Source organism: Phaethon aethereus, assembly GCF_964289735.1.
Source record: "Phaethon aethereus genome assembly, chromosome: 5".
NCBI classification, from domain to species: Eukaryota; Metazoa; Chordata; class Aves; order Phaethontiformes; family Phaethontidae; genus Phaethon; species Phaethon aethereus.
Window position 1 is genome coordinate 40120337 of NC_138579.1, and position 144179 is coordinate 40264515.

Sequence of the window (144179 nt, forward strand, 5' to 3'; positions counted from 1 at the left end):
CCGCCTCTCAGGCGCATGCAGTCCTCCATGTCCTAAATACATCACAGCACACAGCAAATTCAAATAGAGGTGACTCCCCCCCTATTTCATATTGCTTATGACAGTTCATCCCGCAGCTGTGTGTGTCTCTTCACTAGGAGTGAAATGAGGATTCATCCTCCGGGCCATGCGGGAGGAGAGGACACCACCTACAGAAATGGTCTCTGCCTCAGGGAAAGCTCAGGCAAGCAGAGGCAGGCTTCCTACTTATGACCTTAATGTAAGAGAAAGGGCATTTTCCAGTCACTGGAGATGTAGGTCCATAGACTATCACTTTGTCTGGAAAAAATTTTAGCCCTCCAATGGCTTCTCTGACATACCGTCCTGTGTATACATTAGTATAAAAAGTGCACAGCAGACTCCAAAATACAGTCTCCTCAGTTCTCAGCCTCTTTGCTTCCTAGAGCACTGCAAAGTGTGGGGGAAAGGGGGAAGTTTGTGAATGTGCATATGAAAAAGATGTCAGAGAGCCTCCAGGTCCTACAGAACAACCTCCTTTCTGCAGAAAATGGTTGTCCTTACGTAGCTTGACACTCAGGGTACCTGCAAGCAGCGCACACTCCTACCAGGAGCTGGAGGAAGGGAGTCACCGAAGAGAAAATAGAGTCAAGGACTGTTTTGCCATCTGTATGTTTCCACAGTGACATAGATCTTGAGCAAAACACAGACAAAACTCAAGGTGGGGGCCCTCCATGTATTGAAGAGAGAGACAGCAGCAGTACCACCAAAGTCAACAGAGCTCCTGTGGACTGCGCTCTCCCCGTAGCAACCAGCTTGCCCTGTAGTATCAGACATCCCAGTGGAGTTCGCAGTCTAATTAGAAGGATGTGCAGATACACCACTGCGTGTGTCAGGGGAGTAGGGAAGAGCCTTTGAAACTTCCTAAAAGGCTTTGTCTTCTGTAGAAAGAAAGAGAAGGCATATCTGACATCCAGCACATCAAGAAGCTCTTCAGCTCTAGAGGAGCAAGACCCTAAAAGACTATGGGCAACATTATCTCCTGGTCACTGCTGAATTTAAGAATACCTAAGGGAGAAGCTTGTGATTTTGTCCAAGAACTGCATTAACAGGAAACAGAAGAGTGAAATAGGGATTGGCCATAAAGGGGAGAACCTAGTTATCAAGCCCCCAAGAAAAAGGTCTATGTATACAACAAGACACTCCAGAGCCCATGGTTAAATAGTTACGCATCTTTTCCAGTGAGTGGTCCATCCTGGTCACAGCCAGATGTGGAGGTGTGGGCAGAGGCCACCCAATCCCACCCAAGTTACCCAGCCATTGCTGGGTAGGGAGCTGGAGAGACAGAAAAGGACACTCTGTTGGAGGTGGCCACGTCCACTACAAGTTGACGGTATTTTTCTGTGGAGCAGTCAAATGGCAACATGAGAATACACATCCTGGAAGCCAAAGCAAGCAAACAAGGCTTTAGCTCAGCCAGGTGGTATATGCCTATGTCTTCAACACGCGGTACATAGGGGAATGAACACAGGCGCCTCCAGGTACAGAGCAGCGCTAAAATGTCTCCAGTGCAATGGGAAGTGAGCCCATTTACCCATCACATGTGAAAACAGCAGGAACAAAATGGCATGGCAGATGCCAGGCAGAGCAGTAGGAAAGCTGACAGCAAGCAAGGACGAAGGGTGAAATGAGGGGGATGAGCTGATCGTGAGATGCAAAATACAATCCAAACAATTCTGTTCATGGGTAGAATGAGAGTTGAACTAGGAAAAAAACTGGCCAAAGGCTTAGCCACATTGTTTGCAGTTCATAACAAGACCCAGTTTTAATTGGCAGGATACACAGCAGGAAAAAGGGCAGTAAGATTAGAGGTGATTTTCCAGCTGGAGGGGTCAAAAGAGGGGGAGGCTTCCTTCCTCCAGCACAATCATTTTTGGAAGTGTGAGGAGAAGACAAACACATGCTGGCTGCAGAATTTTTCCAAATATGTGTTAACCATGGCAGTTGGTGAAAGTGGTCTGGACAGGGCAGAGAAGTCTTTGTTTAAAGAGGGCATGACTGGTTTCCAGAACTGACAGGCAGGCAAAGGTCTTGCTATTCTTGCTTGCTAGTGAACCCAGGAGCCCATAAAATGAAGAGGAGGATCTTGAGCGCAGAGCAACCCCCTTAGCCATGCATGTCTGTTTTGCTTTCCCAGAATTTCTCTGCAAGTTTCATCCGTGTAAATGTTCTTTGTGAACTACAGCCCCCCAAGCCCAGGAGCAGGTGTGTTCTCATGATGCTTCATGTGAGAACTCCAGAGGCTTTGGCTGCATCGTTTTCTTTATGGTTAAACCCTTGATGATGATACCCTTTCTTCCTTCTCTTTCCTCTCCTCTCCTCTCCTCTCCTCTCCTCTCCTCTCCTCTCCTCTCCTCTCCTCTCCTCTCCTCTCCTCTCCTCTCCTCTCCTCTCCTCTCCTCTCTCCTCTCTTCTCTCTTCTCTTCTCTTTTCTTCTCTCTTCCTCTCCTCTCCTCTCCTCTCCTCTCCTCTCCTCTCCTCTCCTCTCCTCTCCTCTCCTCTCCTCTCCTCTCTTCTCTTCTCTTCTCTCTCCGCTCTTTTATTCACCTTTCCTTCTGCACCCTGATGCACACTAATGTTCCTCCCAAGTTTCGACCACAAAACTCATTGCTCTGCACGGTAGTTGGGTAGAGCCTTGGGCAGGGGTTACTTAAATAAGGAGGAACAGCGGTGGGCCAACGTGCCACCCAGATGGGATGCTTGGGAGGGTGCAGTAAATTATCAGGTTCCTTAATACCACCCATGGGTTTGCATAACTAATTAGTAGGACTTTGTATCAGTGCAGCTGGTATGAGATGGTTTCCAGAGATTGTCCTGAGTTGATCTTCTTATAAGTTCCTCCTCGGTTGCTAAATGCTGCAGGCTATACTACCAGACCAACAACAGCCTCGATGCTGCCTCGGTGAAGGTGACGAAAAGCCAAGACACCCTCCTGGCTCCTCTCACAGCTACAACTTAAGGAAGGTAAATTCATAGGTACTTGATAAGAAGATGAGATGAAACCTGTGGCAATACACGGCTTTAGCAGCCTGTGAGGTGGAAGGGGTTGTAAAGGGTCCCACAGATGTAGGGAGGGGAAAAAACCCTCTCTCTTTTTGCTTCCCAGAGACAGATGCTCCCTCCGTCACAGCAAGAGGCCAGCTCAAACCCCGTTCAGCCCGGAGAGCTGTGCCTGCAGCAGCTGTTTCCAGCAGCGGTTGTGGTGGGGAATCAGGAAGTAAATGGACTGGGTAGTGCCCAGGAAATTACCTTGTTACCCTACTCCTTATCCCATGGAAAGCATCAGCATCCGTTGTGTACATGGACAGATAGGAGGGCGGGGGGGAAGAGAGGCAGGACGGAGAGAAGCACAACACACCTTTTCCCCCCTCTACCTCGTACAGGAGCAAATTCACCGAACGAATCTTTTTCACTTCCTAAATATGAGGACCTGTTTCGCAAGTGACGGCCAGAAACTGGGAGCAGGAGGCTGTGCTCCTGAGTTTCCCTCCACCCCTTTGCAACGAGCAGCGTGTGCCGGGGCTGCCTCTGCTGGGCGCAGCAGCCGGCGCCGCGCCGCTCCCTGCCCGGGACCTGCTGCCCGCCCCGCTGCCTGCCGCGGCCGGGCTGCACATCCGCCTCTTGCCTGCTGCTGCTGTGCTGCGGTGCCGGCACACGGGCACAACAAGCAGATGGATTTTTCCTTGTGTAGCAAAATTACTGTTTGCATTTGCCGGGAGGGGACGGTCCGTGAGCGCCGTGCACGGCGCTGTTCAACCACGGCAGCGGCAAAGGCAGCCGCTCTGCGAGAGAGGCTGACTTCACAGGCCCTACCCACAGCCTTCTCCTTCCTTCATCGCCAGCCAAGTTTTATAAATAACAGCAGCTCTGCAACAGCTAACTTCCACAACTTTTGTTTCCTTCCAGCGGGCTCCCCTTCGCCCCGTTTTGCCCGCCGGGGAGCGTGAAGCTGTGCCAGCTCGTAGCTACCTCTGGCACCTCCCCATCGCTGCTGCGGAAACGGCCGGTAGCGTCGCCAGCTGCAACTGGCCAGGGCGTTAGGGAATAAGACGACAAATTTGGCTGGGGCTTTGGGGCCAACACAGACCCTCCGACAAGTCGTGCCACCAGGTGTGCAGCGATGGCCAGACGTGCCCAGACGCCTGCTACAGACGGCACTGGCGAGAGCTCCCCGTTGCCCACCACAGCCTACAGAGCCGATGGGAGATTAGCTCAGAGGAAGGGTGAATCAGCAGCGTGCTCTCTTCGTTATACTGTTTTCTCCCCAGAGCTGAGCTAACAGAAGCACACGAGCATATGTTCTCTCGCCTATTGTCGGAGCTACAAAGCAAAACTGTGATTCATATGAAACTGTACATTTTCTGTGTCAGACCCCAGCTTACCTCGGTACTGTAAAGGTTTGGTGTTAACTGCTGTGAAAAAAATTACATCCAAAATGCAAAACATGGGTACCGAAGATGACATAAGGACCTCTGCCAAGAAAAAAAAAAATAAAATCACTTTGAAGGAAAGGAGAAAGGCCTGGTTGTTAGTAACAGAAGCTAGATTTAATATTAAGTCATTTCGGCCAGTGACTTTGTTTGCAGCACTTTGGGAGGCATCCCTCGGTCTGTGCGTGCGTGTGGGTGCGTGACGGGTGCAGCCCTGAGGGCAGAAATGCGTGAGATGGAGCTGCACCAGACCTCGTCCTGCTGTCCCGTCTGTCCCACAGCAGGACCTGCTTGAGCTCAACCAACCCTGGCACCTTTTTACTGACTAGACGACTCTCTTGGAGAGCAGGGAAATTGTTTGGTTACTGATTATTGCTTTTGTGAGTTCTGCAGGTCTTCATCTGGCCGTGAGTCTGCAGTGAGCGTGACTGCTGACACACGCTCCCCGTGAAGGGACAGGAGGGAGAAGATATCCAAAGGGAAGTGAGAGTTTTGTTGAATGTGGAAACCAGCCTGAATGAAAAGTCTCGTGAAAAACCAATCAAAGTAGATCCAGACCATAGCCTGGGATCCTGTTTGGGTGAGAAAGGAGAATGAGAGTGTCTCAAAGGACAGTTTAGGTGGGAAAAGGAACAGAGGAGAAAGAGACACAGATACCCATAGCTGAAAGTCTGAAGGGCCTGGCAGGAGCTCTGACTCCCGCAGGGAGGGAGGGGATTTTGGAATGTGAAACACAAGAGACAGAGGAAATAGAAAAATGGAATATGGTAGAAAAATGAAAAGGTGGAGCTGGTAGCTGTGGAGTAATCGCTGAGGGGTACTTTGGAAATTTACCCTCTAAGAACAGCCTTGAAACCAGGTGGAACGTAGCACTCGTACAACGGGTCTGTGCCATGGAGACTCCCTGAACAGCCTTGGATGTTGGCAACATCAGGGGCACCTGGTGTGCTGACTCTAGGAGAGATTACATGGAGGGTGGAGCAGAGTGGAGACCTCGCGGCCACGCTCTGTGAACAGGGGAGTTTAGGGATGCACAGGACGTACATTGATAAGCTGCGCTTACAATGTCCTGGGCCAAAGACCTGTCAACTTTGATGAAGTGCTGTACTTAGAGTGAACTTTGCTAATTATAATATCATTATAATACTAAAACGCACACCCCTCTCAAAAGCTACCACCCCCCCAAGGTGCGACCCCTCCTCAATGAGTGTGCGCACTGAATTTTTCCTAGTCTGTACCTTTAAACGCGAAGCGAGAGAATTCTGCACCAATCCTGATAAAGGTATGTATGACTAGAGTCACTCAAGCTCCACCTGCGAAGTAAAACACTATAAAATAATGTTTTAAGAGCTGGATGTTAGGGAAGATACCATCGTCGTGTACCGCTCTAACTTCTGGGATCAGTCGACGGGCTGAGCCTCTCTTCCGCCCCATCGGGATGCCGTTGGGTAAGATTCGAACCCTTGGTCATACCAAGTGCCTCCCCGAGAAACTTAGAAATCTCTATATAGAGTCACTTTACATCTTTTAACGCGTTTATAGCCAAGTAGTGTCCCTCGTAGTTTTAGCATTTGCACGTGCTTTATAGGTAGTGAATTTATCACCGGCGATCCAAAGAACCTGTATATCTGTTGCTTCAATAAATCGCACTATTGATTGACTCAGCCGTGTGTTCAATAAATCGCACTATTGATTGACTCAGCCGTGTGTGGTCCCTGAATGCGACCGTACCTCTGAGTGCGGCCGTGTTAGTTCAGGAGGTGTCTGGCTGAGCAGGTAGTGTGATGTTAGTAGTGCATCCGGACCTGTGATAGTCCAACCAAGGTGTTGGGCGCGACCAGACTACTAACGCTGACTTTGGGCATCACTCAGAACCTAAGCTCAGCCGCCCCCAGTCCCTCTGATATCTGAGGATCGACTGGAAAGCAAGGGGGTTTAGTTTCTGCCAAATTGCTCTGCCTCTTAACACAACAGTAGCATGGATTCCCATCTGTGACACAAATAGGACTTGTGCCAAGTAGGCATCTGGGTGACCAGATCCTGCTTTAGCTCTGACCCTGGAGACAGAGGGAGGAAGAGTGAGACCGATTTCCTGAGGACGCGGGGAGGAGACCTCAGGCAGTGGCTGTTTGCTGGACCTTTAAATGCTGATCTCTTCCTTTTGCCTTTCTATTGCTTTCCATATGGTGAACCAAGAGACAAACCGACTGCCTTGCCTTACTGTATTTTTCAACACGTGGCAGCAGCATCGTAGCTGGGGCGACAGGGACAACATGCTTAGGGTCATCATTTTAAGACCTGTATTAGCTGGAAGTGGTAACTCACCTTCATTATGTGTTCTGGGGACAGAGTTATTTTGAGACCTGAAGCAAAGCAAGTGGGAGCTTTTTTTCCAAGGCTGGTAAAGGAGTTTGATTTTCTTGATGACTTCAGATTCTAGCCCTTCTGCCAAAGTTGTCCGTAACACAGGCTGCTGTTCCAGTTTAGTGAGGGGAATATTTTTGTTGTCAATGCCTCTGCTTCAGCAGCTGTTCAAACTCAGATACAAACTCAGTCGCACCGTCTTTCTCCTGCAGCAGCATCTTAAACTCTTGTTCTAGGCGGAAACAGTTGCTGAGCAAGTGATACAACAATTAAAATGCATTTTAACGGCCACTAGGGAAAAAAAGTACATATTCAGACTACCTGGAATGAAACAGATGGACTAAGTGTTTTTCTGATTTTGCTTAGCAAAGACAGCTAGGGGATTTACAGTTGGGAACACAAAGATTTTCACTTCCTTAACCAACAATGGACGGTTTTCAGCCAGTCTGACTGCCAGTGTTATTCTCATTTTGTGATGGCAGCCCAAAGAAAGCCACTTAGTGTGGCCTGGAACAGCCTCAGGGGAAAGCCATGTGCTGGAGTGGTATATAAGCTCCCTGAAAAGGGCTGGTGATAGAGATACAGACTCTGCAGACTTCCTCCACTTCACACAGCAGCAATACTGGGTTACAGCAAATCTTTTGGCATCAGATAAAACCAGCTGTTTCATATTACCTCCTACAAACTTCTGGTTAGAAAAAGGGCCACATGCAAATGGAATATTCCTTCACTGAGAGCTGGTCTCCTACATCTTCCTGGGGCTGAACTAGATCCAACCAACAGCTTGCTGAATTCAGTAGGTTATCTCTGAGGCTCGGCTGCCTGTTGGCAAGCTTTGAGCATTGACTCGGGGAGAGCACATAAGCCCATACCCTGAAATGAGCTTAGCAAGCCAAGATGCAAGCCCTTTCATGGGTCCTTCAGATGGCCTCTGGCTGAGCGAGATATGGAGGCTGAGCCAGGATGCTCACAAAATGCCAGGTCTTGGCATCAGCCAGGCAGAACAGATGTGTGACCCGTTTGTGGTCCAGAGGCCAGGCTCTCACATCAGCTCTGCAAGCTGTGGGGATGGTTCATGAAGCCAGGGCGGACCTCTGACTGGCATATCCCCACTGATAACAATTCTCATGGTTTTTGACCCTCCCAGTCTTTGGTGATGGGACTGCACTGTCATCCTGAGGTAGAGGTAGGTCCCCATTTCTAAAAGTCCTTTAAAACCCAAGCAGTAAGGACTCCGAACATCAACAGGCAAACTGTAAAAATCCATGAGTTTTTTTGAGCTCTCATGATTCAGAGAGGCTCAGCTCATCACTTCTTAATGTTCGTGGCAGGCAACGCTGCCTGCTGATGTATCACACAGGCCTGGGCTTTCATATAAGCACAGAAAAATAGTTATCTAGTCAGTGGCCCAGCAAAATGAAAGGGCTGAGCAAGAGAAAAGCCTGCCTTGAACATCACCAAGCCAACATGTCACAGCAGCAACCCAAACTTAAGTTTTCACATCAACCTGGCAAGCTCAAGTTGCTGTTCAGCAGACTTAAGGCTGTCAGTATGGGAGATTTGATTGACTTCTGAAAATTATTTCCATGTGAGAGGAGGAGATGGAAAGCTGTACTCAGGAATAGGGTCTGAATTTGCACATGATGGCTAACTGCACACCTTGACTCTCAGATCAGTGGCTGGGAATACAACTGTCAGTTAGGAAAATCCTATAATTTTTTGCATACACAGGCAGAATTCAAATCAACAGAAAAAAAAGGAATGCCACAGCATGATTAGTACAGGTTCCCATTATAAAATGAGCTCCATTTTTCTCCTCAAGCAATGCTGCTTCTTTTGAGACGCATGCTGTTGGTGAGAGACAGCTCTCTTATTTTCAATGTTCCGGGACAGCTATTTCCTACTCCACCTGTTATTAGTCCAGAGACTGATGTGGAGCTCTGGGGATCCCAGATGTTTACATCTCTGTGATCCAATGTCAGATGGACTCAGTTAACTAATGAAAGATGTCTGTCTAATAAAAGATGGGATCTCTCCTTTTCACTCATCACCAGCATAGGTACAGATTCCCTGCGGGGACTTCACAGCTCTATTCATGATGAGCAAGACAAGCCATGTCATCTCATACCATAAACCTGAGGAAGTACCAACTCTGAAAACAGGACTGGAAAGAATCCTCAAGAGAGCATCTACATCACCCCATTGCCTTAAGGCAATTAGGTCAGATTAAGTTAAACTGCTCCTGAGAGATGTTTATCTAACCTGTTCTTAAAAGCCTCCTATGACAGAATACCACTGCCTTCACAGATGGAAAAGTTAAGAGACTTTTACTAAAGCTTAAACTAAGTCTTCTTTACAGTGATTTAAACCAATTACTTCTTGTTTTAGCTACAGTAGATATGACCAAAATATTATTCTCCTGTTTGGCAGCAATTCCTGATCTTTGTGAAAGGCTCTTCTCTAGGATTCTGTTCTTTCCGCCTCCCATCAACATTTCTGCAACTCAGCAAGTTTTCTGGCTCCTTGCTTGTTCTCCTCACTCTCCTCTGGATTTCTTCCAGGTGGTTTACATCTTTATTGGAGTGCAGTGCTGAAAGCAGGACAATTCTCCAGGTGTGGCCTTCCAGCACAAGATAGAGCAGAAGCATTATTTCAGAAGTCCTATATACGATAGGCCTACTTATATATTCTTTACACTAGCAAGACATCCTTGACTCATGTTCAAGACTCACCCCAGACTGCTTCGACTCATCCCAGTTTTTCTTCTGCAGTGTTGCCAGCAGGTTGTTTTGTGTCTATGTAGCCAACTCTTCCTACTTTATTGCAGCATTTAACGCTCCTTACTGAGTTGCATCCTATTTGTTTGAGAAGCAGTTAGATTCTGGGAAGTCAGACATCACAATTCTTTTTCCACAGAGAGAGCAGATCTGCATCTCTCTGCTTTTTAAAGGATACATGTGGCCAAATTTTAAGACAAAGCAAGACACTCTGGCACGCAGTACCAGCTTTTGGGTGGGGGGAAATTGATATACCTGTTCCACTTTTGTAGTATTGCTAACAAATTTTACAGCTGCACAAGCTCAGCAGTGCTTTAGGAGCGAGGGGGAACACTACTTGACACTTGAGAGTCACGGTCTGTTGAGAGCATCACTCACGGTTGTCTTTCACCAGGCAAAGCAACTCCTTCTGCTCTTTTAGAGAGTCAGGCACATTTGGATCATCCAAAACAAGTAGGATGAATAATGCCTGAGCAAGATGGGAGCATTTAAGAACAATGGCACACAAATCGAGAGCTAGTGTGTTGTTCACCACACCCTGCAAGTTTTCTCCCTGTCATCATCACCCGGTCAGACAGAAGACAGACGTTTCTTTCAAAACCTTTTAGTCAGAGGTCACAGGCAGTGCAACCCATAGATTTGAATGCCCAGCTCTCCTGGGTGTCTTGTTTTTTTAGCAACTCATGCACCTGACCATGAACAGAAAACCAGAAGATGCTCAGCAGAATTAAAGATGGGGGGCGGGGGGAAGAGGGAAAATGTTAATCACTCTTTGTCCAGATTCCAGTGAAGATTACGGTTTGGATTGTCTTCATAGATTTTTGTACTGTATTCACAAATAGTGAGTAGCTCAGTGTCATCCAGAAAGACATTCTGGATGTCTTGCTTGCTGTTTGCCCTTTTCCAAGAAGAGAAAGTGTGTGCAACAGAGGACTTGGTTTGGTAGGTTGTGGGATTTGAATGCACGCATTCCAGTGTTTCCTTCTTGAACAAACACTGAAGAAGCGTGCCCCACACAAGTTGCAAGCAGTGTGAGGTTTCTGAAAACTTTTAAGCGATGTTAGTGATATCCTAACATCACTGAACACCTAATTCCAGGGCAAAGCCAGCTTTGAATTGGATCTAATACTCTATGGGAGACCTGTGGCAAGAGCAGAGTCAAATCCATAGCTGCCTGGTTACATCAAACCAGGCTGCAGGATGCTGCTAGAACTCCCCACCCATTGTGGGCTCCATGCCCAGGTTCATGTTAAAACGCGTTAATTGCTGAGACCAGATCGTTGCTTGCAGGGCAGGTAGGTCCCCGACTCTCCAAGACTATCAGTGAAGGCGTAAAGCCTATGATGTATGCTGCTATGTGAGATCTTCAGGATCCAAGCATACCTCTGAAGTGCAGGTGCAGTGGCCAGGTACAAACATGCAGCATCCACCTTCGTTGAATAGTGTGTGGCACAGGCAAACGCAGCCTGTCCTCATAACCCGACTTGTTGAGGTTCAGCTTCTACCCAGAGAGGAAATAATCCAAACATGCACCACTTTGATGGCAGCAGTGAGCTAAAGACATCTAAAAAAATGTTAAGTATCCATGGGAAATCCATGGGAATTTAGCCTGATAATGTGGGCTTGATCCAGATAAATGTTGGCATCTCCCCAAGGCCTTGAAGAAAATAATGCTGATTAAAATAGCTGAGGATCTGGCACATGGCTACATCGCTGAAAAGGAGCTCAGAGGAGAAGAAAAGTTGTGTAGAGCAGTAGAAGCTGGACTTCTTTCCTAGTTCTGCAGCTCCCTGTTTCACTTGGGCCGCGTCAGAGCGCTGTGCTGAGCCTCATTTCTCACTGCATTGAACTAGCCCCATCTTCTATTGCTGAGCACGGAAGAACTCAGCAAATAACGTTTCCAACACACTTTTGAAGGGACTCTCTGAGCACGAAGTATTGTTGCTGCGGCCATTAGAAACAAGCACACAGTCTGCTGCTGAATAATGCATTTGATGTGAAAAACAGCCAGCGAGTTGTTGAACAAGAATGCTGTACAATGAGGCATAATGACGGAGGGGTTACGGGGAGCAGGGTACAGACGGAGCTCTCAGGTTGGCTGGCGGTGGTGTCAGGCCAGACGAGCACGGGTGTGTGCCGGGTTGCATGCTTCGTTTTCTGAATTATTATAACACTTGGCATTTAACCTTTGAGATATCAAAGGACTATCTGATTTGGAGGGACCAAATTTTTTTCAGACAGAAAACCTCTGGCTTGGGAAGAAAACCCATTCCTGTTGCTAAGGTCATATCCTTTCCTCACACATGGCCAATCATTGGCTTGAAAATGGATATGAGACCTCAAAAAAACTGCTGCAAAACTATTGTCATTTATGTGCACGGAGCTGCGGTGCCCTGATTCTCATCCAGGGACTGTGAAAGCTTTCAGCGTACTAGCAACAAACAGGCACTAAACCAAAAGCTAAACCAGAAACTGAAGACCTACTTCAGCTCACCTGTCATCGGAGTAAACAAAACCCAGAAGTTCCAGATCCCACTGACGGATTCAAGCCTGCCGTAAGAGATTGAAAGAAAAAAGTCTCTCTTGCATCTCAGGTCTCTGGCTAATCCTGGCCTGTGAGACAGATTCAAAGGATGGGGAGTCTGGAAGATATGGGTGGCTTGGAGCAAAGGAGGGAAAGTGGAACATGCGAGGAGACTTTATCTCGCATTTTCTTTATAACAGCCAAAATATCGTTCTGTTCTTTCTCATATATCCTAGCGAGAGCACAACTGAAGTGTGAAGAACTTTTTAATGGATTTAGTAATAGTATTGATCTTCTGTCGTTTAAAAAGGGACCCGGAGCTTAATCAAATCTGTAGAAGTGCCTCATTATTCACTTTGCCAAAGGAAAGCATTAGATATCAGAGAAAGAAAAGGCCCTTCAGCAGGCATGGGTTTGTTCTGCAGGATGAAAATCCACCCGTTTGCTCTTACCCATATATGTGTTTAAATGGGAAAGAATCAAAACAACTCACCATGAGATTCTGCCTGAAGGAATTAATACAGCAGCAATAATGAGAGAGAGACTCAGCAATGCAGCAAACCTGCTCTTAGCTTTTCAACACCCTGATTTAGCTCCTTAATCTGGTCACCTAAGCATTAATGATAGAAATTGTATTGCTGGTAACAGTCAGAGACAGACTGAACAAGTTTTCACCTTCTGAAGTGCCTTCCTGCTACTGAGATACAAAGCAATGTTTGCCTGCAAGCTGAACGCATCTGACCAGGAAGCGATATCGAGAAAGAAAAAACCAGAAACCTTCTGATGTCATTTTTACAGTCACTTTTGAGACAACAGAAAATTGGCTCATCACACCGTTGCCCGTGATGCCCCCTCAGGAAACGCTGCGGTAGTTTAGTTTCCTTGACACTTGAGGCCATAACTCCCCCATCTCTCTTTCAGGGTGGCTGGTTTGCGTATCCGTGTTGCGGCACTCCTGACGCTGTGCTGACACGGTGTAGAGGCTGGAGAACTGGCTACTCAACACGAGCTGGCTCTACCAGAAGCGAGCAGAATATTTCAGGTTGAACATCAACAGCGACTTTGCAGTGATAATTTTTTTGTTAACGTCTCAGGAATTCTCAGTATATTCTGGGGTAGGCACACACACACAGATATATATACTTGCAGGATAACTACGATGAGTAATCTGGTTTGACCTTAAACAGCTAATCCAATTCCATGCGAACTCTACACCAGTTTCTACCGCTGCATCCCACAAACAATAGAGGGAATGCAAGAACCTCCATATTTCCCATCACTGGAAAGGTTTCTCATTCGTTTTATTTCATGTACTTCTTTTTGGAGACTTTTACTTCGCACGCCTCACTATTTAATACGGGAAGCTTGCGGGTGGCTTGCTTTCCTGCATCAATATCGATCTACCTTGATCAGCACCGCCACCGTACGTGTTCATCCCGATCCTCGCTTGCACTTGGGTTTGCCATGGGTTTGCCATTGCCTTGGCAGGTTTGCAGAAAAGCTAATGGAACGTCATGTGGGACCCGGAGGTTTTGGACATCCCCTGTCTCCCAAACCTATATGTGAGGAAAGGAAGGTGCAGAAAATGAAATGACCGAGAAGGGGTTAATCCTTTCATTTTCTAAGGGTAGGGAGCCTTCTTCCAGGGCAGAGGTGGGTTAGCAGGTGAGCAGGGTACCTGCCTGCCTGGAACAGCTAGGCAGGCAACCCAGCTTGGCCCTCACAGCATGGGAAGGTCGCTCCCTGAATCAGAGACAACTTCAGCACGGCAGGAAGAGCCGCTGCCAAATTTTAAGAGAAGCCTGACAGCGTCTGTCAAGCCCACAGCCTGTGCCGAAGTGGGGAGAGCAGCAGCGGGGGTACCCCGCTGCCACGGGGAGCTCCGGCCCTCCAGAGACGTCCCCCCGGCTGGCGGGCAGGCTGCTGGGACTGCGGAGAGGCCGAGGGCGAGGAGGAAGGGACGGTGGGGGTGTAAATTCTCACTCCTTGTATAACCGGCGGATTTCACCCGGCAGTCGCTGGCAGATGATAAATTTAGCAGAAAAGGAACACCATTTTTTTTTTATTGTTCCTATTAAGAAGGTGACAGCATTGGAAAGGAGCTATTTATTATTTACCTACACTGCAGCATGCTGCATACTTCAGTCTGACACTGGAGTCCAGTACCTCAGAGATATTTTAAGAAACTGTACCTCTGAAATTCTGATGTAGATCCAAAAAGCTGTGACAGGCACGAATTTCTAGCAGCTACAAATACATCTACTGATTATAGGAGTCCCAAGCAAAGAGCAGCTTTATCTAAAAAGAGAACTTTCCCCTTATGCTCAACCATCTATTTCGTACAATAATTGAATGTCTGCTGAAAAACTGTCTTGTCATCTGTTGCAATAAAAAGAATATGTTTGATCATAGCTTGGCTGTGCTTACTGAAATGCTGCAGCCCACAGCCTCGAGGGCAGAAAGCCTGATAACTTCCTTCTCAGGGCAACCCTTGTTCATACAGAAATGTTTTGGTCCCCTCGCACATTCTGCCTACAGTGCCAGAGCCCTTCCCTTCCTAAGGCAAAAAGTCTTCAGGCTCTCCTTCTACTGTCAGAGTACTTTTTACAGGGGTACCTTGGGCTTTCTATCAAGTTTGTAACTTCCTCCCCACATTTCATGCTCTGTGTTATATCCACAATCGGTTACAGACATAGACGGCATTTTTGACTTTCAGAGTTCGGTCTGAACCCTACTGACTTAGCAGGAGTGGAGGAGACATAGTGAATTCATCTTAGCTTGTATCATCTCTGCACTGCACCTTTTTAGCTGTAGGAGGACCCACCATTTTATGAAAGCAAACTACTGCAGCATGATCCAGAAAGCAGCTAAATGCTTTACTTCTATTTTTTCATTTGTCATCCCATTTAATCTAAATCAAGTCTCACACCCTGAAAGCAGATATTCCCTGAAAGTGTAGAAAAATCAGCAAAAGTAAACTGCCTTTTTTTAGATGTGTATTCTATAATAAGCAAGTGTTACTCGGCGTGCTAATATCATTAGAAGCGAGGAGGGAATTTTCATTTGGTTTTAATTCATGATTTTGTGATGCTGAGAAGCATACCGCAGTTGTTCTGGGTCGTTCTCTGGTGGCTGCTGCGACACCAGCTGTAACTCCCTCTTGGAAACTCCAAAGAACGGATGCGCTGTTCTGAGCTGGGTGCGGATTACTCCCCAACACACACACGCATGGGTGCATGTGCGGGAAAGGACATGAATGCACAGGCATGTACAGGCTTTGGAGGTATTTTATATTTCCCTCAACCTTATCCCATCTGCAAAAGGAGGTTGTTGAATCCCGGCCCCTGAAGCTCAGTGCGTGGCTGTTCCAGGCTTTCCTTGGCTGACTTGTTCTCAGTTCTACATCAGACTTCCGCTCATGTAGATTAAGTTCATCAATTTTTGCTTTGACCTGGGGGACCCAACGACACCAGCAGATCCCTGGTCTCTTGTATGGCCCCTGCTCCCCACCTCAGAGATGCGTGTCTCTCCTCAGTCATTTTTCACCAGCTCAGCTATTCCCACTCTGCCCTCAGTCCCAACCCTAGGCAATATGACTGCAGTGCCAAACCTTTTACATCTCATTGTTCTTTGGTATGAGCCCGAGGTTGTTTATTGGAATGGTGCCCAGGATATCCTCTGCCTTTGTTAAATGCACGTAGGTGACAGTGGGCAAGGGCATAGGGAGAGAAGGATGTGCTCAGGGATACAGGGGATCTCTTCCTGCCCTTGCCATTCAAGGCAAGATGCTTCTCTCTTCTCCTTTAGTTTGAAGTTGTGCCTAGGTCTTGCTTACCTCCCTCTTTCCTGTCTACAGGTGCAGTTAGAAGAGAAGATGTTATCTAGCGTGGCAGCCATCTACCTGTTAGGGGAGGTCAGAAATTATTTTCCTCTCCTTGTCCCCTGCTAGAGCTAGAACAGCAAAAAGACTGGGTATGACAAGGGTGTATTCACCCCATAATGCCAATCAGGGGGGCATTAAGCAGGATCAAGACTTAGAAACCAGAACTGAGTAGCTGTTAGGAACATCTGGTACTTCACAAAGTGAAAGTCCATCTCCAACACACAGAAGAGCATCAAAGACCAGCTTCCAGGGTAAGGGTAGTTCCAGGATATACTGTGCGTAAAGGCAAAAGCACCTTTAGTTCCCTGGGCTCCTGTCCCCTTAATCACCTGCCCATCAGTGGAGGACACGTTAACTTACAATGACAGCTCACTAAGTCAATCTCTCCTGTATCATTCACCTCCTTTAGCTGGTGTGCTGGACCCTATGAAGTGTTGAGTGAGAGCAGAGTGTGACCTTTCTTTGCCAGGTTATGAAGGAGAGCCCTGCCCCTTTCTCCACCAAAAGGTATTTTGCCATTTTCCCTTTCCTTATGTTAGCATTTGTTGTTAATCCACAGACAACTCTCTTTTCAACCTCAGATCCTTTTCTGAGGTTGTGCTTCTCAACCAGCATTTCCCTGTTCCTCTCATGCCTGTAAAGCTTATTCCTTTCCTTTGAATCAATATAGCTTTATTAGGGTGGCTAAAATTCATATTTTCTTTCATAGAAACTGCATCCTCAAATGCCTTTGGATAACTCCAGATCATGGCCTGTATCTGGGACAAATTACTGCAAGCAGTAAATACTGTATGAAGCAAACACAGTTAATCGCACTATATTTGTTTCACTAAACCTTGTTATTGATTTCTTACCTTTTCTGAAGCTCATAGTTTTCATATTTGCACGCTTTTCCTCTCTCCTCAAACGCCGGTGTTACTCAACGTCATCCTTTATGCAGGTCTGATTATAGCCACATGAAATCCTGAGGAAGGAAGATGCTCTTAATTAAAATATGTGCCCAGCCTATATTTGCAATGGGCATTTGAGATGCCCTGCTAGACAGCTCCCTGCCTACCAGTATGTCCAATCTCATTAGTTCCACCTAATTTATCTAATCTAAAGTATTGCTTTTTCGGAAGAGGAGAATGGGAAGAAGAGCATCTGGCACTAAGATTTGGTTATTTTTATGTGACCAGAGTGTGTGAGAACAAGAGTTAAAAAGTGTTAGCATTTGCAGTGAAAACTAGAAGCAAAGACCCCACGTACTCTGATCCCAAAATAATTTGGGTCCCCTCAGGGCTCCCTGATGTGTCACGAGCCCTGCCCACCAGATTGTGTGGCAGATGATAGCCACCATCTGCCACCGACGACCCGCACCCGGCTGAATCCCTGGGTCTGGTGGGCTCGGGAGGCCCGATGCACTGCTCTGAAGGGCCAGGAGACCCTGCGACCCACGACGCGGGGAGCGGGGACAGTAACCACGGCACAGAGATCATCTCCGGTGGAGTGCATAAGGGAGCCCACGGCACGGATTACATGGGCTCAGAACGCCAGTTTGGAGATGCTACGTCTAATGTACAGCACAGCTGAGGGATGCTGACACTCGCTGGATATTTTAAGCTTTGACCAAGAGAAATGCTTTATCATTCTGTACTCCCACACCTGTCGGTAACTTCCCCTTCATTAGCTAAAGCCCACAAAATTCACAACAAAATGTTTGACTGATCCTCTGGTTAGAATGCAACGTTTTCTTAGGAAACAATTATTGAAAACCAAAAATAGCCTCAACTTCTGTATGTCATTTTTCTTCTTAATGGGCCATTAAAAGGTTGGTTCTTGTGCTAAATTACTCAGTACCTAGCCATAGCATTCATCACTTTCCTGGTAGTGCTGCTCTTATTGGAGCATCCTATGCTTCTCTGTAGACCTCTAGAGATATCCAGCCATTTTGTTTTAGTATCGTTATCCTTGCTAACGACTGAATGTAATTGTCCAAGAGAACAAGCTAATGTATACCTCAAGTGAAAAACACTTGTAGAAAATTGAAGAAGAGAGTTGCAGCCAGAGAAGGGAATTAAGAGATAGGACTCCTAGGCTCTACTTTCAGTTGTGCTTAGAGCTTGCACCTTGGGAAAGATTTTTTTAATGTCCTTTTGCCTCAGTTTCTGAACTGTAGAATGACCCATGGAAGAGGCTTGTTTGGAATATTAAACAGTGTTTGCAAAGATCCTGGATTTCAAGTGCTAAGGGCACACACAAAAAAGTCAGTCTGCACTTCCTACGCCTCTTACAACACTTTAACCCCAAAAAGGCGATTTTACCCGTTTCCTTCTCCCACCCTCCACCCCAAATTTTTCTTAGCACCAGTTTTTCCTCCTTCTTGATTATTATGTGCACTCATTTAAATTGCAGCCAGAGATGTTTGTAGTGGGTGTTATAAAAACAATTCTAACAGGAAAGCTAGTGAGGTGATAATCATCTTCCCCACCATGTATTTAAAGGAAAAAAAATAAGGATGTAGAAATGCCTGCCCCGCAATTAGTCTGTGTAGCTGCCAAGCGTTCCTGATCCTTGGGCCACACGGCTGGAAAGGAGGTCATGGCAGTGCAGTGCCATGCTTTTACATCCTTACTGTCAGAGTCGCTTCGCTGCCGTCTCCCAGCCTTCCTGCCTGCACCTTATGCCGGTTATCTCTCGCCCTTCAGCACGCGGCTTTGCTGTGCCTCCACCAGCTCCTGCGCCCAAGGCCAGGAACGACGGCGTGTTGCGTGGCCTCGCTGAGTCAGAGGCACCATCTTCATTCAGATGTGTGCGTGCAGTTCCCTTCCGCGGAGGAACGCGACTCACTCCAGCGATCTGCACTTACCTGGCTCTCTCCTTGCATCTAGAGAAAACAAAAGTTCTTGGTTTTGGGCTGTATTGTGGCTTTAACCGCCTCAAAGATGCGGAGGGGTAGCCGAAACACAATTCACAGCTCGCCGAGGTAATTTAGCCAGTGAACAACTTACAGAAACCAGAAGGGCCAGGAAGACAAATTGAGGAGCTGGAAGCACATAATCTGCACGTAATTTTGCATTTGAATCCTGACGCTCACTGCCAGAGGAGATCAGCACAAGCCTTAGCCTGTGCCTGGGACAAAACTGGCAAAAGGCTGAGCCTTGATAGAGAGAAACAGAAGAAAAAAAAAATAATCAGAAAGGAAAAGCCATTGCAGAGTCAAATGTAAGAAAGTTGCAAGAACAAAGCCCGGTTCTGTAAGGGTCACATGCACACCTTGGTTATTATTTTGTACCTAGTTACCAGTCTGTGACTGGCACCTATAAATACAGAAAGTCAGCTCAGCTGGACATAGATGTGATCTACGCCAATTAATATCGACCATAATATGCTAGAAAATACAGGAAAAGTCACAGCCATATAAGCTGGAAAACTGAGTGCTAGCAGTTCAGGTTCTGGAACGGCATCCAAGAAGGGTGGGTGGGAGGGAATCAGGAAACTGAATGGGCACACATGGGAGCAAGAGGAGGACGGGAAGGGTATACAGGGAGCACGCGGGGAGCTCATCGCTCCCAGAGTCAACAACAGGACAGGGTTTCACAGTGCCCGGTCATCCCAAACTGGGATGTGCAGGCATCCTTCTGTCTGACCACTCACTCCTGACCTGTGTGTAAGGCTGCTTTGGAGGTGAGAACAGGGAACACCGAAAGCCCGGTGGCACCTGAGAAAGCCAGCATTTTGCAGCTTTGGAAGGCAGTAGGTGCATGCTGGCGAGTCGGCGAATGCCTACTGTAAAAATCAAGCCCTCGGTGAAGCGCGGTTTCTGCAGAAGCTGCGTGCCGGCTGACGGGAGGGCAGCAGGGCGCAGGGGCTGAGCACACACCTGCTCCCTGCTGACCCAACGCTTCCACCCTGCCCGGGTGACACAGCTTGGAGCCCAGACGGTCTCTCCCATGGCTCCTTCATAGCATCATGTCTTCTGCATGGAGCCCCGCTCCAGTGCGGTTCAGGCTGCAGAACCCAGATGGGAGCTCTGGATGTTTTTCTTTCTATCCACAGAAGCCCTTTTATCTTTCAGCTGCCAAAGAGACATGTGGATGCTGACAGGAAAACAATCAGTAAGTCTCTCTATCAGCCAGAGACATCAGGGACACAGGCATGTTTAAGCCTCACTCCTGTTCCCAGCCCTTATCTGCCCGTATGCAGCTGTGTGACCCTTGCAGGAGCCCGAGCTGCTCCCTCACCCTGTGCTACGTCCAGGGTCGGGATCGGCAAACTGCCCAGATCCGCTGCGAGACTGCTGTCTGGGAACAGCCCTGCCCTTCCGCCAACCATCCCGGAGGAGTGACAAGGGGTGTTGAACGGAAAGGGATTTGTGACACCCGTGGAGCCCCTCATGACTTGTCACCTGCTAGTGCTGTTCTTCCCACTTCCCCTTCATCTGCACTGAACTGGCACCAAACGAGCCACATCAGAGACTGCTTCTCGGCTAATAATTGTGCAAGAAAACCTTCATCTATTTTTAAATAAGGGCTGGGCACTCTGAAAGATGAGGGATTGGGCCAGGGAATACATCTAAAAACATAAAATGGGAAAGAAAATACACACATGTTCCTGGGGTCTTCCAATACAAGCTCCGAAAAGGTTATGCAAGATGGGCAGATCCACTTCCTGTTGATGCTCAGAGCTGCTGCATGGCCCTGAAGATAAGGTGCTTTCAGCCCTGGGATAGATGCTTTCAGCCTGTCTGTGCAGCGTCCTTCAGTTCTGTCTGGGAGCGAGGCAACTAGCAGTAAAAAGAGCAGGTAATCTGCTGTAATTAAAACCCACCACCACCACCACACCTACCAGCAAAGGGAAATGCTTCAGAGACAAGCTGTCCCCAGCTCCCGCAGGGAAGCGTCTATCCTCATAAGCCTCGTGGGAGGGGGCAGGAGCCCTTTGCTTGCAGGGAGGAAAGCTGAGGGTCCTGCACGTGAACAAAGGGCTACCAGGCAATGGCGTGGCTGGGCTGGGGCAGGTCTGTGCAACGCCCCGGTTGTAACGCCTGGATGAAACATCCTTCAGCTGTACAGCAGGTCTTGAACGGGGCGGTGGCTCCTGCCTTGTGACTGACTAGGGGAACCCAAATCTACATAGCACATAGCCACCCAGTGCCTGGTGCCCAAGAGTGGCTGCTGGCAAATTAAACCTGATGGCCCGCCTGAGAAAGGCTGCTTTTCCCTGTTGTCTAATGCCCACGCAGTAAAGGAAGTTTTATTTTTGGTCTGTCACTGACACAGCATAGCACTGAGATGTAGATGTGGTAAATTTTCTTGGACATTAACGAAACGGTCGTTGCAGCAAATGTTGTCCTTCAAGTTCTTAAGCAGGACACAGACCACCACAGCCTGAGTCATCCAGCCTCACAGCAGCACAAACTTGCTGTCTATACCCTGGGTTGCCTTTTTATGGAAAATCCACCTGCTTACCAGCCCGTCGTGGCACAAAGTGTTTAGCAATTAATAGTATTTCTGCACCGGTGGGAAAACCCTTTGAGGATGCAAACAGTTTCTTCCCGGCAATCCACAGTGCAGCTGCCAGAGGCTACCAATCTGAGCCGGAGCCTCGGTGTTATTTTAAGCACCGCTCCCAGCTGCAGCAGCACTGTGTTTGCCAAAACCCTTCCTTCTAGAATGGAAGAAAGCTACCCCGGCAGTATGGTGGCTTTCAGGGAGATCAAGTGTCGACTCTTTCCCAGCGTGACGAGGATAAAATTATTCCACACTTTAGGACAGCTGGCGAAGAATCCTATACGTCTTGCATGTTCAAATCCATGTATTGTGCCTGTCCCTTTAACTCTAAATTTAATATGCATCCCTCAGACTCCAGCCTGATGCCAGGACCTTGTTTGCTCCTATCACAGAAAAAAATATGTGGCACAGTCACTGAGCTGTATTAAAAGCCAAAGGTAGGGACACACCTGTAAGTGAGGATGAACGAGGCCTTCGAGGGGTAGGAGGTCAGCGTCAGACTGACACAGCAGAACACGAAGAAGAATTTTTGCATTTCTGATTCACCTGTGGCTAGGTAGCCAGCCCCCCTGCATACCTGCACAGACTCATTTCCCGGTTTATTTTTTTCCTGATTAGAATTGAGGTCAGGACTGAGAGCTCCAGCCACACAGAGGGAGCGCTGATGCTATGGGGTCAAAGTGTGGCTACCAGTGAGCGTGCTACCCCGGGAGTACAGCCTGCGCAGCCGGAGTGCGGTTCCCGGGAGGGCAGACACAAATTCAGTACCTGCAAAACCCTTCAGAGAGGTTTTACCTCCCCATGTGCACAGTCAGCACAGGACACAAAGCCAAAGATTTTCTGCTTTAACTACCCATCAAGAGAAACACTCAACTATCACCTCAGTCAATTTAGCAAAGGGCTACTTTAGATAAAACGAAATGGAAGAAAGGTGAGAACCTTGTATAATCTGAATCACATTTACTCCCACGCACAGAGTAAATAAAAAAAATATATCAGGTATATTGTGCATTGTGGTCTACCACAAGAAGTATGTGTATAATAAACATCCCCGTTCTAAAAGTGGCTAAAGAAGGGGTGTAATGAGCCATGTAGGAAACTCATTGGGAAGATGAATCCAAGTGCTCAGCCAGCTCTAAGGTCTCCCAGCTTCAGTCTGTTTTCCTATGGCGGATCTCAGCAGTCAATACTAGCAAACTGAAACAGACCCACTGGCAAAGAAAATGGCTGCGTGACTTGCAGGACTAGGTGATGGCACTTAAAGTGATGGTTTGCGTAGTGCTTCCGTCACAAGAGAGAGGCTGATGGGGGTGTTGCTGACGAGCATGCCTTGCTCTCAGCTGGTTTTGTTTAGAATCACGCAACATCACGATGCACACCAAAACCTTTGGAGAAGAATACGTTTACAAAGGGTTCACCCCAAGGTTAAGGTGGAGCCCAAAGTGGTAAGAACTGCATCAAAATGAGGTGGTTCAGATGTGCCATACAGCCCCAAGGGGAGCCTTCTGTTGGATAACACAAAACAGGAGTTGCACAGAGCCGGTGAGGTCCTCAGATGTCCTTAGCTATACAATGCCAAAGCTCTGCTCTTATTCCAGAAAGCTTGTGTGCAAGCTTGCCAACTGTTACCCAACCACTGCACAGTTTCGATTTTTGATGAAAACCTTTTCCAACACCTGTACTGGTTGCTCATGCAATACTTAACATTATTGATGCTCAAAGGCTCTCAGGGCAGCTTTTGCCTTGGTCCTCCCTCATCCTGAAAGCCCTGGTGCTCTGGAGCGATATTAGATAGCACTTACATCCTGAAGACTGTGTAGGTACGAGTCCAGAAAGGACTTGCATAAGTAGCAGGTTATTACAGCAAATTCCTAGGCTCTCCAAACACTTTCAGTTTTGTATTGTTCAACAATATTTTTAAAAAAAAATCTATTCCACATTTAGTTGGATGGGAAAAAAATTGTGATCAAGATGTAGGCAACGGTTTTTGTGATGGCTGTTTAAGTTGAGGAATCCTGACAACTAAGCTGCTGCGATGCCATTTGGGAATTAAGAATGGATAATGTTGACTCCTCATCCATAGCTCTAGGCAGGAGGAGAGTAATAGACATTGCTTGTAACAGCATTGCTCGAAGGTATGTGTATAATCAGGGAGAAAAAAAGTGGCTGCCCTACCTTGCATGTAATTTGTGAAGGGAAAAATACTTCAGGCTAACCCAGAAGAGCTGACGTGGCTGTAAGAAGGTCCTAATGTCAGACTTGCATACAGGTAAGAAATTAGTTGGCAAACACAGTTATGACAGACCGCTCCAGAGAAAGCTATCTGACTGCAGAAAAAGAGCTTGGACTATGAAGATGGAAAATGGCACCGAGGAGGAGAAAGCCAGCAGAGCATGGTTTTTAATCATCTCAGCTGTTTGTACTGGAGCCACCAAGCACTGAGGCGGCAGGAGCTGCTTCTTCCACCAGACTCAGCAAAAGGTGAGGTTACAAAAGCCCCAGTGGTAGTGAAAGCTCCTGGGTCTTGGCCCTCCTCTCTTCCTCTAACTGCACTTGATCACAGCGAGGAACTACAGAACCTGACAAACACAAACCAAGACAATTATGAACTGTAACAGATTTGTCATTGATGAGGCATCTGCCCCCTCAGTACCCACCAGCCGCTGTAACTTCTTTTCCTTCTACAGGTTTGGCTGCTCGGGCTCAAGGCCGGCTCAGGGAGAGGCAGCTGGTGTGGCCTTGGACGCCGCTGTGAGAAACCTCATCACAGCCCCCCCTTCACTAGGTTGTCACATTTTCTTGCTCATGGTCCTTGCCTCAGCTAAATTATGGCCACGGCTACGCCTGCCCAGGTACCTTGCTGACCCAGGCCCACTCTTGCCTTTCTGGCTTGACACTGGACCTGCCTTATCCCTAGAGACTTGCCTGGCAACCGCTGGACTAGTGACTGGCCCCACTTTCTGTCACTGGACCCGCGCTGCTCACCTTGCTTAGGTACCCTGGGACTGCATCAGTGAGGCCACCGCCCTGCTGTCACCCTTTGCTCCAGCTCATTTTCCCTTGCGGAGCAGCACCTGACAGCGCTGCTCCCCAAGACAAAAAATTGATGAAGGAAACCAAAACACTACAGGAATAACCTTGATACCACCAAAGGTAACTGCCAGTAGCAGCAACGGCATAGGCAGGCTCCAGAAAACCTTCACTTGCTGTGGGACTATATGGATGATTTTACTAGATGAGTAGCATAAAGTTTTTAAATTAAGAAAGCTATATATGTATTCCTGGAAGTTTTGCTCATGAGTTTGCACCAGTAACATTGCTATACCTCCCGAGAAGGGAATTTGTTTGCTTTTGCCTTGAGCAGGTCTGAATTTAAAATCCTTCCAGTACTGACTTGAGAGTCCTGAAACTGTCCCAGAAATAACAAATGCAGAAGTAACAGAGGTTACAGCTCTGCTCCAGAGCCTGCCTGAAAGGCTCCTCCTGCCCAGAGACGCCACTGACGCTTGTTTGGAAGAAGATGCAGTGAGATAATTTGGCCTGTAGAGACAAGGTTCTCACTCAGTTTGCCAGGGGCCGAGACCTGAAGCAGATGATGGGGCATCTCTCAGAGTGACAAGAAGCAAGTACGGCAGCAAAGTCATTTACCCTGCTCTTTCTACCCTCAAAAACAGAGCGCGATGCAAATTCTACCACTCTTTCACACCAGATAGGGCATGAAAACCCTAGGTTTGGTCTGTCTTGGAAACCTTTCTCTAGCTTCAAAATCACCCTGAGCAGATCAGTATTTCAGGGTTGGCTTGCTTTTCTACTCCAGTAGAGTGGGAAGGGGAGTAGATGCCTCCACAGATGCTGCAACACATTAAAATCAGAGCAGTTAGTCACCCATGAGGAGAGGCAATGGAGGCAAGTACAGAGACTTTAAGGCAAGGGACCTAGAAGGCTCATTTAGGAGGGCTCTGGAACAGAAGATTTGGACAGGGTGGGAGATAGGAAATTTGAACTGCGTGAGTGAGGGTAGTCCTGGAGAAGCGCAGAGAAGCAGCCCCTGTGAAGAGTGAGGGCTCTGTCTTAGGATAAGGAGGAAAAGGAGACTGCTGAATGTGGAGGTCTTTGGGACAGTTGGAAGTTAGGACACCCCGTTCTGTTTCACTGGTGGAAACCAGCTGCACGATCAGGTATCAGCCAGGGTATTTCCTCTTCTGTAGCAACCCTGCTGGTTTCTCCTTATTTCCTATAGCATCCCAGCAAACCTCTGACCCACATTCTCCTCAATGCTGGTTCCTGTTCCACCCATCCGTTCCCTTCTGCAGGCAGGCAAAGAAACCTCCTGCCTTTTGCCTCCTTCCTTTCCCTCTAGGCTGAGGCCTCTTCCTTTGCCCCAGCTTCTCCAGTCACAAATCATCATCAAGAGCGATTTCAAGAACAATTCTCCTTTAGAACACACACCAGCTTAGAAGATCCTCTTACCTCCTACTGGGTCCTGCAAGATCTGGGGGTATCTGTAGAAAAAAAATAGAGCCAGATACAACTGCAGTAAGATCCCCAAAACCAAAAATAGTAAACTCTTTGAACAATGACCAGTTCTGACCACTGGCTCAGGGTCCCACTGAAGAACACAACGGCACAGGATGTTCACATCCATGAGAGCTGGTTCTTCTAATATTGGCTGAAATCTGTGACAGGTAAACCCCATTCATGGTTTGTTGAATATTCAAATCCATGTTTTATTACTAAAGTTAAGATGCTAGAGCATAATTTTGGGAGAAAGGAACACATTTCAGAGCAAATTTTGCAGGCATAAAGTGTACAGGCTCTGGTTATATTTAGTAGAGCAATTATGGTTTTGTTCCACTTTGTGTTGGGAGTGCTATCAGTTGATCCTGCCTCTTTTCATTCCACTTGGATTTGTTCTTTGTTAAATTAATGAGGACTTAAAAGTAAGTAAATCACATGCCATTTAATAAGATTTCAGATTTAGTAAAGAGCCACAAAGCATGTTGAAGTTTACTTGAAAGCCCCAGAACTTTGCTCATCCTTAGTCACAATTGTTTCCTCTCTCCCTGCCAGAGCAAACTGTAATGTCAGTTGTGTCCAAGCACGAAGTTAAAGCTTGTTAACCCCTGTTAAGATACTGATGTTTGTTGTTGCCACGTTCACTCCAGCATTTTTTCTAAAGCCTAGTCTGCTCAAGCCTGATACCAATATGCCTGCAAACTCTTCATGTTACAATTAATTAGGTTCTTGTTAAGCCTAGCCTTAGCAGGACAGCCTCTCCCTTTTCTTCCATGTAAGAAGGGCCAACCATGTAAAAATTTCACTAGAAACAGCAGGTTAATTTATCATATGAGCTGCAGCTGCATAGTATAGGAAAGTCTGCCCTCTTTCCCCTTAATCTCCTTAGCCTTGGAAGGCTACTAGAAGTTTCATCAAGGTATGCAATGGGCTTTCAGAGCACCACTTACATGTACTATTCCAGCGTGTGTCATCTGAGGAACATAATGTAATACATGATGATTTCCTCACTTGAGTGTATTTACAGCTAAAGGCCTACATAAGACTTGTGCTGCAGAATTTGTATGCCCAACCCTTGCCTACACATCCACAAGTGAAAAACTAAAGTTACTCAAGCCTAAAGCATCTGCTGGTGTGTTCATTCTGCATCCACGCTGACCCTGGCAGCTTTCATTTAGGATCCTCCCTCTCTGCTAGAAGTGGTTAGACTCCCCTGCTTAGAAAACTGCTAGTTTTATTTTTATGTTCTGCCCCAGTGCTTTGTGTTCCTGCCATTTTCTGCAGAGGCTGCATTTGCTTGCAGAAATTTATCTGCCATGAGGAACAAAAATCTAGATGCATCATGAGACCAGCTTGAACATTATGGTAGCCTTATGGTTGTGACAGGTGAGTAAATTCAGCTAGAAAATCAGATTCTTTCATGACAGAATCCTACTCTGCAAAACATTACAGAAGGTAGAAATATTTGTTTTACTTGGAGGCAGTCAGGATTTGGGGAGAAGGAGAGGAAAGACAGTTTGAAAGACAAAACATTGCAAGACACCTTTTGTTAAAACAAGTGAAAAGGCGATTCCTTTTTGCATGCTGTTATTTCTAACTAAACTTAATTGCCTGTCTACTGTCCTCCCAGTTTACCACAAAAAACATCACTACAGCATTTTGAATGGAAGATATGACTAATGGTCATCTACCTATACATTGTTCAGTCTCCATATCTGCTGGAAGGGTGATTTCTTGCACCTACCCACATTAGAGAAAAATCTCTTTTCAAAGGAAATTATGAAACTTAAGTTTTTGTAGTGCATAGTCCTTCATCAGCGCAGCTACATTTCTTAAAGCAGAGAAATGTGAAATGATGGCTTGGTGGCAGAGAAGAGCAAAGGCACAACCTAGGAATAAAACACACAACACAGGAATCAATACCATGTTGTTCTGGCTTTCACACTGACAGTAGATGAAAGACAGCTTGGAAAGATCCTTGTTCAAGCAACTGTGTCTCATTGAATGATGTGTCAGGGACAAAGGCACAGCATCAGAAGTGAATCTAAACCATCTGTTAAATGTCATCATGCACAAAACCTGTTACTGCATTAGCTCCAGATCCAGGCACTCAGATTCACATTCTGACAGGGATACTAAATAAAGAGTAGAAAAATCTTAAGCTAACGGAACAAAAATATTAACCTTAATAAAAATGGTATGCAAGTAATCACGCTGTTCAGAGAAAAGCCAAAAGGAGTTTAAGCAGACAGGTCCTGTGTGCCGAGACTGACACTAAGCTGTCTGGGATTTTGTAAAAACAGTTTTAAAAAATGCTACAGAGGACCCAGAGCTGGAGTAGCTGATTAGGACCGATACCTAGCAAAGAAAAAATAGACTTCTTGGGGCACTGGGAAAAACTCTTAATTCCTCAGAGCAAGGTAATGCCACTGCTATTCTAAATATCTGCTCAAAATTATTTGGAGCTCAAACCCAAGAACTCAAGGCCTAAAGACGATCACTTTTATAACAGTTTTATTCAAGTCTGTGTGCTCTAGTGTTGAGACAAGGCCTAGATCAGCATTACACTGTAATACAATAATTTTAGCCATTGAACCAAGCCTGCTTGGCATCCTTGGTTTACAATTTACAGTACATCCAAAAAAAGAGCAAAGAGAAAAGAAATCCCAAAACGCCAACAACTTTCATTAGCTCTTTGCTTTGCTTAAATATTGTTCTATAACATAAAATAATTTAATACAAAAAAGAACTGTAATCCAAATACACATAATACATTGACACAGAACAGAGGAAAGATACAGTAGATTATGCACAAGAGTATTCAGTTGATGTGTTACCTACAGTGAAACAAACTGGACATTAATATAACTATTTAAGCCCAAGAGGGTCAGAGGCAACAAGTCCGGGTCACAAATAAAGCTTTTCAAAAAATAATGCAATCTTCTTTTCCTCTAAACTTACTGCTGTACAGAAGTTAAAGGAAGGCTCCAACAAATCACTTAATTTGACAACATTTCATCACACAAACAAGAAAAACTTGGTGGCCTCTGTTATTTTACTCAACTCTGGGGTACATTACCATTTGCTAATGTAACTGCTTCATTGCAGGTTCTTCAGGCAAAACATACCTTCAGGTGCTACTTCCATAGCAACAGACTTTTGAACACCATGAACAGAAGAGAAGACATACAGAGGTCTCCAAAACCAGAATGAAATATTTAAGTTGTAAGATGAATCCCAGTCCTGCAAAGTTCAGAGTTCCTTATGAAGTACCCAACACCCTCCACACAGTGATTTCAACACAAGCAGAAACTATCCCACATCTCAAAAGAAAAGACATGGGGGCATGACCTTACAGTAATCTACTCACCTGGTTCTTCAGATTTATAACATTGTACCTAGGAAAGTCAGGTCACTGATTTTTGCATCTGGCTTTAAATAGAAGCAGGAGCAGATCCACAATTAATAAGGCAAAAGAAAGAAGTAGCTTATAAAAAGAGGGAGGAAATACATTCTCTGGCTGAGAAATTCTTGGACTTTCAAAGCCACAGAAGAGACATTGTTAAAAGCACAGGTATTTTCCCTGATTTTTCCACCACTGTTGCCCTGCCCACTCCATATAAGCCTCTCAAGTCAGTCAAAATATCTCAGATATTTCCAGCTCATCCTAAATTTATGACAGAGAAATCATATATACCAACATAAAGTGCTGTGCCAACAGCCAACAAACAAGAACCCTAGACTCTGGTAACAGTGGTGGATGTTGATCACTGCTGAACTTGTCAGGTCTGTCCACCAGCCTGGAGGGATGCATTTTTAAAATGAGAAAAAACACCTGAGAACAGGCCTCAGGTTAAGCTGACATTTGCACATACAACCTCCACCCACTGCTTACTGCCCCTTTACAGCTAGCAATCTGCTAATGCAGAAGTCATTGCTCTTTCTTCCCATGTCAGAAAACATTCTCAAAGCTTACCCTGTTTACGGTAAGAATTAGCAGTCAAATAGGCATGGCATGTGCAGTCACGGAAAGGCCACAAGAGTCAGCAGTCAAACCAGCATTTACCCAAAGACCTGTGAAGGAAGTGTTTCCTCCGTTAAATTGTCTCTTTCCTCTGACAGTCAACGTACAGAGCCTGGTCCTTCATCATTAATCTCTATAGGACAGTCTCCCAGTTTAGAGTAAAAGAGCTTTGCTGAATTGGGGTCTTGTGCATTTTGACCCTGATAAACATCACTGAAGTCAGTGGAATGTAAGTATGTGATGAAGAGCTTTCTTGAATTGAGGCCTCTTCCCTTTTAACTTGAAAGTTCATTACCCTAAATATGAAACTTTTACTACTAGATGTTCTTGCCTTTATGTGGTTTCTTATTCTAACTGCCAGATATAAGGGGCACTGGTGCATACTGACTTTAAGTGGATCTAGGTATATTTTCCACTCTGAATTTAGCCATCCCCCAAAGAGACCTATGTTACACAAGAATGCATTTTACTCTCTGCTAAGAGCACTGGTCAAACTCAACCGTTCAACTTGCAAACACTCATATGCTTTCTTTTTTTCTTCCTTTTTTTTTTTGCTGTGGCTTTACTCTTTACAGTCTAGGGTTTCTGGATGTTACGGTTGTCAAGATAACCTTGAAAACAGAGCAATGGCAGAACTGATACAGCAACATCTGCTTGAGGTGCAGTGTGAAAAGTCAGCTCAGAAATAGTAGCTGCCCTATTCAGATACAAATGCTAACCCTACTGACACTGTAAGAGCTGCTCACTAAAGCATGCAAGACAGAAGAACAAGCCTACTATGAATATCTGGGCAATCAGTCGAGGGTGACAACTCATTTTTGTGACAGAATGGGCCTGGGAGAAAACACATTACCCAAGTTGAGAAGTGTCCCCATCCACAAATTCTAGAACAACCCAAAGAAGCATCTCAGTTCTCCGCCAGATGTAGTACACTGAGCTTCTTAACAACTGAGCTATGCCAAACAGTAATCAGAGGCCAGGTTTGTTCTGAAACTCAGTAAGGAGACAACAAGTGCCAGGGTTCCCAAAAAACTTGTTAATTTATATACTGAAATCTGCTGTTAGCAGCATTCTGATCAATGAAGCTTTGAAAATCACCAGCATGTCTTCCTGCTCCATTATAACCTCTACTGCTAAGAGACCAAGACACAAAAGCATCAGGACATGGCTAGAACAAAGCTTCTTCTCTCTCAGACCCATATGTCTCTCTCCAAGACAAAGAGGTTAGCTTTATCCAACCTCAACATCTGTTCTTGAGAAAATGCTAAATTGGAACAATCAGGGTAGAACAGGGAGACAGTGTCAATCATCCTGCAATCACATATATAAAATGCATTATTCTAGTCTTATGTTGGGTTTTCAGCCAACAACTTTTGAACACAATGTAGGTTCTCACTAGCTATCCTGGAAGCTAAAATTTGAGTACGGGCAAGATCCTGGAAAAGTACTTCTGAATAATGAAGGGCCTTTTTTCCCCAACATGATTATTTTTCAAATAATTTAAGCAAGTAAAACTTTGGCATTCCTCCTGTAGATTTGTTCTAAGCCCCCTTTTGCTAGCTGTGCATCCATCTGACTCATCAGCTACAGTCCTAACAGTAGCCCACTTCAAGCTGAGCTTATAAATCCACTACACTACACACTAAAAATGTATGATGGTTTCTTAATATTAGCTATATTAGGCTGTCTGCACATTATTAGCATTCAGATACAATAAGGACTATATTAAGATCAACTACGTTAGGAAAACAATACTGCAAATACATGGGAAGAATCAAGATTTTGTGTAGGTCCACTTTAAGAGCACATAAGATTATTAAAGAAAAAAAAAAAATCTGTTTTCAGAAAACAGACCTTCAATTTAAAAGCAACAGTGACCAATATGAAATCACCACTTTTTGGTCTGTGGACAATCAGCTCTTCCACAGGTTGGAGACCATCAAGAAAAATGCCCTGCCTTGTCAAGTATTGTTTATTTTGGAGACATACATAGTAAAAGCAAGTATAATCTTAACTTATAAAACTAAATTGCTGGTTTTATTTTTCCATCAGGAACTTGCACGTCAAAGAGCCAAATACATGTGTTTGTCTTTCTATCATTCCAGCCTCAACTGCCTACCCAGAGCAATTCTTACCAAAATTTACACTTTCTTCCCATTGCATCTCTACAAATGAGGTAGCTCAGGGTAAAATAAAACAAGCCAACCAGAAATTAAGTAACTACACATTCCTCAAATTCTTCTTTAGGATCCAACTTACCTGTGATGCCAGGAGATTACCAAGCAGCTAGTATCCCTCTGTCCTCTGACTGCTTGTTACAATAAGAAGGATAGTTTCACTCTTCTATTAGCTATTTCCTGCCAACCTCCGCTTTTACTTCTCCCAGTTGTGTCTTATGTTCTAGCTTGGAAACATTTTAGGTCAAAGCACACCTAAAATACGTACTGGTTTCTGTCTTAGGCTCCCAAGTACTATGGTAACAAGAATCAATAACTGATAAAGATGGGATAGGGGCAGAATTCTAATTGAGAGATAAGGAGAGCCAGGAATAGTGTGCTTCTTTCCACAGGGGTGTACACACATCAGTAAATGGGAGGACATGAAACATTTACTGTGCTGGTATTTGACCTGATGTGTGAAGAAGAGCGCGACAGTACTGAAAGCTACAACCAGGAGCTCCCTCCAAAAAAACAACTCCAGGCCCTAGCAAAGAGGCATGTGAGATAGAAGGCACCTAGGAATACAGGATGCACCCAACACACACATATGTATTTCACAGGCTTAAAAAAACACCCAAAACCCAACAACAGACCCAACCAATAAACAGTCCAAGAAGCCATTCTCAGTAGGAAAATTACGTTTCTTGCCTACAAACATTGATGAAATGCTTAAGATTTTCCAGTTGCAAGAAAAGGGAGATCTTTGTTTAGAGAGGAACAATAATAATTCTGGTAGCTCCATCAGACACACCACCAGTGGCAATTTACCTTTTAATCAAGCACACACACCTCTTACCCTGGGAATGACTATTTTTAACATACAAAAATAAAACTGATGTAGGTAATTTCAGAAGCTGTATTCATCTCTGACCAATGGCAAAGCTGCTTCAAAAAGCTGAGTGTGAGAAAAAACAAAAGCAAATGCACACTTTAACCGCAGCATGTGACTTTCTACTATGTGTTCAATAGAGGGAGCAGTGGAGTAAGCCATAAATGCATTTCCATACTGCCTCACGAAACTGTGAAAGTAGGGCTGAGGAAACAATACGCATAAATTCTTCTTAAGACTCTTTCGTTTGTTAACCACAAAAAAAAAGGAAAATCTAAATCACAAATGGGATTGGAAATAGTGAAAAAAATACTAAAAATTGGTTAAAGATCCTTTCCATCCAGCTAGATACAATACCACTAGCTGTGCAAACCACCATATTCTAATCTTACAATAGGAAACTTAACAGAAAAACACAGGAAGGCATTCTTTCCTAAAGACATTTTAATTATATGATCAACCAAAGGTTTATGAAGTGTGAAAGTTATCCTCTGTAACAGCATGAGCATACTCTGGTTCTCCTTGCACGTACATGCTGTATTTACTGCTTGTTTGCAAATACGTTTTAGCACATGCCTATCTCCTCACATTTCTCACACATGAGAAATCTTTACTTCCAAATAGAGGCATCCTTGTTTCATACTTAAAAGTGAAAGTGAAATTAGGACCCTGTATCACTGTGCAAGATTTAAGCCTCCTTATTTGCCATAGAGTTGGTAAAAGCTTTTGAGACTACTTCCAAAACACATGGAAGAGGTTAGAAAGCAATAAACACTTTTTCCAAGAAGGTTTCAAAAAAAACCAAAAGAAACCAAGCCATTAATATTAGCTTAAAATGACTTACAAAGTATACAGGCTATCACTGAATTTGAGGATATAGTATTCAGTTTGGTTCCATACATCTAATGGGACTCCAGTTCCCATATTCATCCCACAGAGATTAATTAAGTTTCAAATAAAAGTTCGGTTCAAGATAGAAACATGACTCAAGTTGGAAGGTCATTTCCTATTTAACAGAACAGTCCAGATGGCAAAGACCTTTCTTTACTTGATCATTACTGCCTCACCTTCAACAGAATGAGAGGTATCCAGTTTCATGACAAATCGAAGTAACATCTCTATGCAGTATTGTCCATAAAGTCTTATGATAACAGCATGCTATGAAGAGGAAGGCAACTAGTCCCATTCCTAGAGGTACAGAACAATACTTCATCATAAAAGCATGCCAAACCAGAACAGGTCCTTCCACATCAATAAAGAAAAATACACTTCGACAATACTAATTTTGTTAGAAAGCTATTACAAAAAGAATATTTTCATTGAGGTTCCCTGCTCCATACTGAATATCAACGCACTGCAATAATAATCTGAAGGAAAAAATAAAACCTATAAAAAGTTACATTTGCACCTCTGAAAAGGACTGAAAGGAGATAAAACCTACTTGCTGGCAAAACAGAGCATTGTGCAGTCCATAGGAAGCAACAGTATTAGGAAAAAAAACCCTTAACTATTATCACCTTTGTTTTGACGCAGAAGCTTTCTTCTGTCTACCTGTCCCACACTCAATTTCTGTGAAGCCAGTAGAAATTTATCAAAAAAATTTGTCATATTTTGCACTGGTTGCTATGCCTGTGCTTTTGCCTCAATTTTAAAGGACAACCAACCAGGCTACAAGGATAGCATATTTTGAAGGGCTGGCAAGCTTTTTTCTATTCCCTAAATCAACACATCACTTACATAAGTTAGTGATACATATTGCCAGCTGACTATTTAAAAGAAAAAAAAAATATATTTCTGGATCAGAAAAACTTCTCTCAGCAACAGTCTTACTACTGTTACTACCTACTATCAGTTACAAAATTGTCACTTCCTCTTTGTGAGCCCTGCAATTACTTTAACACATTTTACCCTATTCTTTTGTCATTGTTTTAGACTACTCAGTGATTTTTTGCTTTCATTTTATCTTTTTCTCATTTTCTCAGAAAAAAACCTGCGTAACATTCAGATATTTAAGAAAAAACATATTTATTAGATTTTTTTTTTTATAGCAAGATTTTCACCATCTTCCTCAAGAATGCTGCTAGAAAGGTATGTCAATCAGCATAATTCTGAAACTTTTGTCTCCCTGATGAACGGGAATACTAGTAACCGGTAGAAAAAAAAAATATTTGTGAGCTGACTGGCTCCTATCTTCTCAATATCTAGTGGACTACAGTGAAGCACTCCTTTGGAGATTTGGAGCACCTCAGCTCCCACAACTGGTAAGGAAAAAAAACAATACATCAAGAGAGGAGAGAAATCAAGCCAGGATGGGCTAGATGCATATAGGGAGAGGTTACTAGCTAGCTTAAGCATGCACATAGCCTCTGGGCATCACGACATCAGTTGCAACAGCTTTTAGGATGCATAAGGTAAGACACCTGACAACTCTTTGCCTTGAGAGCCCCCTCTGCCTGCCAGAGAATACCCCACCACCTGCTAAAGCCAATAGCTTTGTTCCTACAACAGAATCCTCTTGCCTGGTACCTCAGGTTAGCCAGAGAGTTCCCAACTGGAAGACAGTTATGGGTTGATGCTCAAAGACTACCTCATTTTATTTCATATGCTAGATTCAATGAAGGTAACTGCATCCAAGGAGTGTTAAAAAAACAAAGAACAACCAAACACTAAACATTATGCTTCTACCTAGTCTTTCTGGCAGCTTTGTAATAGAGGATATCTAGGTTGGAAACCCTGATCTGGATCCTTAACTCCTTCTAATCTGTCCTCCCAGTTCCTTCGATGTATCAGTGTTCATTTGGTGCTAGGGAGGATGCTCTTTGGAGCAAAATACTTCTAATACGTCAAACACACACGACTTTCACCAAGTGATTATCTAAAAGGGAGAGTGGAGGAAGGGGTTTGATATTTCATCCTCAACCTTCGCAAGCAAAAGAGGTGACAGAACAACTTGGCTTTACAGCTGTCTTTCCTGCTGGGAACTTGACCAAAACCTTACGGTTCACTTGGTGAAAGTGGCCAACAATCAGAAAATTTAGTGGGCTAAGTTAAAACAAGGTGACCTAGAAAGGTAACCTCCCATTCCATGCAAGCAAATGGATTTTAAAGATTTCTGTTTGAATGGAGCTATTCCAGGTGATATCTTTGCAGAGCACATGATGCTTCCTATGACATTTGTTTTCTATCAAAAAAGTATCATTACATTACATTTCGGAACAGCTGGTCCAGGTTTGTTTCAGACTTTTTAAATTGGTACTGGAGACTATGAAAAATAGGTAATTTCCTGCTTTTAAGTCCCTCTGAGACAGCCTCTGACTGGGCCTTCCTCAAGTTTGTTTCTGTAGCACAATCAAAATTAACAATCTGTTTGGGTGGGTTTTGCCTTTTTTTAGTCTCTGGATCACAAACTGAGTTTTCAGAAATGGAATGCAAAAGGATGAATTCTTACGATATCAATATGCTGAAGGTCTACATTTAACAAAAGTGTCAAATAAGTTTTCTTTTTAAGGTATCTTAGGCCCACATCAGAATGCCTTGCCTACAGTCAACAGTCTATCCAGCTTCAGCAGCTAGCATAGCATCATTAAGGCTAGCTCTGGAGCATTCAATGGGGAAGGCAGCAAAAAATAATTCTGCCATTAAACACATTTCATGGAACGTGATAAAGAAATGTGTGACCTTTTTACACAAAAACATACTGTAACTGCTTGAAAAAAAAGGGTGCACTTGGCTAATGGCAACATGCTGGTTTTAGCCCTCAGAGAGAATTTAAAACCCTAAGTACAGTACTTCCCCACACATGCTGGTTTTTAACATCACGTAACAAACATTTAAACACTCAAGTTCTGTGCTGAAAGCTGCGAGAAAGTATTCGGCTATACCGCCTTCACAACAGGACCGGACTGCCCTAACAGGTTGAGCACTGCCTTGGCAGCACTGTCAAATCAGTTATTTGCACCCAATGTCAGTAATTGGCAAAATGAGCACAAATCTGTACAAAAAGAGCGAACAGATACACTGTCCCCTGCAATAAAGCAGACTATCCTATTACAGTCATATACAGGCCACATCCCTTTCTTACAATGCCGAAACTGGGGAAGAGTGAAGCGCTCATTAAAGCCAGTAAGATGTACCTGCACAGGCACAGACACACACTTGCAGTCTCTGTACAGAAAGCTGTGAGTACAGGTACACCCTATTTGCGGGACTTCTTCCTTCAAGACAGGGGTCTGTTCTTGCTCCGGAGTTAGGAGTTTTTACATATTTGAACAAGAATAAAGTTTTACATGTCTATAGTGCCTTTCACTCAAAGATCTCAAAGGACTTTATACCTATTACGTATGTCCCAAGCCCTCCCCCTGTGAGGTAGGTATTATCCCTGTTATTTACAGATGGGGAAATTCAGGCACAGAGGTTACATTATTTGCCCAAGGTCACACAGTGAGTCAGTGACAAAATAAAACAGAATCCAGATATTCTGATTCCTGTTTGCGCAATCCAACTACTAACAAGCCTCAATTTCAGAAGAGCCTTAAACAACCATCAGTGTGCATAAGAACAGTCTTGGGTTTCAAGGGCCACTCCTAAAAAGCGTAAGAAAGGAGGAAAAACGGGAGGGGGGGGAATTGAGGGGGGCACATAACTTACTTCTGCAAGCCAACACAGCTTTAAAGAAAGAGTTCCTGCTAATTTCCTTCCTAAAGGCTGAGGCAGCTTGACCATGAGCCTGGGATACAGAGGCTAGAAAAAGGAGGCTAATGGAAATAAAGTTCGAAACAAAAAAGCAAGCTAGGGTAAACAGCCATACCATAAGCCTTCACCTTTTTGAAAGCACAGGGTCATATAAAAATAAGGCTGAGAACGACCTCAAGAGATCACTGAAGTCCAGCCAACCTGCCTCAAAGCCAGGATCAACTACACCTACTCATTCCCAACAGTCTAGTTAGTCTGTTCTCAAAGACCTCCATCAGTGGAGATGCCATGCCCTTCCTCCGCAATCTGTTCCACCTTGCACTGTCACATGAGTGAAAGAGGACAAGCGAGTCTAAGATAGCTACTTCTGCTCCTTCAGTGGGGTACCATGATTCTCAGGCCTATCTAATGATCTGAATACATTTCAGAGAAGGTAGTCTCCAGGTATTTACTTGTTTCTGTCCTGGATTCCTTGGGAAAACATCAAACACTGGTGTCTGCTGTGGTGTAATATTTAAGTTTTGAAAATACTGATTAATACCAGGAAAGATACCAATATACTTACTGCAAGTGCCAAATCCTATAAGGTCAGTAACAAAGACTTTGATATGATAATTTTAGCTCATTCCAGATTCAAACTGCAATAAGAGGGCAGGGAAGACTACAGAAAAACCCCACAGCAAAAGTCAGCAGCTCAGAGTTGCCAAGTTTCATCCAACTGCAGACAAAAATCAGGCAGTCGAACAACACATCTTCAGCAGAGGCAGCACCATAGGACCTCTGTAGAATCCCTCCATCTCATCTGTCTTCAAAGTGCATTCTCAGTGCAAAAAGTAGGATTGAATTTAGAGGGGCTCACTGTCCCCAGTGGATTTCATACTAAGACCAGAATTCTTGCTTGAGTTCATATGCTGCAGCTTTGTGTGTGTTAAGTTCACTTCTGCATAGTGGTATGGTGCTGTCCTGGCTCTGCCCCTCAGCATCTATGTCCAACAGTGTCCGTTCCTCTACAGGAAGACCCACCTGGAAAGGAAGCAGTGCAGGCAGTCCAGGTCTCTCTTCTACAGTGCTGCTGCTACTAGCAAAACAAGAGTCCAGATTGCTTGGAGTATCAGTACTTGAACTGTTGGCAGAAGATTCACCCTTAGCATTGCTGGGTGACACAAACCACCAGGGATCAAGCCGCTGCCGACTGGCTGCAGGACGTGGCCGGGGCAGGAACTCCAATGTCTTGGGTCTTTCCAGTGTGGGGTCCTGCTGTGCATTCCATCGTCTCGGGGTTGGAGGAAAAACAAGGTTGGGGTCTGGCAGGCGAGGGACCTCATTGGGATCTCTACTTGGACTAGGTGTTTTTAATACACCTATCCAAAACAGAGAATGTAAGAGAAGAGGGAAACATGTTAGATGTCACTGCTAAGTGGTTCCAAATCTTAGTTTATTGTACATACACTGTGAAAACATTTTCAAACCAGAACGCCTCCATTCAGAATCTACAAACTTTGTATCTTCAAGATTAGACCATTCTGAATTAACTGGCTTCTTTATCCCTACACTGTTCTCAACACATTGCCAGACACCTGTTTGACTGACCTAGCAAAGCAGCAAGTTTGTTCATTCTCTCATTTATTTTCTGCAGTTTTCAGACTGGAGAGCATGGATTTGACGTCCTGCCAGAGGTGAGGACTCTCAAATCCTTTGGAGGGCACATTACCCATTAACAGTTTTATTTGATCAGGGACACTTGCAGAGCAGGGTGTGTGACACCTGTTGGCAGTGAGCAGGACCAACTTCCTGCAAGAGCCATTTAACACTACCTACTGTGGATGCTTCCAGGTTTGTTTTCGTTTAGGGGTGGGAGGTGTTTGGCTTTTTTTTTTTTTTTATAAGCACAACATAACTTTTAAATTTTCATTAATACCATTCTAATGAGTATTCTCAGCTGCATTAACCCACATTTCACTGCAAACTTCGATTCAGACAACCTCACATCTTCTTTTATTACCATTGTGAAAAGTCTAATTAAATGAGATTTTAATTTATTATTAAATAAATGTCCCTTTTTTTTCCTCTGAATTACTAAGGCAAGAAAACAGCTAAGCATTTTTTAAGTTATGAAGTCACAGCCACTCCTAAAGACTGCAACAGTGAGAACATCACCTACCCAGGAAGATCCCTCCTGCTTGCAAAGGAATAAGAGCAACAGTGGCACAGCTCCAAACTGCTTTAGACATCCAGTTTTCACTGCCTTAAGGATCAGAAGTTACTTTGAAATTGTAATAGCAGTACAAAGAAGTATATAAAGGCAATGGAGATGGCATCCTGAGGAACTGCTAAAAGTGTGCAATATTTGTACTTTGAGACCCTCTTTGTCTAAGAAACAATACTATGCACTGCCTCACAGTACAGGGGAGCAAAGAGAGTTCCTTAGTGCAGAGATGCTGGAATAGAGACCATTACTGCATTATTCTGTTCATTATTTGTGTAAAGATAGCATCCATAAGCTGATCTTGTGGGCTGGCCATCACAATGGGTGCTGTATAAGCAAGATGTTTATTTCCTAACAAGTAATTACACTGTTTGGGACTTTATTCTGAAGAGGAAAAGGAAGATGGCTGAAAACCTACCTGCTCCCAGTGCTCCACTTAAACAGCTACTGGAAGGGCATCCACTGGTTGGGCACCCATTGACAACTAGTCCACTCCCTTTGATGGCCCCATCAGAAGGTGTGCGCCTGTGCCCGCTTTGCTGGGTGTGGGAAGAGACCGTCACATGTGTGGGAGTCAGGGACTGGTTGGGGTCTTGTTTGAACCTCTCAATCTGGACATTGACTAGTGGGTTGGTAATAGCTGGCAAGGGAGCCTTGACTGTCACTGGGCTGACAGGCATTTCATACACCACAATCTCATCACTGTCTGAGCGCAGCAGGGACCGGGTGGAATTACATTCAGAAATGGAAGACAGGGAAAGAAGTGTAAGGGATGTGGATGGCTCTCCTAGCAACAACATGGGATCCTCTTTCTTGAAGATCTTTCGGGAAGGTGGACTAGTGCTCCTGCGTGGGCGTCCAGCTCGCTGGAAAATGCTGTCACGCTTCTTCTTCTCTTCCTTGGGAGCCTCTGGCTCCTCCTCAATCAGCAGCTGACACTTCCCTGCTTCTAACAGATCAAAACCCAAGCCTGCAGCAGCCAGCACAGCTCCACAGCCAAGCAATGCAACCTCACATCGTTTGTGGTGGGAGCCACTACGTTTGAGGCTGTTGGTGGGTGTCAGCTGTGGGGTACTAGTAGCAGAGTTCACAGGGGTGGACTCCTCATTGGCATCACTAGAAGGGCCATCCCAGTCTTCGTTCTTTTGAAATGGGATGCAGAGGTATGACTGGTTGTGCCCAGGTGAAGGGTGCACTTTTCCCTCTCCATTAAGACATTCGCTGTCTTCATCATCTGCAAAGCAAATAAAAATGGACTTTGCATGGATGTAACATTTTCACCGGCAAATTTCACTGTTGCAAATATACGTGAAAATTAAGCTTCTCCTCAGAAGATGCAACTGTCCTTGCAAGCATCATTCACCAACTGCCAAATACTCACAGGCTATTGTCTCCAAAGCAGATAGGCTGAGACAAGTAACTGGAAACACTATCAAAGTGAAAGAAATTAGTGACACATTAATCTGTTTGGGATCAATTGTAGAACAGCATTTCAGAAGCAATCTATACCTCAGTTACTTCTAGAGTAAATTTATATGTTTGGGAGTGAGGAGCAAAAGTAAGGAAAATAAGGATTTTTCCTTGCAAGGGAAGGTGTAACCATGCTGCACATCTAAATACCATTAACAGGAAAGGAGTTGAGAGGTAGCATGGAGCTAGAGGGGAATTAAGAGAAGCCTGTTAGCAGGACAGATAAGAAGCACAAGCAGGTAGGTGAACAGAAAGAAAAGCCAGAAGGAGAAAGTAGTTACTTCAAAGAGTAAAAGAAAAATGGATACCACCAAAACGAAAATATTTCTCTAAGGTAAACAGGTGAAGGTCAGGAAAGAAGACATTCATTCAGATGTGAATGGAGTGGGGATGAGAACATAAAGTCCAGGGAATTCCTTTACCCATCTCTGCTAAGCTGGTGAATCCTGGAAAAGCAGGTGCAGTTCTCTGGATCTTCCCAAGGTTTGGTGCACTGGATGACCACTGTTTATATCCTTCTACCAGAGCTTTCAGACTGCAATAGTGGAAAGATGGGAGAAAATGTACCATGCTCACAACTATTTTTCATTCCCTCCTTCTATATTGTTTATTGCTTTACTTAGGTTATGCATGTAACCATCTTAAGTACATAGATTTGAAGTCCTCCCATAGCAAGACATTTTGCAACAACTTTACAGCACCATAAAATACAAAACCAGTCAAAAAGTCCCTCCCTCATTTGTTAGACCATGGCAATCAAAAGACCTAATAACCAACAGCTACGAACACAGAATACTAGAAAGCACCACTACAAAAAACAGACGGAACATTTTATTTTGAAACTAAGGCAAACCTACCATGGCAGGTAAAAAAAAATAAAGTGCTCAGGAGGAAGAGAGGAAAAATATCTCCAAAAACATTTCCATGTGAAATACAAATGAACAATGAAAGTCAAAGATTGCTCACTGCGCCAATAATATGCTAAAGTCATTGAACAGCAAAGTCATGCCACTATATTGTAAGCCCCAATATCTCTCCTGCAAAGAAAATACTGCACTGAAGTACAGTTAAAAGCATATCTAGATTATGGAAAGTTCTAGATTATGGAAAAATAGGTAACTAAAATCATAAATCATGTCATTGTTTCTTTTAGTTATAAGAAAAAAAACACACAAGGCAAAGAATACCAAAAGTCCCAAAACAAAAAACCCAAAACCAAATCCCTATTTTGAAGTCGCCAGCATTTAAAGGTATATCACTTGGCACCTGAGCTTATTAGTAGTCCCTATTCATAGGTATTCATTACCATCATCCTATTTGTTCCCTGCAGTACTTTCATGACATCAGAAACAGCTTTTGTAATTGGCATAACTTTCTGACATATCAACACTTAAAATTTTATTGTTCAGCTATCGATATTGACTGAACTGGGAGATTGGTGGTGCCTTTCTCCAAACTCCAACACAAAACACATCATAGTGTTGGTGAAAAGCTAACAGGCACTTCAGGTAGTCAGAAATTGAATGAAAGAAAACGTGTAGACATGGCACTTCAGGATATGTTTTAGTGGGCATGGTGGTGTTGGGTTTATGGTTGGACTTGATGATCTTAAATGTCTTTTCCAACCTTAATGATTCTGTGAAAGGAGCAAAAATATCTGTGAGTAGTCTGAATGATCTCAACAGGACACACAACAGCTACTTGTTATTGAAAGAATAGAACACTTAAGAGATGAGACATCTTCCAGCTCCATTACTAACTTGCATTGTTCTTTGATCAATGACACATAACTTCCATGTGCTCATATCCTTCTTTCTCTGTAAGGGAAAGATTGTAATGAATTCTGTCTCATGATTCTCATTTTCCACCAGAATCATTCTGCATTTCTAAGATGGCTTCCATCACAGAACTTCAAAAGTCAGTTTTACTGTGTAATTTTTTTTGTCTTGGTCTGTATTTTTCCTCTATTCTCTACCTAAGTGGCATGCCCTACTTGTCACCAAACTATGTTGCTACAGCAACATCACAAGGTCTAAAGGTGATTCAGCACATGTTCAGTTGGCTGATGATCATGCTATAGGCATACACATAAGTCCATCATTTTCCCTCCATTAACCATTCTGGCACGTGCAGTACTATGTACTTGCAGTACTATGAACTTGAATCCAGACAGCACAGTGCTGCATCCTACTTGTCAAGACAGACAACCACATGATTTTACAACAGAGATGCAATTTAGTGTTTGGGGTCTGTCCTGATTTATTCCCTCCATGCTATACTCATCTATGTAACACAATCCACCAATTAATGTGTGTTGTATCTAAATTATCCAGGTGCACAGCATGCATAGTTAGGATAAATACTATATAAAGAGCAGCATATTAAGGGAAAGATGGTGAGTGAAAACGAACCATGTTAACAGTGTGATCACCTCTGAAAGTAAATGTCAAAGCTCTTACAATATGGGTAGACAACTACTGAGGAAGGGGAGATTTCCATGGAGGGGGGAAAACACATACTCTGTTCTCCGTATGCAGAGATAGCAAAGTTGTAAGGGATAGACAGCAGTAATATTCAGTTTAACCTTCACTTTACGGTCATAGTTACCTAAATGGTCTTGGGAATTGCCCTTTATTGTACAGCAGGACACATCAACTCAGTGTATTTCCTTTCGAATTCTCAGACAATCTTCCCTGGCAATAAAGAGACTGAAGATTTGCTGTTTACTGACAACGCACAGTTCAATGTGAACAGAAAGATAAATAGCTACCAGAATGATTTCAAGGCCTGCTACATTTGCCTCAAGGTTATAAAATCTTTATCCTTCCCTTTTATTTTTCACTCCTCCTCCCTCTCTCCCCCAAATTACAAGCAGACCTCAAAGAGCTGTGCAGAGGATAGCTGCACATCCTCTTAATTAGACAGTAGTGTGCATTTGAAAACAATTCAAAACACGCCACCTTAGAGTACATACCTACTACAGCACTATTATCTGTTACTGCTCCAAGGAAAGAGCAACTGGAATGATTTGAAAGCACGAGCAACAAAACTACCTATTTCAGTCACCCGCATGAAAATTTGGGAACCTAAAGACTTCTTACCTGTAATCTATTTGGGTTAATAGGAAGGTTACTACTCTGTTGTATTATGGTTGAGTTACTTCTCTGTTGCCTTCTTCTATGGGGAAGTCAAACACACCTCTCTAGGAGTGATAAGATGACAAGGCTTATTTGCTCAACAAATTGCAAAAACAGTCCCTACAACTATAAGATGGCATCTCTGGTGTCTTAATACCATTCTGTAACATCATGTCGAGGCATTCATACAACACTGTTATACATAAAAAGTGACTGTTCCCAGGCTCACCCCTATTTAGCTTGCAAGATCTTAAGAGATAACAGCTAAAGGACTACGATTACCCCAAATCCAGCATCACCTTCCCTAAAATCAGTAACACCACCAGTGTCAAAGTTTAAACAAGGTAAAGATAACCCATGCCATAGGAACAGTCTGAGGCTAATCAATGCCAAGTTTAAAGACAGTTAAGACTTCACCATACATCCTTGAGAATATACCGTAAGATCACAACTGAACTGTCACAACACTAGTCCAACATAAAGCTTCATCCAGTCTCTGCAATTCAGCACAGCAACCTTCTACTGCTATGTATATTCCTTATGCTCAAAGATAAATACAAAAGGGTGAATAATCACTGTATAATCTTTTCATGATTGCCTTTACTCATACTAGAGAATTTCACTGCAACTCCCACAATGTCATTCTTGGATAAATTTGGAATTATCTCTTGTGGACAACACATGGAAAGTCATGAAAAAGATGAAGATTCAAGTTCCCCTGATCACAGAGTTGTGTAAACAGCTGGAATAGCAGCACTGCTGCTAGCAGAACAGTGTCATGGAGAAGGCTTGAACTGGACTTTCATATTGCAAGTTTAGCTCTTCACTTTACCCCAATTTTTATTCCCCTACCTTCTAAAATTAGAGTAAAAAAAATACTAAAAATAGTAAGCACTATCTTTTGAGTCACTGATATTTACTGCAACTTTGCTCCCTTTAAATAAGTCTGCAGTCTGGCATGATCTCAGCAAGAAGCAGTAAGTTCACTGCACGTTAACCATACTGCCCTCTCAGCAACAATATCATGTTTCAGATACTCTGCAAAATGCCATAACTGTATTTAGTCTCCCTGGAAAAGGTAATGAATAGTATAGAGCATCTCAGTTGTAGACAGGATAGTTTTAAGAGCAACCATGGTTAGCAAGCAACTTTCTGGCTGTCTGTGCCCAAAAGCAATTCGGGGCTTCAGACTGTATGGTAATAAATGCAAAACTGAAGAGTTTATTCCCAGAACTCAGAATAGGATTTCAAGGCAGAAGTGTTTTTCTACCAGCTTCAGTGATCTTCTGCCCTTTTATATAAATAACAATTGTAAAATGTAACATCTGTTTTAACTCTGGAGAATGCTATACTTCCTCCATAGGATAGGTAAAGCATAGACAGCAGTCAAGGAAGCTTCCTCCACATTGCCCTGTTAACATGTCAAAAATACCTTTGAGGGACAACATATTTTAATGTCATTAGAACATTTAGATCCAGGACCTCTTGCAGAGGGCTGTAATAGGGATTCATTATGTAAGCATCTATTTTCCATGAATTTCACACCTGAGCACATATTACTAAAGAAAAATTCTAACCAGTTATTTTATTTTCCTTGCTACAAAAAATATGACAAGAGTCAAACTACCAATTTAGCAGGAGGAAAAGTTTCAAACTCCACTAAAAATCAAAAGGCATTCAAACCTCTCAGAGGACCAAAAATACTCCAACGTTTGAAGCAGCATTTCAGCAATGATCCATTGGAATTCTGATATAAATAATTCAGACACACAGAAAAAAAAAGAAGCCACAGAACAAGAATCTAAAGAAAAGGGCCAGGTACAACCTGTATCTCTGCAAAAATCACTTTCAGGATGTATTCACTCAATGTACGTGTCCTTTTCAAAAGCCTGAAGAGAAGGTATTTGCCTGGCTCTACCAGATACTTTTTGAATAATATTTGAATAATAGCATTTAAGACAAGAAAAAGCATTGCTGAGAATTGTAAAAGAGAAGTATTCTTTTTCAGATATGATATGAAACTGCAGGAAGTTGAACCTGAAAATAAAGAAAAGCTACCAGAGAAAGAGTTTTGCACAGCTAAGAAGTTCTACCGGTTACAAATACACATAAGGTAATAGCAGATAGTGAAAGCATCAGGTCAGTGCTGGATGTCTAGCAAGGGACTGAATGCAATGCAGTTTTCCAATTTGTTCTGAATCACTCACATCCCTGTTACTCTCTTACATCTCTGGTATAGAAACTAAGTTTGTAAGCAGAAAAGTCCTTACAAGAAGATAGGCAAATCTCCTGTGAGCCAGCTCATAACCAGTTTTAGAAGCTGGAAACCAGCGTGGTTCCAGGCCCTCTCTTACCCATCTTCTCCTGCACCCAGCTCCTTGTGGCAAAGTGAGCTTGGTCCCCAAGTGCGTCCCTTTTTCTTCTGGCCTCTCTTCTCTTCTTCCTCTCCTTCCTCCTTTGGAAGGACTGAGCTTCGTCCCCATGTTTTACTGCTTTCAGCAGGAGTCACTTCACAAGTGGGAAGAACAGTGGAAAACAGGAAAGAAACACAGATACGCAAATTAAAGAATTGATTCAACCGCAACATAAAGAATAAAACATCTGCTGGAACAGGAGTAGTAATGAAAACATCCATTCAGCCTTCCTTCCCATAATTCTGACCATTTATCCACACAGACTGAACAACCAGTTCCCTTCAAAATTAGCACAGATAGGCTTCACAACTTTATTTCATCAGTGGTTTCTTTTAGAACCACTAGTTTGATACCAGACACACAAGTGTCATGATATCCAATACAAACACTACATATTAATTAACATCCTTTTCATATTTCCAATACATGCTTGTCTGCCTAATTCTGTTTCATTATGGAAACACTATTTTCATTACAAGTGTCCTTGTTTTTCTTTCCTTCAACCAGTAACTTAATCCACCTCAATAGTGTTTCACAGATTTATTCTGCAAATTAGTATTTTTAAAAATCAACCTGTACACCTAAGGAAAGTATTTTCTATACATTCAAACAACAATAATTCAAGAACTTGGGTAAGTAATGTTTGGACTCCAAAGAAGGTGATACTCCCCCCGCAACACTAATACACTCCATTTTTCTCTCTGAATACATACATACAGGGCACAAGGCAAACATTTTAGGTACTCTTTTTTTTTCTTTTTACAGTCCTGTCCTAGATATGGAATCTTGGCATCTTACCACGCTGACAGACTGCACATTTCCCAAATTCAATACTACATTGAGCTCCTTACACTGTATGGCCCTGAGTCTGGGAATAATAGTAGGACTTGCAGGAGGGCTGGAGCAGCTACTGATCAAGCTTTTCCTTTTATCCATCGTTGGAGAAGCCTGCACAGTGAATTTATGCTGGAAATCTGTTTAACAAAATAAAAAGAAAAAATCAAAACAAAAGCAGAAAGACACAGTTAAAATTCTTTTTTTTAATATAAGAAAAAAAAAATAATGATTTATAGTAACTTTCAAAGAGCGCAATTTACAGGATCTATGTAGAAATTAAGTTCTACAGCTAACTGTTATCCCCCTTTGTACACGCAGTTACTTCAGAACAAAAGATGTGTGCTCATACACATAAAAGATGTATCTTCTTAGTGTATATGTCAGATACATACACATAGACCCCCATGTGTTGACTGACATTTATGCCAAAGTATACCGTTGTATAATCTCTCAGTTTCTTAAACTAAGCAAAACCACCAGCAATAGGTATTTACAGACCTAAAGAAAAGCATAGTTAACATGCACATTTTACCATCATTGCTCTTTTGAACAGCCAATCTCTCTCAGAAAACAAAGAATACAGTGTAAGCCATCATCCCTGAGGTAGCAATGAGCCTTAGGCAATTAACAAATCCCACTTTTGTTCTTTTACAAGTTTGAATCTCCATACAGAATCTGCAGCAGAAATGCTAAGAACTCAGTATTTCTGAAAATCACCATCTTCACTCTTATGAGTGACTTCCCTGACACCTCATCAATATTTAACATTTCGTCCAGAAGGGTGGCATTAGACGTCACTTGTGGGTTAATATGAGTTCACATATGAACTAACAATGTAGTGCTATAGTCTCACAGCTACCAATGTATTTGATAATTTTTTAATTCCTGCACCAAGAAAACCAGTAGATTATGGTTTCTGCTGCAGCATTCTGTAAAATATTCCCAGAGCAAGAACCTCCATCATTTTTTAGGTACATCCTTTATTAAACTGATCATTTTGGGTATTAACATGTTAAACTGCAACACCGTTTTTACCGTGAACCAAATATAGCCATTGACTAACAAACATGTAACATCTCAAATTTACTTCTGGCCTTTATACTTTGAACTTCAGGGAATGCTAGCCACAAGATCAAGTTTAGTTTCTTGATCCCAAAGAAGCATGTTTTTCCCAAAGTACATCCAATACTTTCTAATGCATAAATATCAGTAGAAAGGAGTTACCAAAGCTAGAGGTTCACCTGTTCCCCCCATTTCACCTGACACAGCCTAATATGTCACCAACCTGAAGGCAGGCTGATATGATTGCCATCTTTTAACTTGAGACGGCTCCTCTTGAACTTCCCCATGCGTTTCTTCACCCGAGGCTTCTCCTGACACAGCTGGTGGATGATGATGTTGAGCTCCCTTTCCAGGATGTCAATCTCCCGTTCTGCTAGCTCCTGTTCCCGCCTTCGTAGCAACTCCTCATGGTTCTTCTGTTCAACCGCAGCACGAGTCAGCTCTTCTTCCCAGGTGCGTAGCTCCTGTAGGGACATCAGAAAGTAGAAAAGAAAAGCTACCTCATGACCTGTGGGTTAAGATTAACATTACCTATTCTGAAGTTACAGCAGCAATGACTTGTGCTCACAGCACTGCTAGTACCACTGTTTAAAGGCTCAGGTGAAAGCCAAAAACCTTAAACAATCCTCAAGAACTTCTATGCTTGCCATTCAAGGCCCTTCATATCAGTATTACTATTTGGACCTCGGCACTTGTGAGGCCACACATGGAATCCTGTGTCCAGTTCTGGGCTCCCCAGTACAAGAGAAGCATGGACATATTGGTGAGAGTCCAACAACGGGCCTCGAAGACGATTAAGGGACTGGAGCACCCCTCCTATGAGGAAGGACTGAGAGAGATGGGGCTGTTTAGCCTAGCAAAGAGAATGCTTGGGTTAGGGGAAGGGGGAAATCTTACAAATGCACATAAAATCCTGAAGGGAGGGTGCAAAGAAGATAGAGCCAGGCTTTTTTCAGTGGTGCCCAGTGACAGGACAAGAGGTAATGGGCACCACTGAAACACAGGAGATTCCCCCTGAACACTTTTTTTTTACCACGAGTGTGACTGCGTACTGGCACAGGTTGCCCAGAGAGGTCATGGAGTCTTCCTCCTTGGAGATACTCAAAAGCCATCTGGATGTGGTCCTGGGCAATTGGCTCTAGGTAGTCCTGCTTGAGCAGGGGGCTGGACCACATGACCTGCAGAGGCCCCTTCCAACTTCAACCATTCTTTGATTAGGCATTGAATCCTAAATTCAGTGTCATGAGAAAAGATGCTGGATATCTGACATGAACATGTTTACAAGAGCCATCGGAGAGTACTATGCATATGGGAACCCACTTTGCAAGATTTACCCATAACATCGAAAAGAATTAATCTTTGCTTTCCTGTTCAGTAAGCACCTATGTTAACTTCAGTATTGACTTAAACTGTTTAAAAATAACCTTGCAATCTCATGCATCATAAAATAGCACAAAGCACAGCTCTAACAAAAATCAATGAAAACATCATCAGGAGGTCATTCCCACTAGTTCCACCAAGCATGGTTGCTCCTTAGGCATAAAGAGGCCTAAGGCAAACTTTTCAATCTTTTCTTTGTTGACAAAATGAATCCATGGAAATTGTCCTCGACATTTCAAAATCTCTTCTCACTGTACTCCTTTGACCACAAGGACAAAAGAATTCATCGCTCAGAATAATTATCTCCAGCTAGCTAATTCCACTGCAGAAGGTAAAAATTGAAGAAACCAAGTTAAACTTAATCTTACCAGAGACATTTTAGTTTAGATTTTTTTTTTTTTAACATCATTGTTACCTGTCCCATCACCATGGAGGTTTTGTACATTTTACTCATGAGGTGAATAGGACATAAAATTCTTTTTCCCCATTGCTACAGAGGAATACAGTACTCAACCTGAGGGCAGTCTAGCTACTACTGTTTGGTCTTCTGTTTGTCTGTTAAAGTTCCTGGTTTTCAAAAACTGTTCCAACACAACTATGCCAAGGGACAACACAGTGCAGCAGGGAAATTACTATTAGCTATCTTATTTTTCCCAAAAGCTTCTATAATATGTGAATAGAAATGTTTTAAGTATTGTTATGGGACTTACATGCCCTGCCCCAAGATCTCCTTTTCTTTGTCTGCCTCCTGAACCCAACTTTTGAGCCCAAATCAAGTTGGCTGTTTACTATGAAGTTATTTTCAGGCAAGATGCCATAAAATTACAAAAATACTATTGCTTTACTGATTCCACTGCAGTATTTCGTACCAACTGTAAAGACAGTCTCTGTAAGGACCTTAACATAGATGCAGCAACCTGTGCTTTCTGCAAGTATGCTTGAAGAAACTGTCAGCTTTTAAATTTAACTTCTACTTCTTGAGGCTGATGGTCACAATTCTTTTTATTCCTGCTAGCATTTTTGTTTCCTGTTCTTTACCCAGGTGGACTTCAATTATAACAGCTATTCAACCATTCCCCTGGCTGGCACTCATGCTTATTAGTCTATCCACTTTGGTGACAGCAATGCTGAAGGTACACCTTGAGGTACTCCTTGGTCTTCTCAATTAAGATGCTAACAGTGAAATAGTTACTAGATGCATTAAACAATGAAGACAACTCATCATAGCAGTTTGCACAGCTCACTACAATAATAGAAAGAGCAGCAGCTCAGGATGCAGACTCATCATTCTGCTCCTAACCTGCCATTGATTCAGGGAGCTCATTACAAGCTCCAGTACAGTACATACAAAATTAACTCTGGGATGCACTAAACAATGTCCCTGTTTGAATTATGAAATAGGAAAATTATAACCCAGAGAGGATAAGCATGGAGTGGTTTTCTCTCCTTACCTTTTCTTTGGCTCTGAGCTGATCAAACATCTCTTGTATCTCTTGTTTCCAGTCTTCCTGCAGGGAGTGGAAGGAATCTTTGGGCATTTCAAAGAAACCAGACTCTTCTATGGCAGTGAGATGGTCTAGGATACTGGTAAAGGAAGGTCGTGAGTGTGGGTCAGGGTTCCAACAATCTAGAATAGGACAAAGACAAGCAGCTGTTAGGCATCTTTTAGTATGAAGGGTTGAGGATAAGTAGTACTTTACTGATCCCCAGTGGCAAAGAGTGGCATGCACACTATCTGTGCCACCCCATCTTACCCATTTCCCACTTGCATTGACTATTCTCTGATCCTAAGTATGGAATTCATGCTTTCATGCTTATACTCAAGATGTATAAGCAATATACATCACTTAAGATCTTGAACTGGTCTCTAGGTTCTATTGCAATAATATGCCAAGATTTACTAATTTTACAGAAAGTTACATTTTCAAGCATATATTAAAAAACATAAATAATTTCCTTAAATATATTGATTTAAGTTGTATGTGCCCATAGAGTGGAGATACTATGCGAGACTTTTGTAAACAGTTCTTTATCACACTTACACCACAGAGTTAACAGCCATACTGCAGACTAATGTCTATCAGAGTTCTTTCTAATGCCAAACTCTAATGCTAGGCTGAGTCATTATGAATCTCTTCCACAGAACTGAAAATCCTTCCTGCAAAGCAGACTGGGCATAACTTGAGTGAAAATAGGAGATTCAAGCAAATAACATCACCAAATAGCGCATTTGGAGTTTTCTTATTTTTAAGGGTTCTTTTTTATTATTTGAGATAAATTTGTTTGACCAGGCTTTTTTCTTTTGCTTTTAAGAGAAACCACAGATAAACAAGCTTTTTCATTTACAATCATGCAATGACTTACCCAATTACTGTGAAAATGTAGAATTTAAGGTACCCATCTTGCCACATGAGGCAACTCAACTAGCACTAGTACAAAAAGGTACTCCTTTTACAGTGACAGGAATTGAACATCAAAAACAGAAATGGAAATGGAAAATGGTATGAAGTAACATCTTGAACTATGAAATCATCAAGAACATATTTTTTAAAAGTCTTTAAGTCAAAATGTTGAATAGCAAATGTTTGAATAGGAAATTCTTACTCAGTCCTCTTCACCCTTATTTCACCTTTATTTCTACTCCTGCAGAAAACATCACTTTCCCATTCTATATTGTCCCGTACTGACAATTTATATTGTCCCATACTGACAAGTACAGAGGTTCTTGTTCAACAAGTGTCTTTGTTCCCTTTTGTACTACTAGACTCCTGCATGCCAATATTTGAGAAGATCCAAACAGAAAAACTTCACATTCAAGCACATTTCTAGGGAATACAGCTTTTGTGCATTAATGGAAGAAAGTAACACAGGGGTCTCGATATGCTTATACTATTGTTGCTCTAAATGGTCACTGAATTTAAGACACACATTACTGCAGCATGAGGCAAGAGTTATAAAAATGTTCTAAAGTTTCCTAGACCTTACAGTTGGGGAAAAAAGGAAGCATTCTTAAAAAAATTTTGGTCATGTCCTAAAAGACATTAATTCATCAGTTCTGTGGATTGAAATACACCAAGGAGCAGCTGTAATTAAAAATAAATAACACTTCATAAAATCTGTGCAACTGCTGAGGCTTGGTTTTGCAGGTCTTTTCTTTCATTTTAGTGTTACTGAGACTTTGCATTTGGGAATTTTCGTTTCAAAACTGCTGGTATCAAGATGCTAGTATTAAAGCATGTCAGGTTCCAGGAGGCATAAGCTGGAACATATTTGTGTTTATGGATTTTAAATTGCTTCTCTTATCAAAGTAGAGAACTGAGGATGTTAAAGAGTGCTCTGAAGGTCCCCTGCTGCTGACCAATTAGTAGCAATGGGTGATACAGCTGGACTGTCAGCACCATAATCCCTGTCTCTCTACCCCAGGTTTTAAGTGTGGCAAAGCAAACATGACCCGAAGTAAAACAAAATGCTGCAGCCAGCCAAATGCATGAATGAGTGAACAGGATAACTATGCAGGTGGCCCGTGGCTTTTATTTTCCCAGGCCATTATTTGCACTAATGAGGACAGTTGTAACACACAAGTCTTTTCTGTGAAGAGGGGAAGTTCAGCTTTGTTGTCTCAGTGAAGACCACCAGGGCAGTAATTCAAAAGTAAAAACAGCATTAGGGGAACAAGAGTTCACCCGAGACTGGAAACAGCCTCTTTGAAAAACAGTTTTGGTGAAGGGGCAGAAAGTAATTGTTTTCTTGTTCTCTTCTTCCCCCTGCACATGGAGAAGCCAAGCATTCCAAAGCCATGCGGGTGCTCACCCCTGTGCTGCTGGGTTCAAGTGCAGGCCATATGCCTCTACCTTACTTACCCAATAGAGGGCATTATTTTTAACCCCAGCAGCAGATACCTCACTTATATTTAAGAAAATCAGGGTCCTTGTTTTAGGGAACCATGTCGGAATGAACTGCCCTAGCACAACACTGAGCTGGTAGTTCCATTAACTCTTTCAGATGCAGTTTCTTGCTTTATGATGCTTCCAAGGCTACTGTACCTGCAACTCTACTGCTGTTTACTATCCAGTAGGTTATTTCTTTTTTAGCACAACAGTATGTGGAATTTTCTACTTTAACTTAACTGAACGCTGTAACCTACAGAAAAGACCAAAGAAATGCAAAAATATTCTAAAAACAGAGAAATCTATCAGAAACATTTTCTTGCATGAATCAAATTCCTTTCTTGGGGCTAAAAACACCACCAGAGGGCACAGAATGTCAGTTCTACTTTCAGACTCATTCTTTGCTCACTAGGACTATAAAATATGTTTAATTTCTCTTTACCTCAGTTTTTCTGGCTGCCAGATAGGTATAAAAATGTTTATCACATATAAACACCTGAAAATCCTTGGGAAAAATAGGAGCACTAAAAAAAACACTAAAGGTACTACTGTGAGAAAGGGAGGGAGGGAGGAACAACTGGAGCTGGGAGATATGTAAGTAGTTGCAATAGCCAACAGAGCATGTCACATAGGTGCACCCCAAAAGCTACCTCATGGAATCCTTTTTAATAACTACAGCAGCTCTGATGACGAACTCCTGTATTTCTTTCATGCATATGTAATCCACTTTGGGCATGAACTATGTCCACGCAACACAGAATATCACATCATTTTGACCAAAAATTTCGGTTGTTTTTCAAATGTCAAAGCCACATTTAAAGCTTCTCCCTCAAACGTCAGTAGGATTAAGCTTCATTCCAAATCAGTCTGGCACTGCCCAGCAAGATGTTCAAGCTACACATTTGAAAACAAGTCGAAGACTTCAAACTAGACCAAAATATGTGAAGTTTTGGTGTTGGTGAGTTTTCACTACTAGGAAACAAGCAGCTAGATGATGACAGCAATAGCCCCTATTTTCCTATAAAGCCAATGTTTTCAAATAGAAAATGGCAGGGAAATTTCTTTCACGCACTACTTTTGTAACACAGTAACTGTCACAGCACACTAATAGCCAAGCCTAGCTCCCATAATAACGTGCACCACTGAATAAAGTCATTCGAGAAATCTGTGCTCTTAGGCATCAAAACCAACACAAGGAGGCAATACTCAACAGCACAAACCATACTCACACCACAGCTGGCTTACCTTCCATGAGTTTGGCAAAAGGCTCTGGACACGTCGAAGGAATTGGAAGGGCAAGTTTATTCATGGCAACACCATATGCTACTGCAAGACCATCAATTCCTCGGAATGGTACTTCTCCTGTTAGCAGTTCCCAAAGCAGCACACCGTAACTATCAGGAAGAAAACAGGAAAGAGAATAGGTATTTGACTTTAACACATTCTTTGTTAAGCAACAAGAAAAGTACCTGAACCAATCAGGGTGAGTCTGATACATTGAAGAAATTGCAGTTTTCTGGACAAGCTCATCATAGCTGCCAAGCTGGTGAAGTGCCTTATTTTACATGCCTTTTTTAATAAGACTGAAGTAAGATGCTGTTTTCGCCTTTCAGGCAAAAATAATTTTCTCTGAAAACTGGGAACAATCTGAAAATTATTAACATGAATCTTCTAACTAATTTCGCAAAGTTCAAACTGGAACACAGTGAAACTCTCAAAAAGGTGAAGGAGGGTTGTTTGGTGGGTTGTGATTTTTAAAACTAAGTGAAAAATACTCCTTCAGAATTAAGCTGTTCTTAACATGCTCTATGAAATATTAACTATGAAGTTACAGAAATAGTTCCAGGACTGTTCTCTCCCCCAGGTATACGACAAACAACATCTCCTCAGAATATTCTCTCTGCTTCTAGGGAACCTGAGCCAGAGACAGCTTCTTCATACTTAGTGACCTGGCAGTTTTTTCTTCCATTGGTCTGTCTTATTCTCTTCTGAACCCATTTACTGTCTGCTATGTTCTGTGGTAGTGAGTTCCACAAATTTAATCATGCATTGCCAAAAAAAACACTTCCGTGTGTTTGTTTTGAGCTTGTCACTTGGCAATTTCATTTGCTCCCCTGTAGTTCTTCCAATACAAGGAAGAGTGAACATATGTTCCCTATTAGCTCCTTCCATGCCATCCCCGATTTCACAGGCTCCCACTACATCCTGCCTAAATCATCTTCTTGCCAGCCCCCAAAATCCTAATCTAGCTAAATCCTAATCTAGTTACTCTCCTGAACAGAAGCCATTTTGTATCTTTCATTGACATTAACATTTTCTGTACCATCTCATTCCATTTAAACCTTTTATGCTGGAATGACCAAAATCACAAAATGTTTTAAAGATATGGAGGGAGGCACAGTATTTCCTGTTTTCTTCTTTATTCCTTTCCTGTTAAATTTTAAATTTGCCACTTGCCTTTCTGACTGCTTAAAAAAGAGCTAAGTTACCCAGAGTATCTCAAGTATCTTTTTACTGAATCATAATAGTAAAATTTGGAGCCCATCATTCTACACATGAAAATCTCCCATGGGTATTATCTTGTATTTATTACCATTTCAACTATTTTATCATTCAGTATAGTAAAACATTTCCTCAGCTCTCTGCAGTAATTACTTTTTCTTATTCTGAATAACTTGGCATCATCAACGAATGTTATCTAACCCATTTATTGCTTTTTCCAATCACTTATGATTATGTTGAACACAGAATTCCCCACCAAGAAAATGGATTTGTTCCTTTAGTAATTAAGAATTGACTAAGTGATAGGAAACAGACTTGCCCTCTTTTCCCACATTAATTTACTTTCTTTAAATGCTTTTGACAAAAGATTTTGTTGAAAGTTTTTGTAAATCCAAATATGATATAAGCAATCTTACCACTTGTCCACATATTCGGTAATTCTTTCAAGAATTTCCATTTTTTCCACAAAATACAATTCCCTTCTACAAAAGCCGACTCTTACATATGTCCACCAGCTCCCAGCTCTTTAGTGCTGTTTCTACCATTTAGTAGAACTGAAAATCAGACTCGCTGATCCTCAGGAAGCTCTTTTAAGACCTGTCATCATGTTTGCTACCTTCCATTTCTCTGGTATTAAGGCAGCTTTAAGCAACAGATTACACAGCACAGCTATTACCTCAGCCAGCTCTCTCACATTCCTGTAGAAATCTTGGGTGTTACTGTAAACTCCAGCAATTTGTTACTGTTCATTTTATCAGTCAGTTTTAATACCTCTGTGGACAGTACTTCAGTATGAGGTGTCCTCCAGCTTGGCTCCCTCACAGAGAAATTTTCAGCTTAAAAAGCCTCTCTCTGCTCCATTCCAGCAGACACAGTCACTTTTACTATGTTTTTTCCTGCTATAGCCTTATGGGCTTTGCATTCTCCTATATGTTGATCACCTCTGGGACACATGTTCTCCCACAGGGTTTTCACCTGTGCTGCATTTGAAAGCAAATTATTTGTTTTTATGCTTTTCACAAGACTCTCCTCAAAACCATTTTTATCTTGAGTGTTTTACATTCAACTTGTCAGCACCTAAGTCCATGTCTAATTTTCTTCATTTGGATACAGGTTCAACTTTCTGAAGGAGGTCTTCCAGTAGTCTCTTCCACATTGTCCTCTCTCCACTCATTTGAAGTTTTGCCTATGCATTCACTCTGGCCTTTAACATAGCATTCTTAAAAGGTAACCATGTTGTATGTTCACTTTTTGTTGTTTTGTTTCTTGGTTGTTTGTTTGTTGGGTTTTTTTTGTTGGTTCCCCCCCCCGCCCCCAAATTCCTCAGTGTTGTCATTACTCTCCTTAAGATTAAACACTACTGTAATGGACTAATTTTCTCCTAGTTGCTCTTGCAACTATATTAAATCCAAGTATATACATTTTGACCACGGTCATATTGTACTACTTTGAAGGCCTCCTAAGCACATCTGAAGAACAAATAAAAAACTGCTTCTCTTCCTAAAAGCTCCCTGAATACCTGCTCCATGGAACAGTCATTTCTGAAGCTAAAAGATAAATCTTTTCTTGTTTCAAAGCGAGAACTGCCCTATCCAGTTGAGAGTAATAAAAATTTTCATTATCACAGCCTGTACTCTTGAAATCTACCCCCCAACCCACCAAGTCTTTAACATTCATTGTAACTGCTGCCTCTCTAGTTGGGCAGTCTTAGTACTACTAATATTACTTAATACTACTAATACTACCTCTCATATTTAGATACGGAATCTCAGCTACTAGAAATTCCACCTTCGCTGCCAACAGAGCTAGTTTACTTTATTAAGCAAAATATCATATTTTTTCTTCTATACAACTTTTTGCATTTTTCCTATGTAATTCACACTCTTGATATTACAATTACTATAATTATGCTTAGAATTGATTATTTCTTTTCTCAATTTCTTACTGTATCAAGATAATGAAAAAATAAACGCGAGTTTAAGGATTTCCCATTTTCTTTTTGGCCTCCTAGGATTCATAAGACACTCAAAGAAAAGGAATATTGGACTGAATATATATTATGCCTGCCTAAATATGGTTGATAATTCATGTTACTCTTCAGTTTGGATGTGAATGTTGGTATCAAAAGGCAAGAAAAAATACCGAAGAAATGTGTTATTACTTCACCACTAGTATTGGATAAAACATGTATTACATATTTCTCTTAATGGAATGGTTAGGAAAGCACTATTTATGTGCTCAAAGCATTTCTTCAGCAGGGTAATTTAAAAGACAAAGGAATAGACAGATTGGTATTTCTTCTAACATGACACTAGAAGTATATATTGAAGGAAAGATCGCTTTGTTTCTGACAAAACTGAATGCCACATCTTCCTCACATACTTACAGTTCATTGCTGAGAATACTGCTTCCACAGAACTAGGGAAACACTGCTTTGTGGTATTCGAACAATCATCCCAAGTCATTAAGCAGCAAAAGAGGTGCTGAACAGGGTGTTTTCCATTAATTCCCAATCCCCTGCTTGAGAGTTACAAAGGAAAAAGCCAGAGACAAAAGAGACTTATGCAAAAAGGGCACAGGGAGAAAGAATCACGGGCCTCTTCTAATTTTCAACGGGGAGGAAGAAAAACTGGTCAAGGTCATTCTTTTTTCTAGCACCCAGTAGTAATTTTTGGACTTTAATTACAAAATGAAACATGTGATACAGGCCATGCGTCCAAGTCAACTGACACTTGTATGAATAATTAACCAACTCCCAGTGATCCAGTAATCCCTTAAGCCATTTAACATCAGGTTCAATCCTACATACTGGATTTTCAGGGAGAAGGAGGCTGGAGGTTTGCAGGATTCCACATGTGATTTTACCTCCTCCCTTGTAAGGCTGTGAACTTAGTAAAAAATGGTAAATTCTTCTCACTGCTATTGCTCAATGGCATTTGTACCATAGGTTCCTCTTCTCCATCTCCCTATGTTCAGTACTTTCCATGAGAAAGGAGCTATCAGCCCATCAAGGAGAGCCAAGCAACAACAGAAACTAGAATATTACTGCTGTTAAGAAAAAAAAAAATCATTACATTTTAATGGCTATTAACAGCATTTTGCACGTTATGGGACTGGCAGTTCCAGGGATGACATTTCCAGCTTATTCCAGAACAGTCAGTTGCATACAGTTCTCCCACATGAGTTTCCACCAGTATTGCTAGTCAACATTTATCTGCCAGGTACTGAAGTCTTGCCAGTGCTTCTTTTCACACAGAGGTCTACAGAAGCCTGCAAGTAGTCAGCTGTGGATGGAAGTGCTTGCCAACACTTGATTCAAATGAAATATTCTAATGATTGAAGTTCCTACACCCACCACTGAATGCCTGAAACAGCTTGATGTGCTAATCGGATGGTTTTAGGTAGTTCTGGTATTCCATTCCTAAACAAAAATTAAATTCCTCATTATGTCACTGGTGTCAGAGTAGATAAATCTTAAAAGCATCTAAACTGAGGAACACAGGGAACTCAGGTGAAGGTTGTATGGTGGCTTTATCTTCCACATACCAACCATATTGACAACATTGTCTTTTAAGCAGCACAACTCAAAAATTAAGTGTGCAGCAAACAAGAAATAAGCAGTTAAAATCACAGGGAAACTTGAATTTTATGCCTAGTAACATTATCTTGCCATACAGTATTGGATAAGCTGCAATACCTGTGCTGCAATTTCACCCCTGTAAAGCCAAAGCAAATATGTACCTCTCTTCCCAAACACTTAAACTGATTTACCAGAACTGACATATTTAAATAAAGCCATAGCTTCTTTGTCCTCTGTGCAATGTAAGTACAAGGTTTCTGCTGTATATCTAAAGCTTGTGGGTGCAGCACAGCAAAATTCATAACAACAAATTTTCACTTGCATGTACCGACTACTAGGTACTAGGATGTACCAACTACTGTCATTATCAACCATCTTTACAGTGGCCCAGACCCTTGCAATAGACACCAGTGTGTGGGAGCATTCCTCAGCCTTGTAAGTTCTTTGCCAACCCTCCTTTAGAATGGGACAAAAAACCAGACTGACTTTTTCAAAAGGAGCTTGATACATGTTTTGAAGGGAATTGCAAGAAGCAGTTATTTATGATAAGACTGACTCAAGAAATTTCAGTTCTGGCAAGCATCTTCTCCAACATCATCTTTACCTGTTTGTGCAGCAAGAACCCAAGCAGAATAAGACTGTTAAAAGGCTGGGCAACAATTCAGCCAGCAGTATTATTCTAGTAAGTTTTACAGAAACAGTGTTCAAGTACAAGGGTTGTGTAAATGTGTCATGGTTTAACCCCCGCCAGCAACTAAGCACCACACATCCACTCACTCACTCCCCGACCCAGCAGGACAGGGTGAAGAGAATTGGAAGGGTAAAAGTGAAAAAACTTGTGGTTTGAGATAAAGACAGTTTAATAATTGAAATAATAATGATGATAATGAAAAAATAAATTGTAATGAAAAGGAAAATAACAGAGAAGTAAAACCCAAGAAAGACAAGTGATGCAAATGAAACCAATTGCTAACCACCAACTGACACCCAGCCAGCCCCCACGCTGAAGCCGCCCCCAGCCAACCTTTTCCCTAGTTTATTACTGAGCATGACATCATATGGTATGGAATATCCCTTTGGTCAGCTGGGGTCAGCTCTCCCAGCTGTGTCCTCTCCCAACTCTTTGTGCACCCCCAGCCTACTCGCTGGCCGGACTGTATGAGAAGCAGAAAAGGCCTTGGCGCTGTGTAAGCCCTGCTCAGCAATAACTAAAACATCCCTGTATTATCAACACTGTTTCCAGCCCCATACTAGCTACTATGAAAAAAATTAACTCTATCCCAGCCAAAACCAGCACAGAACGTTAGGGACAGAGACAGCCAATTTTGTTGATGCTACGCAGACTAGCTAGAAGGTTATCAGGCAAAAAACTCCCTCTACTCCAGTGATTAACCAAGAGGTAGAAGTGGACAAGAGGAGGGGCAAGTCTAATAGGACAACCTATTCTTAACAGGAATGATTTAGAATTTAAAGTTACATCCTTGGGTGGGAACAGGATTTATTACACATGTCCATGACTGCTTTTGTAAAATCCAGTGCTTAACAATCGTTGAAACACTAGCAGTGACCGCACTGGCAAGTTTTTGTCCTCTGCATACATGCCTCAAACACCATGTTCTTTTCAGCTTATTTAACTATGACTCAAGGTTTTGGCCACCAGAGAGAGAAGTCTTATTCAGAGACAGTATAACAGCTCTCAATGGTGATAACCCTCTGTTTAAGGAAGACTACAGAGAGGAACTTCATCTGTTTTCAAGGAAAGACTGGTTATAAAGAGAAAGTGATGAAGGAACCTTAAAAATAGAAACACAGTATTCTGAAAAACTAACAAATATTTTAAGTGATTTACAGTCCTTAAGTCAATGACCAAACTGATATTTTTGCTCAGGTATAGAGGTACTTGAGCTACCTTCATGAAAATCACCAACTGACCTATTAACTCTTACCTTTTTTAAAATCAGGTCATACTGGTACAGAACATCCATTGATCTGTTCCCAGCATACTTGGATTATTAAAATTACAATCACAGGTAAATTCTTTCCCCCTTCCCTTCTCCCTCAGGCCATTCCTAGCACTTTTTCAGAGAAGAGCAAATTGAGGTTTGAGCTTGACAAGATGTGTACAAACCAGTACTGTTAACATGTGCACAGAAAAGGTGTGCAGCCTTGAGCTTTTCATTTCTGCCAGACTTCACTCAGAGTAAAAAGCCTGGACCTTGTTCAGTTCATCTAAGACTAACTACAGAGGCTACCACATTTAACTACAGAGTCAGAATTTTATCCACACCATTAGTGTGCAAAATACAAGTGCACAGACTTATCTATACATTATCTATTCAGCAAAACTGGACAAGAAAAATTAAAATCCCCACACAAAGTCTCTGCCATAACAGCCAGACAATTATGCCAGCTGGGATATTTCTTTATCCTGACAGATTTCACAGCATGCACAAACTTGTGTGGGAGCATTACTTGCCAGCAACAGAATCTTACTGCTCTAAAGACCAAGTCACCCTGACATTTCAATACCTTTCTCCCCACAGGAAAAACAAAATTCCATCTACTTCACCTGTTTCAGATGTTCAGTGCCGATTCTATGTCACACAGCATCCAGAAAAGTCACTGTCCTAGAGCTATTTACTGAATTCTGGATTTACCAATTCACTTAATGGTTGTATTCAAACTCAATTTCTGGAAGTCTATGGGCCAACCTTTACACTCCTCCCCACCAAAGTAGCTCCTATTCTCAAAAATCCCCGTGCATGAAAGGAAAAGACAATATATTACATGCAAATTACTACTTATGGATTACATACTCAGATGGACCTAGAGAAGAGATTTTTCTTCTTTTATGTGAAAGACGAGAAGGGTGGAAATAATTCATAAGATTATTATGAAAATGAAAAACATTGTATCCAGGCTGAAACTGCAGGGGGAATTTGATTACATATAGCATGTTTGTGTACATACACAGTGAGAGATAACTACCAAAACATAAAATGATCTTACTATTGGTAAAAGAGTAAAAAAATAGTAGTAATTTTAAGTACTTCAGATTGTTTTATGGCCTTTATTATGTCAGCCAATAGCCAAATAAGCAGAAAAAGGCTGTTTTAGATAAAGCAGAGAAAATTTGGATTATGAATCCTAGGACAATCTGAATGTAAATATATAGAACAACAAAAATTTAGAGGCATGCAGAAGCTGGACCATCACTTTCTACAGTGAAAGAAAAGTTTGCAATTAATAAAAAGTCATCTGAGAGTCTGATCAATGGAAAGCTGGTGGATAAAGTTTTCTTAAGACCTGAATTTTAATATTCAGTTCACCATTACTCATTCTTAAACATAAAAGAGGTTTCCTGGCAGGTCTAGTTACTCTTTAGTATCCAGTCATTTAATGCCAAATCAGTACCTCCACACATCGCTGCCTTTGGAGAACATGGAGGAGCGGATGACCTCAGGAGCCATCCAGGCATATGTCCCAGCTGCGCTCATTTTGGTAGTTTTATGCCATTCCCTGGCCAAGCCGAAATCCGTGATCTTCAATATCTTGTTGCTCAGATCTCCATTTTCCACCTTTTCGAGTATCAGTACTAGAGAAAAGGGAGGGAGGGGAATAAAAGGTATGCAGAGTAAAGCTAGTATTTATGCAAAAAAGATCCTTCTGGAGATCTCCCAAATTTCAAGATTCTCCCTGACTTTTAGTTACTCAAACATACCACACTCCATTAGAAGTTATTTCAAGCTGATCCCTTCATCTTGAGAAATGAACAGCTGTGTAGCAAATAACTTCAAATTTAACCAAAATACTAAGCCCCAAAGAACAAACAGATATTAACACAATTATTTAATATAGTGCCCAGTGTCATTCTGTATAATAATTCTCTGCTAAGAGGAAGTGAACCACTGTAACTTCTAGAAATCCAGATAAGGGAAGACATTTCCTAATTAATCCTCTCTCAGCAAGCCAGTAATAGCATCTTTTTCTTGAACTGCTTAGAGGACTTTTTTTTTTTAAATCCAGATACACACACAGGCTGGATACACCCTTCATGTAAGTGTGTTAGGAGTGGAAGCTCTACGTACACAGAATTTTTTTAAAAGTCACAATTGAAAAAAAAAGGATTGATGATCAGTAACAACATGCCCAATTCAAGACTTCATATAAACCACCATGTTACAGATTCCCTACCCATCATTATGAAACTATTTTTTTAGTTAAGCTGCCAAAGTTTCTACTACATTTCAGTGGCAAAGGAGTCTATGCCCAAGAACTTTAAAAAACTTTGAGGCAGAACTCAAGAACGTTTTGGTATAAGGCACATATTCCTCTTTACCCAGAAACTGTACTGTCACACCAGTGTGAAGTGAGTGTAAATCAGAGGCCAGAAGTATCTACTCTGCTTTAGCAGAGCCCGATTACTCTCTTTCTTTATCTTAATGCAGAGTGACCACACAAGTTGCACCAGCAATGTAACATCAAGCAACAAAATATAACAGGCCACTAAATTTCCATAACTCACATAGCCATAAGCCTGTGAAATGATTTTCAGCCACTTTGTAAAGCACTGCAAAGAAAAAATAGCTTTCTTTGTAAATAAAATATATATTTTATTAAATATAGAAAAGAAAAAAAATATATATTATCATTAGTCCAATGGCTTCACAGCAAAAGGCATCAAGCCACTAATACACCACCATTATGCAACTCCTCTGTTTTTAATGTCATTACAGATACAGGTTCTTAGAAAATAAGAGGTGTTTTTTTCCCTCTCCATACCTGTGTGTGTGAATTGCAAAAAAAACTCTCCCAAAACCAAACCACCAAACCCCACAACCAATCATGGAGCATAACAGAACCTATAAAAGGCAAAAGCATTAAAAAAGTTACAGTACATCAAAAAAATAATCTTCAGGACCATTTTTAGCAGTCCATGAAAAGACTCAAGTATCAACCGTCAAGCTAACACAGATTTTTTGGTGGAAAAAAAAATATTAAAAAAATCTTCCGTTCTTATACTTCCCTCCAATAACCAAAATGAGATTTCCCATGAAATAAAAGCCAAAAGTATTATGCAGAAGGGTTCAACTAACAAGTAATACACATCTAAATGTTAAAAATCTGCATTTACTTTTATTAAACAGTCTGCTCTCTGAATATTAAAAAAATCAGCTACTCTTTCTACAAGGCTTCAGAATTCACAAAATACTACTTCATTAAAGATTTTCGTGGTCCAACTCAAGTTGTGAATGAACTGGACTTATGGTTAAGCTTTTGGTTCTTGCTTCTTTTGCAAAATGCCGTTCTAACATTACTGAATGCTCCATTTTCCTAACTGCAGAGGAAGGATGAGTTTGAGGCTTAGAGTTACTATTCCCTTCATTTGGGCAAAAGTATATGTATTTTTAGATCCACACTTCAGCATAGAACAGAACCACCACAAGAAACAATGGTACAGAAGAAGGCTTCCTTTGTGCCTGTTCTTCTAGTAAGCCTAATTTTTTTTCCCTTCTTTCTAGCAGCTGAAGAACTGCTAAGAGAAATTCCTGACAAGTCATTCATTGCTTGGAAGAGTGAAAAACTTCCTAGAATATATGTACCAAGTTTCTTCTATCTAGCATGTACCCACTCTACCTAAAGAGCTGGCAGAATAATAAAATCTAATTCTAAATTTAAATACAGTAATATATAGATATACATTGAAGTTCTAAAGTTAAAGTAAAACTTTGAAATAAGAAAGCATGTGTTTGGTTTGGGTTTTTTTGCTTGCCCCCATAAGCACAATGAGCAACAAGCAAATTTCTTCACAAGGTAGGTCCTACTCTCTCTGAATGAGCTCAACAGCAGGACAGAGAGCCAGATATCACAGTTGGGTTGTAGATACCTTCCTGGCAAGAGGTTATTTATATCTAATTACATTGATTTGTATTAAGTTCTAACAAAATAATTAGTACTTACACAGATCTTTTGTATCCATGAACTTGTTCTTTTGTCACATGTAGGCTAAGTGAGATAAATTACCATGACAAAAGACCACAGAGAAGGACAATGAAAGAGCTGGATTTATTGCAAATCCTTGATTCCTTAGTTACATCCTTAGGTCCCCTCCTATTTCCTTGTAATAACTGCTTGGGATAATAATCCTGGAACCCAATATTGTAAAAACTAATTTTAAGAATAATATCTCTCTCTAGCATCTGTTTCAGTTCTCCTTATCTTGGTCATTATCAACAGACTCACTTGTAACTGCTTGGAGTCTTCCTAGCCCATCTGTCAGATTTTCAAACTGAAAACCTGGACTCTCCCTCTTGCATTTGCTCAGATTTCAATGAAGAATCTTGTAAATGGGTGAAATATTAATTCCTTTCAGTTTCCTCCTTAAGAATCTCTTTTAGGAAGAACAGAAGCCAGGTTGCTAGGACACTGCAAATGCATTTTACTCATGCTAATCAACATGGTCTCCTTTGCTTGTGAGCTTTATCTACAACCAGTTATTGCCTCTTTTTTAACACTTTTGAGTGCAAGTTCTCTTCTGCAAGTACTATTTCTTCTGTATTGTGGTAGACTAATACAAATGCAGAACATAAATAAGCAACATACTTCCTACACTTACAGGGTTAACATACCTTTCCATCTTTGAATAGATTGGATCACTCAGGACAGAGCTAAGTGGCCAGATGATCCGCCTAGCAAAAAAAAAAAAATTCAGACACAAAAATACTCCTCCTACCAAGGGAGTAGATCATCTCATTCTGGTCTGTTGATTTAAAAGGTCTGCATGAGATAAAGTTAAAAAAAGGTAGAAAATTGAATTTAAATTTTTTCACATTCCCCAGCCTTAAAAAGAGAAATTGTTTGGCAGCAAAGATATTGGGCCTAGTTTTCAGGCAACCAGGGAAGAACAAGAGCTGAATCAGCAGGAATGTTGCAGAATGTGTGTCAGTGTGGTGGATCACTTGTTTCCCAGTGCCAGCAGGGCCCATGCAAGAAGTCTCTTCCTGTGCGCATGCACAGAGCCAAACAGGTTGTAGATGAAGGTATGCTATGTACTACTGCTCCTAACAACTCAAAAACATCTTCTTCCTCTGTAGTATGGGCTAAAAAATTATCTTAGCATGAGTAGGAGCCAACTGGCAGTGTGCAAAAGGGACTGGTGAAGCAAACAAGGTATTACAAGCACATTAGACAGCTTTGAAGATCCAACTGCTCCAGCAAATCACCAATACCATGTTCTTTGCATACTGCAATTGCAAAGCAAAGCATGATGGCTTAAACTAGCATTAAAAATTGTTCGCAACTTTAGGTGAAGTGTATCATGAACATGTGTGCTTACAGGAGTAATAATCCAGAAGTGCTCACATATGTTTTCATATATCCTGAAAGACTTGGAACTTGTCCTCTGGAAAATAAACATTTGACAATGAGAAATTCATTACAGTTCAGATGAATTCTGTCCAGCGAGACAGCTCTTCCATATCTCAAGATGTCCCAGCTGAGATAACAAGAAGGTAATATGATCCAAACAGGCCTTGATATCTTGTAGCAAGACCTTCCCTGGATCAGACAGTCATCCAGATACAGGTATATATGATTTAGACATCTGACTTCAACTACTAAGAATTTATTAAGAACTTTACTATCACAAGGACTCTCAAGAATCATTACTGGTAATGATTTGACTCCACTGTTTAATTTCTTGAGACCCAGGCAGACTCCAAGTGCTGAAAGACAATAGTCAATCGAGACACATTAGGTCTGAGCTTAGAGAGATATAAAGGTAGAAAATAAACACTGGGCCTCCTCTTATCTAGGTTATGATGAAGACAAGTCTTTCTCTTCGAAATGAAAATGTATACTGAAGTTCCTCTATATTCTTTGAGACCATCTTTGGTGCCTTGTAAGAAGCATCTAGGATATTTTTCATACAAGACTCTTGTGAGAAAGTTTCCTGAAGTACAGAGAAAGTAGGCACCATATAAACAAAGGGATGGTTTAGGTCACCAAAGGCAATAAGCCAACACTTACTGGTTTGATGATGCGACAGACTAACTGGTAGAATAGTATAAGGCAGAATTCAAAGACCATTTGACAAGACAGTCTGGTGCAGTCCTAAGTCATACTGCCTGACATTACAGCAAGTAAAAGAACTGTGTATTGCCAGAGATGAGAAAACTTGTCATTGTTATATTTTCAATACTTTTTAAATACAGGTTTCTGTATGTATTCTATGTGATGCTTTGGCTCCTGCTCAGGACAAAATAAGTTGCAGTAACAAACCAGAAAGGCAGCACTGCGTGGCTTGCTTTCACCACTAGCTTTACAGCATTTTCAGTTGTCTCCAAGTAATGCAGAGCTATAGGTGGCAGTTGGTAACCTACTCTCTGAAGATTTACGATAGCCTATGCTTGGGACTTTGGTACTTCACAGACAATTACCATCATGGTCACAGTACTAACTGCACCACCCAGACCTGTAAGACCATCACAGCTACTAAACAAGCTTTCTTAATTGTGTTCTTTAATTTGTCTTTGTTGCCATGAAAAAACTCAGCAGTTAAGATCCATATTATCAGAGAAGCATCCTTAGTCAACAAGTCCTGGCATTTACCCCTTCAGAATCACAGTAATGTGGAAGAGTATAATTTCTACAAAAAGAAGTCCAGTTGCTTAAGATATGGTTTGATTTAGTTGGTTTGACTATTGAAGCAATAGTTAATAGGCCAGAGCCAAAGCAGGCTGATAAAGTTTACAATGAGCATCTTCAGTAAATTTGCAGATCATTGAATGCTGCCCATTAACCAGACCTTTCACCAGGTCTAATACTCTTCAGTTAATAGGCAACACCAGATGCTGAAACAGAGGTGTCATTAGAGACTTTCATGATAGAACTAGAGTTTCTCATTCCAGTCTCAATCTGCACAGAGTGATGGGGAGTTAACTCAGTTAACACCATTTACAGATGGTGCCTTAGTTTGTAAGACAGGGAAAGAACTGATGATGTACCCACAATCCCCTTCTTGTTTGTGATTTGAGCTAGCAGCTTTTCTAGCAGAATTGGAAGTGACGGAAATCAACTTCTTGAGGTCAGGTGAAGCCAGTTTACTTTCTCCAGTTTAAGTATCATCCTTATGTGTATTAACAGCTAGCATGCTTTTGACAGAATCCAATGTCAGTCTTACTGAAACTAATCAAGTCTTTAGAAGTACACAGATCCCTGTCATAACAGATCCCAAAGGGGATGATTATCAGTTTCATGAGTCACAGTTGTGTATCAGGTTTGTAATGAGGGTTTTTTTCTAGAGGGCCAACTCAGATCTTTTTTTTGTTTTCAGTATAAATCTTTGTTTAAACAGACCTCACAGAAACAGACCCACTGAAGTGTGACTGACACAATGGTATCTGACAGAGTCATCTCCTCCTCCTGCTCCACCCCATTCACATTATTGTGCTTTACCAGAAAGACAAAAACATCTGCCTTAGTATTCAAAGCAATAGGAAAAGTAAGTTGGCTAAGAATTCTAAGATACCATTACATCCTTCAGCCTTCATGTAATTGCTACTACTGGATCTTCAGTTCTGTCTCAGCAAGCATCTCTGTAATGACTTGTGATGACATGTGGCACTAGATAGTGCAGGATTATTTAATAGAAGGATGGAGTTAAGGTTGCTGTTGGTCTAATTGACCTTTAAGGATGGTTCCAAAGGTGGATCTTCATGTTCGAAAATTTAACTTCCACCAGCAACTCATGAACTTTCAGTAGCATGTTTAGGATTAGGACTATATGTATCTAGGACTATTTTACATCCTTTCAGAAGAAGAAATCATTGTAGTGAAGAAACCGAGACAGGCAGCTTTAAAATTTTGTTACTGTGGACATCCTGTACTAGTACCCAAAACCACTGGCTAGTTCTAAGTAGGCAAAACAAAGGATCAAATGAATTCTAAAGGAATACAGACTGGAGTTAAAAAAAACCAAACAGATTAAATGGTAGCCAAGTTTCAACTCCACCATAAACTGTAAGATAAAACTACAGAAGGGCTGCCCTGGAGGCAAGTGATAAACATTTCTATAAAGATGAAACTCTGTCTTGCATGCATGAAATAGATGCACATGTATCACATCCTCACAATTCAAAGACCAATTTCTTCCCCTTCCACTCCTCCATCCTGATGGATCATTACAGTGAAATGGATGAAACAAACTCGCAGCGTCTCAGAAGGCAGCCTTCCCAGGCTCCCAATACTGCTAGAAAAGACAAAGCCTCTTCAGAAGGGGATTCCAAGCATAATGCTGACATACACACTCCAAATTACTCTCTACAGGAGCCTCCCTTGACTAGAGGCATAACTGCGCTAAGTGCCCAAACTCAAATCACATGATTCTCCATGGTCTGGTCTAAGTAAGCGATTTCAATTACAGAAGTTCCCCAACACACCAGATGTTATACAGCCATCTAGTGAAAACCAATTTACTCATAGTTCCAAGATTATCTCAGTGTTCTGAACTTTTTTTAAATTAAATTTTCAGAAATACATTGTTCTATTAATAGGACTAGTACTAGTTAATGTACTAGTACTGTTAACTACTACTGTTAAATCAGTCTTAAATAAAACTGTCCCTTCACCCACAAAGGCAGCTGGTGGTCATAATTCATTGCATCTTGCACCACTCAACTTAATGATCATTGAATCAATTGAAAAGTCAATGGTGAACATCTTTGTCCAACACACAAAGCCTTACTGCAAGGAGGACCTCATTTCCAGATACTAAACAGCTGTATTTTCATTATTTATGCATCTACCAGAAAGACATGAGATCAGATACACAAATACACCGTGACAAGGTAAAAATAGGGGTATAAAGCTGTACACCCTTTGATCTACTCATACCTACACTGTAAGAAAGCCTTAAGAGGGTTGGGTAAACCACATCTAATATGTCAGTATCATTCCTGCTTCTTAGCCATTGCAGTAAGAAGTTTAAAAGCGCTGAGCAAACTTTGTTTTGGAAATATTCTTAACTTTATTATAGGATTCCAATGCAAATAACTGCATTGTTGATATATTTTTCATTCTGCTTCACCCAACTTATTTCTATTACAACATGTTTTTTTTCTCTTTCCAACTATGCTAGAAACACTAATTGGTGTGGATCTCTCTTCTTCTGCCAGAATATACACATTTCTATCCCTTTCCTTTAATTTTCTTCTCAAACCCATCTACTCTTCTTCCAAACACTCTCTTCTACCCTACATAAACAGATAAACCATCTGCACTGAATCTTTCAATCCAATCAGTAAAACAAACATGATCAAGCTTTACCTAGGTTCTAAGTTGCTCACTTTATAAAACCTCAGTAATACACATCCTGTTTTTCAGCCAGCACCATACTACCTCCAGTATGCATGAAGAAGTAGTTTAAAGAGGTAGATTACTTTCAAAGAAGGAAAGTTTTCACAGGGGAAATTAAGAAAATATTTTGGGCAACAAAATTAACAGCTGCTGTTTTAATCCTCTGTTCTGCTCATATTACAGCAGCAGAGCCAGAAGACATGTTACAACCTCCTCTCACAAACACAAATTTCCCCTGCAAGGCAGTTACACCATCAAATTTTTTGCTTGTTTCTTCTGGGAGGGTTATTTTTAGTTTTCAGGTACACTTTTGGACAGTTAGGATAGCATTCTTAGGGGGGCCAAAGTAGTGGGAAAGAGCAAGTAGGGAAAAAATAAACACTTTAACCCATGCTGATCCAGTTGCTAATAAGATCAAAGAACTGGTAGGAAGTCACTCCTCATTCCATCTTGCTGCCAAAATTAAGTGACGAGGCAGCAAAATACGGTCATATAATTGCTTTTTCCTGGTTTCTCAGCCTAGAAATAGGATTAGGTTTATTTGTATAGTGTAGTACTGAACAGAATACTCCTTTGCCTTGCTTGTGTTAAAAGCTGACTCATCACTTCAGAAGCAGAACAACATTCAGGGAGGAACTACTACAGCGTGATCACCCACAGCAAAAATAGCACATTTTTGTATATGAAGATAGAGGAAAAGGGCTGCTGTCTACTGCACAAAATAGTATGAACAACCAGGCATACCAAAATTTTCTGATTGTACTGGATTTAGCCTCTTCAACTACTCTGCTGTTGTATTTTCAATTGATTTAGCACACAGTATACCAAGAAAATGAAGAACTTCCTGACTTGAGGCAAAAAATTGATGACGCCAGAATACCAAGGAAAGCAATATTATGTTTCAATGCCACCACAACAGTTCACCACCAAACTGCCCATCGCCCCCATATTTCAAGACAACAGCTCTATCAGCGACTTCATGCTCCCCTTCTCAGTCCAGAGTGTGTGTGCGTGTTAAGAAAACAGGAAAGAAACTGGAAAAAAAACCTGAAGACAGTCTCTTGTATGGTCCAGCTTACAATTCATGCCAAGTCATTCACCTGTGTATGATGCTACTCAGCAAGCCTGGCACACAAAACCAGAAATCTATTAGCTAATGAACATCAAACCTGATGGAAATGGTTACAATAATTAAGTGAAGGGAGAAATAAAAGAGAGGGACTGAGTGCAATAAGAACTGGAAGCATACAGGAAGAAATATGGAAGGGAGTGGACTAGAAGACAAGGATCCCCACTACAGGGGAAAAAAAAGCTGGATTTGTTATCTACAGTACACCAGGATATATCTCAGACTTGACAGATGATTACTGGCTTCACATTAAACTTCCACATAACTTTTCCCCAATTGAGATAATACAGTCAGTATTTCAGTGACAGAATACCTGCCATTCTTTTATTTAAATACTATAGTTCTAGACAGATCATGAAACAACAGGGCTACTACCTAGTGATAAAACAACATTAACTCATGTGTTCTATTGTTATATTTTTCAGGACATGGTTTAGGGGACATGGTGGTTCTGGATTAATGGTTGGACTTGATGATCTTAAAGGTCCTTTCCAACCTAGTGATTCTGTGATTCTGTGATTTTGAAGCTTTATCAATTCTTCATAGAGATGCCTACCATTAACAGTGTTTCTAGCATGCTAAGGTAGATAGTGGTGCTTTGAAACAGGTTGGGAGAACAATCTGAAGAATCAGAAGCTTGTTTGCCAGAAACCTAAGAAAAATCTGAATTTGAAGGTACTTAAAGTTAGTATAAGCTTAAAGGGAGCTCCCGGACTTAGAGACAGAGTGGTGGTGGGGGTCCCAGGTGAGGCTCTGACTGCAAACTACCAGACAGACACAGCAACTTGATGATGTAGAGTTGAGAAGGCCTGAAAAACCTAAAGGTGGTGGAAATATCTGAATACCTGTAAGTGATAGTGCCCTCCAATAGTTCTGTTTCAGTCTTCATCAATGTTAGCACGGCTTTGGGTGAAATGTTTAGGAAAAACTCCAGCAAAAGGATTTAGCCTGCAAGCACATCCCACTCACTCCCATCCCCAAGAGCCCCTTCCTTATTTTGTGCTGTACTCTGTCTCCTTAGAGCCACACCAGCTGGCTACTGATGTCCAAGATACTATACTGATAGTCCAAGAGCTAGATGGCAGCAACAGCAATGGGTGGATGAGAGTGACAAGAGGAAGGACTATAAATAGGATAAATATGTCTTCTTTGTTGTTTTATTTGTTGTAGAAACATTTAATTCTAATATTTAAACCATTAAGTAGCCATCCAACTACCTGCATAGACTTCATGAAGTTTCCTCCCCAGTCTCCCACATTCTTTATCTGGACTCTCAACTAGATTTCCCTTTCAGTCCCAATGCTTCACCATATCTATTCTTATTCTGTTAGATTAAAGAGAAGTGAGAAGACCACTACTTAAGACCTCAAAGCCTGAAAAATGGCAAAGGAACTCAAACTCACATGGAATGACACGAAGTTATATTTTCTTTGCCAGAATAATACCGTGCATATTTGCTGCAGTTAGGTGTTTTTGCAGGTCACTCCAGAGCAACTCAACTACCTATAGATACAACAGCCTAGTAACCAGACTTACTTTCCCATAGGCCTTTGCTCATCCATTACTGCACGATCACCATTTTCAACAGCAGTAAGGTCAACAAGCAGCTACAAAGAGGAGAACTAATGCTTACCCTGTCATAGCTGGAGTGTGAAAGACCATTGCTGCAGTTGAGTACTCACTGTGGATGGGAATACTGGACACATTTTATTTCTTTTTTCCATCCTGCAAACAGAACAGCTTACTGTGGTTTCACTTTCCAAAATGCAAAATGGCAAAAGTTTTGTCAGATACGGGATAAGCATCAGCCTATCCAGTTCCTCCATTTAGATAATTCAAGTGCTATAAAGAGATGTATCAGATACCAAGTCCATCAAATCCCAGGTGAAAGAACAGAGTAAAACCTTTACAGAAACCAATGCCTTTTCACTCCGAGATCCTTAAATGCAAAACATGAGCAGGGCTTCAGTTCTAAAAGCTGCAAGTCTTTTCCATAATAGGGTTTAAGAGCAATCCAGACCTGTATGAAGAGGTACTACCATTAAACTTCTCCCTATCAGCAATACAGCAGAAGTTTCAAGTGCAAGAGTTGAAGGAAATAGAGAATATTTCCATTTCCAAACAATTCCAAATTTATCAAAAAATTGCTTTGTACAAGTTTCAGAAGTCAGCTAAAAGCTTACTGAAGCTGAAGGTATGCCAGAGAGGAAAAAAGTCTGATTAATATCACAGGATCCAGACTCTCCCACCCACGGCAGAACATGTCCAAAGCCGAGCCAATCTGTTACAGGAAACCTTGTCTTGAACAAAGAATCTCCTCACTCAACCCCATATGTTTTCTAAGGGATTGTTTTTCAGACCAGAGAAAAGTTATCTGAGCTAGGACAGCTCTGAAGGCACCTTCTGAGAACTTCTACTCCTAGCCAGAGGGTCCATGAACACTAAAATATTAATACTACACTTAAATTTGAATTTCTTCCCTGACACACACACCCTGGAATGTCACAACTGGGACAGCCAACTTCAGTTTATAGTATTTTTTTGTACTCATCTGCCCACAAACTAGATATAACCTTTGCTGTGTCCAAATCCTTTTGACTGCTTTCTAGATTTATTTCCAGTCCAAATGCTTTCAACTACTGGGAGGCAGTTAAATACATGCAAATGTGGATTTATTTTTTTAAATGGAGACTAACTCAGAAAAATAAGATAAGCATCTTTCACTTCTTGCGTGGGCCAATTATTACATTTTATACTTGCCTTTATCTGAAAAATGAATAAAAACTTCCACTGTACTCTCAAGAAACACAATGCATTCTAAAGTCTTCAGTGTTCTTATTTAGAAGGAACTACAGTAATAGCAAATATTAATCATAGTCCTATAGTTTTTGAACAGTCCTTATTTGAAGGAGAAAAGCATCCACAGATCAAGCAAAATGCTCTTGCATAAAAGATGGCTTCACTAAACTTACTATGATTGTTCCAATCCCATTTTCCCCTCCCATGAATAAGCAAAACTTCCCAAGATATATTTCACCTCAGTTGGTGGTGGTCGGAAATACTGGATGTTAGATAAAAAGATAGCCTTAACATATTGCTTCATGCTGCTGCATGTCTAAGAGTCATAGTCTCAGAGCCAGAAGCTAGCAAGTAAGTCTGCAGTTTGCCTAACAAGTCAAAAAAGCAGTGTTATTGCAAAGGGGACAAGGGACTGGGCTTGCCAGGTGTTCCTTTTTTTAATTATTAAGTCCTACTGGGAGTACACTGGCGTATTGCCTTGAGGACAGAACTACGCTTTTGGGAAAGTATTTTAAAAACTCGCTCCAAAATGAGACCTCATACTGTAGTGGTTTGCCAAAATCTAACTTGCAGTTTTAGCTCTAGCTTCCATAGTCAGCCTGCACAGCTTTGCTTCACAAGTATCCAGATAATAAGCAATCTGCTCTTGATCCTGCATTCAAAGTACTTAAAGTGATTAACGGATCTGCACATGGACGGAGTCCAGGCTTTCCGCATGCAGCCTTTACCTACCTTCTGTTGGGTACTCTGCCGTTCATTCCAGTGGGCCTGCATCTTTATTCTAATATTTGTTTGTGGTGCAGAAGGCTAAGTGCTGCATAAGATCCTGTAGAGCACAGAATTTAAGACTCACTCAGAATTTCACATCTTAGAAGGAAAAACAAAGAATACAAATACTGTCTCTAGTAATAAACAAATATTTTTTCTTTTATTACTAACCATCCAGCAACAACACATTTAAAAAAAATATACAACTTGGAAGCAAACGCTTTTTAATTATTAGGTACACATGAGGGTTCAGCAAATCCATAAAGCTGGCCAACTGTCCTCTTCTATCAACCTAGAGGAGGTGATGGATGTGACAGCACTGCAGTTCTTGGATTTTAAGCCTTGCAGTACAGTAACTCCAAAGAGCTAATGCATAGTGGGGGAAGGGATAGGAAAGGCCTCCAGAGCCACGATATTTTTAGAATCGATCCTTTCACCTAGCCAAGCTGAAAAAAGTCTTATCACTTTAGCTATCTGGTACAGAACACTTTGAATGCTCCTGGAGAACACTCAAGTGAGTTTCCTAGAAAAATGGAGCTGTTCAGCTCTGGTTTCAGACTAAATCCTACCATACTGCTTACATTGGAACAGCCTCCTAGCTCAGGCATGGATTATTGTACTCTTCATAATCAGTTAAGTGCTCCAAGGAAAAATATAATTACATGTGTACCCACAGTGCTTTGCCAAATCCTATCAGTTTGAAAGCTTGCAACAAATCAAGAACTGTATTAGGCAACAACAAAAAAAGGGAAGAGTAGAACCACATAAATGACATTTGTTAATTGTCACTAAAGAGACTGTCTGAAAAGAGATTTAATAATAATGCTGGTTCAGTGAGAGCCATTTCCAAGCAAATAGAAACATGAAATTCATGATGAAAGAAGTAGCACAGAACTGTTTTGCTTTGGCTTCAATTAAGACATCTCCATGAAACAATCAATAACACCAAGTACTATTCATTCCTGGAATAGGTTGGTACTCCACAATCTAGAAGGTAAGGAAGACACAGAAACTTCACAGGCAGCAGCACAAACCACTCCAGAAGCTGTTTTTTGGTGATTTGTTTGTGGTTTGTTTTTTTAAAAAAAAATCAGATTTAATTTAAAAAAAAATAAGAACAGGAAGAGAGGTGTATTTCCATTCATTGGAACAGATGTTAAAAGGCTCTGAGATGCACAAACACCAAGCTACAGCTGACAGTGAAATTCAGACTTTCTTGAACACTGCAGTTTTATTTTAAGCTGAGCAGAACAAGTTGCCAGCTGCTAAGAGGGTAGTCCTGTACTCTTGCACATGAAAGTCCAGGCAAGAAAACAGTTCATGCAGTAAAGCTATCAGAAAGCTGTTCACTTTTCGATGTGTTAGATTTCTGTTAGTTTTCTGACCCAGCTTACTCTGTGATCAAAGAGTATAAGTGACTACACAGTACCTGATGAAGCATTAGTAATATCCCCCAGTTACCAGATGACCAGAATCACATCAAAGCCGCACACTGTGTGACTGATTACATCAAACAAGAAAAAACAAATCAATAACTCCAACAGCAAGATTGACAACACTTCAACAAGCAGAATTAGGCATATCGAGTTCTATTGATCAAAGTTATGAGATTTTTCTTGTTTTCAAGATCCTTGAACAATGCAAAGTCAAAAGCAACTACAGACTATTCTCTCTAACATCTCTTCCTAGGTCTATACTCAAAGAGAAGAATAGGAACTCCTGTAGCACTTCTGTGGCAGGGGGACCACATGGCCTGACATGCCACTGCCCTTACACATACCACCTTTACATCAATTATCCATACTAGCACTTTGTAATACCCCAAGAACCCCCCTAGAAATCCCCAATTTAAGCACAGCGATTGTTGTGATAACAAAATCTTAGTGGTAGAAATAGTTACTAGTAAATGGAGCTATTGGAACACTACCATTTGCAATACACCTAAACAGTAAGTCTATAAATCAGCAAGGTTGAAGCCATGCTCACATCTTAAATGAAGGTTTCCAGTTGTAATACAAACAGCAAATCTTAAGATTTCTCAACAGCCAAAGAAAATCCCAGAAGTCTGTTTGATGAAGCATCAGAGGAAGATGTCATACAGCTAACTAGGAGCTTGGCTTCTAGCTCTAAAAATGAATGCTGTACTAAAGTCCTGCATGAAAGGACATACAGGATTTCAGAGATAATTTGGAATCTATATGTGCATTAGACATTTGTTTTGGGATAGTATTTTTGTTCATAATAAAAACAGTGTTATAATAAATGCTTGAGTAATATAACAATGCTTTTAGAAAGCAGAGTCAAAGGGCTGTGTGTGGTAGTTAACACCACAGATAGGGTGTCTATCCTCCGGCTACTTCCTTCTGCCGAGAACCTTAAACGATGCTGCACCATGCTGCCAGTACTACCATAATGACTATTCTACAGGCTGGGACCCAAAGATTTACTATTACGCAAGTGAGTCCTCTGCTCCCTGATCTGAAGGAACACTGATGAAACCAAACAATGCAATTATAAATCCTCATACATTGTGATAGTTTCTCTTCTTAGCACATGAGGTTTTGCTATTTCTTTTTCATATCTGGAAAAGTTCAGGTCTGAGAAGGCTGAATTTACCTTACCATTAGTAGTTAGACAATTAAGCAGCAATTATCAGATACGCCAGTCAACTTTGGCAACCTTTTGGAAATCAAAGTCACACCAATCTAATTGAAACTATCCTAGAATCAGAAAGTAAACATGTACCAAAAAGCAGCTACTTAAAATCACGTGCTATATCTTGTATTCTTTCCAACAGCTTAAGGCTTTCCTTGTCTTGTCATAAGGGAATATGCACCATCTTCAAAATGGGATATTGCTTAAAAATTAAAGAATCATCTTAGGTGATGAATCATGACTTCAAAGAGCAAGACTGTGTTTAACTTCTGATGCTTCAAGAGTGAATTTGTTTGTTTCAGATATGTTGAAATTCTGAAAGGAATTGTTTGATAAGAAAAGCAAAAGTGAAGCTGCTGACAGAAATCTCTCAAAATTGAAATTAAGTTTGAGTAGGGAGCAACACCAAAAAAAAGTAGAGCTGAAAAAGTCATTCTAGCTTCCCAGAAATGCCACAACAAGGCTGTTCTCAGTCTTGACTTGCTACTTAGAAATTTCATAAAATCCCAGCTCTGTCACAGACGGTCAGACAGTGAATTCATGGGAGCGGCAGGCAGATGCTTAGGTACACATCAGGCATGACAGTGCCCAGGTCTGCTCATATCTGTTCTATGGTTCCATATGCACAATTTGGAGAAAGTGCTTAAGGTCATAAGTCTTGGTTATTTTTTTCTTAGGAGCAAAAAAAAAAAACCTGCAGAAAAAATATATGCAGTGGCACAAAGACATGAAAAGGATATTAGCTAGCTTTTTTAGATAGACAGGCACAATGTAACTCCTTAAAAATGCGAGGAACTCTTTCCATTCTTTTCTACAAAGATAAGGGATTCCATTTGTAAAATTGCCTTTTTGCTACTTGGTGTGGGCAGAAGAATACTAAAGTGTTCTTGTGGACAAACTTCTTCCACAAAGTCTTTCTATTTTTGACTTGCAATTGACAGTGAAGACATCAATTCATATTCAACTAAAAGAAACCATTTACAGGAAATTTATTTTCATTTTGGAACTCTCAGAAATCTGCTAAAACATACTGAAAATAAGACTACAATATGCAAGCATCTGTCAAAGCTCTAAGAGAGGAAAGTAGTTGCACCAATTTAGACAAGCTAAGGAAAAAGAAAAAACAAAGTAAACTGTCACTCTACTTCTGCGAATTCCCAATGTCTCAACAGCTTAAAAATAAGCATCACTTTCAAGTATAATTTACATCTGAACTAAACACATGAAATGAATTTTTTTTTTCATTCTGCTCAACAAAAAGTTGTAGTAATACTGGCATGAATTTCATCATCATATTACCACATGCAAAAAAAAAAAAAAAAAATCACAGTTATTTGGAAATTTTTTTAACCACAATACAAGTGACCAGGATATCTGCACAAAGGCTGATACTCTCGGGAGACAGAGAAATAAGCTGAGTAATCAGAACTAGGAGTTATGCACCATTAGCAATATCCTCTGGCATGTTCATAGAATCAGATCATAAAATCATAGAGTCTTTGGGTTGGAAAGGACCTTTAACTGTCATCTAGTCCAAACCCCCCGCAGTAAGCAGGGACATCTTCAGCTAGATCAGGTTGCCCAGAGCCCCATCCAACCTGACCGGGAATGTTTCCAGGGATGGGGCATCTACCACCTCTCCGGGCAACCGGTACCAGGGTTTCACCACCTTCATTGTGAAAAATTTCCTCCTTATATCTAGTCTGAATATGCCCTCTTGTAGTTTAAAACCATGACCCCTTGTCCTATCACTACAGGCCCTTCTAAAAAGTCTGTCCCCATCTTTCTTATAAGCCCCTTTAAGTACTGGAGGGCTGCAGTCAGGTCTCCCTGGAGCCTTCTTTTCTCCAGGCTGAACAACCCCAACTCTCTCAGCCTGTCCTCATAGGAGAGGTGTTCCATCCCTCTGATCATATTTGTGGCCCTCTCCTGGACCCACTCCAACAGGTCCATGTCTTTCCTGGATAACTGCTTAAGGGCAGAACCTGAAAAGTCATCTTTAATCACCGTTAGGAGTATATTCAGGTTGTTTGAAAGACTTGATTTCTACTGTACACACTTTTTAAATCTTATATATAAAAAAAAGAGGTTTACTGATTTTTGCTCCCTGAACTGAATCAGAGAACATCTGCATAAAATTAATCTCCCAGCTGGTACGTGTGTCCCACCCCAAAAATCTCACATTTTTATCACTTCCCTCTTACAGGGCAAAGGACCACCCAATAAAGGCCAGATCAATTATTCACCCAGTGTAAAGCATTCAGATGCCATTGACATAGTTTCACTAATTCTTTACATAAAGCATTACTCACACTCATTTAATTGCACTGACAAAGGAAATCCATTCTGATAGAAGGTACAACATTGGAGAGTTAGCCAGCAAATTACACTGAAGTAGCAAAAGCAGAAATAATAAAAGCAGAAATAATGCAGACTTCCAAACTGCTCTGCCAACACACTTTAAGCAGACCCTGGAAGAGTTCTCTGTGACACTGCCAGAGGAAAAAGTTTACATTAAATACTTTTCCTCCTCTGAAAAGACCAACAGAAGAGGGTCAATTATGAATGGATTGGGATGTGAATACTGCAACAAGGAATGAGATAACTAATCACATATTTATCACGACCAGTATGTAACATTCACATCCTGTTGTCCTTGGGTTGGATTTGAACTAGTTGCAAGGAATCCCTGCTTCTAACTTCTGCCCGTGCTTTAAAAAAAAGAAAAAAAGAACAAAGAACATTTTAAGTCCTAAGAGACCATGTGAAAGTCAGTTCTATTATCACCTTTATGAACACAAAAAGGCTTAACAACTGCATAAAATAAGCAAAGCTATAGCAGAGTTTGGAATTCTTTTCAAAGTTAGAACTTTGAATTTCAGGATACCACAAGCTTACCTTGGTGATCCGAAAAGTAGGACAGGTGAACACCTTCAAAGAAACAGAAGGGAAGAACTACTGACTTGACTGAATTAGAATTGTGGGGAATTATTTTGAGCTCTGTTCTTACCTCTTCCTTTGACCTTGGCCATGTCACTTTGCTGCTAATCTTCTGTGCCACTTTGTGGAACACAAACATGGTGACTTTTGCAAAGCACTTTGCTAACTGGCACAAACACCCTCAGCAAAATCTTTCAATGTAGTGCAAATAACAAACATACTTTGCTGAGCCAGTCAGAAAAAAAAAGCAAATATGTTTTTGCTAGTTCTCTACAGCATTAGTTAACTGGCATTTTTCCTATAGCAATGGTGGCATACCTAACATTGACAGACAAAATAGAAACAAACAGGACCAGGTTAATTATTTACAATACTTCACTAAAACCAAAAGAACTGCCCTTTTTGATCCTAAGTATTATATGCCAAGCACCTTGCTCTGCCCAGAAATGAGACTCAAATCACAGGTAAGAGATAGGAGAAAGGGAAACTCTTAAGAACTGTGCTAAACACAGTGATGTTGACTTCAGTCAGCACTCCTAGTTGCTTTTTTCTATAGCTCAGCATTTAGATTATTTAGGAGCCTTCACAGTGGGAGAGACCTACCACCAATTCCGTAACATATGCTCAGTGGAGCACCAACAGGCAGCTGAAGAGAGAAAGGTTAGCAATATCACCAGATGAAGAGAAGAAAAAGAAGCCAGGGAGGATTCTGACAGATTAGTAAGATTAATTTTCATATGGAATAAATTAAAACTCTTGAATAAAATGCCAAAAAAAGATAAGTATTTATCTCCTCACACAGCAGAACAAAATAGCTTACATGACTGATATGCGAGTTCGTAATGCCACTGGAACACTCACCTACCAGACTCACTGCCAACTGAACTGACACTCAGCAAAAGAATTTCAGAAAAATAAGTCACAGGTGTGCAATTTGTTCTGTAAAGATCTTTAGGTACTCATTTCCTGATAGCATCCCCAAAGCAATGAAACTGGCAGCCCTCAGAACCTCCAGGATTTACAATAAATATCTGCTTCAAACACACACAGTACTTAAAACATAAAGTTACGATAATGAAAAGGAAAAATGAAGAAAAAATGATGGAACAGGAAAAGTGCTCAACTTTTTGGTTAAAAGGAGGAAAATAGACAATTGGTTTGGAGAGTGCTTTTTGATGAGAATCTCAAGAAACACCTCCTGGAATCTTCAGACAATCCCCTGAAGTTCATTCCCTATACAAGACAAAGTTACCTCCCAAAGCAATCAAAACCTTATGTTCTTTACCATGCCATCAGAAACGTTGAGAACTATTCCAAGCATTGTTTCAGTACCTATTACTTGAGCCCACAAAGCTGCAATAGTTCAGATTAAAAAGGACTTTTTTCAATTCCTTATACATATATAATGGGGTAATATCTAAAACTTCTATTAAGGTGTCAACTTATTTTACTGTTCAAAAAGTAATGTGACCTTCTTAAAAGGTTCGTGAAGTACTGTCCTTATGCATTCTGTACCTGCCTAAATATAGGCAGATATCTGAAAGCAAGGCATTCTCTGATCTTCTTCTATACTAGTAGAAAATTGATTTTAAATAAGGCAGCTGTGTTCTTTCCCACTCCTCTATCTTGTTCCCTAACTCCCAGACTAACTCATCCTGCAGCTTCAGATGGATAGTGCAGGTCCCAGCTGGTGCTTGAAGGCAAGATGAGATGTATGAGAGTCACTATCTATTACTACATGTAGGAAGTACCAATGATCTACTGATCTATTGATCTACTGATCAATACAGCTGATGCTCCTATGACAGCTCTGCAGTACTTACAGATGTTTAGTACATGAAAGAAGTGTCTGCAAGAATCTTTTCCAAGTTCTTGCAAGTAGACGCTATTCATTCTCCAGAGACACATTACTGCCTATGAGTTGGTGGGTGGTAACTTGTGCAAAGAAAACGCTACAAACTTGTAATTCTACAGGCACAAACCTAACAACATAACCTGTTCTCAACTATCTGGAGTAATTGAGAAAACTAAGTACATCAGAAAACCACAGGAAACACAAGCCATATATATAAATCAGGATGCAACAACATACTTAGTCCACTAATCTTTACAAACTTGTGAAAAGCTCTCCATAGAAAACAGAACAGATAAATTTTCAAGATGCTTACTACATATAATGGAAAAAGGATTTCAGCAATGCAGTGACAGAGTATTCAGGAAAGACATGATTTGGGCAGTCTAAAGTTGTTTATCCTACAGATAGCCATGAGTTAAGTCTACCTGCATGTATAGGTAATACACATTTTTGGGGGAAAAACACAAGCAAAACCACAAACCAAACAAACAAACAAAAAAAAACAACAACAGAAAAGACCAACAGTCCCTCCCGCCAAAAAAAACCCTCCACCATTGTCATAATCTAATACTTATCCAATATTTGTACTTACTTTATAGATACACTCAAAAAAGAATATAGATTCTCAAATGTTTAAAATGGTATACATTTTTAAGAATGTCTGTTCCACCACACAGCACAGAATGAACAACTCTATATCGCCAAACTAAAGTAAACAGCAGTTGTAATATGTCAAGCCCAGACCTGAGGTTACTAATTCATCTTATTTCAAAACAATGAATTTTCCCTAAAATACCTGAAGTCCTTCCCTCCAGTAGCAGCTCCTATATTTATTTCGTTTCCCAAACATCTGCTTTCTGCAGACTTAGCTGGGCTATAATTTTCCTATACCCATCATTTCTGTACTAGATCTGATGGTATCTTTGGTCAAGACCACCATGTAAATTCTCTACCTCTCCCCTCCAAACATTGGAGGTTTTTGAATCTTTCCACAGGCATTCCCACTCATTCTTCCTCTTCTTTTGCAATTGCTTCCTCCTAAATGAGGAAAATTATAGTAATATATGTAGCAAAACCCTCAATTTCTCACTGACAATTTACAGTGGAGCACAATTACGTACTGCTGATTCACTGTGACAAGAGACTTTTACCCTTTCTGCTGACAGTACAGCTGTTTTCTAGCATCCATATCTGTGTGTGGTTGGTGACACTGTGCATTAGTGTCCCCCTAGCTGGGCTGGTTCTCTGGTTGATATGTCTCCCTTTTACAATTAGCAGTCTCCAATCTGAATAAAACAGTGGAATACCAGGAGCTAACAGCTTTTTATCTTAGAAAAAAACCCTTTCATTTTAAACCTCAAAAACATTCAAATAGCATTAAACAGTAAAGTCTTAATGGCCTGTTAGCAAAATAAGCAAGTAAATATTTTCTTGGGTAAGGAGGAAAGGCCCAACACTTAAAGGCAACCATTTCTTATTCTCAGATGCAGCCAGTCCAAGCTTCATCTGTGAATGCAGTCCATTAACCAAGCCAATCAATTGTTCATTTTACAGCATTTATCAATATGCCCATATATATACTGCCATCTCTAAGGGAAGGGTTTAGACATTAGGAAATCTTTATAGACATTAAGATCACCTTACTCTAACAAAAAGTGAAACTTTAATAGTGTAAGAATAATATTATAGAAACTAATTTGAAAGCTCTCAGTTTCTACTTTCAAACTCACTAGCAAAAGTTAATAATACTTTTTCTTTTTCTTCTTCACAACAAACTATGTAAACTCACTGCCACAAGATTTGAAGCAAAAAAAAACATAGAAAGATTCTGCAAGGCCTGGAAATTTACAGCATTGTAATGGTTAATGCTAGCTCTTGTGAATCTGCTTAAGACAGTAAAATTCCCATCTGTCAGACCTCTTTGCTAGATGTTACTGTCCTCAAAGCAAAAGAGAATATGTGTCTGCATCCCAGCCATACAGTTCATAGTGCTTCCTATTAACTCAAGCCATAAATGAAAATGAGTTCATAGTAATACACTTAATCTAAACCACTGCAGCCAACATGCAGGTACGTGTTTGCTCTTGCCATCTTAGACACAGACAAGCAGAGAGAAAAGCTGAACAGCTGCATGCAGGCATCAGGAAATGAGACAACAATCTTTAAACCAGTGCAGAACTTGCTCCCACACTCATAAATAATGTTCTACACACGCATTTGGCTTCAAGGCAATTTTAAGTTTGGGAACACAGACACACTACAAGAACAATACGCAAGCAAGAGTAGCTATTAGTATTACAGAAGTAAATCATTCACCATGATTTCCAGAACCGTAACTACCAGAGTTCAGTCCCCATGTTCTAATGGGTCAGCTGCATCCCATGTAAAGCACCACAAACAATCAGCTGAAGTCCTGGGTGTACAGGGGAATCCACCAGGACATTTCATTTACCTGAGTTAATGTTTCTGTCAACACCAGCTCTATGAGGGATAAAGATACAGTTCAGCAGGGATGGGTTAAATCTCCCATAAGGAAAACTGGCTTGCATCTCACCTATACAGCAAAATCGAGCAAGTAAAATGAAAGCTTGGGAGCATTTATCTTTCCAAAGGAACATTCATCCTTCCAAAAAGTGGAAGGAGAATACACATTTTAAGTCCAACAAGACTTTCCAACATACAGGAGTCTGCTGAAATGCCAATAGAACTGAGACACTCTGTGTGTGTATATATATAAACATATATTTAAGAACTACTAGAGAAGCATGCTCTATTTACAGTTGCTTTTGTATCCAATCATTTAAGTTGCTTCTACAAAGTGAAAGCATTTACATTTTTCCTGTGGTTTGTAGCACCATATTTTAGAAAAATATACCCCTCTAGGATTGAATTAGAGGATACAGTGGTTCACAAGAAAGGATTGCTAAGGTAACATTACTCCCCTCTTTTCTTTGTACGATTTCTTTTCCAAAACCATATCCCAGCACCCTTACTGTTCCCTGCATAGCACTTACTGTTGCTGGACTTCAGGTCACGGTGAATTATGGGAACAATTGCTTCCTCGTGCAGGTAGTTCATTCCCCTCGCAATCTGTACTGCCCAGTTCACTAGTATGTCAGGAGGTATCCTTTTACCAGACAACACTCTATTTAGCGATCCTCCACGGGCAAACTCCATGATCAAGCAGAGATTAGGTTCCTTCAAACACACACCCCTGAGGGCAATTATGTTGGGATGCTTTAACATTGCAAAGAGCTTGGCCTCTTGGCGGACATTCTCAATGGTCTGGCTGATGTCCTCATCAGGGTCATAGCGAGCTGCCTTGACAGCAACCTCATCTCCTATCCAGACAGCTCGATACACTTTTCCGAAGCCCCCTATGCCAATGATTTCCTCCAGAACAAGCTCCGAGAAGTCGATCTCCTGGACTAGAAAAAGAGGAGGGGGGGGAAGATGTAAACATTTAGCAACTACACAGCCTGTACATAGCTGAACGTCCATGTTGCCCAACCTTAGCCTTACCCTTGGAAGAAGGGCCAATTTTCATTCCAAAACAATGGAAATGAAAGCAGTACTGCCTTCTGACAAACTTTCTTTGCCAAATAGTGTGGTAAAACATACCTTGCAGCATCATAAAACCTGTTGAAGTACTGACTGTGAATCATGATGAATTTGACCTAATGGTGGCAAATGACACACTTAATAAAATAGCCTCCTCTTAACACACTTAAACCCTTCTAACACTGACACCCCCTTAAGGATAAACCCTCATTTCCTGCCCTCAGTGACAGTATAAGATTCCAAAAAGCAAAAACACACCCAGAGCCTAATCTTCACTGACTTCACTACAGTGCTTAAAGTGACATAGCTAAAATTCAACACAAAATGCATCTGCTCCTGCAATTGTCCCTTATTTGAATGTCTCTTACTCAGCTGCCACTAACAATCTTAGTCCTTCCCAAATCACACTTATTCTTCCACACCTCTACAAGCTTTGCAGATTCGTTCCCCGCAAGAGATCTGTTAACCAATTCTGCCACTACTGACAATAGTGTGACAAACAGATGGATCAGACTACATACTGAGTATGTAGAACTAGCAATAAGAAGAACATTTTTTGATTAATGCATACTGCATTTTTATTACAGAAACTGTATTTAATAACAGAATCATCATTTTCCATTCCCATGTACTCACAGCTATACTTTACAGGTTGCTACAGTAACTGGTGGCTACTTGGCACTGTATAGTAAAAATCTACAGTTGCAGATGTCTTACTTCAGCATATAAGTTGCATTTGGAGCAAAAGCAGTGAGAAAAATGTATCCTGTACAACTATATGCTAAACATAGTTTATGCTCACAGATGGTCAAAAGAACCCATCCAATACTGACTCATGTAGAATGGAAAACCCACATGCTGACCACTGCAAACATGCTGACATGGCTGAATTTACAGCAGTGGTAGGCCACTGGTGAGATACCACTGATGCTATTCTGTCTGATATTTTGATGGCTACCCATTACAGCCAAAGAAATTTCTAAAAGTTTTAAAGAAAAAAAAAATTATAATGCAAGAATTTAAGCATAAAGTCACCAAGACTTTTAATACTTTCCTGCATTTGAATGCCAGATCTGACATGGCTCCCCTGCTTTGTCTAGTAGAAAGGAAGCTAAGTCTGTAATGGAATGGACTTACTTGATGTAGGTATTAATTCAGAGTACTGTGTTATATTACTGGACTTTGTAGATACCAATTGTACTCATCAAACTCTCCACTGTTTTTAAAAGAAGTTACATAGTCACACAAGGCAAGGGAGCAGGTTAGATGCTGCTTAAATAAAATATTTTATTTATTCCAATCAAATGTCTTTCCTAGGTATAAGCCTACAAGACATTGTCACAAAACTGTAAAACTGTATGGTGTTAATACAAACTCAGCTGTCCACAGCTGCAGACTTTTTTTTTTTTGACTGAGCTGTATCTTCTCTGAACAAGATTTTTAAAAGTCTGGCTTACTTTTGTAAGTCAGTCAACACTATGAGCTAGGAGTTGACCACATATAGGGATAGTATCATCAACCTTCCTGTGCAGTACAGCCAATACCTCCAAATCCTTAGCTTGTGTAATAAGGATGCCTGTGCTCTTCTTCCTAGAGTTCCATGAAGAAAAGATTGATGGGAAAGAAGATAGAAAACTGACCAGGAAAGTATTCCAAAAGGAGGAAAGGCCCTTTCCAGTCCAGAACACAAAAAGAATTTCTTTGTCTGTTATTCTGAGTACATCTTTTGGGTAATGCTCTGAACTTCAAGGATTTACACAACAAAGAAGGTTTCACTCCTACAGTAGCAGCCTCGGTGTTCAAATGCTCATGAGCTACAGATTACTAGAAAAGATGGAGTGGATTCTGACCAGAAACACTGAAATTTTAGAACAAGATTGTAAAGACAGTAAGTGCAGATGTGAGACTACCCTGTCACTGAGAGTACACAAAAGCAGCTGCTTTGGTATTTCTCACTGATAAAAGACCTAAAGAAATCAGATGCTGAGTCCTATCACCTTCAGTCAGTAGAATTTCAGCACTGGTAGAACACTCACTTAACCTGCTCCTAGGGACAAGGTCAATTAAAAGACTGAAAACGAACTAACACGTCAGCCACAAAGCAAGCCCGACAGGCCATCCCCCGAACTCCCGACACGCGGGTGGTAGTCACACCCTGTTTCCCTCGGGCATCTCACGGATTCAGAAGGCGTTAAAGCCGCCGAGCGAGCCCTCCCCTTTGGCGCGGCGGCGGGCGGCTCCGGTGGTGCTGAAGGGACAGCTCCGCCGCCGGCGGCCCAGCGGGCCGCGCCCCCCGCCGGCGCGGGAAAGCGGCCCGACAGGAACAGGCAACGGGCAACCGAAGACGTGGCAAGCAAAAACTCTCTCTGTAGGCTGTCACCCGTTTTACTTCAGAAGAAACGTGCCCCTGGCTGGATGCACAAATGAACGAGAACAAGTCTGGGATGTAAAAGCGTTTTCTTAAAGGTGTTTTGTGTTGAATGACTTTCTTCATTTTCACGGACTTAGTTATACAGCCACATTAGTGCACAAAAATACTTGTTTTCTTCACCTTTCTAAACACACTAACCCCTTTTCTAAACTCCAGTTTAATTTGGCAGACATGCTGTACTGGACTGTAAGGGCAATGGGAACATTTAACATGCACCTTTTGCCTTTGATTTTAAGAACTGAAGTGCTATCATTCCCCTAGGGACCGATAAGGAATTACAGACCCTGTACATCATGAACCAGTGGTCATGTTGACAACTGCAAAGTAGTTGCTGTTTAATCACCATGTATTATACCATATGATTAAGCTATTTAATTCAGGCCGTACTGCTTAAGAGCCCACAGTGCAAATGAGGGTCCTTCAAGCTGGCCCACTGCTGACAGCCTCAACAGGCTACTTTTGTCACTCATGGTACCCCTACTGAGGCAAGAGTCAAGCGCACTATGTGGATGGCTGAAAGACAGCATGCAATTACTAGCTATACTACTACAGCTCTTGGTGGAAGCAGAATCTCCTGGACTTATACCCCAAAACATTCATCAAACATGAAGGTAATCTGTAGAAAAGCAACTAAAACCAGCTTCTGTGCCAAGCTTCACAGTTGGAATGACACCTTGCATTACTCCCACAAAACTTTAACACTTCATAGTCCAATAAGTTAACAGTAGACTGATATTCCAAACAGCTATCACCAGCTCTAAAAGTAGGTATCATCCCTTGCAAAGGGATTTCTAACATTAAACTTAAATACAATTCAACAGCAATCAACTTTACCCCCTGACCAAATCGCATTGCTTCCTTAAAAAAAAGAAACATGCTCCTTTAGCATATTAAAAAAAAACTTATTGGCAGGCAATAAATTCTACTCTGTCATGGACATAGGGTTGATGATTTGAAACAGTGTAGTCCCGTCATGGCTCTAGAAGGGTAAGACAAGGATAAAGGGGGAAGTTGCAGCTCCACAACTGCTCCTGAACTAACAAACCACAGGAAGTGCAATAAGGCTGGAGAATCCATAGCTACAAAGTCTGCACTTGAACAGTCAAAACAGGAGGGGAGCTGAGGCTTCAGGAAGTTCTGTAGAAATGGTTCTCCTAACTATCTCAAAGGCAAAACCTAATAAGCATTCACAGTGTTTTTTGCACGCGGGAAAAAGATTAAAATTATCTATACTATTCCAGCATGAAAGCAAGCACCACCAGTGCCCAACCTAGTCCCTTCACAATCTCAAGGGCAACACTACAAATGACTGAGTTTTTACCTAACTGTTTTCAAGCGGAACATAGAATAAGAAAAAAAGCTATTAGTTGTATTCCTTGAAGATATGTCCTAGATAGGACAAAGCATCTTTTTACTCCTTTTACTGTCTAGAAAAGCCTACTAGTATCAAGATTTTTCTCTGCCCCTCCAAAAAAACACTTTATTCTTGCCTGAATTGTCAATAGCGATGGATAAACAGGATCTAGAAACAGCCACTCCACACTGCTTCTCTTTCTACAGTTGTGCATAGTAGCTAAATGAAAAATAATGTAGAGATGAAATGGTCCTATCTTCTGGTTCCAACAAAGGCTTCAAAACTGCACCGAAGTTCACAGAAACAAACCAATCCCTTCATGCCTTCAGCATCACAACTTAGTCAAGCAACCCTCAGGTAGGCCCAAATATCCAAACTTGGATAAAACTCATTCACGGGTATTTCAGGACATAATTTGTAAGAAGGCAAAGGGCTAAGGAGGAACCTGGTAACACAAGCCAGCTTAGGAATGTTAAAGTCAGAAATAACAATCTTTCGGTTAGGGGCAAGAAAGATATTGAATGAGTATTAGCAGTGAATCAACACTGCAGAAAGCAACTGCTTCCTATCCAGCAATCTCTCCTTAAGGATATTCTTAAAGAGAGGGTCACCAGAGCCGTCGGTGACTCCACCACTGCCTAACCACCCAGCTTCAGCCGTTCGGTGAAAATTTATCAGCCCCAGGAAACATAGGACTTAACAATGGGGAACTGCGCCTGGCGTCAGCGAAACGCTAACGCGCCGAGCCAGGGTCGGCCTCCCCGGAGAGGAGCGCTAGCCTGGAAGAGAAAAGGGCACTGGAGCAGCAGGAATGCGGCTGCGGGTGGGAAAGGGAACGACGGAGTGGAGAACAGGGCCGGCGCCGCCCCGCCGGCCTGGGGCTGCCCCACGGCGTGAGGGGCCGGGCCGCCCGCAGCCCACTCCGCTCCCGCACCAAGGGCCATCGCGGAGCCCACTCGCCCCTGGCCCCTCCGCTGCCGGCAAGGCCCCACGGCCTCCCATGGCCGCTCCTCTCCAGGCTGGGCCTTCCCCCGCCGCGGCAGTCCTGGCTCCCGTCAGGGCCAACATAAGGGCCGGGCCGGACCGGGCCTCCCTCCGCACCAGCGGCGGTCCCGCTTCCCCTCTGGGACCGGGGGAGGGCCAGGCCGGGTCTCCCTCCACCCCACCCCGCAGTGCTGGCTCCCGCCGGTCCGGTCCTCGTCCCTCCCCGTCCCCCCGTGGCTGCCCCAGGCCCACAGGAGGGCCGGGCCTCCCCCTTCTCCCTCCCACCGGCTGGCGGCGAGGGGCCACACCGAGCCCCCCGCCCCGCGCCCGGCCGCCTTACGCTGTATGGCGGGGGGCGGCGGGTAGCGGGCCCGCAGCTCCGGGCCGCCCCCCTGCACGCCGCTGCTCACGTAGTTGCTGGGGAAGATGCCGACGCGCTGGTCGATCTTGCCCGTCCACCAGCCTTCGTCACCGGACACGTGCGAGTCCCGGGACAGCACCTGCACCACGTCCCCCGGCCGCAGGCTCAGCTCGTCCTCGCCGCACGCCTCGTACTCGAAGACGGCGGTCCAGAGCGGCCCGCCGCCCGGCGGCTCCCCGACGCCCGCGCCCTCCTGGCTGAGCTCTGTGAGGGGCTCCATGGCGAGGCTGCTCCATAGGGGGAGGCGCCCGCGGCAGCCGGGCGCTGCGGGGGGCGGCGGGGCCGGTACCGCCGCCTATTGTTCATGCGGCCCGGCGCCTGCCGGCAGCAGGTGCCGCTGCCGGCGTGGGGGGGGGGGAGGTGGCCCGGCGCGGGGCCGCCTCAGCCCAGCGCGGGAAGAGGCGAGGGCAGGCAGCGCGTGCCGCCGAGCCGCCGCCGCATCCCCCCCCTATTCCTCGTCCGCCTCCGCCTGCCGCCGCGGCCGCACATCCCGGAGCCACCTGACTCTCGCAGCTTCGGCGGCGGGACGAGAGGGGAGGGGAGGCTCCGCCTCCTCGCCGCCATTGGCCGCTACTACCGCCCGTCATCGCCGGCCTCACCTGATTGAGAGCCATCTCCCTCTTGGCCACGCACCCTCCCCGCCCAGCCTCTGGCCTCAGAGTCTCGCACTCACCGGTGTCCCCCCAATTGGCCCCCGCCTCGTCAGCTTTCGCTTCCCATTGGGCCTCGCTGCACTTGTCAGTAAGAGCTCCAACCTCCGCCTTCCCCGCCGCTTCTGATTGGTTGGGGAAAGGGGCATGACACGGGAGAGGGGAGAGGGTGGGGCGATTGGGTGGGCGGGGCCACCTTCTCGTAGCGGCTGCCTGGGGCGGGGCCGGCACCGCCTACTGCGCTGAGGTGGTGCACCTGAGGGCGGCCCGGGCCGGGTCGGGCCTGCTACCGCCGCCCTCAGCGCTACCGCGGCGCGGAGCGGTTCAGCGGCCCCGAGGGAAACACCGCTGCTCTCTCCTTACAATCGCCGGGTCTCCTGTGGGTGCTGATGATTGAGATTTGGGGTGACGGCGGTGTGTGGCCAGAACTGCCTGTCCTGGCATGCTTTCTGCCCTTCCTGGACCACCGGAGCGGCCCGCGGCCCGGCCAGCGTGCTGCCAGGCGCCCCGTTGCCCCTCCTGCGCCCTGAGGGCCCGGCGGAGCTGTAGCCGCCTGCAACAGGGGCTTGGGCCAGAAACCAAAGCAGGGGCCAGGAAAGCCTGTGTTTTCAGTTACTCCATATTCTTCTGTATTCAGCCTATACTTAAGCACAGGCATTATGTGATTTTTGTACAAGATGTGGTGGGTTGACCTTGGCCGGATGCCAGGTGCCCGCCTAGCCACTCTATCGTTCCCCTCCTCAGCTGGACAGGCAGAGAAAACATAAGGAAAAGGCTCGTGGGTTGAGATAAGGGCAGGGAGAGGTCACTCAGCAATTCCTGTCATGGGCAAAACAGACTCAACTTGGGGAAATTAGTTTAATTTATTACCAATCAAATCAGAGTAGGGCAATGAGAAATAAAACCAAATGGGAGGGAATGGGAGTTTCAGTCAGTTTATCACACGTTGTCTCTGCCACTCCTTCCTCCTCAGGGGGAGGACTCCTCACACTCTTCCCCTGCTCCAGCATGGGGTCCCTCCCATGGGAGATGGTCCTCCATGAACTTCTCCAATGTGGATCCTTCCCATGGGCTGCAGTTCTTCACGAACTGCTCCAGCCTGGGTCCCTTCCACAGGGTGCCATCCTTCAGGAACAGACTGCTCCGGCTCCCATGGGGTCACTAGTCCTGCCAGCAAACTTCGCCAGCCTGGGTTCCTCTCTCCATGGGGCCACAGGTCCTGCCAGGAGCCTGCTCCAGCGTGGGCTTCCCATGGGGTCACAGCCCCCTTCGGGCATCCCCCTGCTCCAGCATGGGGTCCTCCACAGGCTGCAGGTGGATCTCTGCTCCATGGTGGAGCTCCATGGGCTGCAGGGGGACAGCCGGCCTCAGCCTGGTCCTCGCCACGGGCCACAGGGGAATCTGTGCTCTGGCACCTGGAGCACCTTCTGCCCCTCCTTCTTCACTGGCCTTGGGGTCTGCAGAGTTGTTCCTCTCTTGTATTCTCACTCCCCTCTCTGGTGCAATTGCTGTGCCTTTTTTTTCCCCTTCCTAACTACGTTATCGCAGAGGCGCTACCACTGTCAGCCTTGGCCAGTGGCAGGTCTATCTTGGAGCAAGTTGGCATTGGGCTCTATGGGACATGGGGGAAGCTTCTAGCAGCTGCTCACAGAAGCCACCCCTGCAGCCCCTCCACTACCAAAACCTTGCCACACAAACCCAATACACAAGGTTAACAGGGGTGCACCCCTGCTGAATGCCTTTATTAAAAATTAAACCACAGAATTTATTTCTCACTGTCGCAATCAGTGTATAGCTTCTTGGTCCTGAAAATACAAATTCCTTCTCCCTGCTACCAAAATTTTTATAATCTGTGAAGCTACCAGATCTTGTGAACAGAATCTGTTTGTACTTAGTGATATAAAAGATTTTCTTTCCATTTCACTCCAGTTTTCTTTAAAATCCTTATTTGATTTTCAGTGGCAAAACTGGAAATTAAAAGTCTCTGCTCATGCCCACTGATGCTGAATGAGAATCCCAGGTACCCTGACCACACATGGTATCTTCCTACTTGCATAAAATCTCAGGCTTAGTTTTTCTTTACTGTTCTGTAAACGGAGTTATACAATTCTTTAAAAAGAATGATGAAGATCTTAAGAACAGCTTCCTCTGGGTTAAAGATGTAATTCAAAATCGTTATGGTTGGTTGTAAAATACTTGAATATGCTAGTCTGTTTTTTGCGAAAACACCTCCATCCAACTGAAACTTAGTAACAAGTATTGCAGAGAACCCTGCAGGGAACTGAAATTTTTCTAGATCCTTTCTTCTTTTCACAAACTTCAATAAACAGCCTTTATTTCTGAGAGAAACAAAAAATACCTTGCCTACAACGAGCTGGTATATTAATATCCTTATTTTACAAATAAATTCAAGAGCAAAATATATCTAGTCGAGGTCAGAAGTAACACTTCAGTGTGACACACGCAAGATTTAGGCATGCTGCAGCACTAGTTTTCAACTGAACTTGCCTAAGAGATGATCTTTAGATTTTTCCTGTATCTCCAGCTCCTCTTGCCAGTGAGGGTGGAGCTGAGGTTGCATCCTCTCCACTATTCTTTTTGTTACTTAAGGGTGTGTTTTCACAATTAGCATAAGCTTATCCAATATTACTCTGTTGCTGAAAGGGACTTTCCTGACCCTTGTCACGTGCTTGACCTGCTTTCCTGATGGCAGCAGTAGTGACTGTGTGGCTGTAGAGTCATTTCAGCTCATTTGTCTAACTGAAAGCTAAGCCGCCAAGTAAAAGCAGCTAGTCTTCCATCCGCTTTTTGGGTTCATCTGACTTGTGTTAGGACTGTACACACAGATGTCAAAGCCAGCACAATGCAAGAAAGCAGGACAGGACAGGTGAAAGGGACAGCAGGCCTGGCTCTTTCAGCAACAGCCCATCACGAGGTTACCTTGTCTTGACCTTGAATCCAAGGGGTAACCAATAGCTGTATTCATGATTTTGGGAGTTCAAATAATAGATTACCGAGATGGAATCTGCAGGACTGATGTTAATGTCCCTAGTTAAAACAGCTTCAGTTGCCTTCAATACCCTTCTGTCCAATTTTATTCAGGAAAAAAAAAATATTTCTTTAATTCACACAGTGGGGAATTATTATGCTTTATGTGAATATTGTGCTTTAAAAGTTGCAATATAAAAATCTGAGTGAGACATAAGTAAATAGAGGTCCCTTGTCTTTCAGCTGTTTGACACTTATTTTGAGCACTGCTATAGAGCACTGATAGGTCTGAAGCAGAGAGCTATATTACTGATGGTGAAAAGTATGACAGGAGAGGAATGACTTCTGTACAGTCTCGGGTTGCCTGCTATAGTTACCTACCCAGACAGAACCCTGCCATCTTGTGGAAAGCCTTAATATTGAAGTACAGTCAACTTTGCTTCTCAAAGATATCTTGCTTTTTCTTTTTTTTTTTTTTCCCCTTCTCCTGTGTTTTTTTCACCGATGATGTGTTCATTTCGATAGAGATGGTGTGACTGGCTCAGGAAGCCCAGAGCAGCCAGTGCCTGGAGCTGGGAGAGTGTCCAGGGAAATGCTCTGCAGAGCCATGATAGGATTTTCCCATTCTCACAGACTTCTCTTGGCATCTTTTACCAGCCATGTCAGAGACTGGTTTATGAATGAAAAGATTTGGCCAGATTGGGAAGGCTGTTCTTAGGATCAAGGTGAAGAGAAGAGTCAGTAAATGTTAAATTCATGTTTCAGTAACTGGCAAAAGGCAGAAGAAAAGAACATTAAAGACCGTCTGCATGCAGTTTGTGAAAGATGACATTTTAGCATTTGCAAGACACAGAAAGATTTTTGAAATGGTGCATGCCTTTCTGGTGAACATATAGCCTAAATGCTACACTGGAGGTTTTTTCCTTACGCATTTTCTAATAAGACTGTATATGTTCCCATTATTATTCAGCAGATCTGAATAATGGGAATTAGATTCTAGATATAACAGATCCAGTTCTCAAAGTCTGTATCTGAATACACACTCATTGCCTCCCAAAATTTGGGTATAGATTTTGTTATAATATGTTTAAAAAGGAGAGCCTAATCTGCAAAATGCAGATGATACTCTGAATGTAGCTCAAACTTCCTCCAAACTGGGAACTTTTGGACCAAAGATTTTAATTCAGGCTCATTTTTGCATCTACATTTTAAAAACCCAACAAATTATTAGAGGATAAACAAAAAGGCCTGACTATCCCCAGCCCTTGTTTTAAGAAGCTATGGCAAGTGCTCTGCTTATTCAATTACATTATTCATATAAAGTTAGGATGATAACCTCAGCTTTTGCCTTGTCTTTTCTAGATGTTTGTGCGGACTACTAAACTAGTTCTCTCTCTTTCAATGGACGCCTTTCCTCTCTCATCACTGGACTTAGCAGCTCTATAAAAACATGTTACCGCTGTGCCCGTCCACAGTTATAAATCTCCACTGGGTATCAAAATGTTGGCACTCTAGGCTCCTAGTCTCTGTGCTCTGTGAGGGGAAAAAACCAGAATGCTACCAAAAAAAAAAAAAAGAGGAATGTCCAGAAAGAAGAAAAAGTACCGGCACAATCCAGCTACACTGCGGTGCTAGAAAAACACTGTACTTCTAACTATAACTACGATGAAAGCACGCCTCTACCAGCACAGTAAGAAAGTATAAAAGATTAAGGAGATGCTTGTTGGCACATCTGCTTAGTGCAGCTCACTCCTTTTACATCCCATGGTAATTTATATTGCATCTTAAATTAACCCAGCACTAATGTTCTCATTTGGCTTTTATAAATTTCAGAGGATATATCACAGCTGTGTTCCATGGTTATACTCACAGATATAACCATATACATCCACTGTGGAGATGTATCTCATGCCAGTAGACAGATTTGTTTGAGCAATTGCTGATAATCTCTCCTCAAACAATGTAAGCTTTACCGGCAAATGGGTTCTTCTGTCATTATAAATTGCCTCTCTGCATGGCTGTAAAGCCGGACTGTGTTTTTTTCCCCACTTTAGAACAGTACTGTTTTGCCAACATCACTTTAGTATAGGTTTGTTCTTCATGCAGGGGAGAGAGGTAAGCCACTGGCAACAGAAGCTTTATGAACTGTGCTGTGCTAGCTAGGAGGCAGGCTGTGAATCTGGGTCTGTAGCATCTGAGTCAGTAGAAGAGAGAGAGCTCTGCTCTGCTTCATAAAATATATATGCTAATCTCCCAGATGGCTACATCTTCTTTCTCCATAGAACAGATGACCTGGAAAAGAAAAGAAGACAAAAAACACTAGAGAGTGGAAATTCTGGGCCAAAATCTGGGAGCTTCCAGTGGATTTTACGGACAGACCTGGCTTTTAAATTTAGTTTGAACTTGTTTTGATAATAAAATATAGCAATGATTACATGACTATTATTACATGTTACAGTATAATTTCACATGTAACATTAAGCATTCATACATTTATCAGCATGCCTATAAGAAAAATAAAACAAAGGAAGATGTTCAAATGAGATTTGTGCCTAGACTAATAGCTACACAGCTAGCAAAAATACCATTTAACTTCGGCTTAGTAATGACTACCATTTGCATACTGTGTATCATCTCAATCCAAGCCACATTTATAGTTCTTGTTTCATTTGTCCTTGGTTGAGGTGCTGCTCCTGTAGAGGAACAACAGAACCACACTGCCACACTGGCAAGATTGTGCCACAGTTTTGCAAGTGTGGCACAAAAATTTAACTTATTTGAATAAAGGAACTGAGATTAGCTCAATGCAAATGCTCCCACTGGGGTTCAGCAAAAGACACTACAGCAAACCTTTCAGGTTTCTGAAATGTTTACAGGTGCTGGTGGCCTTGATCTTCCTTTTTATGTTTCATGTGGAAAAGGAAGCAGCAACACAGTACCCTTCAGTGCCACAGCCAGCACGCGGTGCAGCACTTGCTCAGAGCGTTCTACCATGCCTGTGGCACCTCAGCTTCCCTTTGAGGCCTTCTGCCCAAGGAATGACCAAGTCTCCCTTGTTTGTGAGGGCAATGAGGTTTTGTTTGGCAATAACAAAAACAAGATGGAAAATAAGATATTAGCTAGTCCATGGTTTTGTTTAGGTTTTAAGTTTGTCAAAGAAAGCCTTTGGTCACTGAAGCCACCCTTGAATAGCTTCAGAAACACAACACAAAAATGAAGAATCATGCATCTGAACTCAAACTGTGGGAGATGGATGCAAACTTTATTCCTGCAACATAGACAGACATACAACATCCCTTAGATACCAGCATTCATACCCAAATCATAGTTTTATACCCAAATCATAACTCTGCTAAATCTGTCATTACAAAGTTATGGACATAAAATAGATAGCCTTTTCATGTGGAGTAGAATAATCCTTTTTTGGTTGAGGCTGATGTCTTTTTTTCTTTAATTTGTATTTAGTAAGTTAAATTACTATTCAGAATAATAAACCTCAATCTAAAATAAGACCAACTATGTCAGTGCAGTAGTAATTGGTTTTTTCTATGTTGTCGTGAGGGAATAGGCAACATTTGCCTGCTGTCTCCTTTTATTTGCAATCACAGCTTAAATCCTTAGCAGAATTAGTTAGAAGAACCTCTTTCAAAAAATGTATGACTCTCTACTGGAAAATTTTCTGTCTTGATTTTCCCATATAGCACCTACGCTATGCCTGGTGACTAAGCTCAGATATGATACTGTATTCACTCGATATTTCATGAGGCAACTGGAAGGGGATTTACATGTACTTACATGGAAATGGACCTAACTATCTTTTGATCTTTTAGTTAAGCATGGGCAGAGAGACACATCATGTCTTTGTGTGATGCCACCTCTCAGTACTAGCAGCACCAGATCCATAGACAGCCAGAGACAACAACCCACTGAGGAGGGATTTCATGTTACACCATTGCAACCATCTCAAGGAGTCTTCCTTTACACTCCAGAATCAATCTGCATTATCTATTTATTTTTTTCTTTCCCTAATTGGCAGTCTTAACTGGTGGGCTCTGCTCCTGCACACCATTGAGGCACTGTAGAGTTCACTGTACAGCTGAAGCTTTTGTAGAACGAGGGAAGCATGATTCATGCAGTGAGCCTGCACAGATCGGTCCCAGACTACAGACTGTTAAGCATTGTTGGGATCACCCTGCAAGGGCTTGACCTTAAGGAGAAGGAGCTGTGGCACTGATCTGCACGTCTCGACCTTAAGGAGAAGGAGCTGTGGCATTGGGAAGCTGGTAAACAGCTGGATATCTGCACAGCTCGGCCTTGAGGAGAAGGAGCTGTGGTAAACAACTAAGAGGAAGCAAAGGAGTGCAGGAACACCTGCAGGCAGCGAATCCTGACTGTGTGAGAGGCGCATGGACAGTACCTGATATTTTGTATATAGCCAATTGCAATAATGTGTGTAACAAGCTGTAACCAATCATGAGTGTGTGTGCAGTGGCTAAGCAAAAATTATGATATATATTGGAGTCAAAGAAGACAATGAACAGCTTCAGAATATAACTCTCATAGAGTTGTGAAGTCCATCCTTCTCCCGCAGAGCATCTTTGACTCTAATTGATATCTGAGTAGTTTATTGAACATAATTAACTTCTGAGGGACACATGCCTCCTTCTTTCACATCGTGTGGAATTTTCCCTCCAAATTATGCTGCTGAAAGGGCCTGTAAGAGTAAGATTTGCTACTGTCTGAATGACAGGCTTTCTGCACATATATATTGCTTAAGCATAAGTCTTCCAGCTCCACTGCTGGTAGAATCTGAAATTCCGTATACTGGGAAGCAGAAAGTCTCAGCTCCGATCCCAAAAGGTCTCAGGTAAGACTCTACCTACAACATCTACAGACAGAGAAGTAATAATCAGATTTTTTCTTGAAGCCAGCTTTGACCATTGCATTCAAAACAAGTAAGACACTTGGCTTTAGAGGACGAGGGGATTTGAAAAAGTCACAATAAAAGGTTTTGCAATTCTCAGATTTTTTTAATATCTATCTTTCTGTAATGTGTCAAGCTAACGGGGAACAGGGTAACAATGAACCAGCACTCAATAGAATGAGCTACATAATTCGCTCACTACTTTAATGCTTGTTAAGCACTCACCTCAAATTCATGCTAGCAGAGCCTTTCCATTACTCCACAATAGCATCTACTCTTGTTAGACTCCATGGTGCTCCTATGGGAGTCTAAAAGGACTGAAGCCTGTAGCACAACCTCCCTGGGACTGCAGATGGGTTCCAAGTGGGATTGAAACACTGAACAGAAGCCCCCACTTTCTAATAAGTATCAGGAAAACCTAGCATGCTATTTGCCTGTCTTATTTTGAATGCATATGTAAAATATGTTACAGTGAGACTATTTTGATGGCTGCAAAAGATTCGTTTCCCCATTTTCACACAGCTATCTCATCCTTTCTCGTATAGCATAGCTGCTTCACTACCAGCAAATAAATATGCTTTCTTTCTATCCAATTTTAGCGTATGAATTGTTTTGCCTACTTCACCCTAGTAGCAGGTATCCATCCTTAAATGGCCAATACCGTGCCAGAATTTCTTTACTTGGATAATAAAACAGAAAGGTTAACAAACTCCAGAGCCACCTGGGCAGGAGGATCTCATTTACGGGTATGCCAAGGGAATGTCACCCATGCTGAGGAGCTGCAGTGTCAGCCCTGGGCAGTCTCTCTTCTCCTCAGACCCGCTCCAGAGGTACAAGCCATAACATGACATTTACAGTATCTTTCCAGCACTTATTTCTGGTCATTTTTACCGGTGGAGGAGAATCGAGATGACCTCACCAGCAGCAGCCATAGCTAACTGGCACTGACAGTCTCATTAGTCTCAATTAACACAGCAGGAAGATGACACGGAATCACAGAATCACCGAATAATAAAGGTTGGAAAAGACCTTTAAGATCATCAAGTCCAACCATCAGCCCAACACCACCATGCCCACTAAACCATGTCCCGAAGTGCCACGTCTACATGTTTTTTGAATATTTCAGTGATGGTGACTCCACCACCTCCCTGGGCAGCCTGTTCCAATGCTTGACCACTCTCTCAGTAAAGAAATTTTTCCTAATATCCCATCTAAACCTCCCCTGGCGCAACTTGAGGCCATTTCCTCTTGTTCTATCACTAGTTGCTTGGGAGAAGAGACCAACACCCACCTCACCACAACCCCCTTTCAGGTAGTTGTAGAGAGCCATAAGATCTCCCCTCAGCCTCCTCTTCTCCAGACTAAACAACCCCAGTTCCCTCAGCTGTTCCTCCTCATAAGACTTGTGCTCCAGACCCTTCACCAGCTTCGTTGCTCTTTTCTGGACATGCTCCAGCAACTCAATGTCCTTCTTGTAGTGAGGGGCCCAAAACTGAACACAGGATTCGAGGTTTTGCCTCACCAGGGTCGAGTACAGGGGCACAATCAATTCCCTACTCCTGCTGGCCACACTATATCCGATACAGGCCAGGACGCTGTTGGCCTTCTTGGCCACCTGGGCACACTGCTGGCTCATGTTCAGCCGGCTGTCAACCAGCACCCCCAGGTCCTTTTCCCCCAGGCAGCTCTCCAGCCACTCCTCCCCAAGCCTGTAGCATTGCCTGGGGTTGTTGTGACCCAAGTGCAGGACCCTGCACTTGGCCTTATTAAACCTCATACAGTTGACCTCTGCCCATCGATCCAGCCTGTCCAGATCCCTCTGCAGAGCTCTCCTAACCTCCAGCAGATCAACACTCCCACTCAACTTGGTGTTGTCTGCAACTTACTGAGTGAGCACCCGATCCCCTCATCTGGATCATTGATAAAGATATTAAACAAGACCAGCCCCAGAACCGAGCCCTGGGGAACACCGCTTGTGACCAGCCACCAACTGGATTTAACTCTGTTCAGCGCAACTCTCTGGGCTTGGCCATCCAGCCAGTTTTTTACCCAGCAAAGAGTACACCTGTCTAAGCCATAAGCCACAAGCCACCAGTTTCTCCAGGAGAACGCTGTAGGAGACGCTGTCAAAGGCTATACTAAAGTCAAGGCAGACAACATCCACAGCCTTTCCCTCATCCACTAGGCGGGTCACCTGGTCATAGAGGGAGATCAGGTTGGTCAAGCAGGACCTGCCTTTCATGAACCCATGCTGGCTGGGCCTGATTCCTTGGTTGTCCTGCACTTGCCCTGCGAGCACCCTCACGATGAATCTCTCCATAATCTTCCCTGGTACCTAGGTCAGGCTGACAGGCCTGTAGTTCCCAGGATCCTCCTTCTGGCCCTTCTTGTTAGATGGGTGTCACATTGGCAAGCCTCCAGTCTTCTGGGACCTCCCCTGTTAACCAGGACTGCTGATAAATGATGGAGAGTGGCTTGGCAAGCTCCTCCACCAGCTCCCTCAGTACTCTTGTGTGGATCCCATTTGGCCCCATGGACTTGTGAGTGTCCAGGTGGTGCAGCAGGTTGTTAACTGATTCCTCCTGGATTATGGGGAGTTTATTGTGCTCTCCATCCCTTTCTTCATGCTCAGGGAGCTGAATACCCTGCGGATACCTGGTCTGGCTATTAAAGACTGAGGCAAAGAAGGCATTAAGTACCTCAGCCTTGTCCTCATCCTTGGTGACAATGTTCCCCGCCATATCCAGTAAGGGATGAAGATTGTCCTTGCCTCTCTTTTTGTTGTTAATATATTTGTAAAAAACATTTTCTGTTATCCCTTACAACCATGGCCAGATTGAGTTCTAGCTGGGCTTTTGCCTTTCTAATTTTGTCCCTGCTTGACCTAACGAGATCCTTGTACTCTTCTTGAGTTGCCTGCCCCTTCTTCCAAAGGCGATAAACTCTCCTTTTTCCCCCTGAGTCCCAGCAAAAGCTCCCTGTTCACCAGGCCGGTCACCTTCCCCGCCAGCGCATCTTAGAGCACATGGCGACCGCCTGCTCCTGTGCCTTTAAGATTTGCTTCTTGAAGAATGTCCAGCCTTCCTGGACCCCTTTGTCCTTCAGGACTGTCTCCCAAGGGACTCTCTCAACCAGCGTCCTGAACAGGCCAAAGTCTGCCCTCCAGAAGCCCATGGTGGTGGTTTTGCTGACCCTCCTCCTTGCTTCACCAAGAATTGAGAACTCTGTAATTTCATGGTCCCTAAGCCCAAGACGGCCTCCAATCATCACATCTCCCACAGTCCTTCCCTGTTCATAAACAGCAGGTCCAGCAAGGCACCTCCCCTGATGGGCTCACTTACCAGCTGTGTCAGGAAGTTATCTTCTATACACTCCAGGAACCTCCTACACTGTTTCCTCTCTGCTGTGTTACACTTCCAGCAGATGTCTGGTAGATTGAAGTCCCCCACAAGAACAAGGGGTAGCGAATGCGAGACTTCTGCCAGCCTCTTGTACAATGTCTCATCTACCTCTTTGGCCTGGTTGGGTGATCTGTAACTGACACCCAGCAGGATATCTGCCTTGTTGGCCTTCCCCCTCATCCTTACCCACAAGCACTCAACTTGGTCTTCACAATTGTTGATTTCTATACAATCAAAACACGCCCTAATGTACAGAGCCACCCCACCGCCTCTCCTTCCTTGCCTATCCTTTCTGAAGAGCTGATAGCCATCCATTGCAGCACTCCAGTCATGAGAGTCATCCCACCGTGTTTCTGTGACGGTGACTAAGTCATTGCACAATGGCTTCCAGCTCCTCCTGTTTGCTGTCCATGCTGTGTGCATTGGTATAGATGCACTTGAGCTGGGCTATCGATTTCACCCCCAACTCCAGCATGCCACCCCTAGGCTCATCTCTAGTGAGCCTGGTTTTATCTTCAAATCTAGTTTAAAGCCCTCTCAATGAGGCCTGTCAACCCATGAGCAAGAATCCCTTTCCCCCTTGGAGGCCGCAGCACTCCATCTGCTGCCAGCAGGCTCAGTGCCGTGTAAACCGCTCCATGGTCAAAAAACCCCAAATTCCGCCAACGGCACCAGCCTCTGAGCCACATGTTAACCAGGTGTGTTTTCCTGTTCCTTTCAGCATTCCCCGCTGCCACTGAGGGACTGACAAAAACACTACCTGTGCTCCCGCTCCATCGACCAGTTCCCCCAGCGCTCTGAAGTCCCTTTTAATCACTTTTAGATTTCTTTGTGCAACCTTGTCCCTGCCGACCTGCACGACCAACAGCGGGGAGCAACCGCTGGGCCAAACCAGACCAGGGACTTTCCTGGTGCCATCTCTCACCCGGGCCCCAGGGAGGCAGCAGACTTCCCTACGGGCTGGCTCCTGTCGGCATATTGGGCCCTCTGTTCCCCTCAGAAGGGAGTCACCTACGGCAATTACCCTCCTCTTTTTCTTGACTGAAGTACTCGTAACGCGTGGGGCTGACTGACCCACCCGAGGCAGCCCCCCGCGGGTGGACTTCCGCCTATACCCTCGTTCGCCCGGCCCCCAAGTTCCTTCGACTCGAGGAGGTAGAAGCCCCGGGCGGCGGCGGCGGCGGCGGCGGCGGCGGCGGCGGCGGCGGCGGCGGCGGCGGCGGCGGCGGGAGGAGGGGGGCGGCGGCGGGAGGAGGGGGGCGGTGGCTGGGGCCCCGCTGCGTCACGCCGTGCCGCCAGGGGGCGCCGGGAGCCCGCTGGCGGCTCGCGCCCCGCCCGCCCGACGGCAGGCCCGCGGCGCCACGTGCTGCCGGCCCGCCGCGCCGCAGGCCCGGCCGGCAGCCCCGCCGTGCGGGGACGGCGCGTTTTCCCATTCTGTCGCTACCGATGAAGGAATTCTCGCCCGGTCTATTCTGGGTCCTGCTGGAGCCGCAGCGCTGCTTCCTCAGGGCTCGGAGCCCATTGTGTTTACTCACTTAGGTTAAACCATTGTAGTCTACATAGGACGTATTTGTTTTCCCGGTTCCTCAAACCATTATTACCCTTTTCCTGTTCCCCTTGAGAAAACGGACCTTTGACACCCTGCCAGGTTGCATTATTGAATTCCCTGCCCGTTCCAGGGTGAAATCATGACAAAGGCCGGTGCTTTTACCGAAGGGGGGGAGGAAAAAAAAAAATCACAGTGTGGAAGAAAACCTTACTCTGGAAAAAAAGCAAGTTTGCGTAACAGTGAAGGAATGAGGCAGCATGAGTCATCTCACTCATGAGCACATCATCTGGCCGAGTTCTCACCCATTCTCTCGCTTTGCCAGGCCCCGTTCACATCCCACAGCCGGTCTGCCCAGCCAGGGGTACGGCACCGAAAACAGAAGTGCATGCAGTCGTCTCCTCGTGCCTATGAGAAACAATCTCACAGTTGCCCTCAGTAAACTCTCTTTACCTGCATTTTATGACAAATGACACCACTGAACCCAGCCACATCCAGGTCTGCAAGGAGGTTTGGAAGACTTGGGTCCACAGGCTCCCCCAAGCACGCAGATCCCCCTGGGAAGACCCCTTCTCGTGGACTGGGCTTTTTCCTCAGCTCTGCTAACAACCGAATCAGAGAGCAAGACAGTTTCCAGTCACTTTGTAATCCCACAGAGATCAACTAAGCACACTTCCACCCTTATTTTGGATAGAGAGCGTTAGGAAGACAGATGGATCACAAAGACAATGACTGTTGCTATCTTAACAGTGGGAAGAAGGTGAGGTGTTATTATAAAGGATAAACTTTAGTAAAATCTAATCCTGTAGATTACACTTGGCCACACGCGCTGCCTGTGCAGCCACCCTGTACTGAATTTGCCTGAAGGTCACTCTAGCTAACTGAATTTGATGGATTTTCTGGAGACATCAGTCCCACTCCTACTAAACACTTTCAGCCTGCAGCTGATGTTCTTCCATCACTCCATTAAACTCAGTCCCTTGTAATTTCTCTGTTGTGTTTATGAGAAAATCTGACAATTTAAGCACTTTTCTTAAAATTGCTGAGACGATGTTCATAGAACTAGGAGATGCAATTAGCTGTGAGACTAACATCTGACAGAAGCTCCTACCAGGCCTTCCAATCGCAATCTTTTTGAGAAAGTATGTATTGTTTAGATCTGTTGTAGGGAGTAAAGCAGAAGGGAGGCTAGTGAAAAGTTGGAGTATTGTTAAATTCTGAACTGTTTACTTGTAAGACCCAGATCCTACAGACTTTCTGTGTTAAAAATAGAATCAAGTTGTGTACAGTTTTCCTGATGTCAGTAGAAGTAATAGTTGTGAATAAAGATGCTTTTCAATATCTGGCTTGCAAAATTATGCCTGAAGCTTTGACTTATATTCTTTTTTTAAAATGTTAAATGTTCTCCTTGTTTGCCATCACAGGCCGTTTAAAGATTTACGAGAAAGCACTTAGTTGCATTGCTACCAACATAACTGCAAAGCAGCAGTGTGTACCAGAAATTCAAAATTCCATCCAAGAGTCAAAATACTTTGGCCACCTGTGCTTAATTCTGCTGTTACCACAGCGAGACTGTTTTTCATATGATTTGTGTAACACTCAGTGTTGAATTAAATCTTGGAAGTACATTTTCTACTGCAAAATAACTTCTTGTGGTTAAAATACTGTTAGCAACAAAACCTCCTCTTTTCATGTCATGTCACATGCTGAAACAATGGCAAAAAGATAAATCACTCCAAATCTAATTTTAACTGCTGCAAATTTTGTAATAGTTTCATCAATTTTGATAATGTTTAGAACACCGTATATAACAGCTGTAGGCATATAGCTTACAGATTTCTGATGCAGCCCTCACTGGCATTTCTGGTATAAATCTCTACAAAAGGGTTGCTTACTCCACCCTTCCTTTGTTTCAAAGTTGTTTCTGATTTTTTGCCTTTAGGGTTATTTTTAATGTTAGATCATTTCCATTGTTTATCTCCAGAAAAGTGTTTCCAGGCCATTTTGCAGTCATCACTGTTCTGGGAAGGCCTATGAAAAGGTGAAATTTATATGTTTCTCTGGCAGATGTGGTTAGAAATATATGACTGTCATCAGCATCATACACTTATACCTAATTCCTTTGCTCCCTAACAGTTTTCTCCCTGTTCATTTTCATTGCTTCATCTATCAAAGATTTCCCAAGGGCCTGAATATATCTTTCCATGCTGCTTGACTGATGAAGAATGCACCAATGAAATAAACAGACTAATGCTATTGATATGGGCAGTGCTCTGGAGCTAAACCTGGAGCCAAGAACCTAGCAGCTGTACAAGGCATCCATGCGAGTGGCCTTGGGAAACACAGATGCCTCTGGATGCCTGGAGATCCCTAAGAATCTGCCATGAGGGATTTACAGGTGTCTTCACAATGGGCAAAATCCCTCATTCCTGAGCAAAAGATCAGGAAGAAACTCTGCAAAGGGCTGCTCATGGATCTACCCTCTCAGAGCATCTCCTGTGGGTTTTTCCACAGAAGGGAGGGACAAACAAGCAGCGTTTGTAGAAAAACCTTTAAGCTGGCTGAGAGTTGGAATGAATCTGCCTGCAGTTCTCTGATCTGTGAACTCCACTGCTACTGTGCTGTTCAGCATCTGCTCGTGATATGAAGTGGGGAACAATCTCATGTGATAAATAAATATAGAGGAATGAATAGCCTTAGTTTCATCCCACTGCCTTGTTTCTGAATGAAGAAAAAGCTCACTAGTCTAGTATTGACTCCGCAGAAGCTGTGACAGTTTGTACAGATGCTCTTTATGTTAAACATCACTCTCGTTTAATGGATCAGGACCTGGGAGATCTGGGTGCTGACTTTGTCAATGGTTTACATTGTGAACCAGGGTAAATCACTCGTTTTGCAACAGTTTTAACACCTGTACAAAGGAATTAAGGATACCTCCTTTGCAAGTTGCTTTCATCCACGGATAAAAAACTACATCCAACACATGCGTTAGTATCAGTGCCCCTTAACAGATAACATGGCATTGCAAAAAGTGAATCTGTTTTTAAGTCTACTTCTCTTGGCTGCGCATAGTTCCCTACTCAATATGGTGCCACTGAGCTGCTGCTGTTGATGAGGATCATCAGGCCTTAACTGTATGGATGAGGGCAAAGAATTCTGACAACAGACCTCATGGATACAAAGATAAATGTAAAAAGTGAAACACAATCTGGTGTAAAAACAGGCTGAAGACTATCAGCTAATGCAGCTGAAAATATCTACATGAAAAATTATGCTTTTTCAAAACCTGTGGTGTATCTATATACGTACACGAACACATGGGTCTATATACACACATATGGGTGCTCGGTGTTCACAGGGACTGTCTTACTGGGTTATAGCAAAGAGATAGCTGAAAGGAGGGGCTGCAAGGAGAGGCTGAGTTGAATGTGTGTGTGTGTTTCTGTATAGCTATGGGTTTCTTTCACAGTTAGAGCTTCCTCTTAAATCAGCTTAACGTGAAACCTTCTTTATGGAGGGTAGGTTAAAACCAGTTGCTCACTGAATGGCTGCAGCAAATCTATTCAGCCAGCAGGGGAGGAGGAAGATCTTTGTAGCTGCTTGTTGTTTTCCTGAGGAACAATTATGCCACCTCCAGCTGGCTGCCAAAGACCCTTTCTTTAAAAGCCATATGTCCTCTCTAATAAAGCTCTCATCACACCTCCTTCAGGCTTCCCTCATTCTGCTGTACTTATGCCTTATTTCATTTGGTTCATGCAGTGGTATGGCTGTAGGATGATGGCTTCCTTTAGCTAGTACTTGGTCATGGCCTAGAGAAAAATGAAAGATTGTCTGGGACAGCCTGGGTCTGTGCCTCTGTGATTCCTGGAATGTTACTCACTGGGTAGCTCATAAGGGTTTTCTTTTTAAATAACTCTTTAAAGGGTTGCTGGAATCCAAGTTACTTCAGATCTGCCATAAAGTGGCAGTGTTTCAGGGCGCTCCCCCCAGATTAATCATTTTCACATTCTGAAATCTGTCAGCTGTACCTTCAGGCTCTGCCAATTCCAGCAAATATAAAAATAGCAGTCACAACACCTCAGGGCATGATTTCATCAGATCTTCCACACTAAGCAGGTCTGACCTGCTCAATATTTATCTGGGAGACCTCCAGAGAACAGAAAGAAGCCTACAGGAAGGGGCAGATCTTCTGAGGCAGCTGAGATTTCTTGCCAGTGTAAATCATACAATATCTCTGAGAATTTAAACCATGGTTGTTTAAAAACTAGCACCGTTTCTGTTGCAACCAGCCTATATTGGTGCTGAAGCATTGTGTGACTAGAGCTGGTACCGTCCAAGAGGGATTTAAATCTGAGATTCTGCAGTTCTTTTCTCAGATTCAGGTTGTTAACTATGGCCACATTCCATCTCAAGGTAATGAATTATATAGTGTTTCCAATAGTCTTGAATGTCAAAATTATTCTTCACACCTCCTACCAAAGCACACAGTCACTGCCATATTCCACTTCAGACAAGGCTGTATTCAGCGAGGAGTCTTACATACACAGTTAGCAAAGGAGTTGAAATCAGACAGAAATATAAAGTTAGTCTTCTGTTTATTCAGAATGAAGCTGAAATCCAAGAAGTATCTAGGGAAGCTGCCAAGGCCTGCAGGGCCTCTCAACTAATCCACCCGAGCGGACCCTCGTACTCATATGAAATCCAGTCACATGAAATTGTGACTTAGATGCCCTACAACGTTGTTGCCTTGCAATGTCACGAGTTATTCCACAGATTTCCACAGTCCCTGCATATGCACATTACTCTCAGCTTCTTCCCAGGCCCTCACCACAATGTCATCGCTTCCCCCATAGTTCCCTGCAATAATCTCCCCAACCCATGTTCCCTGTCTACACATTTTTGTCCTGCTAACTGTGCAAGACATGGTCCATACTGTGCATAGTATGAAATTACACGCCTGTTGATAAGCCAGCCAGTTTAAGACTATTCTCCAGATTCTGCTCACATTTCCCTTTTGGGGATCCTGATGTTGGCCTCTTCTCATTACCCCAAAATTGGGAGGCATTTAATATTTTTGAAATTCTGCCTCTGACAATGTACATGAAACTGAAACCCCTTCCTAGACAGGGTCCTTAAGGCTTAACTTTCTTAGAAAAATGGCTAAAAAGGGCCATAAGAGAGAGGAAATCCTTTAAAATGGAGAAGATGGTCTTGGGGACTCATTTGCATGCTATGGGAGCTTTGTACTTCAGACAGAGGGTTTTAACTGTGAATAAAGATCTTAAATAGGAGTTTATCCAAGTGGCATCATGAATCATTGTTTGGTAGAAATGTCTTACAGTGAGGCACCACTGTGCTATACTTTAAAGAATGTGGTATAAATGCTGCTAAAATACTGTCAGCTCGGTGTTTGGATATTCTAATTTTAGCCTTGTTTATTATGTTTCATCTCCATGGTGTTTTTAGGTAATTCTTGTACCAGCAATACTAGCAAATTCCTCTTTTCAGAGAGACCTTGTGGTCACTGGGACACTGATGGTGTTTCTCTGATTCCTGTATAGACACGTTCACACAATTAGGTCCTGTAATGTGAAAGTGGATGATGCCGTTGCAATTTTCTTGTAAGAAACACTACCAGAACCATCTTTAGGAGGAAAGTTCATCTTAAAACTGCACTCTGTCTCTAGCAATGGGAGCATTAAGCCATTCCAATTGAGTTTTCAGCCTTGCTGAAGCAGCTGCAAGAGGTTAGGATAGTGAGACTGGGGCCCACGTAGCTGCAGAAAGCTGTATGGAGACAATTTCTAGACAACAAAGAAAACGAGTGGGGTTGAAGATGCTGTTGTTCTAGTGGCAACTTACAGAAGGTTGCTATCAACAAGTTGGTAAGAATTCTTTTTTCTTAGCTGTCATGGAACTTCTTTGTCTGCGTGGATCTATTTTGAACGGTTTTCCCCTTTCAGCACTCCCTGATAATAAGAAACTTATGCAAGTGCTCTTCTTTGGGGAGAATCTCTCTTTGGTCTGCTTATTTTGTCTTGAGAAAACCACCGGGCTCAGAGACCCTGAGAAAAGAGCTTACATGCTCAAAAGGTGCAGCAGGCAGCTGAGACAAACTACAAGGGCAGGATTAATGGGACTGTGAGCTTCATGGTTCAGCTGTTTGCAGATCACTAATTAGCATCCTCCACCCAGTGAATTGATCTTTGCCTAAGTAGCACTGTGAAGTACTACTATGGAGAGCTATATTAGTCATAGGGATAGTTGAAAAAAAAAAAAAAAGAAAAAAACCCTCAAACCCAAACTTTCTTCCCCTTTCTTGGTTTGTGAGGGCAATGAGGGCAAGAACTATGTTCTCCCACGCAGAGAGAGAGGGAATGGTTTGGCCTGCCCCATAAGTTGCTGGGCAGGGTGTATCCCGAAAGGGCAGGTGGATCTGGGAGTGTGTTTGGTGCCATGGCAGTGATAAAGATGGGTGCGGGCTGTATCCTGGCACACAGCTGGGGCTGCATCATGTGCTGTAAGCAAGGAATCTGCCAGCACAGTAGGGAGAGGAGGTCTCCTGCCAGGTAACCTTGCTGCTGGTACATCTGTGCCTGCACTGTACAGGAACACTAGAGAATAGGCTTATTTTTCTCACTGTCTCTAAAGGCTATATTCCATTTGGGAATAGGGGTAATATACAGGACTAAATTTTCACAGAATCACAGAATCACTAGGTTGGAAAGGACCTTCAAGATCATCAAGTCCAACCACTAATCCAGCGCCACAATGTCCCCTAAACCATGTCCTGAAGTGCCACATCCACACGTTTTTTGAAGACTTCCAGAGATGGCGACTCCACCACCTCCCTGGGCAGCCTGTTCCAATGCCTGACCACCCTCTCAGTGAAGAAATTTTTCCTAATATCCAGTCTAAACCTCCCCTGGCGCAACTTGAGGCCATTTCCTCTCATCCTATCGCTAGTTACTTGGGAGAAGAGACCAACACCCTCGTCGCCACAACCCCCTTTCAGGTAGTTGTAGGGAGCGATAAGGTCTCCCCTCAGCCTCCTCTTCTCCAGACTAAACAACCCCAGTTCCCTCAGCTGCTCCTCATAAGACTTGTGCTCCAGATCCCTCACCAGCTTCGTTGCCCTTCTCTGGACACGCTCCAGCACCTCAGCATCCTTCTTGTAGTGAGGGGCCCAAATTTATTTATTTTTTTTTTTTTATTTATTTTTTTTTTACTTTTGCAGAGTAATTTCATAGCAATCTCTTAGTGTGCAAGGCTGAATGTGGTGGGACTTCTCTGCTAGAAAGGGAGTGTGGTCTGTAAAAGGATCTGGCTCTTTTTTACAAGTTTGTTTAAAAACTGTGCAAATAGCAGATAATCTGCTATCAGATGCTAATGGAATGGCAACATGTTCAGTAGAGTCTCGCAGACTCAAAAAATCACTCTACTGTAATTAAAAGCAAATCTAGAACAACCTCCTGACAGGTTTTATATGAAAATTAGCTGTCTTACAGTGAAACCAGGCTAACAAACACTATTGTAGAAAGCAGGAAATCATTCTATCACCCTTGTAAATAAGTCTATTTCTTAATTCTCATATGAAATAATAAAAACACATTTATTACTGTTTATGACAATGTTCTGAGTTCAGGTAAACCCTTTTTTAACCTGGTTGCAATTACAGGGAGAGGGAGGGCAGCAGAATTAAGACTTAAAATTAGGCAAAGACTCTTAATGCCCAAGTAGGAAGTATATATTTTAACTATTGCTTCTTCAGGAAATCAAAAGGTAGGTGCACTTCTGTCCTAGGCTGATCAATTACAGAAAACTGACTTTTGTCTTTTTCTTTCTTTCTTTTTGGAGCCAAAGTTGCTGCTTTGGATACTGTATCCAATCCACAGTAAGTAGTGTATGTCATCAGGATCCAAAAATTGGGGTTGAAATGCTTCTAACTATAGATCCTGAGACAAGAAATCAATAGGAAGAAGTAAGTAAAGTTGGTAGTGAGCCACCAAGGCCTAGTCTGTCAATCTTCATCTGAAAACAAATGCTGTATCCAGCATGGAGAAAGAAGTGCTAACCGTCCTAACTGTAAAATGAGTAAATTAGTGCTTTTTCTTATTGTCTGCTACTGTTTTATTAGCTACTTCCAGCTTGGTATCATACTGTGATGATTACTGTAATGAAAAATTACAAGGAAGTGCCAATCATAAGTTTGTTTCTGGACATAATAAATTTCACCCAATTTAGGAAAGATTTGCTTTTTAACTTTCTGTTTCACCTGTTGTCCTAATGATCTAAGTTATGTTCTCATAAAATTTAGGAATTCCCTTGATACCCAAAATCATAATTTTTAAATTAGTTATCCCCCAAAAGATGTCTGGAGGTGAAGTGTAGAACTTCATTGCCTTCAATGGGAAAATAAGAGGGACTGAAGAAGTACTAATAGTGCAAAGCATGCTGCAATATTATTCTTAGAAATGGTAACATGTTGAAGCATTTTTGTGGCAGGTTTTAGTGTTTTGTTACTGTTTTGATTAACTTCCTGTTCTTGTAATATCATGCATTAGAAAAAGTGTGATCACAAGGCTGGTCAAAAAACTGTGATTAGTTTATCCATCTGAGTATTTGGTATAACCCATGTTCTACTATGTACCACATAGAGCATTGCCCTGATTTTGCAAATGCCCTTTCAACCCACTGGAGTGTGGCATGAAGTAAAGAAAAATGTTGCTGTGTATGATTACAAGATCATTCTTACTTGGCCAAGCCCAAGCCAAAACAGCCATATCTTTTATATGATGGCATATCTAAGAGAGCCCATAATAATTTGCTACAGAAGTTTCCCCAATAGCCTGCAGTTGTAAGGAGGGCACTCGACTGTGCACATATATGAAGAACGTGAGGGAAAAATGGAATTGAAGTATTGTCTGGCCAAAGTAACAGTCACAGGTTTAAGTTGGTCTCCTCCTATGTAACACTGGCTTACATGGCAAATTGCTTCTTTGCATTAGTCTTGGCATACTAAATTACAGGAGAACTGCTGGAGAAAAATAGGTTCATCTCCACCCACTTGGTTCAATGCCTCCTCTCTTAAATATTTTAGCTAATGAATTGTTCACTTTTCACTGATGTCATGCTCTATTTTTCCTAGAGCACACTGTTTTCCTGTATAGAGAGTAATACTCACCCTCAAGAAGTACTGCAAAGCTAGAGTGCAGAAGGTAAGCTAGTTATTTGTTGGATTGCAGAGTTTTGATGCGTAGGTTGAGTCTACTGCTGTTACTTTCTATCCAGATGTGGATTGTCTGTTTATTTCCCTTAAAAACTGATTTGGGGCAGGGGGAGTCTCCTTACTTTGTTAATGATGCCTATGACTGGGCTTGTTACCAATTTTACCTTTGGGCATGGATGGATTCTAATAATATTATTTACCCATCTTGTTTTCAGCCTGTCTTCATTTAAATAGCTACAACAATGAAATTTAATTGTCCTCTTGAGCATGTAATATTCTTTTGCTTATTTTACTGGACACAGACTAGATCATCCCACGATGAAGTGCTCTTGAACAGACGTATCTGTGCTAAACTAGGTTATGCTGTTTGGGATCAGGGTTAAGCCTGTAATATTCACGCTTTGTTTCCTGTTTTGTGGTGTGGTGGTTTTTTTTTTTTTTCCTTTAACCCCGCCAAGCCTCTATCACTCCATGGCTGGTCCAATGACTTTTAGGAGCATAAGGTTCCACAGCATCCAGCCTCTCATGCAGAGGCACTGTTTAATATGAAACATTACTGTGAGGCTGAGGTTAATCTGCCCAGATTTAATCAATGGCTCCTAAACAGAAGCAATTTTTAAGCATTTACTGTGGCCTTCAGACATGTTATTAATGAATATTATCCCTCTTTCCTCCTTTTTGTGGAGAAGGTGAACAGCTTCTATGTAACATCCATAAAACAGCTGCTGGAAGAACTAGGGCTTCATAATCCTGATCCTTACAGTATCATAGTATATTTATGGATAACACATCCTAAAAACTTCATCTTTTAAGAGCTGTATTTGTAATTTTAGTTTTTAATGGTATTTTGGCAAATGATGTAGTTGAAATGGGCTTCATAGTTTTGTTTTTTTTCTGAGCCCACTGTAACTGGTAAGGCTTGTCATACTTGGCTTTATCCCAAAAAGACGGGAATTCCCTCTCCCCATCCATGATAATCCTCTGTAGGTTTTTTCTCTCCCCCCGCCCCTTCCTTTCTCCTCCCCTGCATCCTTTTTTCCTTTCATATCTCAATCCTCTTTGAGGACAGAGGAAAAAAAAATGCTCCTTTGCAAAACACGGCTAGCAGTCATATTTGAAAATGCACTCTATCTGAAACAAAGTTTAAAAATGGTTTATTTGTTTATACTGGGGGGAGAGAGCCATCATGGCTGGGGTTTTGTGTCCATCTCTTCTCCCTACTTTCCCACTGGGGAAACAAAAAATAGATCCTCTACATCTGCTTTGAGTCAGTCACTTCTGTCTTCTGGTTTTCCAAGAATAGTCAAATGCTGCCATTGGTTTGCTGTCAGGGAGAAAAACACTGTGGAGACTGTGGCATTAACACAGCCTCTTGAAAACACCAGCCCAAATGTGTGCTCATCATGAGTCATGACTGAGTGCTTGGGTTATTTCATTCCTGCAATTCCTCTGCAGCAGAGACCCAGAGGGTGCCGTTGCCCTCGTCTTGTACCTGCTGGAGTGGGACAATAAACTTATTTTGGGACAGAACCTATGTGGGGTCCTTCTGCCACCACAGTGATGGTATCATAGCATGCCCTCAAAGCTACTTTTTCCCAAATATGACTGGAGACGCAGGTAAGTTAATAAGGGATCCGCAGTGTTACTCCTTCATCGGGTTTAAAGGAAGAGACCTTCCCTTTCCCCTGTTTGACAGCACTCTCAAAACTCCTTCCCTAATCTACCCCTTTCCATCTGATGTGTGACTTCTGGGATGCGCTTGTCTAAGTGGAAGGCTTGAAAAGGCGGGACTTGATGAGAGCTAGTGACCTTCTTTAAAAATAGGTGAATCTGGCAGTGGAGACTTAAATCTGTGAGGCTCATGGTGTACCCATGGCCTGTTGTGCTGCTGCTTCTCTCTAATAAATCCAAGCAATTCTGGCTTTCTATGTGTTGAAAGCAACAACAAACCAAACCCAGTGGGGGTGACAGGCATGCAAGGTTTTTGGTAAAATCAAGTATTGACAATAAATGGAAGGCCTCAAAAAATGGCGAGGTTGTTACCTTACTTTAATTTTAAAAAATTCAAGCGTATGCTGGGACAACGTCCTCCTGCCCCCCCCAACAGGAGCGCAGTCACTGTGCTTCGCCGGGAGCGAAGGCCCTGAGAGAGGGGAAGGAAAAGCCCTTTGCGAGGGTTGTGTCTCCCTCCGTTCTCCAGGAGCAGCCTGACGCGGCACGAGCCCGAGAGACACCGTGACCGGCCCGCAGGCGTAAGCCCGCCCCGGGTGACACACTGCCCCCGCCCCCCGGTCCTCCGGGCGAGCTCCAGCCTGCCACCGCCCCATAGGTGCGGTTTGAGCCCCGGACGGAGATTAGGGCCAGCTGCGCCAGCTCGCCCCGTCCTCCTCCGCGCCACCAGGGGGCGCTAGCGGCGGCTTTGGGCCTCTCCGCGGGGGCGGCGGGCGTGCCCGCGCGCAGGCGCAGTAGCGGGCGCCCCCGCCGTGTTGTCCCTCCCCGGCGACACAGCGCGGGGCGGGCGTCCCCTGCCGCAAGGGCTGCCGGTCTATCGGCGGCGCGGGGGCGGGCGGCCGGCCCGGGGCCCGGACATAAGATGGCGGCGGCGGCGTTGCTGGGGAGGCGGCGGCGGCGGCGGTTGCGGCCGTGTGGGCTGTTGCGGAGCGCGGGCGGTGCGCGGCTCTGCCCGGGCTCGCAGGGCGGATAGAGTGGGGCCGGCTCGGCGGAGCGGGGCCGCCATGGGCTCCCAGGTGCTGCAGATCCTGCGCCAGGGCGTGTGGGCGGCGCTGAGCGGCGGCTGGTACCAGGACCCGCACCAGGGCGCTGGGGTCAACGCGCTGCACCTCTACCTGTGGCTCTTCTTGCTCGGCTTCCCCTTCACCCTGTACATGGTAAGTGTAGGCCGCTGCGCCCCAGGGAGCGGTGCCGGCCTGGGCCTCGCGGCGGGCGGGCCTTGCGGGGAGCCCTCCGCCTCGGTGGCGGCGGGGAGGCCCAGGGTGGGGGGGGCGGGAAGGGGCCGGGGCCGTCGCACGCGCGCCCCCTGCCAGCGGCGCCGCCTGCGCGCTGCTGGGCCGCCCGGGAAGGGCCGCCCCGGCACCCGCCTGCCCGCGGCGATGTCCTGTCGGCGCCGCGAGCGGTGGCCCGCGGTGGGCCCGGCAGCCGCGATCGAGGCGGCCCAGAATACACCTGAGGCTGCGGCGTTTCGGAAGCAGGGAGCTGTTACCGGGAAGGTGTGGGTGGGTGTTAACGGGGCGCGGCAGGGCTTCTGTCGTTGGCGCTTTGCCTTCGCTTTTCTGTTTACTTTCCTTCAAAATTGGACATATCTCTACAAGCTGCCACTGCAGAGCTACTGGTAGTCCAGGAATAAAGCACAGCTTCTATAGAAGCTGTCAGATATACCAATATTTCTGTCTGGCTGCTCTATCACTTTCTGTTCTGACTTCTGAGGCTGGGGGACGGATGTGCGTCAGGGTCCATAATCTCGAAGTTTATTTGGCCATGGTGTACTGTACTGGCTGGCAGTGTATCTGGGCTGTGTGTTATTTACAAGAAGTTACTTCGACTTTTTTGCTTGTGTCCAGGCTTTAGTGAATACTTGGTTTGGGAGAGTTCCCATTGAATATATCTTTCTGTCTGACATTTCAGTCAATGCTATTTAAAAAACCCCAACCTTTAGACCTAACAACTTTCTTGACATTTGTACTTGGAAACTAATATAGGAGAGGCATGGTCAGTTACAAATGAAGGGGGCAGTTTCCTCTTGGCCAGTATTTTTCTTTCTGTGTAATTTATGAAATACTAATATTTCAGTTCAGATTTCTCAGTGGCAAAGTGTGATCATACTGGGTTTGTTGTGACCAGTGTTGAGCACATGAGCTAGAATGTAATTTGCAAGTCTGCCAAGTCCAGGTGCAGTGACAACTTAAAGTAGAAGCTGCCTTGTGAAAAAATGTTAGTGAATGAAACTTTGGAGGAAAAACTCTACATGAGTGCAGTTGCAGAGATTGAGAGCTCTGGGAAAAGCAAGTTGTAAGATTGCAGTATGAGACACTTCATACTAAGAAATAGCTAATGTGGAAGAGGAGGTTATAGCCCTGTACGGTCAGCTTTTAATTCATGTTAGTGTATCTTGAAAAAGGTAGCTCCAAGGCCTTTTGTTTGAACACTTCAGACTGCTGGCGAGGAAACTGCAGGCTGAGACAGACTGCATTTAAAACCAAAGTTAATGTGACAACAGCTAAATAAAACTTTTAACTAAGCAGATCCTCTCTATAAAAACTGTGGATCTGTATCTATTTGGAGTTCTGCTGAATGTGGGAAGAGAAGAGTCCTTTTGGTCTCAAATGTAGCTTTCTGCCTTTTTTTTTTTTTAGAAGTACTGTTCTGCTTTGACAGAATAATCTATTTAATTAGCACTGCCTTGCTGAGAAAGCTGTTCATCAAGGCGTGGTGAGCTATAGTCTGCATGTGCAGGAGACTTTTGAAGGGGAGGGGCTGATGTGTATTGTACATAGGTCTTCTGACAACTGATAAATGTGGACTGTCATTTGAGTCTCTTGCTGCTCTTAACTGAAGCTTAACTGCTGCTTTGCCCATACTTCAGTGTTGCTTAAACTTTCTTCTTTTCCTGTGCAAAGGGAAAAGATGGGCAAAAGCAAGCTGCTTCAGGTTTTGTTGAAGTCTGAGAAATTCTCTTGCTTCATAGCTCTGGACAAGTTAAAGATGAAACAGCAAGTGCCAGCTTCCCTGAGAATAAGTAGGAAGATTAGTCACAAGTTAAAGCAGATTGAATCACATTTGGCTGTTTTCCCTCTTTCCACCCTCTGCAGTTTTAAGTGTTGTCTAGACGTAAACTAAACAGGCAGAACCATGATGGTCATCTTAGCTCTTTGGTGTCTCTTATGCTCTTTTTCGGTATAAAAAGCAATAAATGTTGCATTGCTGTAGGACGTACATAAATAAGCAGAAATTGCTTAAAAAGTCTTCGGTAATTGTAATCTGAATTCTGAGCATGGCTCACTGGTGTGTAGGAGGGAGTTTCTAAGCTATCTTCAAATGACTTGTTGCTGGCAGACAACCCTGTGTGTTTAAAAAACAAGGTATATGGAAAGACTTAAAATGCTGGCAGGTTTTACATTACATATAAAACTTCCTCACATACGGAATTCCAAGATCACAGTGTTGCTTTGATGCATCAAGGCAGCAATAACTGTAGTTATTCCTAAATTGTTTTGTAGCAAGAAAGGAAAAAGGATTCCCGAAGAACTTAGTTTGTAGCTGGTTCTCAAGGCTGAATGCTTTTTGCAGTAAACTAATAACTTTATTTTTTCAAATGTTATTTAACCCCCAACAGAAATGGAATGCTTAGTCTCTTTTGGATATGGTAATTTAGATGCACTTATTGCTTAAAGACTTGGGTTTTTGCACCCAATGTTGCTAATTTTCATCTGTGCATTCCTTCTATTGGTTCTGTATTTTCAGAAAGGAACCTGGTAATGGTTGTGGTCAGCAAGTAATAACATAAATCTGTATGTTTCTTTGCACATGTATGCCAGTGCAAAGGGTGGGTTGATGGATTTAATGCATGGTGCAAACCAACTGAGGAAATTAGAATTCAGCTAGCCTTTCCTCCTTGGTCCCTCATCTGCCTTCTGAGCTGTAGCACATGAAAGTCTGAGGTCTGTACCCTGAGTGAAGGAGAGGAGACAGATGTATACATACGTGTATCTGGATTATAGGTTTGGATACCTTTCTTGTTCTCATGCATATTTATACACTTAACCTGTCCTTGGCAGAAGTGTGACAAAAAGAAAAGTGTAGATAATGAAGGAATTGGGGTCTAGAGGAAGAGAATTGTCTGCTTGAGTGAAGCTCCTTGAGTCTGTATTCCTGGATCTGTGGCTTGGCAGCATGCATACAAAAATACTGCTTTCTAGACGAGTTAAATCTATCCTCTTTCTATATTTCTATTCAGTAACAGATGCAACTGTGCTTGTTGATCTGCATATCTGTCTTAAGAGCTGATCCTTGTTTTTACTCTAATCCAAAACTCAAGTTGAGAGAAGAAAATATGCTACAATATGGGGAAACTTTATAACCAGGTTGTAGAACATAGCGGTAGAGTTGGAAAAAATACCCTAAATGCAGAGACTGATGTTATGCATCAGTGTTGCAAGGGGAAGGGAAAGAGAGGAGGCTGCCAAAGCACTTCCCCTAGTCGGAATGCTGTTTCAGCCCCACTATGTGCGCAGGAGGGGTTGAAGTCTTGGCTCCTGCGCTTGGGGAACTTTGCCAGTGACTGAAGAGGAGCCAGGACTGTACCTTGCTTGGGGTGATGGGCTTGTATGTACCTACAGAACTTGTCTGTCAAAGTCAAGATCATTTAGACAACAGTTCACTTAATAGGCACTTGATTTCCTGACTTGTGTACATAGTTATAGAAGTAGGTCATATAAATGTAGCTTCATGTGAAAGTCTTTTTCCAGTGAAGTTTCTGAAATAGGTGCTGTTTCTCAAACTAAGAGTTTATGTACTTGAAGTTGGATGTATGATAATCTCTGGTATCCCACGTTGTTGTAAGCCACACCTAGTTCCTCGGCTACTCAAGTTTCATTTGTACACTTTGAGGTTTCAGTCAAAAACCAGATAACTTGTAACTGAACATGCTTCCTGATAACAGCAGTTCTTAAGAGCTCTGGGTGTTCATAAAAAATGGTGACAAAACTATATCTGCTGTTGCTTGATCTTTTGTCCAGTATGAATGTTTCTATGAAATATTGGCCTCAAAGTGCTTGGACTTGAGAGCATTTTACAAGGTGACTGTTACTGCTTAATAGATGTTTGATTGCAAGACTTTACATAAAAGTGATGTCAATCTGATTTGGGTTGGGAGACTTCTGTATGAATGTTCTTGACAGGTAACACACATCTCTTTTTGAAAATAATCTGGAAACTTCATTGCATCTGTAGTGTCTAGTTAAAGCTAGATGTGGTTAGGTAAGATCCATAGAGTCTTTGTTTCTTCATAAGTATGCAGCACAGCCTGTGATCAATGAAATTCCCTCTGGTTCCTGGCACTTACCTATTTGAAATGTTGAATCAAGATAGTGACCTTTGTATTTCAAATGGGAATATTTTAGTCCTGTAACTGGTGGTCCGAGGCTTTGTTTCCAAAGCCACCACTGGAATCCAGGAGTGCTTAAAGCTTTTTCCACCTACCCTTTCACAAAAGGTGTGCTGTGATACAACTGAGCTTATCTAACAGCCAGCAGTTTCCAGAAGGTACAGTCCTACTCAACTGTGCATTCCTGCGTTTTACCTTTGTCCATGTGTTGAGTGGGGATTTCATAAGTTGCCTTGAAAGGCTTACATTTGGAAAGTAACTCCTGAGGGGAAGGTGTTAGAAAATCACTGTCCTTTTCCTCCCCCTCCATCTTTGAGAGTACTACTTAACTTCCCTTTAGGATTTAGGGAAATACTTTCAGCTAGGAGTTGATGGAATGATTGGGTTTGTTCAGCCATTAGATGACTGAAGTTTTCAACAGGATGTAATTAAAGCAGACAGTTTTTGTATGGTCATGTCTCACTCTTTCTTCTCTTCTGTAAGAGCTTCAGTTGTGACTACCTGCTGTTCAGTGTATGTTTTCTTTTGGTGCTAGTGGAAGTGAATAGAGATGTGCAGTAAAATGGGTTGTTCTCTTAAATGCTGTTGCAGCTACAGACTTGTAGCCAGCTGGTCTCTGCTAACAAGCTCTAACCTGAGGTTTTTAGTCTGTTCGACCAATAAAAATGCTTTAGTACTTGTGAAAAGAACTGAAATGAGATCTAGCTGCAAATTTGTAGGATTTAAATTTCTATTCTAGTCTTGAAGATGGTATTGTATAGGATGCTCAGTTATGCTGTTGAGAGACTTGTCTCTCCTCAAATGAGGTAAAAATGTCAAGCATGGTTTAAAATACTAATCTTGCTTTAACTTGCCTTGGTTTGTGGAGAGAAGACACCAAATAGAAGTTGAATGCCTCTAAGTTTGACAAAGAAAAATAGAGAAGGTACTGATGGCTTAGGTTGGGTTGCAGTAACTCTTCCTCTTGAGGCTGGAATGTGGGTGAGTTGCTGGTACCATGGGTAGCACTGCTGTACTGCAGCATGAGACTTAGTGTAAGGTATAATCAGACAGCAGAGTATGCCAGATATGCTAAAACTTCTCCTATTCCCAGAGTATATGCCCTATCCAGAGAGGAGTAACTACTAATGAATACAAAGAGTGAAAAGTAATGAGTTAATTTGTCTTATTTTTAGCTTTCTACAATCCAGTTGAAACAGGATGTGAGGAAAAAACACCCTTTAATTCTTTATTGGGTTTGCTGCAAGTTATGTGAAGTTTTGCTTTTTTCCCTACTTGTTCTCAAAGCTTTCCTTTGCAGAACAGGATGTGTAGATTTTACATTCCACAAGATAAACTGGATACATTGTGTGACCTCACTGCTCATGGAGTGGAGGGGAGAAATTGAAGAGCTCTCCACATAGTCTATAAAAGACATGCCTATACTTTTCTGACTCTAGCATTTGTCATCTAGTGTTAAGCTGACCCTTCTGGTAATGGCTTCTGAACACGAGGTACTTGTAGAGAAGAGGCTAGTTGAAGTTGTGTGTGTGATTGAGTAGCAGACTGCTTAGCAGGTACAGGAAGCTCATAGTTTCGCTAAAGTTAACGGGCTTGCCCTTGCCTGCAGGGAGCTAGCTGCCTCTGAAGTTCTTGGAAGGGAAGGAACTGCATTTCTTGAGGAAACCCTTGTAGCATTGCCTCAGGGGTTGTATGGATGCTGTTAGCATTGTTGTGGCTCCTCATTGCTTACTGATGCTGTTTTTAAATAGTTTTGTTTCCCCCTTCTTTCCCATCTCCTGAGATGGTGCTTGGTAAGTGAATCTCCCTATGCATTTGTGGTCTTGTCCAGCTCAGCATGCAACATATAAGTTAGCATACCTCAGCTTAGTTTGCCTGTCGTATTTCAAATGTTGTATTAGGTGTTAACTTAACTTGTTTTGGAGGAAAAGGTAGGTTAAACTTGATCTCTTTAAGAAAAGAATCCTAATAAGTAACCTGCCTCCTGATTGCTTCCAGACCCAATTTTATACTTGTTTGGCTTTGGAAATGTTATATTGATTATTTGGTTTTGCTTACTGCCAGAAAGTGAGCAGCCAGATTAAGGATTGGTTTTGTTCTGAAGCAAACAGTCAATACAAAATATTGTACTAATAAAGAGGATAAAAGAATAAACATTTCTAAATATTGTATTTGGAGATCTCTTCAAACTGTGTTTTTGCTAAAGTCATGGCTTAAATTGTGTGACAAGCACTGCCAGTTCTTCTAGGACTAATATGTTCTTGAATATGTAGAAATATTAAGGTAATCAAGTATCTTTTAAATGACTAAAATTATATGTACAGAATAGAGAGCACTTGCCCTCCTATTCTGCAGTCGTTTCCTTTCTGATTCTGCAAGATGTGCATGGGGCTTTGATGACCATAAAGACTCTTGTCTTGCAGTGGTCTGTATAGGGAGGGAGACAGGGTGTACAAAAGAAGCTGTAATTCTCCTTAGGCTAGGAGGTCTAAAAAGACAGTTCACTCATTCTTCTCATCTACTAAATTAACATTCATGCTGGGTAACAAATGCTGTTTAATTCTGATTGTTCTACATCTGTGTGCATATATATATTTATGGCTGTTAGAATTTTGTATCGAACCACACCATCAGTGGGGTAAAGGGTGGTGATGCAGCAAAATATTTGACAACACAGACTCTTCTTGCTGTTGTAAGGGAAGTGGTCTATTTGTGGACAAAGACTAAGAGTTGGTATCTCATTTTGTTTAGTGACTGCCTAGAGAAATGGCAAAATTATAAATATGAATAAAAGGTGAATTAAAAGGGTGGAAGCCTTGAAGTGAAATTGGATGTTTAACTAGTGCTCTGAAGATTTCTTTTAAATAGCTATTAGGCTGCACTTAATCAATATCTGTTGCTAAGATGATTCATCTGTAAAAGCCTTACAAGCCTCAGCAAAAGTTGCATGAGAGGTCTTAACTCTGAGTGCAATTTCAAAAGTTGAGTTCGGGACTGGGATTTTTCATGTGGCTTCTGGCCACTTTTGACACAACTGAAAAATTTGCTTCAGAACACCTGCATTGGCTGCCTTTCCGTGAGCATGCAGTGGTCTAGCACAAATCATCTTTGCAGCATGTGGTCTTGCAAATTATTGTGGACTACTGCTTAAATGTGTGAGCCACAAATGTAAACAGCCTTTTTTGTATGCAAGTAGGGAAAAGTTTGGCTTTTGTGACTGACCAGTATCTTGTCATGCAAGAGTAGCTGTTGGAAGCTGACAGGCTAACTTGAAACATCTATATTGGGTAGTTGAGCTGGTTTTCTTCCATCCAGCATGCTGTCAAACTCGCATCAGTTTTTCCAAAATGGACTTTGTGCTGTGTACTAGTGCTGAAATAAGGTCATACCCTGTGCTTGGTTTAGTTTTCCAGTTGCTTAAAATCTATTTTTCTGTACATAACTAATCAAAAATATTGGGTGTGACACACAAAAAACACTGTGGTAGCTCTATGTTTCCTAGTCTAGGTTTTGCATTCCAATAGCCTGGAAAAAACAGAACAAGAGTTGAATTTGGTTCTCAAGCTCCAGTGATAGGTCTACTTAGCACGTTGCTGTGGTGCTTTGGCATCTTGTAGTCCAAGTGTTCCTTTTTTTCTATCTTGCTAGACTTCTGACAATCTCCATGCAACGTTAGACTGTAGAGGGTGTGTTTTAAACCTTCATTTCCAGTATGATCAGTATTTTCTGTATGAAATAAACTGTTAAACTCTAAATAGCTTTATGTAGTCTTATGGACGTTTGACTTTGTGTTCATTAACTCTTTATTACTCTCTTTTGAAAGGCCCTTCCTTCTTCCATGATGATAGTGGCTGTCTACTGTCCGGTGATAGCAGCTCTCTTTATCGTTTTGAAGATGGTGAATTACCGTTTGCACAGGGCACTGGATGAGGGAGAAATTGTGGAGAGGAATGCCAGTGAGCATATGGACAGAGGTGCAAAAACAGAACAAAGCAATGTTTCAGCCAAGAGGAAAGACAGCAATGGGCCCAGGTAAGGTGTCTGCAGGTGTTTGTCTACTGCTTCAAATGATAAACAGTCCTGTTCTCATAAGATGTGTAACTGGAATGGTGTTTTGTATAAACACTGAGGAATGTAGATGCAGATTTCTGTAGTTCTGAAAGACTATTTAAGTCTAGTCTTTAAAAGCAGACTTATTTATGTATTAGGTTTTCAAATAATGGATTTGTGTTAATTTCCTGGTTCGTTTCCCAAAGGGGTTTCAGAACAATATTGAAAATGCTGGAAGCACTGAAACAGTAGCATGGAATATGGGTGCTGATTAGGTCACTAAATACTTAATGAACATAACCAGTACAAGTAATTTTCTTTCAGCAGTAGACTTAATTTTAAAAATCTAGCTGTCAAAGACCACATACTACATGCTAAGCCTTTTATCAATAAAACAAATGTCTGATCGGGTTTTGATTTGTTTAGTTTTGCAAAAGCAGGAGTCAGATACAATGCTTGACTCCAGTCATAGTCTTATTTCAGGAGAGCACTGTCCTGTGAATTTGGAAATTCTGGAATTGCTCAGCTCAGATGATTCTGAACTACTGTCAATAGGAGCCGATTCCTTTCCACAGATCTTTGCTGTCAGCAGCATAAAAAAAACCCCAGAGGTTTTCTTCCTCTGACCAGACTACTTGGAGAAAGAAGAGCAAAAGATGATTCATCAACAAGGCCAGCCTAACCAGTCTGATCAGACTGTGGATGTGTTGTGAGCTCTGTTATCAAAGCCTTTGCCTGGCTCCAGATAATTGAGGCCATCTTAAGAGTTAGACTGCATGAAGTAAACCAACCTTGAATTGGTAGCTTTTAAAGACGACCTTTCTCGTGTCTGTGAGTTTCTGGTGCTGGTGGCCATGAATAGTTTTCAAAGTGAGGCAATTAGTATGCTGTCCTGACTCTTAAAAGGTTGTGTGTATTAAAGAACAAACAACCAAACAAAACCCAGAAAACACCTCCCCTGGAAAAAAAAAAAACAAACCAGAAACCCTGAAACTTTTAAATGGAGACATGTGCATAAGGAAATGTAGATGAAAGAAGCCTCTTAAGTCTATTTATCAGGATGCTTAAAGAAAGGAATTGTTAAAGTGGTGCTCTTTTAAGATGCTCAGCCTAGAGGTAAGAAGACTTCATTGCACATAGGGGGTAGTTTCTCATGAGATAGGTCTTAAGTTCTCTGTATCTTCTCTCAGCTCAAGGAGTGTATTGTTAGCAAAAACAGTGTCTTGGATTCCTTTAAAGTTTGATATATAGTAACTTCTTGTATCAATCTTTTATAATCTGACTCCTTCCATGTTGTGTTTGGTAACTGAACCTACTGATTTTAATTGTGACTCCATTTAGATCACTATATACCTTACTAAAACTGTACCGAACTATTTTGGCAGAATGCTTGCATAAATGTATATTAACACTTACTTTGATTAATAAAATTAATGAAAGTAAATAGTGGTCTGTTCTGTTTCAGTGCATCCTTGCTAATGCATGTTTTAGCTGTGATCCTTATATGTTTGGGTTTTGGTGGTTTTTTGGTTTTGTGTTTTTGTTTCAAGCCATGTAGCTTTTGCTTCCAAAACAGTAGCCAAGACTTGGCAAGGGACTTCTTTCTACTAGTATTGTGAATTACTTCTGGATGTTTCAGTAGTTCTGTTTTATCTAAGGAGCACTTGACATGGGACGAGTTACTACATGATAAGCATTTGCAAGCTCAACAGTAGAGGTTAGTTTGATGCTGTGTGTCCTGCTTGCCAACTAAAGTTTTATTAACTTTTATATGATCCTTGTTCCCACTTTCAGGTCTCTTAACTAGAACTGGGAACAAGGTCAATGCAGAAATTACGGAGTTACTTTTTGGTAAGTGGGATGTACAGTATATACTAATCTTTGCCTGGAAGCTTACAAGAACTCTGGGATAACATTCAAACCAGTAGAGGGGCTATAAAGTGAATGTTTAATATTAAGTTGTCACCTTCTTAGTAAGTTAAATCAGAACACTAATAAAAGAAATGAATTGGAAGAAACTGTGTATGTAGGGTTTTCTTTTTTTTTTTAAACTCTGCTCCCCTAGCGTAAAGTGGATATAGCTGTCCTAGAGTTTTCACCTCCACACACATACACCCTCCCTGGGACCACCTTACATATGAATATCAGTATCTTTAAAGGATTACGCAATAGTCTGGTTTCTGTTCAAAAGTTATGTTAAGGATTCTGGTTAGCTTCTAAGAACTGCTGTTCTTTCTTCCTCAAGATGTTTATCTGCAAAGTGGTGCTTTCGGGTATCTGACAGAAGTTATGTGCTGTCATTTGTAGGTTTACATGAACTGCTCATTTATCTTTGGTTCACAGTGGTTTGTGAATAGGATGAAACTGAGAGTTTTTAATCTTCTCATAAAACTTCGGCATGCTTAAGCAAAGAACAACTTATTGTTAATTTATTTTTTCTCCATCCTCTTTTTATAAAGCTGAAATACTCTAGTTAATATTTTTGAAAGAAGCTAGTCTTAATTTAGAGATAGGAATGCGAGTTGTCGTCTTCTGTAGCTTATAGTGCAGTTGCTGCTTTCATACTTATGGGGTTGATGTTAGTAATGCTTCTGTGAGGTTTCATGAAAGCAGGTAATGGGGATACAGGCTCCTAATTAAACATAAAAGGTAGAAGGAACAGTGCAAGTGTAATCTTTTTTGGGTATCAGTGGACCCACATAGATACCTTAAAACACCTAAGCCCATCTTGCTTTTGGGGATATGAATATGAATTCTTTCTTGTGTCAGTGACTACTATGGTTCAAAGTATTGTAAAGAATTAACCTGGTGACACTGCTGTCCCTGATCTCCATCAGCCTGGGGGAGCTGTAATCATGATGCTACATGAATTTCATGTGTACTTCTCCTACAAAATAACTGACAGCTGCAGGATGTTGCACCTTTGAGTTCTGCACAGTCTACTTAAACAAGTATAAGCAAGAGAAATAAATAATAACAAAAAGTAATCTCTTGCCCTACTGTTGTTATTTTTTCTCCTTACAGTTTTTTGTGGCTGACAGATCTGTTCTTGAGCTTGGAGATGTTTTGCCTTTTTGACTCTACAATTAGCAATTCCAGCTTTAAAGAAAACTTTTCTTGTTACTTGAAACTGTCGTGGTCTAGCATTTGCAGTACATGCTGTGGTCCTTCTGTGTTTTGAGAGCAGCCTCCTGACTAGTTATCCTGCTATTTTAGGTGGAAGCTAAGGACAGAAGAAGCTGCTCAAAAGAAAAGAATAAAACTCTTCCTTTACTTTGTCCTGAAGTCAAAACTGCTCATTCCAAATTCTCTCTGGAAGTTCTAGTCCAATTATTGGTTCTCTTTAGTCAGTCAGCCTAAGTCAGGTTTTAAACTTCTGAATTCATGTAGATCTACAGCCTCTTCAGACTTTTGGTTAGTCTCTCTAATGTAACATAGCTGCAGATAGTAATTTTAGATAGGACAGTTACTAATTATTAGAAATACTAGTTTTAGTTTTGTGCGATCTCTGCCTCTTCCACAGCAATCTCCATTGCAGGTAGCTGGACATCATTTATTCAGTCTTCTCAATCTGTATAGTAACTTCAGGTCTTTTTGCTTGCAAACTGGAAAGCGTAGCACTTGCTCTAAGGTATGAAGTAAGCAAATTGTTAAGAAGCTGATTGTAGAACTTAATAGCAGAAAGGAATGGCCACAACACTAGCCGAAAATGGGTCCTAAAGGTTTCTATATGCTGTTGTGGTCCAGATCCTTAGGCATACAAAGATTAATCCTAGAAATCTGTACTTCCTGCTTGTTCCTGCAGACTTTATTTGTTGTTGTTTGTATTAACAAAACCTAGTAACATTAGTTTGTGTGTGCTGTCACAGAATATAGCAGCTGTGAGTAGAGTGATGGTGTTGGATTGTATTGTTGCTTATGCTGATATCTGTTGGTTCACTTCTAGACAAAATTGCCACCTTCTCCCACCCTGGCTAACTATCCAATTGTATGCATGAGAGCTTATTCTCGTTGACTTATTTTTCTACTTCATAGGACATACTTCAATCATATGCAGTGTTTCTGAATGAATTATTCAAACAGGAAAGGAATTTCATCTTTGTGTGAAAGGCATTCTTTGTTATATCTTCATTTAACATAATGTGTGCTGAACTTAAACACTTTCAGTTTAGTCTTTAACTTCATGTTTTGTCCTTATGTGTCCTTGAAATGCTTGCATAAGGAATACTTTGTTTGACTAAAGCTGGTGGAAATTACTGAAGCTGAGTTCTGTGTATTTTTCCTTAGCTGGTTCTGCCTTAGCATAACTGATAATATCAGGTCAGAGAGGGCTCTGTAAACAGCCATCAATAAGAGCATGCTTATGTCTCACTGCCAAGCTGTACCAAAATGGTGGCTTTTCACTTCGTTCTTAAATTTGCTGGAGTTGGACCGTAATTGTTCTGCTAACAATTAAAGGCAGCTGTTTATCTTTGGGAAGGAGCAGAGAGTGTCGGTTCGAATTACACTGCAGTTACTTCTGTTCAGAAGTCTTCTGGATCAAGATGGTTGAAGAAAACCTGTACTGGGAGAGACAAAAGGATGCCTCAACCTTGGTCTCTTTGCAATTAACGAACAGTGCTAGCCTAGATCCTGGAGTTGTAGTTCCCAACTTGTTTCATGCCTGATTGTCCTAATGGACAGGTGCAACTTGCTTTTGTTTCATAAGTATCTGCCTTCAACAAGATGAATTATGTTGAATTACACTTTGGTGATGTTCACCTAGAAAATATCCTTAAGCCAACACTTACTAATCTGAAAGGGTGAAATTGCTAGGATGTAATACTGTATATAGTACTTCAAAATATTTCTTGGTATGGCCTGTAAATTATCTGAAGGGAAGTTATTGTCTGGTAGAAAGAAGTGGTTTGCCTTCCTGGGAGAGATAACATGTCCCTGTATGTCTCTGCCATTCCAATAACTTTTGCTGATGGTGTGTGGCTGTTGTGGTTAACCCATCCTTACTTTTGCTCCTAGATCCAGTTTGAGGAAACGATCTGGCTAATGACAAGTGCCTTCAATCAGAGTCCTTTCCGTGCTCTTTGAAAGAATTCTGTTTAGTACTTTTCCTTTTGATTTGATTTCTGGGTATTATAGTTGGAATCCAAAAGTTACATGTGTGTTTGTATAGACAGAGAGAATTTCATATGTCAGAATTTCAAAATGCCTTGTAGCTCCTAAGTCTTCATGGTTTTTGTTGGCTGATGACAGTGGACTTTACAAGGCAGCAGCTTCTGTGACAGTATATGGGGTATGTATGTGACAGCTCTAGCGCTGAGCTTCCGATGTCAAATGGGCAGTATTCATCTGAGATACTGGGATATATTGAAGCCCCTGATACTTGAAAAGGGAAAAATTGTTTTGAATCTGCACTCAGCGTAGACAGAAAAACTTCTATTTAACTGGTAGGTTAATATTAGTTCTTTTTTGTTTTTCCTTTTTTTTTGTTTCTCTCAGTGATCCTGGTGGAGGGATTGAGATGTCAGAGTTCATACGAGAAGCAACTCCCCCTGTTGGCTGTAGTTCACGCAATTCTTATGCTGGGGTAGATCCAAACAACCAGGTAAGAATTAAAGCTACTGCAGTTGTTGCTTTAGTACTGCTGGCTTTGCAATCTGTAGAGTAATCTTTGCTGATTTTTTTTTTAACTTATTTCACTTGAAAAAAAATTGTGTTAGGATAAACAACTGCCCTTTCTGTATTTAACTGCTTTATTAGTGTGGCATTGCACTCTCCTAGTTGCATAGCTCTTGCTCATCTCATCTTGTGTTCATTTTAGGAATGGCTGGATTTTATAAGGCAACCTATTGTTCCATCAGAAAGTATTCCATTTTGCTCAGTTAGCTTCTTTCTGATTAAGTAAATCAAAACTGCTCAGAGCATGGTCAGATAAGTACCAAGACTCACTGTGGTGGGCTTTCCTCTTCCTTTTGCTGTGAGTGAGCCATTACATAACTCAAGCTGTAACTTCATCCTTGTGTTCTAACTTAGTTTTTCTGTTACTTTTGCTTGATCTGTCATTTAGATGCTTAATTGGCAAACATCAGTTGTGCTGAATTTGAGGAGGCTTTTGCTAAGTTGTCTTAGAACGTATCCTCTGGTGATTATTTCCTGCAATGCTAAATGGCTTTCTGAAAGTTATTATTCCTGACAGTTCAGACTCTGCAGTCAAAAATGTTAATTTGCCCAAGTACGAAGCAAGCTAAACTGGTAGAAATGGAAAAACTAAGACTGTTTGGTTTTGGATGACCTCTGCAAAATCTTCACTATTTTGACACTTTGACAAGGGTGGGAAGAAAGCAGTAAATAGGGGCTGCTGTGCATCAGATGGAAGCGCTGAATAACTGTCTTTATTAGATTTTAATGCAACTTCATTATGCTCTCGTTGCCTTGTAATTTCACTGGGGAAGTTGTTCTGTTTCCTTATGTCCGCTAGATTTATGCGTTCAACTTCAATAGCACTGCATGTGTGGTTCCTTCTATTTGGCTTGTGACATTTAGCCAGTCGTGGCATCTTTCTTTTACCAACTCTTCATGAGGACAAGTAGATTGACTAGCCAGACTGTAAGGTTATGTTGACACTGAGTAATGCAGCATTTTATGGAAGGTACAGAAGCTGTTCTTGAATGAAGTGGAAATCCTTGGTGTGGTATTACAATATCAAGTCCTTCTAATTAGTTCTCTGAGCAAGCTGTACATAATCTAGTGCAGTGTTATGCTAATGTTGTTGTTTTATCTGAACAATGCTCCATTATGCAGCATAGGTGCCCTAAGAGATTTTCTCCTTGGAAGGGAGCAGGTATTTGGTAGTGTTCAAAGGAACACGAAGTGATGGTCCATGTAGGAAGACAGAACTAGGCTGGGGATCATGTTTCTTCAACTGGTTGTTGGGGGGAAAAAACCTATTCCAAACATACTCATAAACAGTTTTAATCTTAAAGCATGTGAAGAAGCAATGTGTTCTCTCCTGTGTACTTTAATGCTGACACTATAACATAGTTAAAGCTACTGTGAAAGGAAGTATAGTGTTTAAAATCTGTTTATGCTGATAAAATTAGTGCTCACTAGTCACCTGTGACTGAATTTACAGTATCAAAAGGGTATGTGAACAGTAAGCATCTGAGTGCTGTTCAGTCGAAATAGCTTTCCCGTGCTGATGCATTTGCATTTAGCTACAGCATTCAGCAAGGCATGTTACTGAAGGGGAAAAAAAAAAAATTGAAACATGGGAAAATAACTAATGAAAAGTGTGCATGACAGTATAGTGAAGAAAATCCATTAAACAAGCTCGGGGTGCTTTTTTGCATTAGCAAAGCTGATGTTCTTCAGTATGGCTGAATAAAATCTACACACATCTTCAGATTACCTTTAAATTTACTGTGCTTACAGAGAAGAATTAGTAGAATTATGCTCTTTTTCCTCAGAGTAATTTGAACTAGGGATTTTTGAAAACCATACCAATAAGTATACAGTAGAGTCGTTGCTGTCAGTTGGGTTCAAATTTTGCCTTTGAGTGCTCTTATCCTATCTTATTTCTGAGTGGTTTAATTATTTGACACACACATCTTTGTGTGCTATTTGGAGTTCTTCAAGAGAGGTGGTATGGGAAGGAAAGGATAAGTTTTCTTTTAGCACGTCTGCAAAATAGTCTGCTACTGATTACAGGACGTATGTAGAAAGGCAGACTGCAAACCTAAATGGGTAGCTAGTTTTCGTATGAGGAGATTACATGCCTGCTGGTTGGCCATTGAACATGGCTGAAGAGCAGATACAGAATCACAGGATGGTAGTGGTTGAAAGGGACCTCTGAAGATCATCTGGTCCAACCCCCCTGCCAAGCAGGATCACCTAGGGCAGGTTGCACAGGAATGCGTCCTGTCGGGTTTTGAAGGTCTCCAGAGAAGGAGACTCTGGAACCTCTCTGGGCAGCCCGTTCCAGTGCTCTGTCATCTTCACAGTAAAGAAGTTTTTCCTCATGTTGAGGTGGAACTTCCTGTGCTGCAGTTTGTGCCCACTGCCCTTCGTTCTATTACTGGGCACTACTGAAAAGAAACTGGCTCCATCCTCCTGACAGCCCCTTTGGATACTTATAGACATTTATAAGGTCCCCTCTCAGCCTTCTCTTCTCCAGACTAAACAGCCCCAGGTCTCTCAGCCTTTCATCATACAAGAGATGTTCCAGTCTCTTAATCATTCTCATAGCCCTCTGTTGGACTCTCTCCAAAAGTTCCCTGTGTCTCCTGAACTGGGGAGCCCACAATACTCCAGATGAGGCCTTACCAGCACGGAGGAAGGCGGGAGGATAACCTCTCTTGACCTGCTGGTCTCACTGTTCTTAATGCACCTAGGATACCATTGGCCCTCTTGGCCACCAGGGCACACTGCTGTCCCATGGATAATTTATTGTCTACCAGGACTCCAGGGTCCTTCTCCATGGAGCTGCTTTCCAGCAGGTCAATGCCTAACCTGTACTGGTGCATACTATAAATTTGAAATGTGATTGTAACTAATATCCAAGAATAGATCAAGGAATACTGCACTTCCACTAACCAGTTTACTTGCTTTGAGGTAACTGTAATCTGTGTGCTCAGAAACTGTCTTGAAAAGAAAAATTGCCTTTCTAGGAATGAGAGGGAGGAATAAGATACAGTAAAATGATTAGGTTGAATTGATGTAAGTTCATTCAGCTGCCAGCAGGGATCATCCTGCCATATTCCCTGTTCATGCTGCTGACACTTTCCATATACCAACACTTCGGTATTTGTGGTTATCTGGTCATTGGATCAACTCTGACAGACCTGAAAACTAACCATGGTAAAATATGTATCTTTTCCAGTGGGAGCAGTTTCTGGATTTAGCTTGGTGCTCACTATGTTGAACAGATTAAGTTTTCTATTAACATGCTTAAAGAAAACACCATGTTAGGCAACCATGGTCACTGCATTAAACATTCAGCTTTAGAACAGCAGTTGTTAGTGTACCACCACACAAGTAGTTAGTTTCCACTTTAGGATTTTTCCTTGAAAATACTTGGATTAGAAACTGTTTTTAAAATCAACTTAGTAAAATCTCCAGGTACAGTGGCTATAAAACAGAATAATGCACTGATGGGTGAGTAATTAGGTGCCTTGTCACCTCTGTTTGCAGTGGAAACATTCTGAGTCAGAAAGGATTTTACAGCACTGTGTTGTTGGATGGTTTTGTGCCTTTGAAAGTCTCTTCTACATCTATAGGCAAATGTATACATTGCAGTAATAGGAAACAACAGTTAGGTAATTCCTGAAAGTTTACAGCTTTTTATGTCATTCCCTGTTTCTAGGTTGGATCTGGACTATCTCGTCTGGGAACAGCAGCAACCATCAAAGGTGAGAATTTTGGCTACTTCTTAAAATTAACTTGCAGTAGCATTTGAAATCAATATTATTTACTGTATTGTTTCCAAATACTACCTACCTTGTTCATCTTCAAAACTTTTTTGTGAGCTAAATACAGCATTTACTAATCGGAAGAAATCTTCCTTGGAGTTATAAATTATATGCCTTAGACATGAGGAGAGAATATCCTGGAATCTGCTCTGTTTTCCACCAAACAGGTTTTTCTTTTGCTTGCAAATGCATGAGCCAAGGGCTTGGTTTGAGTTGGTTTGAGGACTTTTCCTACTATTTTGAGTTCTGTGCAACCACTTGCCCTTCTGTTGTTGTATTTCGGTGACTTGATTATTTATAGTTGTTTGGCATCTAGCAAAAGTATTGTCCAAGACAGCCCTTGTGAACTCCAAGATGAAAAGAAATTATTTGTAATATGCAAAGTTGCTACCTTGTAAATTTAGTAGGACAATAAGAAGACAAACAAAAAGGCAATGTGAATTTGTCACCTTCCTGATTCTTCCTTACCTATTTTACAAGTATTTTGTGACAAGCTACCCCTCATTTTTATTGACAACTATGTAAAAAGGAATGTTTAAATAGATACATCTAAGGAAAAAAAAAGTATCTTTATTTCCATTGGGTTCTGTGTAAGATACTTTTCCAGTTCTTCATTGAAGATCTGTGTAGTTGAACTAAAACTTTCTTACATTCAAAATAAAAGAGTAGACAGTACTTATCTCCAAAAGATAAGAGGAGTCTTGTGTTACTTGTAATTATTGTTATTTCAAATGAAGAAATAAAAGCAGCAGTCTTCCATGACAGGTGAGAAATCTGCAGTGTATGTAGATGTATGTGTTGAATACTTTGAGCACTAGTATTCTTCTTTCTTAAATTCACAGGAGATACTGACACTGCCAAGACCTCTGATGATATCAGTTTAAGTCTTGGCCAGAGTTCTAGCCTATGTAAAGAAGGGAGTGAAGAACAAGGTAAAATTGCTGCTTCTGCATATTAAACATGGTATTTTGTTACCGAAGACCCTTTGCTTAACATGCTAAATAAATTCATGCAATTTGTTAATAGACTGTAAGAAAGGGTATCTTGAAGCTCTCTGTTTCCATTCTTAATTACTCTTAAGTTTCTGGGATACATAGCTTGAATGCTTTCAACTTTTCTTTGGTTGCATGTTTCTTGTTTTGGCATCTTCCAGCAGGTAATAAATATTTACTGTCTCCTTACTGCTGAGAGGTAGATAACTTAAATGTCTCTAGACAATCTCTCTCATACTGAAAGTGGCCTGGGATTCATGGGCTTCATTGTAGACTAACTTTCTTTGCTTTCTAGTACAGCCAAATGAATTTTTTTTTAAATCAGACATGCTTTTCTGTAAATAATCCTGCACAGAGTTCTGTGTTTCTGGAGCTATAGACCGCTTCTAATATGCAAGTGGTTGGAGTTTTGTAATTGTTTTTTCCTAATGTGTAAGGAAACTGTTAGCTTCTATTCTTCAGTTGTCCAGTTTTGTTTCAGATCTCATTTTTTATTTAGCTTCATTGCCAGGAAAAATCTGCTCAGACTAAATCGGAGCATAAAACTGTAGAGAAATCTTTTCTTCGCTGATTATTTTAAAGTGATTAGCAGGAAGTTAACTCCGGGAATACTGTAGTTCGTTTTGGACAATCTAATCACATTCATGGGTTCCTTTCGGTTGTACTGTGTGATTCAGTGCAGGAAGTCTGTTTAAAACAGAGTATTACAGGTGGCTGTGCTGTTGTAACAGGCAGCAGGGTTCTACTATTTCAGGCCAAGTAACAGAACTGTTTGTGAAGCTACACAAGTGCAAATACTACAATTGCTAAATTTTTTAGGGTGTAATTTAACTTGTCTCCACATGTTCTATTTTTAGTGACAGTACCAACAAGGAAAGTAGCCTGACTTCCAATACTACCAGTTGGTGGTCAGTTTTACCAGGAGATGGCTTGTGATAGATAACAGAAACAATTGTTCTGAGCAAGAGCTAACAGCAAATCTTCATGATTTGCTTTAACAGCACCGGTTTTGGAGATAGTAGAACTCAGTAACTTTGTAGGGAGTTTAATAATAGTACCAAGAGACCTCTGCCAATGCCTGCATCCTTGCTAACTGTGAGCTTACTTGATATCTGGTAGGAAAGGTGATTTTTGTTGGGGTTTTTTGTGACTTCAGAGTTAATGGGGTTTACTTTGTGTTATTTCATATAAATTTTAAAATTATTAAATAAACAGTTTTCTGCATGTAGGAAATCAAACCAAAGGCAGGCTACACTTTTATAGTTACAGAACTTTGGGATACATAAAAACATTAAATCTGAGACACATGAGCAATAGAGGAAGTTGGGGACTTGTCAGAATTGTGTTGTCTTTTATTAGCTACTAAGATTAAGCTGGTGTTGATGGCTTCTTTTTTTTTTAAATAAAAAAGCTTGTCAGGTTTGCCCAGATGCTAGGAAATCTTTTAAATAGTTATATGATGCACAGTACTTGCAAATGGATTTGTCGGTTTATTTGCTTTATCTGATATAAACAAGCAGTTGTAAAGCAGATTATATAACTTACATGAACTTTCTACATCAATATTTTTAAATATGTACTTAAACAGATTTGGCAGCCGATCGGAAGCTTTTTCGTCTGGTGTCAAATGACTCGTTTGTCTCCATCCAACCTTCCTTATCCTCTGGACAGGATTTGCCAAGAGACAACAGTGACAAAGTTTGCCTCTCGAACAACCAGCTTGTGGACCAGTCTAAAACCAGTGCATGTGACACAGAAGTAGCTTCGCTTGTAACCCTGCATTCTCACTCCTATAGGAAGGATCATAGACCACGAGGTGTACCAAGGACTTCTAGCTCTGCTGTCGCTTTTCCAGATGCTTCACTAAATGACTTCCCTCTCTATCAACAAAGACGAGGACTAGATCCTGTCAGTGAGTTAGAAGCTTCCAAACCCCCTTCTGGATCCAGAGAGTCCTTGGCTGAGAACTCTTGCATTTCAGGAGTTTTTCAATTAGATGACATTCTGAAAAGTAGCAGCCCTCAACCATTGGCTAAGAGTGGGAAGAGTAAGTCTTTGAAAGCAGACAAAAGTGTGGACAGTCTGAGAAGCCTGAGTACTAGAAGCAGTGGTTCAACAGAAAGCTACTGCAGTGGAACTGATCGTGACACTAATAGTACCATCAGTAGCTATAAAAGTGAACATACTAGCTCAACGCATATAGAAAGTGTGTTGTCGGAGCACGAGGAGGAGTCTCCTAGAGAAGAGAAAAAGGATGGTAAGAAAAAGGACTGTGGTGTTGACTCAGAGGATGACAGCAGTTCTACTACTGACAAAAGGACTAGTAGCGAAAGGACTGCTGTCGAAGTGAGCACTAACAGTGGTGTTCAAGAGGTAAAGGGTTCTAATGCATCTGATGAGATGCACAGTCAGAAGGGTCTTGGTGCCTCTGCTTCAGAAGAGGCCAATAAGAACCCACATGCCAATGAATTGACTACGCAAATTGACAGGCCACCTGGGAAGGCTGCTGAACAACAAGATGAGCAGAGTGAGAAACTAGCTGTGTTAGTAGATTCAAGAGCTTCTAAAGAAACGAGTGGAAAACAAAAAGAAGGAGATGTTAGACCAAAATCTTCTAGTTTAATACATCGAACAGCCTCTACCCACAAGTCCAGCCGGAGAAGGACAGGAAAAAAGCGGGCTAGTAGTTTTGATTCAAGTCGGCACAGGGAATATGTTTCCTTCCGAGGTGTATCTGGTACTAAACCTCACAGTGCTGTGTTTTGTCACGATGAGGACTCCAGTGATCAAAGTGACTTGAGCAGGACATCAAGTATGCAGTCAGCTCACCAGTTCAGCAGCGATAGCTCTTCCAGCACCACCTCCCATTCATGCCAGTCTCCTGAGGGAAAGTACAGTGCTCTAAAGACCAAATACGTTTCTAAAGAACGTGGGGGCACAGACCCTGAAAACGCTCACAAAACCCATGCAAGCTCTGAAGGAATTAGCAAAAAACGATCTACACGTCGGACTTCTAGCACAAACAGTGCCAAGAATCGTGCCAGAGTGTTAAGCCTGGACAGTGGTACTGTAGCTTGCTTAAATGACCCAAATAGTTTAATGACACCAGGTAACATAAAACAGTTAACCACTTCAAAATCTGATTTGGAAGCCAAAGAAGGAGAGGTGCTAGATGAGCTATCTCTGTTGGGAAGGGCTTCACACTTAGAGTCAGTCACTCGTTCTAGGAATAGTTTACCAAGCCAGGCTACATTTCCTGAAGGGGAAGAGCAAGAATCAGCAAGTGGAGGTAAGTAAATGACCTACCAGAAGTACCTTGCCCTAGTTTGTTAATGAGTCTGGTGTCTGTGACTTAAGTTACAACTATACGTAAGCATCTTTCTGGTTTTTTTTTGTTCTTGCCTACTAAAACTGACAAAGCATTCCCTTCATAATCTCTTGGAAGAGCTACAGAAATAGGAGTTGAATTCAAACAAATGTTATGAAATCTATAGGTAGAGGTGTTATGGGTTTGCGACTGGCAGTCTTTGTTCACCGGAGCTGTATCTGAAAATTATTATTTGTGATCAAATCAGACCTACTCCACTGTATTACTGAAACTTCAAGTTATGTGTACTATTTTAAAAGTTAACAATAAAAGAGAGACTATTTTTGTTTGAAAGATTGTGCAGTTCAGAAAATTGGGAACATGGAAGTGATTGTTTGAAGTTACTGCTGCCTCTTAGGTGAACACTCTGGCATGGCTTGAGTTGGTATATTTAAAAAAAAAAAAAACCAACAAAAAAAACCCCAAAACCCTTACCATGCTGCCTTGAATTGTGCATTCTTGTGATGGTCTGGTCACTAAGCTGAATTCTCCTAGGGATTTGATTTTGCTTAGCTTTGCTATTGTTGGCTAGATGGTGTTGTTTACTTTGTGTTTGTTTGGGTGGGGTTTTTTTTCCTCATTATGAGAACACAGTAACCTTCCTGTGCTGGAGAGAGGAATGTAGTTTCCTCGTACTTTGTATAACTATAGCTTTGCTTGGTGTAATGTGAGTAAGCTTATCTGTAGTAGCCATATCAATATAGATTTTAAAAAAATTTTTGGAGCTCCCAATGTTTTTTTTATTACTTGTTAGGATGTTTCAGTCTCTTTTCTTGGTTGGCCAAATTGACTGCCTTAAGCAGGAAGGCTTTTAGTGTTATGGAAGATAAGTGGGTTTAAAATATATTTTCAGAGCAGTATGGGATTGCGAAGTACCTCAGTCTGACTTTTGGGATTTTTTGAGGGGGAATACCTACCAGATATCTGGATCTTGTTTGCTAAGCACAACAATGCTTCATAAAATCGTATTTTTAGATCAAGACACCGATACTTTTAAGAAACTGTAGCAAATTAACTGTTCTTGTTATTTAAACTGTCTAAGCAAAGTACAGTGACTCTTCCATCTTAAAAGGAGAGACTTCCAACTCACATCATAAAGTATGACCAGTAGTTCTTTCTTTTTCTTTTTTTTTTTCCTCTGACACTGACATAAGAGCAAACTCTAAAAATCAGTACAAAGAAATCCTGGGGGGAAAGTAGGTAGCGTGTTATAAATTTCTGGTAGCGTGCTACACTGAAGTTCAGCTGTGTATTGATTACTGATCAAATTTGACTGGTTCACAATTAGCTCAGACCTATGTAGATGCCTTCACTTTAAAAAAAAAAAAATCTACATATATTGGTACTTCCTGTCTTTCTGTTACTCCTAGTAACAGTTCTGCAGTAGCTTTAATGAAAGAGTCCAGGTTGCTCTTTCAGTACTAACTCTGCAAGCTAAACACTTAACACATGTTCTTATTATGCCTTGTTAAAGTGATAGCTCTTTATGTCTACTGAGAGTAGCTTGACTAATAAAAGGTCTGCTTTATATGTTTACTGTTTTGACTCCGTGCTCTTAGCACGAGATTTAATTTCGTCTTAGTTTGTGTTTTTACAGCTTAAAACTGTTACGGTTCTTTCCTTATATGCAAAGGAGAATTAATATATCTTACCTTACAGAACGTGTCAGACTTTATATGCACTTGCCAATTGTCAGTAGTCTAAAAGAATCAGTGCGTGACTGATCGCTGTATATTGCCAAATATTTTGATTGCTTTTTAGAGGAGTGAAATGGTGGGGAAGAGCAACCTTAACACACTTAAAAGCAATCTTAAAGATACAAATCTGTAGCAGCTTAAGCAGGGAAGTCTTGCTGTCATTCTCACTGGTCTGTTCTCTTCAGTTTCCCCTTTAAACTTTGTTTAGATAACGGTCACTTTGAAGTTGTTAGTATTTTCTAACAATGGTGAGCATCCGAGTATTACTTGCCCATGGGTTTCAGGCTCACTTTGAGAAGCAATCTGGATTCAGGTTCTCCGGATTTGGTGACATCATATGATTGATAACACTTGCTATATTTTATGTTTCCTATTACCAATAGAATACGAAGTACTTTCTTTATGAATGTAAGAAATGAATGTCCTTCTGCTTTTTTTTGAAAGCAGAACAAAAATATCACTTTTCTTTAGCATTACTTAAGTATTTATGCAGTCATGTCTAGCATTAAGCCAGTGCTTGAGTTTATATGTTCATGATCAATCTGAATAATTCCTTCATATTGTCCTTCGTTTCTACTGATTTCTTTTGTGTGTGTTTTTGTTGTTGTTGTTTTTTTTCCAAATTATAGCTTATATTACAAGTTTTCTTACAGCTGTATCTTTAATTGTGGCTTTCTTCTTTGTACTTACCTGTGACTGATAGTAATCAATGAAAATGTTTTAACTTTTTAGAATCTAAGTTGCTTTATAGTCAGTATTTCCCACTATTGAGTTTTCTTCTTTTAAAGACATACATGTGTAATATAAATAGACATCATATGTATAGAAATTATTTGAGAAAATTAAGAAGTTAGTTTATTTACATGTCGCAGATGAATTACAGAATAAACTTGGTTCAGATTTTCATCATTCATATCAGAGGATATTGGTTGGATGGGACTTCTAGAAGTTGTCTGGTCCAGCCTCCTGCTAAAAGGATTATTTTATAATTTTATATTAAAATATTTTTGAATTTCTGTGATTGGTTATGATAACTTTCTGAAACAAATAATTAATGGATGCATGCTGTATAACTGAAAGACTGATATTAATACCACCTCCTTTTGTTCAGTTGGCAGCTTTTAATTCCTATTTTTCAAATATGACTTAAAGATAAAATGAAGTTATAATTACTGATTTAAGTCTTTAGGGGGTAAGCTAAAATGTTCGTTCTTACTTGTTTGTGTAACTGCTAAAAAGTGTTTCATAATGGATAGGGCCTCTAGTAATCTTTTACTAAGCAGGATGCTCTACAAACTTGTACATATTTTACTTCAGCTGATACAACTTAGCAGTTTCATTTCTATCTTATTATGCCAGGAAGTGGTGAATGACTCACTCACTACAAGATAACTTGTGTGTTTGAATAGAAATTGCAGTTCATTAAAATGCAGACAAACAGCTTTTGAAAATTCTGTAATTAAATACATGTGGTGGATGTATAACAAAAAATGGAAGATGTCTTACAGTAGTTGTTATCCTTCTGTAACTATTCAGCCTCTAAAAGTAGCTAGTGAATTGATGGTTATGGGTTAGATTAAGTTGTTTAGATGTCTAAAAGTGTGCCTAGATGTCTAGTGATATTTTGGAAATACCACCTTGATACTGTCCTATGCCTGGCTTCTGTCAGATATGTGCTATTTCTGGATTGCTGTTAGCAAAGATTTAAAGAACCAGCATAATGCCATATATGACACAGGGATGTTTTGTAAAACTTGAGCTGTCAAGTTTTAGAGAAGTCAAGAGTTCTCCTCCAGCTCTGTATTAACTGTAGAAGGTCCATCCTTTAAGTTGCTACTTTCTTTTACAGGTTGCTGTAATTTAATACTTGTTTACTTTAAGTTCTTGAGTTACATACCCTTTTGTAAATAAAACTGCTGGTACTGTAATGTATTTTTCCTTCTGTGCATTGCATAGTGATATTGAAGTAACAGCTCATACTGTTCTTTTGTGTGTTGTGGTCTGCAGTACATGTCTGCAGGCAAAATAGGGTGTTGTGAGCTTGGACTAGAATCCTATGTTTCATATGGCATATGGAAACTCATTCATATTTTCAGTCTGTGTATGTGTACATATATGCTAAATGTATCTGCCTGTAATCACTAAACAGTATCCTCTCAAGTTAAAAGTACAGTTTAGTTCTCTGCTATGCAGCCAATGGTTATGTCAGCTGTTACCA

The 144179-nt window shown here is 42.1% G+C and overlaps 2 protein-coding genes across 3 annotated transcripts in view; one reads left to right on the forward strand and one right to left on the reverse strand.

The window, feature by feature from the left end:
* Window positions 1-38685: 38685 nt before the first annotated feature.
* On the reverse strand, window positions 38686-92807 carry MAP3K9 (mitogen-activated protein kinase kinase kinase 9; the record flags this gene model as incomplete). The annotated part of the gene is made up of 11 exons (XM_082000605.1): window positions 92453-92807; window positions 86797-87210; window positions 63696-63876; window positions 55445-55593; window positions 51764-51939; window positions 49156-49396; window positions 47885-48007; window positions 46974-47127; window positions 41905-42017; window positions 40431-41246; window positions 38686-39167 (listed from the first exon to the last, which is right to left on the reverse strand). The coding sequence occupies exons 1-11, from the start codon at window positions 92751-92753 to the stop codon at window positions 38686-38688; spliced, it is 3150 nt and encodes a 1049-aa protein (XP_081856731.1). The 5' UTR covers window positions 92754-92807.
* Window positions 92808-118006: 25199 nt separating this feature from the next.
* Window positions 118007-144179, forward strand: part of PCNX1 (pecanex 1) — a gene marked incomplete at both ends in the record, with an annotated part of 86345 nt that continues 60172 nt past the window's right edge. For both annotated transcript variants that reach the window (XM_082000006.1, XM_082000007.1), the window contains 6 exons: window positions 118007-118159; window positions 126215-126423; window positions 131938-132043; window positions 135800-135845; window positions 136748-136837; window positions 138486-140186. In XM_082000006.1, coding sequence (XP_081856132.1) covers window positions 118007-118159; window positions 126215-126423; window positions 131938-132043; window positions 135800-135845; window positions 136748-136837; window positions 138486-140186 — 2305 coding nt within the window. The remainder of the gene's footprint in view (window positions 118160-126214; window positions 126424-131937; window positions 132044-135799; window positions 135846-136747; window positions 136838-138485; window positions 140187-144179) is intronic.